This window comes from Crotalus tigris, unplaced genomic scaffold (assembly GCF_016545835.1).
Source record: "Crotalus tigris isolate CLP2741 ecotype Arizona unplaced genomic scaffold, ASM1654583v1 scf7180000019415.609845, whole genome shotgun sequence".
Taxonomy (NCBI): domain Eukaryota; kingdom Metazoa; phylum Chordata; class Lepidosauria; order Squamata; family Viperidae; genus Crotalus; species Crotalus tigris.
This window is the reverse complement of record NW_024097526.1, coordinates 284,547-428,725: the sequence shown is the minus strand read 5'-3', so window position 1 is coordinate 428,725 and position 144,179 is coordinate 284,547. Positions and strand designations below refer to the sequence as shown.

The 144,179-nt window shown below is 37.5% G+C and overlaps 1 protein-coding gene across 1 annotated transcript; it reads left to right on the top strand.

Moving 5' to 3' along the window:
• The first annotated feature begins 48,125 nt into the window (after positions 1 to 48,125).
• LOC120316556 (mucin-5AC-like) lies at positions 48,126 to 131,003 on the top strand. The gene is made up of 49 exons (XM_039362289.1): positions 48,126 to 48,258; positions 50,942 to 51,094; positions 55,561 to 55,632; positions 56,158 to 56,419; positions 56,606 to 56,720; positions 60,931 to 61,021; positions 62,106 to 62,215; positions 62,448 to 62,664; positions 63,251 to 63,376; positions 65,282 to 65,399; positions 67,484 to 67,622; positions 68,669 to 68,779; positions 75,801 to 75,870; positions 76,531 to 76,668; positions 76,761 to 76,925; positions 77,840 to 77,934; positions 79,006 to 79,132; positions 80,644 to 80,896; positions 81,534 to 81,586; positions 82,307 to 82,407; positions 83,056 to 83,207; positions 83,301 to 83,439; positions 83,542 to 83,655; positions 84,197 to 84,382; positions 86,337 to 86,576; positions 88,095 to 88,251; positions 89,283 to 89,408; positions 89,903 to 90,053; positions 91,372 to 91,418; positions 91,530 to 91,742; positions 93,011 to 101,440; positions 105,783 to 105,994; positions 110,653 to 110,824; positions 110,977 to 111,227; positions 113,143 to 113,326; positions 115,317 to 115,521; positions 118,376 to 118,554; positions 119,289 to 119,358; positions 120,764 to 120,858; positions 122,188 to 122,219; positions 122,433 to 122,613; positions 123,820 to 123,924; positions 125,259 to 125,299; positions 126,000 to 126,113; positions 126,247 to 126,345; positions 127,130 to 127,258; positions 127,779 to 127,830; positions 128,584 to 128,698; positions 129,659 to 131,003. The coding sequence occupies exons 1-49, from the start codon at positions 48,159 to 48,161 to the stop codon at positions 129,948 to 129,950; spliced, it is 15,099 nt and encodes a 5,032-aa protein (XP_039218223.1). The 5' UTR covers positions 48,126 to 48,158; the 3' UTR covers positions 129,951 to 131,003.
• The last annotated feature ends 13,176 nt before the right edge of the window (positions 131,004 to 144,179 follow it).

Genomic DNA, 144,179 nt, shown 5'->3' with positions numbered 1-144,179 from the left:
TTTCATGCCTTGTTTGATTAAACCATAATTTGAAAACATTCATATTGATTAAAGAGCCTGCCAGTCAAGATTGAAAGTATATTCAAATACCAATGAGTCATACTTTCCGTACAACAAGCAAAAATAATGCTTGCTTGTGAAATCGACTGACCCCATATTTGACTTGGTTATAGAATTTCAACCTTCTTGTAAATTTAAATGAACATTTCTTCCTGCTTGAAGACTATATGAATTGACTATTGAAGTTTATTATTGCACCAATCTTGTGAATGGACAATGTGTGTAGTTGTGATCTGTTCAATTAAAAGAAAAACAGAACACTTTGAAATCAAATTTCCTAACCCTCTGATATGGCACATTATATCAAGAACAAGGGTTTATTTTAAAAAATTGTGTGCTACATATACAAAAAATAATAATAATCCCCAAGCCAAATCTATCTACAACAGTGTTTCTCAACCTTGACAATTTTAAGGCATGTGGACTTCAACTCCTAGAATTCCACAGCCAGCAATGCTGCCTGTGGAATTCTGGGAGTTGAAGTCCACATGCCTTAAAATTGTCAAGGTTGAGAAACACTGATCTACAACTATATGAAATCTTATATTTATTGAGGGATGCAAAGAACACAGGATTTCTTACTGGATAAAATAAAGATTGTTCCCCAAGAAACACATTTGAATTAAATGAAAACTTTTACAAAGATTAAATTGAGTTGATGTTTATCTATGTAGTGACTGACAAAACAGTCCACATCTAGCTCAGACCCAGTACAAGAAGTGTCCTTGCATTGTTTAAGCAGCAAATCATAGCTCAGAAAGATATCAAACTGGTCCCACTTCCCCTAATTTAGCATTCTACTGGACATGAATGACTGGACAGGGATGAACAAGGTCGTTAAGGGGTTTATAATGATAATTGGTTGAGTTTGAACATCATTTCTTAAATATCTAGTACCTATAGTTTTCATCTTGAGGCTTTGCATACACAAACATAGCTCGATTAATTCATTATGGTGTATAAAACTAGGAATTTGATTAATGGAGTATCTAAGTTCAATATGTAGCACAAACATCAGCCCATAATGTGAATCTAGTATATATGTTTATTTGTTTATTGCTGGCAATCTGTAAACTTCAGTTGCCTTTTTTTTAAACAGGTCTAGGATAACTCTGTGCATGAAGATTCCTACCATCAGTCCTTTTGAAGTATGAGCCCACATCCGCTTTCACATGCCCCAATGGAGGGTGATAATATAGAAGATGCAAAATATATTAATTGGATGTTCTTGCTGCTACTTTATTTTCAATTAACTAGCCAGCTCCATTTCTAAGAAAGCCTAATCAATGTTTTAGTGCTTATCTTCTAAAAGAAGGAGTAAGCAAGGGATGAATGAAAATGAATGAACAAATAAATGAAAAAAGTTGTACTTTCCAGGTCAACCTATGCCATCTTGTGGGCTACATCATGCTGTTGTTATTCTAATTCATGGCGTCATACATCCATGGTTGAGTAAATCTACTTTATTGTTACTGCTGACATCAAGGAAAAAATTATTCTGTTAGTCAATGAAAATGGAAAGGATATGAACTTTTTAGAATGATTCTAGCGGTTGACCAATTTTAAAATACCAGGAAGCAATCTCGATGTCACATAAGTCATAAGTGACAAAAATGCTCCTGTTGGTCCAATGGTTTCAATCAGATTGAAATCCAATCTGATAATTTCTAAGATGATCTGCAAACATTTTAATAGTATCTAGATGAGTCACTTTGAGGTTAGAATTTCCCTTACCTTGCGTTGAGCATTAGGAACAATTTGCTTAAAGAACCTGTTTATGACTGCGTTGCTAAATTTTCGTAAGAATGTCGTAGTTGAAAATCAAACCTCATGGATATAATTTCACAACTCTGCATACTGTGCTAATGTGATAATTAAGCTCAAAATTATTTTGGGCATTTCTCCCTTGGTTTCTGGAAGAAGAATGAAAGCTGTATTGTACAAGGAAGAGAAAGGATTATAAAAAGCTTTAGGAAATTTTAAAAAGTAAAGTTTATTTTAGTGTTGAACTCAGTGCATACTGTTTACCTGGACATGTCCTTAAAATTATCCTTGCAATAGAATGGAAGTGATTTGCCATTGTCTTCTTCTGGTATCTTTTTGGACTTCCTAGTCTATAACCTTGATATTATAGACAAGTTTTGAATGGACAGTTTTCCATTCAACTGCTAACCATCTCTGATCCTGATTGGATCTTTCAGATCAAACAGAATTGGCCAGTTGCTGCAACCTAGTTGGGGAATGGCAAATAAAGGAAGTTATACTTCTGGAGATTTCCTATATGTTCCTGAACTAAGAAAAGCCCTAGTGATAAAACTCAAAATGGATTCTTATTTTTCTTTCATCATTGAAAGTTCGCTTCACCCAATATACATTATTCAGCCTGTTTGTATCCCCTAAATCAGAGGTGGGAATGTTGGCCCCTTTATGACTTGTGGACTTCAGCTCCCAGAATTTCTGAGCCAGCATGGTTGGCTCAGGAATTCTGGGAGTTGAAGTCCACTAGCCATAAAAGGGTCATCATTCCCCACCCCTGCCTGGATAAATAAGTTGCTGATGATCCAGCAGCAAATGATCAATAGACTGCATAGCTATCCCAGTTATATTGAGAGCAGCCATCTTAGATGCTATTGGGTCACTTGTATGTCTGTCATTTTCCTTTTGAACAATTGATAAAAAAAATTAAAATTTGTTAGACCCAGTCTGGAAGTCACCAAAATTGGCTTGGCCTGGCTTACCCTGACCACTTTCAATACCCATTTTACCCCACCCAGAATCCAGGGGTTGAAATAAATTTATTAAGAAATGGAACTACTTGAGACTTCTGCTTGTTTGGATAAGAGTGAGACAGATGGGTAACCTTATACTGAAGTTTTCTTGATAAGGATTTTCTTGTTTAAAGTACATTCTGCTCCAGCCTTTGATTCCTTCATACCATAATGTCAAAGTGACCAGGTTTAGAAAATAAGTGCTGGTTTAGCAATCAGATGGAACATTACAGAGATTTCACAAAGTTTCACCGTACAATAGATGCCCTTTAATTTCTTTTCAATGAACAGCCACAAACAGAAGCAAAACAATGCCGTGGGATTAACATGAAATATAAGATTAAACATAGGGCTTCATATCATCTTGGTTTCCATTTTTTCCCACAAACATAATGAAAATTTCAGCATCATTACAGAAAAAAAAGAAAAAAATATTACTTGGCTCCCCATAGCTTTGCAAAGCATATAAATGATTGCTAGTGTCATCATGTATTTGCCTATTAAAGGCTTTTGGGAATTACATCACAATTGTGATCTTTTAAAGCCTTCTTTCAAATTTTTACTCTGGTAAGGTAAGGATTCTGCACATCTGCAATTCCAAATATGTGAAGTTGTTCATTTCTAATACTGGATTTAGTTATGGAGGGTAAATTGTTATGGTCGTGGCATTATCTTAAGCTAATTTCAGTTTGTTTTTTGCAGTCTAACTTAAATTGCTTAAATTTAAATCCTAGCTATTGATTCCAGTAACAAGGGTTCCCTTTGCAAAAGTGGCTGATTGTCAATGTTTGCTCAGAAATTTCCTATATGCTCTGAGAACAAAGAGCTCTTATAAATATTTGAAAAGCAAGGATAAATATATTCTTCTTTTTTATATAAGAGAAAAAAAAACATTGTAAACATAAAGACAAGGTCAAGGTCAATATAATCTAGACTGTTGAATAAATGAAACTGAATTTTAAAATTAGAAACTTGTAGTGGACACATTTAAATCTTTAGAAGCTTGGGTAAAAAAAATTGTTAATTTGATATAGTAGATAGATTATTCTTGATGATCTATCTGAAGAAAAAAGTCTCTAAGGCAGTGGTTCTCAACCTTTTTAATGCTGCAACCCCCAACTGGTTGTAAGTCGAGGACTACTCAACCGGTCGTAAGTCGAGGACTACTCAACTGGTGCAGCACCTTTTGCAGAATGGGACTTTTGGCGGGCTCAGCAGGGCAGAGACAGCCTGGACAATTCCTATTGGCTTTTGAAAGCCAATAGAATTAGACTCTATTTCAGAGAGTCTATTCTATTGGCTTTCAAAAGCCAATAGAATAAAAGGGAGTAGCACAGCTAAGGAAAAGGGGGGAAACATGGCGGACTGCGTTGTTTGGCGACCCCCGTGAAATGGTCGTTCGACCCCAAATGGGGTCCCGACCCACAGGTTGAGAACCACTGCTCTAAGGAGACGTTCCAGAAAAACCACATCTGATGTGATTACTCTCTCATGTCCTATGACTACCTGAAAAAGTGAATGATAGTGCAGGTAATCCTCAAGTTACAACAGTAACTGAGCATAGGAATTAAGATAGTAAGTAATGACAGTCATAACATGAATCATCATGTGATCAGGCCCAATTCTATTACCCTTTTTGCAATCATCATTAAGCAAATGCTATAATTGTTAAGCAAACCCATTGTTCGCTATTAGGTGATTCTTTGCAGAAATCAGAAGTAAACAATAGTTTCCAGAAAAATCATTGTAAACCATGGTCACAGGTTTACATGGCCATAAATGTGGACTGGTTGCCAAGTGCCCAAAATGCAGTCATACGATTGGGGGGTGGCTGGATGTAGTAACTTCAGAACTGGATCATAAGTAGCTTTGGGAGTGGGATCCACTGAAATTTCAATCATGGTCAAGAGCCCTAGTGGTGCAGTGGTTAGAATGCAGTACTGCAGGCTAACTCTGCCCACGGCCTGGAGTTCAATCCTGATGGAGCTCAAAATTGATTCAGCCTTCCATCTTTCCAAGGTCAGTAAAATGAGGACCTAGATTATTGGGGACAATATAATGACATTTGCAAACCATTCAAAGAGTGCTGCAAAGCATTGTGGAACACATTTCACAAAGATATATAATATGTTTTAATTTGCATTGGGTGGTGGTTTTTTGTTTTTGAGAACATGGATTCCATTTTCTCCCATCCTAGGACTGTACATCTACTTAATTTCATAACTAAAATCAGCAGGATTCCAAACAAAACTTCAATTTTGACAACATCAGCTCTTGTAGATTTGTGTAGCTGTACCTCAAGTATAGAAATTGAGTGATATTAGAGAAGGTCTGATTGGGTTTGATTCTCTTGATTTTCTGAACTGTATTCTATTATTTAAAATTACTATGATTTTTATATATAAATAAATAAATCAGTGGATAAATGTCCTAAATTATGAATTTTCCCTTTTTTGCTTGATCACCAAATATGTTTCATTATCTTCTAGATATACCCACCTGAAGAAGATAGCTTCTGTTTAAGGAATATACTGTATAAATGGGAAAACAATGATACAACCCTTTAGCAATCCAAATCCTTTAAATAGGAGCCCCACCCAATGGTATGAACAAATAGGTATTATCTAATAAGAGATAAAATTAGGGCAAGAATGGAACAGAAATAGCTATCAGCTTGTACATACTGTATATCGAATCTTCCAATGTTGGCTTTGACTTGAAAAAAAATCTTTATAGAAATCTACATAGAATAGTTTTAATTAGGGGACTGGAGGGCAAAACATATGATGAACAGTTGCAGGAAATGGGTATGTCTGTACCAAAGAAAAGGATTAAGAGTAACATGATACCAGTCTTCTAATATTTGAGAAGCTGTAACAGAGGAGAGAGGGTCAACCTATTCTCCAAAGCACCTGAGGGCAGGACAAGAAGTAATGGATGGAGGCTTATCAAAGAGAAATGCAACCTAGAATTAAGGGAAAAAAATTCTGTCAGTGAGAACAATTAATCAGTGGGACGGCAGTTGTGACTGCTACATCACTGGAGGTTTTTAAGAAGAGATTGGACAGCCATTTGTCTGGAATCATATAGAGCCTCCTACTTAAGTAGCGGCTAAGACTAGAAGACCTCCAAGGTTCATTCCAACTCTGTAATTCTGTAATACTATTTCTGTAATTCTGAAATACTAGTTTCTAAAAAAAAAAATCTAGGTGTTTTTTTTAAATCAAAATTTAATATGCTCTCCATCCTGCAAGAATTCCTACAAAATAATTTCCTCAATAAAACCAAGTTTGCGATGGGAAGTTATTACAGTCCTCTTAGCATTCTATCCCTCCTTCTAAATCTCTTTTTCTAATTTGTATAAACTGTTGGGTCTCTGGAAGTAGTGGTGGTAGTAGTACATGTCAGTTCACTTCTTCCATATGGGCATCCATAGTTTGCTAAAATCAACAATAACAATCCTGGAATAGAAATACTATTTTCAGGAGAAGATAGCACCTAATTCCTACTCTCCATCCCTTTTTACTTAAAGTCCTAGAGATTGATTCACCAAAACTCAGTAGCAAAACACCACATAATTAGACTACAGCCTATCATTCAGGAAGTTACTACTATTACAATGTTGGAATTCTTTCTCACTGATTCAATAACATACAAAAAAATGGAACATAAACTCTAAACTTTTAACATTAAAAAAGGCTTAGGATAGGTTGTTAGTGTTGTTTTCATTTAAACTTTATCATAATTAATGGCTACTAATATTTTACAATCATGTAGTTAACTCACTCCTTTTGCAGTAAAAACTATTCGAAAAGAACAGCCCTTTCAAAGTCTTCATTGTATCTTACTTTCACTCAAGAAGAAAGAGAAAAATTACTCCCTAGACCTTCTGAAAGCAATTGGGGAAGGAATGAAATTGTTGGGTGCTCCAAATTCAGATTAAAGCTTTATTTTTATGATCAACAACCAATGAATGGAGAATAATGATCAAAAGAGATACTTTCCAATAAGAATGAAAATATATAAATCAGATAATATAAAAGTAACTAATCTTTAAAGTCAAGCTGATTTAATTCCAATTATTATACTGGAATGGAATCCCAATCACACTTTTTTAGAGCAGGGTTCTTTGTTGAAAGTGTAGGAAATTAATGTAGCAAATTAAGATCAAGGAAATAAATATTTTATTCAGAGGAAATACTAAGTTCTTAGAGTTTCTTTGATGTAACCTGTGGCTTACATGTCTTTGTTAATCCTTTCTCCTAGTCTGAGAACATTATGAATCCTTTCCACTAGGCTGAGAACATTATGAAAATTCCCATCAGTTTATGGAACTTCCTTTCCTTAACAGATACTGGACATTGCTAGATTAGAAGACCTGTATGGGTCATTCCAACCTTATTAATTGCCTTACTTGCTTCGTTGGGTACTTTAATTGCTTCCATCTTCTTCCTGGGTGGCTTTTTGGTTAATCTATTGTTTCTTTTATCAGCTGCTCCCAAAAGTTTAAACAGATTATTATACTTAAAAAAATATTTTAAGCAATAGTAGTACTTTTCCAACTCTTACTTTTCCTCACTTTATTTTCTGCTTGTACCTTCTTTTTTCTTTTCTTGGTTTTCATCTGGGGCTTTGCTTTGATTTTTCTCTTCTTGTTGATAAAATGAATATGGGGATGGAGATGGGGATAGTTGTGCATTAGTGAAATCACCAAATGCTGTGTTTTTCTGTGTTCCAGTTTCATTTAAGATTAATTTGATAAGGGTCATCAGAAGACTATTTTAAATAGATAGAAATTCTTTCAGTAGTCATAAAGCAAATGACAAATTTTGTTAAAAGCCTCATGTTGCTCTCCCAAGGCTTCTATAATCTTTTGCAAAGAGGATCTCTGTGAATTCCTCAGATAATATGCCTTATTTGTCAATAAATAATCCCAAGCCTTGTGGCTGGAAAGAGTTGAAGTTGCCTTGGACAAATTGACTTTGTTGTTGCAAACTTATTAAACATTGTTGTATCATAACCATGCTATTGTCCATTTGTTCTTCCATAGTCTCAGAGTTTAGCTGTTTCTTAACAATACTTATGTCCTCAACAATATTTGAAGTATAGGTGGTCTGTTTCCTACTTCATGGTTGATAACAAGTATTTTGTTGATAACAGGATAACAGGAATAAGAAATAATGTTTATACAAAGGAGAAATTACAGAACCATTAAAGAATCTTGAAAATTCTGTTTTATTTGCATCAAATATTTGCTTGCCATTTCACAGGATCAAAATGAGACTTTCCAGAATTAAGTCCTTCAATTAAAAAAAAAACCGTATCATTTTATTTTAGCATGCAAGAATTATCTTGATGTATTTATTACAGAAGTTCTTTGATGTTATTGTTTTTTTTACTTTTGTCTAAACAAATATCTTATTCTAACACAAAATAACAGTAATGGTGGACGCCAATCTTCTGCCAAATGAATCCAGAGATGGGCTTCTGGAGCAAATCTCAAAGTATGGCTGAGTTATATTATCTGGGAGAAGTTTAAGCTGGTTTAGCCTGAGGAAGTGGAAAAGGTTCACATGTCTGTGAGCTTGGCCACTGTGTTCTGGACCCATGCTCCTCCTGATTGGTTAAGGCCTCTTGAGAGGTGACATGGATGGATCCAGAAGGTGATTAATTCCTCTTTGAAGGAGGGGGTGGTGAATCCCCTGATCATGAGGCCTTCTTTGGATACAGCTTTGTTAGACAACTTTCATCTAATTTTCCACCTTTCCCTTTAGAGAAAAGGTTGTTGAGAAGGTGGTTGGGAAGTAGCTTCAGAGGACCCTGGATGAAACAGATTATCTGGACCCTTTTCAATCTGGGTTCATGCCAGATTGGACTGAGAGGGCATTAGCAACACTTGCTGATGACCTTTGAAGGGCTGAGGACAGGGTGGTGGAATTGTCCTGGCTGTGGTAGATCTCACAAATCTCAATTCTTGGTATTCTTCTGGTTTGGGAGTGGGAGGCACTGCTTTGTGGTGGTTCACCCTCCTTTCTTTGTGGCTGATTCCAGTCATTTTTAGTGGGCAAGGAGAAGTCCTGCTTGAGGCCCCTGAATTGATCAGGAATTTTAGATCACTCCCCTCTCCTCTTTACCATCTACATGAAACCACTGGTGAGGTCATCTAATGTCACATGGTATGGTGTCACCAGTATACAGATGATTCCCAGGTATATATCTGGCCAGGCAAGAAATGATGTTATAGTGCTGGCCAAGTGCCTGCACTTTGAGAAATACGAACTTCTCTCATCTTTCCTTAAGGTTTGGATTAAGAAGAACTGACTTCAGCTCAACATAACAAGATTGAGTAGCTCTGGGGTTTTGTCCCCCCAGGGTCTAGTGATGTCATCTTTTAGATGGGTGGCCATACATCTCTTTTAAATAAATAAAGCACGGGAAGGCATATTAGAAAATAATCAATTGATGCCCTGGCTCAGGTTGTCATAAATTTTAAGGTCAAGGCATACACTTCAAATTGAACAAGTAATAGGGTTTAAGTATATCCCACAGTAGATTTATGCATTCATAAAAATAAAATCAACAAGACACAGGGAGAGAAAGAGGAAGAATATGCTTACCCTATGCCAGGGGTGTCAAACTCGCAAAATCACGTGACATGTCACGATGTATCGCGGCTTTTTTCCCAATTGCCGGCAATGGGGTGGGTGCAGTTTTGGTATGATGCATCCAGCCCAGAGGCCAGCAGTTTGACACCCCTGCCCTATGCTATCAAGAGTAAATAAGATATATTGATGGAGATATGCAAGATCTTTTGTCTAGGTAAAAAGGGCAGAAATATGTTTAAACTCCAAAACAAGATAATATTCTGTTGAAAGTGTTAAAACTCACACATATAGATACCTTCCTAATTCACTGGAACATAAGAAGAAAGAGGAAATATAGCACAATCAGACATACACAATTATATTATTATAGCCAATGTCAACAAAATTAGTTTTGGCCTTTCTTATCTGCCTTTCTAGTGGGGCTAGGTAGCAAATATTTGCTTGCCTTGAGTCCAGTGTAGCTTCAAATTTGAGAAATAGTAACTTCTCTCATCTTTCCTTAACATAGAATATAGAATCATAGGGCTGGAAGGGCCTTCTAGTCCAACCCCCTGCTGTAAGTAGAAGATTTTATACTATCTCAGTCAAATGGTTGTCCTGTTTATTTTTGAAAACCACCAATGATGGAGCACCCACGACTCTGGAAGGCAAGCTATTCCATTGATTCATTGTTCTCACTGTCAGAAAATTTATCCTTACTTAGATTGGATCTCTCTTTAAGAAGTTTCCACCCATGATTTCTTGTCCTGCCCTCTGGTGTGTTGGAAAATAAATCCCTTTTTCTTTGTGACAGCCCTCAAGTACTGAAAGATAGTTATCATGTCTCCTCAACCCTAGTCTTCAGTAGGCTAGATTTCTAGCTGCCTCAACCATTCATCATATGATTTAGCCTCCATACCCTTTATCATCTTTGTTGCTCTTCTCTGAACATTTTCTACATCTTTTTTGTATCATGCTGACCACAACTGTACGTAGTATTCCAAGTGTGGCCTCCCTAGTGCAGCATAAACTGGTATTATCACTTCTTGTGATCTTTGTGCCTTCCCTCTGTTGATGCAGCCCAGGACTGTATTGACATTTTGGGTAGCTGCAACACATTGCTGGCTCATACTTAAGTGGTGGTTCAATAGGACACATAGCTCTCCTCTCATTTGGATCATTAATGAAGATGTTGAAGAGTACTGGGCCTATGATGCAACCTTGAGGTACTCCAGTGCATGCTTCCCTTCATTTAAAGGTAGATCCATTGAGGACTACATGCTAGGTACAGTTGGTCAGCCAGCTGCAAATCCTTCTGGTGGAGGTAGTGTCTATCCCACATTGTTTCATCTTACTAAGAAGTAGGCTGTGGTTTACTTTGTCAAATGCCCTACTTAAGTCTAAGTAATGTCCACAGCATTTTGCTGGTCCACTAATTTAGTTACTTTATCAAAGACGGCAATAAAGTTTGTCTGTGGAGAGCAGTTTTTAACAAACACATGCTATTTCTAGTAATTACCTTCTAGGTGCTCACAAATCCTCTGTTTGATTATCTTTTCCATAAATATATTAATTATACAGAAAGCAAAATGGTCATGCGTTTGAGTATGATACTTCATTTATCTGGAAAATATTTTTTTTAAAAAAGAGACCAATTCTATGAAATCTAGATCTCATTTTTATATTAGTAATGTGGACCCATGTGTATTTTTATATACTTTTGAGATATAAATATGCAAACAAAGGTTGAAAAATAGTAACAAGAATGGTACTAATACTATTCTTAGTAAGAATACTAGTGGTATTGAAATATATACGATGATTAATTATGAACATCACCTTCAAGCGCACTATTTTTCTTTGTTTATTTTAAAAATCTAATCAAAATGTACCAACTAGGATCTTATTAACAAATTGGCAAAATATATGGGAAAGTAATAATTACAGGGGAAGGAAGAAAGGCTGGGAGGGAGGGAGGATCAAAATCAAAATGAAATCAGTACAGATTTGATGTTGCAGGTATTAGAAATACATAATTTGTCTTCTGCTGATATGCCTGCTTTATTGCATGCATTACTTTTCAAGCCAGATATTACCATAAAACTAAACTGATTACTTATATGGATTCCAAATGTTCTGTTCCAGCCAATTTTCTTTCCCCTCCTCTTCCTCTTCCACCTTCATTCAGCCTATAACATATTTACAATTCACTAGGTATGCAGAAAATGTTCATAAACCTGACCATATCACCACTTCTACTAAAATAAAATTTGAAATATAAAAATACACATTTGGACAATCTTAGAAATATGATCATTCTTTTCAGTTTGGGGGTGTGGGGTGTGCAAATGTTCATCCTGAAGAATTGCCACAGATCGTTATTCCTTTATTCTTCTGATCTATCACCACAGTGTTAAAACAAAAAAAATATAGCTGAATTCTTTTATGTACCAGGATACTATGCAAAACTAGTATAAATCAAGTCCATAAAATTTGTAAAAAAGTTGTCATATATAACTTGCCCTAATCTATGCAGTTTGTCTATATCTTTCATAATATAAACATGTTTATACAAACTTTTCCTGCTATATCATTTTTATAATTAACACATTGATTCTTTGAATTACATATCCTTTCACATTGCAATAGATGCTGTTTGGGCAAAATGTATTCATTCATTTGTTTTTTTGTTTGTGTTATTTAAAGCATTTATATAGCCACCCATCTTTCAACCAACTCTGGGTGGCTCCCAGTCAAAAACTAAAAGATATACAAAATCATTTTTAAAACTATAAAATATAACCAGTTAAAACATAAAACATTAAAACTAAGAAAAACCTTGGGGCAATCCATGCTAACATCTTCTAACTATTGGGGGAAAATCCAGGTCTTCAAAGCCTTATGGAAGGCTAAAAGGGTGGAATCCTGCTGAATATCAGGAGACAAAATGTTGCATAGGATAAGGGCTGCCACAGAAAAGACACACTTACTAGCTTCTATCAAATGATAATATTTGGGGGAAGGACTAGGAGCATGGCTACCCTGTATAACCTGGTAGGGCAGGTAAATGTCCTTAGGGAAAGATGGTCTCACAGATAGCCTGGCCCTGAGCCATATAGAGCAGTGGTTCTCAACCTGTGGGTCAGGACCCCATTTGGGGTCGAATGACCATTTTATGGGGGTCACCAAACAACGCAGTCCGCCATTTTTTCCCCCTTTTCCTTAGCTGTGCTACTCCCTTTTATTCTATTGGCTTTTGAATAGAGTCTAATTCTATTGGCTTTCAAAAACCAATAGGAATTGTCCAGGCTGTCTCTGCCCTGCTGAGCCCGCCAAAAGTCCCATTCTGCAAACAGTGCTGCACCAGTTGAGTAGTCCTTGACTTATGACCGGTTGAGTAGTCCTCGACTTACGACCGGTTGGGAGTCGCGGCATTAAAAAGGTTGAGAACCACTGATATAGAGCTTTCAAGGATAAACAGCAGCTTGAATTGCACCCAGAAAGAAACTGGAAGCCAATGTAACTTATGCATCAGATGTGTTATGTAGGAAAATCAAGGAGCCCCTATTACTATGCACACTGCTGCATTTTGAACCAGTTGAAATCTCTGGCTGCAGCCCCATTGCAGTAATCAATATGCCATTTTACTGGTAAAACAAACAGCCATGTTGGACTTTTCTGTATAATCCAAACTGAGCCAAACTTATTCATCTCTGTTAACAAAGAGATTTACATACTTTTTCACTAAATATCATTACAAGTGTTAGAGATGATGAAGTTATTGACTCTGCAGCATGACAGTGCTTCCATATATCTTCCCAAAAACTTCCTTTCATGATACCTTTCTTATTATTTCAGTGTTTTAGCTAAGTAATTGTGAAAATATGGAATGCCAAATACAGTAAAGAAGAAAAAGAACACACCCTTTTAAAAGTAAATGTAAAAAAAGACATGTTGCCATTTTATTAGGGTTGATTTACTCAGGTAGCAACATCCAAACAAAACATTAAGATTAAATAAATAGAAGGATGGGAGGATCCTATTCTTTTATTGTTTGAAAGCCAGCCAAAGAAAGTTTAAGACTGTGAGAGAATGTTAACATGAGAGGCCCTTGGTGCTCTCTGAACTTGGTTATTTTCTTGCAGATGTTTCACTACTCAAACTAGATAACATCATTAGTACTTGAGTGTTAACATATTATCATAGAACAGTCTGTAATAAATTGCAGTACAATATCCAATCCTCAGCTCCTAAAGCTTTAGTTATCAGCAAATAACAGGCTACCTGATATCATCTTAATTTATATCTACCCAGATGAGAAATTATGAAATATGATCTTCTGAAGCAGAAATGTGAAAAATTGCATGCATTTAACAGAAAAGTATCCTGCAGAGACAGCTATTATAAAGATAAATATAAGAAAAAGTATGATCATTATATTGCTTTTTTACCTGTGTAATACAATTTGGTCTTTGCCATATTATTATTATTATTATTGGCTAGAAAGGACAAGGCCTACCAATATACTCATACTTCCAGTGCTATCTGGATGAGCTGATTTCCAGATTTGTGACATTTTTCTGGGTTTTATTAACTCAAATGAGATAAGAATGAAGATTGGTGTGGTGGGACTGCTGTGATGAAAAGCAGGTCTGATTTCTGAGGATCGTGTTATGGTGTCAGCAATGTTTATGAAACAGGTCAAGGAGAAAAAATGCACAGCACAGATGTTCTGATGTCTAGAACAATGATGGCGAACCTTTTAGAGACTGAGTACTCAAATTGCAACCCAAAACCCACTTATGCATCGTCGGGTGCCAGATGGATGTGGCCCATTGGGTAAGTGTGGCCAATTGGGTGGGCGTGGCCCATTGGGTGGGTGTGGCTGCGGTGGTAACAGCAGACTGGATAGGACTAAAAAGTTCAATCAATCAATTCCATCTGTTTTGTGCTCCTGGCTACTTTCCTTCATGACTAGAGGCAAGCTCGCTTGACTAATAACCAGCCAAGACACAGTGAAGGCCTTTTGTTTCGTTTATTGCAATAAGCGGGGAGAGAAGCTATCAAAGCTTGGTTCTCTCCAAAGATTTAACCCCAAATATTTCCTTCTTTATACATCCCTTGTCCTGGCCGCCACATCCCACCTCTTTCCCCATTGGCTGAGGTACTATGAGGTTACACTCTTTCCGACCGCCTTCTACATATTTCCTGCTACATACTAAATCATACATCACATGTACATTAAAATTAGGAGATAATTTATGCAAGGTGTGTCAGTTAATATTAATCAATTAATTGCGCATGCTCAATTGCCTGAGTTCTGCCCCCCCCCCTTTTTATGATTTCTTAGAAAAATAGGTTCTTTCCTGTTTTGTTAGTTATCTTCTTCCTTTTCCCACACTTAAGACCCAGTTATTTTTGCCTACATATTTCCTTTACATCCTTTCTTTATGTTAACCTTTCTTCTTTCCCACCATAGCTTCTCTATTCAAAAAATTTCCATTGCAGCAAATTCAATTTTAAATTTCTCTTTCAATATTAAATTTTGAAGACCTTTCTTTTACTTCTATCACTACTTTACAAGATCTTTTTGTTCCCATGAGAAGTTGAAATTGACTGATTGATTGAACCTTTTTTTTTTTGCACACGGCGGTGGATGCCTAAAGCGAAAAGGTTTTATAAAACCCAGCTGAAGGCCTAGGACTGGGGCGATGGTGCGCGTGCCCACAGAGAGGGCTCTGAGTGCCACCTCTGGCACCTGTGCCATAGGTTTGCCACCACTGGTCTAGAATATGCCAGTTGTAACCAATATAGATCCAAAATTGAGAACAAATACTTCATTTATGAATCATAGAGATACATTTGATTTATATACTTTGTTGAACATGCATTCAGCATTCCATGCTTGATTAATTCAGCAAATATTTCAAATATTTGAAGAATAATCAGACTTAGCTGAATTTAGCAGTTAGCTAAATTCACTCAAAGGCCAGGATCCAAAAGTTGGGATGCAGGAGACAAAGAAAGTTGGATTCAGATGATTTTTTTTTCCAGCTTACAGCAAGAAAAATAAGAAGCTGTCCGTGTGAGCATGGGGAAGCCTTCTCCAAGTTGATGCCTTTCAAATGTTTGTTGGAATTCTGTAGCTCCCAGAATTCCCAAACAGCGTGAATAATAGTGATTGAGAAACATGGAAGCTACAATCCCAGCATATTTTGAGGGCACTGAATAATTGAAAGAAGCATTAACCCCCACAACGAAGGGATGGATTGAAAAGGTGTTGGAAGTGGCGAAAAGATGGTGAAGCTGACTGCATTAGCTAAGAACAAGAATGTAAATAGTTTTGTGGTTATTTGGAAACTACTTCTAGACTTCCTGTGTGAAAGAGAAAAAAATGAAATTTTGACTTGGGGTCTTGACATGTGAATTATTGTTATAGAAATGGCAAGTTGTTATTATTTGGCGTAACTAAAAAGTTGATACTATAAACATATAATATATCTTACTGCACAAAAAAAGTTGAAAGTCACTGCTTTTTGTTTCTTTTTTGTTTCTTTTTCCCTCTTCCCTTTATCTCCTCCATTCCCTTTCCTTTCCCATTTTTCCATTGTCTTTATTTCTATTTGTATTTTATATTAAGAAAAGAAAGAGTACAGAGAAGAGCAGCAACGATGATTAGGGGACTGGAGGCTAAAACATATAAGGAAAGGCTGCTGGAATTGGGTATGTCTAGTTTAATGAAGAGAAGGACGAGGGGTGACATGATAGCAGTGTTCCAATATCTCAGGGGCTGCCACAAAGAAGAGGGAGTCAAGCTATTCTCCAAAGCGCCTGAAGGCAGGACAAGAAGCAACGGATGGAAACTAACTAAAGAGAGAAGCAACCTAGAACTAAGGAGAAACTTCCTGACAGTTAGAACAATTAACCAGTGGAACAACCTGCCTCCAGAAGCTGTGAATGCTTCAACACTGGAAATTTTTAAGAAGAGATCAGACAGCCATTTGTCTGAAATGGTATAGGGTTTCTTGCTTGAGCAGGTGGTTGGACTAGATGACCTTACAACTTTATTATTATTATTATTATTATTATTATTATTATTATTATTATTGAAACCTTTAATACCCACACACACACAGAGAGAGAGAGAGAGAGAGAGAGAGAAATCTATATCGCTATTTCTATCTATATATTACATGATTAATTCATAAGAAGCAATCATAGATGTTTTGATTTATGGACTCAAAATCCATGCTAAACCAGGGTCTTTATCAGAGTTTAGTCTGATATCAATTCTCCATCATTCTTTACCAGATAGCAAAATGTAGAAGTGAAGATTTTCTTGGATTTTTCTGACAAATTGATATTAGTGGATTCTACAAACACTGTACCAATATGGCTCCAAGTAAAAAGGAAGGTGGAGTAAATGGAGGCCATATTAATCTCTACAAGTCAATATTAACCCCCCCACACACACACACCTTCCTTCTTTGCCCATTGGGTGACACCATCCCTTCCACAATTTAATCACATTCATATTCTTTAATATTTATTTAGCTCCATTTCACTCTCAAAAGCAGATTAAACAAACTTGGGATAAAGTAGCAAATTCAGTTGCATTGATGTCCATCTCATAGCTCATATTTTAATTGGAGACAATTTCAATGCACAAATGAGTCCAGACAATCAAACTCTACATACCTATTTTCAAGACTACAATTTAGAGGAAGTTGAGGATTTCCCTCTCCCTACATGCTTGGCGCAACTTATAATTATAAGACACAACTTATAATTTTGCAAGTTATTTACCTGTCTAAATTAACCAAACCATTTGATATTCACATTCTAAATGGTATAAGCTCTAAAAATAAACCATCAAAATTTATTTGCTGTGAAGATCTTGAATATGGGTGACTGGCTTGAATATGGGTGAATATGGGTGATTGACATGTTGGCTGAGGAATTCTGGGAGTTGAAGTCCACAAGTCATAAAAGGGCCAAGTTTGAAGACCCCTGGGATACAGGAAACTGGCTGACATCTGCCTCAATTGCTCTGCATTAGATCCTGTATTGGTCCTGTATCATCTTGCTGAAAAATACAGCTGCAAGAAAGGTCCATGCTTTTTATAACTCTTAGAGACTTCAAATCATCCTTTGTCTCGATTACGAGACCAATTCTTTGGGACAAGCCAAAAAATACCAGTAGGGATAGAGCCTTTTCTTTTCCTAATTCAAGAACTTTATAAGAAAGTTACTGTTAGAATCAGATGTTATCCTCAAGGCGCTTCATCAGATCTGATTGCTGGTCACAGGAGACAGGGCTGTAATTTAGCTTCTGTTTAAACTCTTAGCAGGCAATCTATCCAATCTGAGTTTCCCTCTTCCTAACATTATGGGGGTGAAAATCTCAGGTTTTTTTTTAAATGTGGTTGATGTTTGAATCTATCTCAGTGAGACTCACATGAGCTTCTGAAGTCTTTGCCTATTGTTGCCAAGAACATCTTCCGGTAATTAAAAACTTCTTTTTCTTGTGCCATATCCATTACCGGACGTTGGCGATCATGTTGGCAATCCTGTTTTTTATCAGCAGCCGCATGAAAAAGTGCTGCTGAGTTTTGTCCAAACCAGTCCCTTAGATTTTGAAGTCATGATGTTCTTCTTCTGCCTGGACCTCATTTGCCTTCAATCTTTCCCTGGAGGATTAAATGGAGCGTGCCGTATTTTTCTGGGTGTCACATCACTTGTCCAAAATATTCTAATTTTCATTTTTTTTTAAATTGTTTTGATGATTTCCCTTGGCTTTCCCAGGCGGTTTATCACCTCCTCATTTCTGATCTTGTCAACCCAGCTTATACGTAACAGTCGCCTGTAAATCCACATTTCAAATACTTCTAGTCTCTTCAGGTGGCCTTTTGTCAGAGACCAACTCTCTACTCCATAGAGCAGGATAGAAAAAATATAGTATCTGACAAGCCTGATTTTCAGTCTTAGGCTTATGTCGTGACTGCAGAAGACCTTTTTCATTTTGAAGAATGCTGTTCGAGCTTTCTCTATCCTTGTCTTTAAAAACTAAAGCAAGCTAAAATGATGGCGTTAGCTAGAAAACACAAAATGTTTATTTGGGCCATTGAAGAACATGATGCAGAGCAGAGGAAAGCTTTCAAATATTTAGGCCAAAGGGAGCCAAGCCACAGGTGTTTATAATACACACCAATCATGTTGCCTGACAGGTACAAATACATAGTATAACAATTATTATGAGATTTATTAGAACAAAAGGCAGGAATGTATTCAAGCAGCAGCCAAACTTTTTGTAGCAAAACTGATGGCTGAAATGCTCTATAACCTTCAGTTGGGACCCTTCACTCATAAATCTCATCAACATTTTTTTGTAATTGTTTCAAGCATCTAAACCATTGTTTTTCAAACTTGGCAATTTTAAAAGGTGTGGACTTCAATGCATGAATGGCTGGGGAACTCCAGGAGTTGAAATCCACACCTCTTAAAATGGCTAAGTTTGAAAAAAACAAAATCCTGATTTTTATGCATATCTAATATGATTCTTAAAATGGAAACATGACAACAAAAGTGGAGGTGAGAGCCTGATTACTAATGCTAATTGTCAACAAACAATATTGATGAAACTTACTCAATATGTTACTTACTCAGCCATTCAAGCAATTGTTCCTTTTGGGATATTCTAAGCTAGGATAATTGTTAGAGAAAAGGTTTTAAATATTGAATATCAAAATTAGGTTAGCCATATTACAACTCAGATATCTTATCCCACATAACAATCAACATTCAATATGTTTGCTGATCCCCCAACTCCTTATTATTGACTACATTTGTGAATTACAAGGCCAATATCCATTACAGAAGTCTGACTAATGACTCGATTTATAACCAGGCAAATATTAATCAGTCTGATGTAATATGCAAGCTTTCCTGCATTCTAACAACAAAATGAGTCAGTCAGGTTATCCATACTTAAGGTTTGTTCAATCTACTCAATCATTTCCCCTGCAAAAATATCTTACTAAAACCGGATTAGGTTCCTAAATCTGATAGAATGAACCCCTATTTATGTGACTTCAGTAAGTAAAAAAATCTGTGCTAATTCATTCTGGGCATGTTATTTTACTTTATGGGGGGGGGCATTCACACAAGCAATAAATCACATTCATAATTTGTGGCAGAGAAAGAGCGAAAGCAAGGCAAATTCCTGCATGGCTTAAGTCACATTCTCAAAGTGGCTGTGTGACTTACCTATTTCTGAACATTAGTAGCATTTTCTGAATTACCTCATACAAGTTCAGTGAAGAGGGTTACAAATGATTATCTAATTATAAAAGTGTCACTTTATTCTCCCCCCCCCTTTTTTTTTGTTATGTTTAAGTACAACCAATATATGTACTTTTTTTCTCATGGTATAATTACTGTTGTATTTTTTTTAAACTTTCACTATTATTAGTAAACTATAATGTGTGCTAGAGCTCTGAATGTGGTGTGTTGTATCTTTCAGACCAAAACAAACAGTATTTCAGCCCAAGGAAAGCAGACAAAGTCTTACTGAGGGTCAGATCATAGACTGGGTCAAATCTTTCTTCTCTTCCTGTTTAGGGGAGTCACAAAATCCTCTGGTAGGAAGTTTAGTGGTAGCTAAACTTTAGATTGTCTGATCCATCCATCAGTTAAATTACATAATAGAGTAACTGCAAAAAAAAAAAACACATCCCAATTTCATGGATGTCTAGTGGCTGGCTCAGACTCTTTTGGCTTGCTATTTAGTAATGTTTCCTCTGCATTCCAGTGTAAACTTATTTTCAAATTGCCTTGCATGAAATGTAGGTTTTTCCACTTTACAGTTACAGGTATAAAAACACAGAGCAGCTGGGGAACATATCACATAAGGAGATCTTTATCTTGATCTATTCTGGCCCACAGAAGTTTCTTTCACAGGTTGCACAAGTACAAAGTACAAGTTGATGCCAACTTATAGGAACATTGTCTCAAATGCCCAATATTTCATTAAGAACTGCTTTCCTACCAGGGAACATAGTGAACAGCTTCATGCCCTGTTCTGAGGATAGACCAAGAACAAAAAGTTGCTAAAATAGGCCACTGTGAAAATAATCATCTTGGTGCAAGGTCCCAGCCTCTATTGAAGTTCACCCTACAGCCATTTTATTACTATGTCACAGACTGCTTAAATCCTGAGGACTGTTCTGAACTTTCCCTCAAGTTGATTGTGTATTCTACACTTCTGTTAAGGCTTGCTCTTCCTTAGTTCCTGCTTCACAATCTGCATGGATCATTTACGACCCATTTATTTGCTGAAAGCTTTGTAGTAGGTGGGCTTTCACTAGTTCTTTGGAGAATTAGTACCAGTTTACCTAAATTTGAATCATGGCCTCTATAAAACACAATATTTCCAAATTAATAAATAGTGCTGCCCATTGCAGGAGCCTAATACTGAAGGGGGAAAAAGTGCCTGAAAGACTTTTCCATGTTGGCATTAAACTGAAAAATGGTAAGGAGAGTGTCCACTACCTAACTTGTTTAATAGGACTTCAGTAATATTATCTTTCAGGGTAAATCAAGCTAAGGAAATAAGAAGAAGTATAAAAAGACATCCTCTATCAAAGAGGCACCAATGGGAATCCCATCAACCAATTTCAGAAGTAATAAATAATCCTCTGCTTCCATCTGATTTATTCCCATTTGTTTCTTGATATTTCAGTATCTCCAAAGTTTTAAAATCATATTTTATTATTGTTCATGGTGAAAAGGTTTCTGACTTTATACTTGGGACCTCTAACATTTCAAAAGAGCGCTAAACAATTCATACAGTAAATATAGATTAGGATATAAGAATACTTCATTCTTATATTAATGTAAGTGATGCTAAGTCTGTAAAAATGCAGAGGTACTTTTTTTAATAGAAGCGTATAATCACATTACACAGCATTACAAAAGAATAATGTAAGGAGTTTATGAAAGGAAAATCTTTGAGTATAATTTACCATTATCATGATAAATTCCTGCCACTGTTTTGCCAATACTGCCTCTCTGCTTCTGCTCAAGGCCAGTTATGTATAGACCATTATTCTTTTAACCTTTATTGGCTATATTATCTAGCATAACTTTTCTCCCAAAACATTTTTGTCAAGGCATTCTGCTAGGGGAGATAGAATACACCATAAAGAGAAATACCAAAATAAAAAGTAGACTATAAAATCTTAATGCATGGGATAGTGTGCGATAGTTACAAGAGGCAACACAAGCTAGAAATCTTTACTTTAGGTTTTGAAAAACCATGATATTTCTCTGTTGAATTAAATGTACAATCCATTTTTAGATAAACACCACTCTTGGCCTATCACTAAAGAGGTTTATCAAGGGGCGTAGTAAATCCATTCCTGCATTCTTGCTAGAAAATTGTTGTGGATATTAGAGTTTGTCCTGCTAAACTGTAAGATCTACTTATTTAGATTGTGCTTATCTACTTCTTACAATGAAGCTTATCAATGCATGATCCCACAAGATTTTTTATTTTGTTTTTCAGCCAGCTTGTTGTAGATCAGCGGTTCTCAACCTGTGGGTCACGATCCCATTTGGGGTCGATCGACCATTTCACGGGGGTCGCCAAACAACACGATCCGCCATTTTTTGTCAGCCGGCGCAGGGAGCGGCGCATGGGATGGCGCATGGGGGCAGCACCGTGCATGCACGCCACGCAGGGGGCGGTGCATGGGGGCGGCACCGCACATGCGTGTTGCACAGGGGGCGGTGCCACGCATGCGTGTCGTGTAGGGGGCGGCACCGTGCATGCGCGCCTCCTGCTTATGTCCGGGGTCGTTGTATAAAAAGGTTGAGAACCACTGTTGTAGATGATGTAGCCTGAGGACAATTTGGACTGAGAGGGAGTGACTAGTCTAAAATCCCCCAACTGGCTTCTGTGAAACGGGGAGGAATAGAACCAGGGGAATATAGAAGCTACTCTTACCACAGGGTAGGGTTTTTTAGTTGGGTAGATTTGCAACAAAGGTCTTTTTAAATAAGCATAGAAATATAACCCTTATGTCCCAGCCAACAAGCCCTTCAGACTACAGGAATCATTCAGCCTCTGGCCTATAATGTACTGATACCTGATCATTGCTTAGTGCACTGAAATGAACTCTGGGACAAAAACAGATCCCACGCCAGCCTGATATTATCTATGCAGACATGTTATGTATGCAGTCAATAACATTCTGTGTACACTTCAACCAAGACTGAGGCTGTGGCATGGAATGCTTTCATTCTTGTTGTTAACCATGGTTCTTATTTGGGTTAGCAATATTGTTTCCCTCCCAATGATACTGATAAAAGCCTTTCTCCCCATGCAAGTAGCAAAAGTTGAGGGAAGAAGGGGAAAGAAGGGAACTCAGATGAGGGCTCTACAGGAACAAAAAGTTGAATTCTCCACCCATCATTCTACTGTAATCTTAAAGCACATATACCAATGACCCATATCTATCTTTCAAAGAGAGTGCATAATTACTCAATAATTCTCTTGCCAACATATTCATTTTAAATAGCAAGGCTACAATTTTTAACCAATATATTGTCAAATTAACGAATTAAAAGTTTAAAATTAATTGTAAAGGAGGTCTATTTAATTACAACCACTCTCTTATTTCCTTCTTTCTTACTCAGAAAAAAGCCCTGTTCTAATCCTACTATTCTACCATCCTACTATCACACATGTATTTATCATTCAATAACAAAAAAAGGTATTTTGCTTAAGAATTACAGTAGTTACACATGTAATATATACAAAACCAGAAGACAGTCTGAATTTATCTGAATTCCTGACTACTTGATTTTTGCAATAGATTAGCTAGGTCCACCAAGTTAATCTGTGCACATATTCAAAAAATAAGCTTTAATTCAGATATTGGAGTTTACCCAGAAATTAAGAAGGAGAAACATTCATTATACTGTATACGACACTGAATACTTTGTTACAATTTCTTTATGTACTTCAAAGCAGATTATCTCAAATCTACTCCAAAATATATAAAGAAAGGATGTTTGGGACCCAGAAACAGGAAAAAAAAATGTAATGATAAGGGGCAACAAATGTTGCATATAGTGCCCTTGATGTCAGTAGAAATCAGTGGAAATCCTTAGATTTATATCATCTTACAACAGTCAATTTGTCAGATTAAGTTAAATGAAACCAGACATTTACCAGTGCTGAAAGACTTTCTCACCCATTTAGTTTAATGATTCAGAACAAATGCATGAGCATACAAAGGTGTTCCAAGCCACTTAGACCCACACCATAAAAGCAAATTTACTTTTTCATATTCACTCCCAGGTACTCCAGATGAGAAAAGAGAGCTAAGGTGGGTAACCCACATTTATCTTAACCTCACTATTAATCTAAAGTCCAACTTTTGCATAAAATGTTTGATTTTTTTTTCTTTCATTTCACAGCCTCTATAAAGTACTGTGCTCATGCCATTTCTACAGCAGAAAATGAAATGTTTGCAGTCATTTAGGGACTTTATCAATAAAGTTGTCAGGTAAATAAAGTTAACATCTTAAACCAACCCTTTGGGTCAATATTAATATGAGATCAACTGCTTTTGGCACATTGTACACTGTGTTGGTAGTCAAAAAATTACACTCTCTCACATATTAATTTGGCTTTGAGACAAGGTTTGATATTTTTGAATGTTTGTATTCTTTTGGACTACATAATTATTACATCAAAACTGATTGCTGGACAACATAAATAGATTCTCTTCACTCTTCTTGTCATCAGCAGATTCAACAACGGAAATATTAATTTTTGGGCCCAATTATTTAGTGAATGGAAAATCTGATATTTGCAATTTATGAATGCTTTGCTTACAGATGTATATTGTGTACAAATGATAACAAAAAATATGATCATCTTTTACCAAAAGTGTTATGTTATTGGTTTTCATTTTTCTTCCAATTATTAAAGAAAAGCAAGTCACAGAAGCAAATTCTAAAATTTTCTATTTTTGTTCCTAACTTACAGTTTTAATAATAATAGGAAAAAATGTTGATTCCCCCCTCCCCCATCAACAGATCAGTGAAAGTTGCTTAACTCTTCTTCACTACCTCATGAAGTACTTGGTAAGATTATGGTCAATGACTTTTGAGTAATGCAACAATTGGCCTATTCATTAGCTCATGAGCCCTGGTGGCGCAGTGATTAGAATGCAATACTGCAGGCTACTTCTGTTGACTGCCGGCTGACAGCAGTTTGGCAGTTCTAGTCTCATCAGGCTCAAGGTTGACTCAGCCTTCCATCCTTCCAAGGTCAGTAAAATGAGGACCCAGATTGTTGATATGCTGACTCTGTAAACCATTTAGAGAGGGCTGTAAAGCACTGTGAAGCGGTATATAAGTTTAAGTGCTATTGCTACTGCTATTGTTATTCTATAGAGACTCCATTAACATTTATGTATTTGTAGGATCTAATTTATGTATTTGCTAAATAATGTTTAACTTTGCAAAACAAAGCAAATAAACAAAACCAAATTTCTATTATTCCAGAATGTAACAGAAAAATCAACAGCCTCTATGTCAGACCTAGCCCAAGAATGACATGACACAATCCAGCCAAAGTTAAATTCTTTAATAGCTTACACCAGTTCTTCTCAATCTTTTGTTCACCATAGAACCCCTTTAAATACCTTTTGTGACCACAGATCATGGCCATGGATGCCCAAGACTTAACTCAAGTTTTAAGCAACCTGTCATATTACATTACAGTCTGGTTTGGAAGCATTACTGCTTCAGACAGGAAGGCAGTGCATAGAGTGGTGAGGATGGGAGAAAAGATTATTGATAGTTCACTTCTTTCTATCCAGGACATAGCATATGAGCGATGCTTGAGCAAGGTCTGCAGGATTGTCTGGGATACTACATATCCTCTTCACAACCTGTTCTCCTTGTTACCTTCTGAGAGAAGGCTTTGTGATACTGGAAGCAGAACATCCAGATTCAGTCACAGTTTTGTTCCATGTCTATGGAGATTCTCAGTCATCCAGGTCATGGTTGTCCCAAAGGTGCTTTTTTATGAGGAACTGGACTTTCTTTTTTCTCTTTGAAGACATTTCACTTCTCATCCAAGAAACTTCTTCAGCTCTGACTGGATGGTGAGAAATGGAAGGATTTATATTCCTTGCAGTGAACTCTCAAGCTTCCTCTTTCCACTATGTATTCAAAATGGATAGTGAGTAATATATATATATATATTCCCCCTTTCACCATCCGCAGCCCGGGAGTACTCAAATGGAATGTAGACAACGATCGGGACTTCCCCCTGCCCCCAGAATGGTTAGACGCCTCCGAGCACTCGAAGAAGTGCCGGGAGACACAGGAGCACCAACGTGTGGACTGGGAGACTGCACACACACCCCAGAATATCCAGAGGGGAGGGTGTCGCCCGATAAGAGATCCGCATCTGAAACACCCTTAGCGAGAGTGTTGAATTACCTGCCATATTTGGGAGAGGAAAGGGCAATTTCTCCAGCCCTACCATCTGTAACAACTCGATCGCTCCATTCAGCAACACCAACTCAAATATGCCAACGGAGGGTGTGGAGTGAACCCGATGAAGATACGCATGGGAGGAACCCCGGGAGTGGAGGGGAGAGAGTAATGAAGACTGATACTCCTGACTGCCGTATAGAGAACACTCAGGGTGAGCTGATTAAAACTAGGATGGAACACACTAAGATCGGAGATAAAGAAAGGAGACGCCTGGGGGCAACAACTACCAGATCGTACTCCAAAAGGGAAGGAACGACCTCATTAGCATGTTTGGAGGATAAGACCCGCCCACCCCACCTTGCAATGCCGATCTGCCCATATCAACAGACAGCACGGAAGAGCTCTCAAAACGATACCACGCAAGCAAGGAGCAAGGAGGAAACGAGGGGTGTGGCAGTAATTAACTCGAACAACATCTGCGGAGATCATGATTGGGGAAAACACAAAGAAAACAAGAGACAGTGCGATGCGACGGGGAAATTAGAATGGAGTGGGGAAAGGGGAGGGGAGAGGAGTACAGCCAAATGAAGTAGGGGTGGCAATAAAGCAAAAAAAAGGAGAGGGGGGATGTCCCATCAAACCCCGAATTTGGCAAAGAGAGAACACCCAATGACAGCTACACAAGTAAAAAATGCAAGAAAGCGAATCATTGCCAATAAGAAACCGGCAACTGAGAAACAGCCTATTGCATCAGGCCCAATGACAAGATCTAGGAGCCGAGTGCAGACTCTGGCCAATCTATAAAAGAGGACTCTCCCACTGACCGGTATTTTGAGCCCTGATGATGTCAGCAGTCGCTGACGAAAGCTAGGCGTTTTATTAATTATTAATTTTTATGGTGATTTTATTGACATTGTATTAAAGTTTACTAAATTTTACTAAAATTTTTAAATATGTGTGTGTGTGTATGTGTGTGTGTGTTAGTAATTACACTAAAAATATGATCCCTGGGTATATCCATACTTAAAACCAAACAAATAAATGTGAGCACCAGGGAGTACTATAAAATTTTAATAAAATTTAGTAAAACACCAATAAAATTTCAATAAGATTTCAATAAAACGCCTTTACTAAATTTTATTAAAATTTTATAGTACTCCCTGGTGCTCACGTTTATTTGTTTGGTTTTAAGTATATATATATATGTATGGGTGTAGGCTGTGGTGGGATTCAGATATGTGAACAACCAGTTCTCTGTGAGGATGCCACTTCCAGAAGTCCATTCTGTGCCTGGACAACAAAAAATTAGCTACCGGTTCTGCTGAAGTGGTGCGAACCAGCTGAATCCCACCACTGGGTGTAGGTATATATACGGATATGTGTATCTATATAGCATGTGTATATGTGTGTTATGTACCTGTATGGGTAGATATATACTTTCTTTTGAGAGCAGGCAATAGAATTTCATTTTTAATGTGAATCAGTGTACCCACAGTAAAAAATGACAATAAGGTTATCTTAGTTATCTTATTTAAATCATATAATTTCTTTAAGACTTTGCAACCCCCCTGTGATGACATCATGGTCCCCGGGATCCATGGACCACAAGTTGAGAACCACTGGCTTACGTTATATAGATAGAATCTTGCCAGACTAAACCTATAGTACTTTAACCCAATGGATATATCCTAGGAGATATCCTAAATCCCTTCCTCTTCCCATGATCCATCCCTAGACTGTGCTATCTCTTGTCTCTCCCCCACTCCTCTTTGACTTGGAATGTACTCTCTCTCCTTCCTGGGAACCTGCTGTGTTATTAGAGTCTATCACATCACCTCCCCCTTTGTAGACTCATTCCACCACATTCTAAAAGTGCCAAACTAGGACATAGTGGTTCAAGTAGTTAATTTTAGATTTTGGGTTAATAATCTCCTAGACTCCCCTATATATGGAAAGATACACTACTTTATGTATTTTCAGGCTTGTTATACCAGTTGCACTGGTTTGCTTATGAATTTAAGTGCTCTCCTGATAGCTGTAAGCTGAGAAATGCTTAAAGGACATTTCAACAGCTACGGCACAAGCTGGCAAAAAAGGGAATGTGGCCAGGGATGCATTTATAGTTGTGTAGAATAGGCAACTCATAAGAGCGAACTCACTGTGGACACACCATGTTCTACATGTTTCTTTCTTAGCCCAGCCACAATGTTAGATGGAATGCTATTTCTTTATTTTTCTCCAGTATTAGAGATGTAACACTGATGCTTTTGAACAATGTAATTATCTTGATTAATATAATTTTACAGCACATTTCTTATTAGGATTTCTTGTTGCAGTGGTCAGAGGCAGAGGAAAGCGGGTTGATGATGATTAACCTCATTTCCTATGGAAATCTGAAATTTCTGAAAGTTTTGTTCTTTGCAAAAGATGTGCCTTTTTCTTATTTTTCAGGCAGCTTTAAATTTTACTTGAGCAAATTTGAATTTCAAAGTAACTAAAATCCTCTAAACCAAAGTGCTGTAAAGTCCAGTCAAATGGGAAAATCAAAGTATAGCAAGTGAGTGTCACTATAGTTCAAAGCATCCTTTACACTTAAGGTAGGAACAGGAAGGGGGATTTGGCAGGCACAAATGTAGGGGACTTTGAGGATTACAACATGAACTAATTTTATTCTGTTATAGGACTACATTAACAGAATCTTGTATGTCTGATAGTACAAACCTCCCACTATCTGTTTTTACCTTCTGATTAGTAAGGGCAATCCTTTCTAAATTTCTTTCTTTACCCATTATACAGTTGAGGACTGCTTCTCTTTTATTTGATCATTTCTTAGGCAGCAACTCTTCCCCCCATCTTGTGAGGTCATTCTCACATTCTCAATCAGAACAGAGCTGGAAGGGACCTTGGAGATCTTCTAGTCCAACCCCCTGCACAAGCAGAAGACCCTATACTATTTCAGACAGGTAGTTGTCCAGTCTTTTCTTAAAAACCTCCAGTGATGAAGCACCTACAACTTCTGAAGGACAGCTGTTCCACTGGTTAATTATCCTCACTGTTAGGAAGTTTCTGCTTAATTCCAGGTTGCTTCTTTCCTTGATTAGTTTCCACCCATTTTTTCTTTTCTTGCCTTTTGGTGCTTTGGAAAATAAATTGATCCCCCTTCTTTGTGGCAGCCCCTCAAATACGTGAATACTGCTATCACCCCTATTTCTTCTTTTCTCTAGACCAGGGCTTTTCAACTGGTGGTACACGTACCAATGGTGGTATGTCAGCACCTGGTAGGTGGTATGCCTACGATGAGTTGAAGAGCAGTGTAAAAAAAATGTGTAAAAAAGTGTAAAAGTGTAGTATGGGGATGAACTGAAGCGGCAGCAATGCAGCACAGGCCTGTGGGAGAGCCAGCTGGAGCCATGGTGTTGCCAGGGCGCTGCTGAGTTCCCAGGATCCACACTGGGCTCCAGCTGACTGGCGCTTCTGGAAGCTGTGTGCAGCCTGGGGAAAGTAGTCAGTTGCAGCTACACCAAAGACAAAAGGAAGAGGAGGGGGAGCAAGGAGAGGATATAAAATAGACATGCCCACATACATTTGGCCCGGGGTCGCCATGGAGACAGCAAGGGGCCAGCCCATCCCAGCCTGCAATCAAAGGAAAAACCCAAATCCAGTGGGCCAGAAGGCAGCCCAGCCACCACGCCCCTCCGGTTCCTTCTCCTCAGCCTACAGGCAGAGACGCAGTTGCTGCTCCTCACCATAGCTGGGGCAGGACTTGCAAGTACATCCATCTGCTTTGTCCTGCAATGTGGCGCTCACCTGGTGCTCCTGCCCGCTACTATTCCGGCAGCCTTGACTAAAGGCTGAGCGCTCCAGCCTTGCCCTGCCAAGGAAGGGGGCAGCAGTTGAGGCTACATCTGATTTGCAACTTGTCAGGGGCACGTGAAGGAAATGATTGGTCCATTAATGGGGGAAAGTGACAAGAAGGTGATAAGCAACAGGGAAAAAGCAGAACTATTTAACTCATTTTTGCATCTGTCTTTACACAAAGGGAAAAAACAGACAACCTACCAAAAATAGTGCCATAAAAAACAGAATAGAAACACAAGTTAAGATAGGCAAGAAAACGGTAAGTGAGCGCCTGTCCAGCCTAGATGAGTTCAAATAACCAGGACCAGATGGATTACACCCCAGGGTTCTCAAGGAACTGGCAGATGTGATCTCAGAACCATTGAACTATATTTTTCAAAGATCCTGGAGCAGTGAGGAACTACCGGAGGATTGGAAAAGAGCTGATGTAGTTCCCATCTTCAAAAAGGAAAAAAATGGACCCAGGAAATTACAGACCTATCAGCCTGACCTCAATACCTGGGAAGATTCTGGAAAAGATAATCAAACAATGAATCAACGAACACCTAGAGGCAAACAAAGTCATTACTAAAAGCCAACATGGGTTTGTCAAAAACAGATCATGCCAGACAAACCTTATTGCATTCTTTAACCAAGTGAGAAAATTAGTGGATCAGAGGAATGCTCTGGATATAATTTACTTTGCAGTAAATATTTGATAAAATAGATCACAACCTACTACTTGATAAGATAGAAAAATGTGGGGGTAGACAGTATCACCACCAGATGGATCCATAGCTGGCTGACCGGCCGTACTCAGCATATGGTCCTCAATGAATCGCATCTACATGGAGGGAAGTGTGTAGTGGGGTGCCCCAGGGTTCTGTTCTGGTCCCAGTGCTCTTCAACATCTTCAATGATTTGGACGAGGGGATAGATGGGGAAATTATCAAATTTGCAGATGACACCAAGCTGGCAGGAATAGCCAACACTCCAGAAGACAGGTTTAGGATACAGGAGGATCTGGACAGACTTGAAAACTGGGCGCTATCTAACAAAATGAAATTCAGTGGTGAAAAAAGTAAGGTTCTACATTTAGGCAAGAAAAACCAAATGTACAGGTATAGTATAGGGGGTACCTTGCTCAATAGTAGTAACTGTGAGAGGGACCTTGGAGTCCTATTGGACAATCACTTAAATATGAGCCAGCAGTGTGCTGCAGCTGCCAAAAAGGCCAACACAGTGCTGGGCTACATTAAGAGGAATAGAATCAAGATCACGTGAAGTATTAATACACTTTACAATGCCTTGGTAAGGCCACACTTGGAATACTGCATCCAGTTTTGGTCACCACAATGTAAAAAAGATGTTGAGACTCTAGAAAGAGTACAGAGAAGAGCAACAAAGATGATTAGGGGACTGGAAGTCAAAGCATATAAGGAAAGGCTACTGGAATTGGGTATGTCTAATTTAATGAAGAGAAGGACGAAGGAGGACATGATAGCAGTGTTCCAATATCTCAGGGGCTGCCACAAAGAAGAGGGTGTCAAGCTATTTTCCAAGGCACCTGAAGGCAGGACAAGAAGCAACGGATGGAAACTAACCAAGGAGAGAAGCAACCTAGAACTAAGGAGAAACTTCCTGACAGTTAGAACAATTAACCAATGGAACAACCTGCTCCCAGAAGCGGTGAATGCTCCAACATTGGAAATTTTTAAGAAGAGACTGGACAGCCATTTGTCTGAAATGGTATAGGTTTTCCTGCCTGAGCAGGGGGTTGGACTAGATGACCTCCAAGGTCCCTTCCAACTTTTATTATTATTATTATTTATATTATTATTATTATTATTATTATTATTATTATATTATTATTATTATGATCATCGCACAGTCAGCCAGATGTTCAGACTGGATTTGGCATTTTGTCTACCTATCGAGTCCTTACCCAGGACCTGGGATAGGCAGATGTGGATGTTTGATGGTATTACAGATATCGTCGCAGGATGGAAGCAGTTCCTAATAAGGCCGCCTTTTGCAATTGACTAATAGCGAATTTGTCAATGCCAATGGTGTTCAAGTGGTGCTCCAGTTGTTTTGGGATTGCACCCAAGGAGCCTATGACTATTGGTACTACCCTTGCTTGCTTTTGCCACAGTCTTTCTATTTCTATTTGTAGGTCTTTGTATTTTGTTATCTTCTCCAGTTCTTTCTCTTCTATTCTGCTATCTCCAGGCACTGCCACGTCCACTATCCAGACTTTTTTGTCTTTCTTATCGACAATTGTTAAGTCTGGGGTGTTATGTTGCAGGTGCTTGTCTGTTTGAATTCTGAAGTCCCAGAGCAGTTTAATTTTATCATTTTCTATGACTTTCTCTATTTTATGATCCCACCAGTTTTTGCTTACAGGCAAATGATATTTTTTGCAGATCTTCCAATGCACCATTGTTGCTACTTTGTCATGCCGCTGCTTGTAATCAGTCTGTGCAATCTTCTTGCAACAGCTTACCAAGTGGTCCACTGTTTCTTCAGCTTCTTTGCATAGGCGGCACTTACTGTCTGTTGCTGTCTTCTCAATTTTGACTTTGTATGCATTTGTCCTTAAGGCTTGGTCTTGTGCAGCCAGAATTAGTCCCTCGGTCTCTTTCTTCAATTTTCCTGCTCTTAGCCATTGCCAGGTTTTATTATTATCTGCTTTCCCAGCTATTTTTTTCATGTATTGGCCATGTAGTTCTTTGTCTTCCCACGCCTCTATTCTGTTCTTCATTTGGTCTTTCTTGTAGGCCAGTTTGGTCTCTCCAGTAGTTAGTAAGCCTTCCTGATATACTATACGTGATATACGTGCATCTTCATCATTGTTCTTCAGATATTCTTCCAAAGCCACTTTTTCTTCTTCAACCATCTGATGTACTTGTAGCATTCCACGCCCACCTATTTGCCTTGGTAGATAAAGTCTATCAATGTCACTGCGTGGATGAAGGGCATGATTCATTGTCATTATTTTTCTGGTCTGCCTATCCATTGCTTTTAGTTCTGCTTGAGTCCAGTCCACTATTCCAGCTGTGTACCTAATGACTGGGATTGCCCAGGTGTTGATTGCCTTTATGGTATTTCCTCCATTGAGTTTGGACTTTAAGATCTTCTTCACTCTCTTGATGTATTCACCTCTAATCTTTTTCTTGACTTCAGTGTGCTTGATGTTGTCAGCTTGAAGGATACCCAAGTATTTGTAGTACTCTTCCTCATCCAGACTCTTAATGTTATTTTCGTGGGGCATCTTGATTCCTTCAGTTTTCACTATTTTTCCTTGTTTGATAGTAAGTGTGGCACATTTGTCCAAGCCAAACTCCATTACAATATCTTGGCTATATATACGGACAGTGTTGAGCAGCGATTCTATTTCAGATGATGTTTTTCCATACAGCTTCAGATCATCCATGTAAAGGAGGTGGGATAGTCTGGCAGATGTTTTTGATGTTTGATAGCCATGTCCTGAGTTATTCAGTATTGTTGACAGAGGAAACAGTGCAATAACAAATAGTAATGGTGATAATGAATCTCCTTGAAATATTCCTCTCTTGATATTAACCTCTCCCAGCTTCTCACCATTGATCTGCAACTGTGTCTTCCATTGTGCCATCGATCTTTGCACAAATTTTCTGATGTTTCTACTGACTCCTGTTATTTCTAGGCACTTGATTATCCAATCATGTGGCAGAGAGTCAAATGCCTTTTTGTAGTCAATCCATGCCACATTCAGGTTGGTCTTCCTTCTCTTGCAGTTTTCCAAGATCATTTTGTCTATTAGGAGTTGATCTTTTGTTCCTCTGCTATTGGGGCGGTTTCCTTTCTGCTCAGGTGGAAAGAGATTGTTTTCAACTAGATGCTGTTGTACTGCATCAGCTACCACACCAGTTAGTAATTTGAAAGTTGTTGGTAAGCAGGTAATTGGCCTGTAGTTACCTGGTGTTGCCCCTTTTGCTGGATTTTTCATTATTAGGTAGGTTTTCCCAGTTGTTAGCCACTTTTCAATTTCTCCTCCTTGTAGTATATTGTTGAACTGCTTGGCAATGAGTGGGTGTATAACAGTTAGATGTTTCAACCAAAACCCATGCAGTTCATCTTCACCTGGTGCTGACCAATTTTTGATTTTCTTTGCTCTTTTTTCTACCATTTTTGTTGTTATTACTAGTTCTTTCATTTCAACTTCTGTTTTATTTGCATCCACCTCTTTTAACCAAGCCGCATCCTTGTTGTATTTCTTTGGGTTATCCCATATCTGCTTCCAGAACTGCACTGTTTCTTCCTTGTCAGGTACTGACTGATTCCTTGCAGTTTCTCCATTGATGGATTGGTAGAAACGTTTCTGATTGGATTGAAATTGGAGGTTCTGCCTATAGTTTGCAATTCGAGCTTCATATCTACTGATTTTCCTGGCTATAGCTGTTATTTGTTGCTTTATTATTTCCAGTGCTTCCTTGATCTTCCTTGTTTCTAAGTGGTATTTCTTGATTAGGTATTCTTTGGTCTTCTTGTTCTTCAGCTTCTTTTCTTTCATCTGTTCTAGCTTGCTTGCATGTGATCTTAACTTGCTGATCTTATTTTCTAGTCTAACCTTCCATTTTTCTGGTGCACTGTTTGTTTGTTTTTCTTCTTTGTTGATTTTGCATCCCAGGTATTCAGTTATAACTGCAGCTGTGCTGTACATTAGTTGGTTTGTTTCTTGCAGTGAATTGGTGCTTATACTTGCTATTGCAGTATTTGCATCTTTTAATGCTTGTGCTAGCTGTTTCTTTGGAACAAGCTTCAATGCAGGCAGCCTTATTCTGTTGTTTTTGTGCTGTTCTAGATGCTCAGTTATTCTTTGTTTCAATTCTTTTATTTCTTTAGTTAGAGGGTTTTGTTCTTCCTGAGGAAGAGGTGCCTGGTTTCCAAATGAGAACAGTTGTATATCTCTACTGGATTCTTTCACTGCAAACTCCCCCTGGTTTGCCTCTATATTCTGAATTACTTCTGGTAAGGCTTTGATTTCTTTGCCCTGGGTAAACCTTTGCAGTTCGTCCAATTCTGTTTCTGTGAATACTTTATTTCGTGTTATAAATCGGCGTTGATCTGCTAGTCTCTGTTCTGTTATTTCTGATTCTGGATGTTGTTCTTTCCAGAACTGGTACATTCGTTTTAGATATCCTCTTCTTGTTGGACTTGATCTGTAGTAACAGATCATTATTTCTTTGTTTTCCATCACTGTGTATCTGCGATGGGTAAACACCTTTTCTTCCAGTAGTTCTGCAGCTGCTGGCCCTTGTTGCTCAGCCAACAGTCCTGAGTCCTGTAACCCATTTTTCACCAGATATCCAGGAACTCCAATATCTAGCACGGACCTTGTTAACCCGGGCGACATCCGAGCCGGTATGGCATTCTGAAATTTACGTCTCACCATATTTTGTATGGGAGAGACACTCTTTGTCTGACTCCTCTGATGAGACCTGTCCAGTATGGTTGAACCTCTGGCATAGCTCTCATCTTCCTCAGAGTACACAAGCCCCACAACCACGTCAAGGTAGTGCCTCACTGGGGGCGTCAAGGTAGTGCCTCACTGGGGGATTATTATTATTATTATTATTATTATTATTATTATTATTATTATTATTATTGATCATCGCACAGTCACCCAGATGTTCATACTGGATTTGGCATTTTGTCTACCTATCGAGTCCTTACCAAGGACCTGGGATAGGCAGATGTGGATGTTTGATGGTATTACAGATATCGTCGCAAGATGGAAGCAGTTCCTAGTAAGGCCACCTTTTGCAATTGACTAATGGCAAATTTGTCAATGCCAGTGGTGTTCAAGTGATGCTCCAGTTGTTTTGGGATTGCACCCAAGGAGCCTATTACTATTGGTACTACACTTGCTTGCTTTTGCCACAGTCTTTCTATTTCTATTTGTAGGTTTTTGTATTTTGTTATCTTCTCCAGTTCTTTCTCGTCTATTCTGCTATCCAGACTTTTTTGTCTTTCTTCTTTTTTTTATTAAAAGTTTTACAAATTACAATATAAACCCACCCAACCCCTCCCCCCTCCCCCAGTTCCCAGAGCTGATTACAGGGTAACAAATAAACAAACATAATCTAGCTAACATAAACCAACTAAACTATCAATCAAAACCGTAATACACTTTAACTCCTTCTCAAAACAAATATTAGCAAATTATGACAATAATAATACAATTAATACTATTAATAATTATCTAAAATCTATTCAAAAGCAAGGTAATACTTTTCAGTTTCATACTTCTTCTGAATATAATCAATCCATCTTCTCCAAACCATAATATATCTTTCTTGTGGATGATCCTTCAAATAGGCAGAGATTTTCGCCATTTCTGCTAAAACTTTTTTGTCTTTCTTATCGGCAATTGTTAAGTCTGGGGTGTTATATTGCAGGTGCTTGTCTGTTTGAATTCTGAAGTCCCAGAACAGTTTAATTTTATCATTTTCTATGACTTTCTCTATTTCATGATCCCACCAGTTTTTGCTTACAGGCAAATGATATTTCTTGCAGATCTTCCAATGCACCATTGTTGCTACTTTATCATGCTGCTGCTTGTAGTCAGTCTGTGCAATATTATTATTATTATTATTATTATTATTATTATTATTATTATTATTATTATTATTATTATTATTATTACTCAAAGGCTGTCCAACTTTACTCTGGAATTTCGGGGTTGGAAAGCAGAGGGGCAGCACCATGTTTGTAGGCCTGATGGCACCTGCTGGAAAGCTCCTGCTTCCTCCCCTGCAGCTACCTGCTTTGGAGCCTTCCTTATCCTGATGGGGCTGCTGGAATGGCGGTGTGTGAGAGCACTGGGTGAGACATGCTTTGCAGGATGAAATGGGCAGACCTATGCCAGCAGGCCCATCAGGATCAGAAAGGCTCCGAGGGAGGTAGCAGCAGGGGTGGGGGGAAGCAGGAGGCTTTGCAGAAGGTTTCATGCCTACAAACGCAGCACTGCCCCTGCGCTTTCCAAACACCGGAGTAAAGTTGGGCAGCCTTTGAGCATCCCTGGCAAGCTGCTGCCCCTTTCCTTGGCTGGTGAGGCTGGAGTGCTCAGCCTTTAGTTAGGGCCGCCAGCATGGTGGCAAGTGGGAGCACTGGGGGAGCACTACTTTGCAGGATGAAGCAGGCAGAGGTTCTTGCAAGTCCCCGCCCCAGCTATGGCGAGGAGCAGCAACTGTGTCTGTGCCCAGGGGCTGGGGAGAGGGAACTGAAGGGGCAGTGTGGATGTGCTGCCTACTGGCCTGCAGGATTTGGGTTTTTCTTTTGATTGCGAGTGTATGGCCTGACCCTCGCCAAAATACAAATCCCTCTATGCAGTTCTAAAATTGATGGGCTGCTGCTGGGGAGGAGAATCAAAATAGGGCAAAGCAAGCGTAGTCCACCATGGTTTATTGATTGCAAAATTTTTCTTCGGTTTTCCTAGCCCTTCCTGGGCTATTAAAATCACATTGGCAAAGTCTGTACTGAACAGCTGGCAGCAAACTACTCAACCGGATTTTAGCCTAGCCCCTTGTACAAACTCAGGCCACATTCTGGAGGTAAGAGGATGTACTAACAGGACAGAACTGTAAAATTGATTAGTTATTTATTCTTGTCTTTAGCAGCAATAACTACATTATTTGATGACTATGCTAGCAACCTGCAGGCTGTGAACTTTCTTTCTCCCCACCCCTTGGGGAAAGAATTCAGGAGAGCTAGATTTATTTTTCGTTGGTTTTTAAAGGATCTTATGAGAAAAAGATATATCTCAAAATTGAGTTGTGAGACAGGAAAGGGAAGTACATGGACTTATGCACTTCCAGTTGCTGACAGGTATGTCACTAATATTCTGACTTGACACCTGCATGCTCTCAGAGTCCAAAGGTTATCTTCATTCTTCATAGGGTGGTATTGTGGATTAACTAAATTTTTCTGGGTTCTGATTTTAAGGTGAATATCCTGAGCTACGGAGGCCTTTGATCTTCTTATTAAATACATAATAATAAAATAATGAGAAATAAAGGCTCAAAGGGAAGGCAGATTAGAAAGAATGAGACCTTTTGGGGTCTTCAGTTTTCTTCCTGTTAAGTGTTCCTTAAAAAGGTTTGCTCTTCCTTCCTAACATAATAAAGGTGGTTTTTCCAGAAAATATGTGAAGAGCTGTAATTAGTGATTTTTTTTGGCTGTGTTTTAATTTATATATAATGTATGTTTAATTGAGGAGGGCTTGGAGAGGCAGAAGTGGCCAGTATGAAGGCTGCACCTTGCCCTCGAGATCTCTGCCTCCCCTGCAGATTTCTGGAGAGGAGGAGGGGATGGCAGGGGAGCTGTGTGAGGGAAGGCTGCCTCAACAAGCCAGCATCCTTACCACGCACGATTGAAAATGGAAATTCCCTTTCAAGAAGGGCCAGCCTCCCTTGTGCAGGACCTGAGAGCGCTGCTCCCCTGCCGCCTCCTCTTGTTCTCCAGAGATCTATCAAGACAGAAGTTGGACTCAGAGGAAACGGCTTCCTGCAAATGTCCTCCACGTCCTGCTTTGCCAGGAAGGGGCACCAAACAGGGAAACACCAAAAATGTCTGGATTTGGGAAAAGAACATCTCTTTAGCGTGCTACACACATACACACACACACACACAAATACACACACACACACACACACACACACACACACACACACACTCCAAGCTTGGAGACTTGTATCCACATCTGAGCTAGCAAATTGCCAATCATGCCTGGGCTTGGGCAGAAGGCCCTTTCCTTCCTCTGTGGATAAGTCCCCAAACCTAGAAAGTGGTGTGCGTGCATGTGTGTGCATGCGCGCACATGTGCTTGACTGCTAGCAGTTTGGGCGGCGAGGAGTTTGTGAGGCACCGAGTTGTCTCCACATCAAGTTAGCCAGTGCGACTTGTTCTGTTCCAACCCAGCTGTCTTGAGTCAGCTGGGTCCAGTGAATGGCATCGAGCAGGCCACACCCACCTGCTCGGCAATTGGTGGTATTCAAATATGGCCATATCCTAAAAGTGGTACAATCTCTGAAAAGGTTGAAAAGCCCTGCTCTAGACTAGCCAGACCAAATTCTTGCAATCATTCCTCATATGTTTTTGTTTCCAGACCTTTAATCATTTTAGTTGCTTTTTTGAATTTTTTCCAAAGTCTCAACATCTTTTTTGTAATGTGGTGACCAAAACTGGATGCAGTATTCCTTGTGTGGTCTTACTAAGGATTTATATAATGGTACTAATATTTCATGTGATTTTGATTCTATGCCTCTGTTTACACAATTTCTATCACATCCTGTCTGAACAGAATAATTCAAAGTGTGGGAGAGATGAGACAGTATCCATCCATCCATCCATCCATCCACCTCTCCCTCCCTCCCTCTCTCCCTCTCTCCCTCCCTCCCTCCAACCATCATGTCTGGATACATCTGCTGTGGATAAACTTAACCTCTTAAGGTTGGGATGGTCGTAGATTCAGTTAAGAACAATTCTATAAATAGTTGTGAACCATTTGGGAGTTAATTTTTGGCTGGTAAGCAAGATGAATGCATATATGTTCCTTTCAGTAAATGCAGACCACCTTGTGTGCTGAAATCCTTCTTTCAATTACTCTTAGACAATGGAAGCTGAATGACTCATTCCGTGTATCTGGAACTCTTACACAATAAATATGCCAGAGTTTTCCAGTAATTTAATCTTAATTATATGTGCTATCAGAAGAAATTGATAAGACGGTCTGTGGGGATCTCCTTTAACATTGCAAAAACACCTGTCCAGCAATACAAACACTTATCAAATAATGTTATTTTTACAATGTTGCATCACTTCCATGTTTTATCAATTGCTTTATTTTAGATTACACTTCCTGCTGATTTAAATGAGCAGCCTGAGACCTCTTGGGGTGATAAAACAGGGAACAGCATTAAGCAAAAGAAAGATATCTCCAAAGTACTGTGCGTGGGAAAGGAAATCATCACACACCTTTTCCAAATAATGAAAGTGATCCTGCTAGAGTTAAATACATCATTAAGACAGTTGAGCACATATTCAAGTCTCCAATGAAATCAAAGTGTTAAAATTTGACTGTGTTTTGGAGTGTGCGGCAGGCATTTTGAAAAAAATGAACTGCATGTAATCTGTACTTCCATGCTGTGGTTACCCATGGAGAGACATCCTTATTTACCATAAATGGATGACAAAAGTAAAAGAGGCATTTTCATAGACTGAAGGAGGGAGTGGAAAACAAAAATGTGGCTGATGTCTGTACCTTGTTTGCCCCAGTTTACTTTCTTAGGTGGAGAGAGGGAGACAGGCATGAGACATGCCAATCATTCTGTCGCAAGTATTGCTATTAGCTATATTATTTCATTGCATCATAAAATAATTTTCAGGTCATTGGATAATCTGGGGTTTTCCTCTTCTTTTTCATTTCTCAGATTCTCTCTAGCATGAAGATGCCAATCTATTCATATAAGCAGTCACTCAGTCTACAGATTACTGATAATAGGTCGAGCACAACAAATCTATGAAAAAGCTCATGTTGAAAACAGGAAGACTGTGAGTTCTAGTCCTGCCTTAAGCACAAAGCCAGCTGGGTGTCTTTGGGCCAGTCATCTTCTCTCAGCCCTAAGAAGGAGGCAATGGCAAACCACTTCTGAAAAGTGGAAAAATGGAAAACCCTCTTCTATCTTATTAAGCCTTTTTACAGGTATCAACGAGTTTATGTTTCAGTTCCTGTAACAAATATGATAATGAGTCAGACCAATCAGCCACCCTGTACTAAAGACTCGCAAATGGCAATCGGCTTATAAACTGGGGGAGCCCAATTATCATTTTGACAAGAATGTCAGGTTGTAGGAAAGAGTATAAATCTTGAGATTTGTACATACACAGCTATATTACGACGAATAAAATAAGTTCTTTCAATAAACAGGAAAATCTTTGACATAATCTAGGCATATCCTACTCAAAATTTGGTAAAAAGTGCCAGGCCGGATAAAATTACCCTAGAATAACTAATAGAAAAGTGCTCTTTAGTATGAGACCAAAATTGCACGTGGTTTCTTTTTTCAAATTCAGTCAGTAGGGTTCCATTTGCCTTTCCTTTCCTAGACTGTTTAGAAAGACTTGAAGTTATTCATTCTTAATGAGAAGGGAAATGGAAAATCTTTTTGCAACATAAGATTACTGCAGGTTTCTACTCCGATTTTTTTTAACACAAGTGTGCCTGAGTGCACTCCATGCTGAAAGGAAATCTCACATTATGAGAACATCCCCATATTTAACCTGAACCTCCTCAGGTCTCAAATTTTAATTGCAAAACATATTGAGTAGCATTCAACTTGAGAGGTTGTTGCAAGTACTAGCTCCTATTATCATAAGCAGTACTGGTAGGATGTTTGAGATTCAGCTCTATGCTGAAATCATTAAAGTTATACACTAATGTTTATTTGCGATTCCCAAATCATTCTTCCATAAAAGGGCTGATAGAAATCTGAAAGCCCAATCCAACCTACCAGCTTTGAGTGTTTTTATGATGGGTCTTCTTTTCAGAATATCCAAAGGCCTATTATGGATCCAAAGCCTCCCTGATTTGCGCCACTGCTACACACCTTATTTTCTCTTTTTACCTCTTCCAGCAAGGGAAATCTAGCATTAAGGAGATAAGATTGGCCCCTCATTGGCCCATCTTGACACTCTTTTGGAAGGCCCTGAAGACCTGGTTTTGCCAATGAGTCTCAGGACCCCACAGTGTGATGGAGCCCATCAAATGGCCCGTTTGATTATTGTCACCAGAGGTATGGGTGGGGGTTATTGTCTTTTATTGTTTTTGTATTGGACTTTTATCTTTTTAGGCTTACCTGGAGTCACTGAGAATGAGTTGGACAGCCACATACATTTTCTTAAATAAATAAATGGGAGCAAAGAGTTGCACATATTTCTGCCATGTTCTTCAAGGAAATGATGGTGGAATTTGAGATCAGATTTCTTTCTGTCAAGCAAAAAGCTCTCTGTTTAATCTCAACATTCCTAGGGCCTCTGGGATATCAATCCATGGATCATAGGATCCAATCCTTTGTGATCTATAAGAATATCATTATTCTGGGATGGGTGTTTGCAACCCATTTAATTAAAAAATAATGATACATGAATATATCAGATGGATAAGTCAAACTGGATTCATTGATACAACAACAACAACAACAACAACAACAACAACAATAATAATAATAATAATAATAATAATAATAATAATAATAATAATAATAGTTGGAAGGGACCTTGGAGGTCATCTAATCCAACCCCCTGCTCAGGCAGGAAACCCTATACCATTTCAGACAAATGGCTGTCCAGTCTCTTCTTAAAAACTTCCAGTGTTGGAGCATTCATCGCTTCTGGAGGCAGGTTGTTCTACTGGTTAATTGTTCTAACAGTCAGGAAGTTTCTCCTTAGTTCTAGATTGCTTCTCTCCTTGATTAGTTTCCATCCGTTGTTTCTTGTCCTGCCTTCAAGCGCCTTGGAAAATAGCTTGACTCTCTCTTCTTTGTGGCAGCCCCTGAGATATTGGAACACAGCTATCATGTCTTCCCTTGTCCTTCTCTTCATTGAACTAGACATACCCAATTCCAGCAGCCTTTCCTTATATGCTTTAGCCTCCAATCCCCTAATCATCTTTGTTGCTCTTCTCTGTACTCTTTCTAGAGTCTCAACATCTTTTTTACATTGTGGTGACCAAAACTGGATGCAGTATTCCAAGTATGGCCTTACCAAGGCATTGTAAAGTGGTATTAATACTTCATGTGAACTTGATTCTATCCCTCTGTTAATGCAGCCCAGCACTGTGTTGGTCTTTTTGGCAGCTGCAGCACACTGCTGGCTCATATTAAGTGATTGTTCACTAGGACTCCGAGGTCCCTCTCACAGTTACTACTATTGAGCAAGGTACCCCCTATACTATACCTGTACATTTGGTTTTTCTTGCCTAAATGTAGAACCTTACTTTTTTCACCATTGAATTTTCACCATTCATTATTTTTAAATGAAAATTTTAATATAGCATTTCACAAATCATCATAGGTCTTACCGAAAAAGTTTGCCTTCAATAATTTTTATACCACTACTTCTTGCAATTTTCAGTGGAACATTATGTTTAGTTTATGAATTAAAAATTGGGCTTGCCAAAATGGTCCAGTTGATGAATTAAAATCTGGCTTACTAAAACAGATTTTAAAGTTTATTTTTTTCTTCTTCTTTTATTTCAAATAACATATCATCAATACTCCTAATACTACTATAATTAATAGTAATAATTATAGAACAGAACAGAATAGAACAGAATAGAGCTGGAAGGGATCTTGGAGGTCTTCTAGTCCAGTCCCCTGCTCAAGCAGGAGAACCTATACCATCTCACACAAGTGGTTGTCCAGTCTTTTCTTTAAAACCTCCAGTGATGAAGCATCTACAACTTCTGAAGGACAACTGTTCCACTGGTTAATTATCCTCACTGTTAGGAAGTTTCTCCTTAATTCCAGGTTGCTTCTCTCCTTGATTAGTTTCCACCCATTTTTTTTTTCTTTTCTTGCCTTTTGGTGCTTTGGAAAAGAAATTGACCCCCCTTCTTTGTGGCAGCCCCTCAAATACATGAATACTGCTATTATGTCACCCCTATTTCTTGATTATGTTTGCTAAGTGCCAAAATATTAAAATTATTATGAATTACATATTATTTATAGCATACAACCATTATTAGCTTTGACAAACAAGTATTATCTTCATTACAGATAAAAGAAACAGATGCCTTGAACAACAAATCTTACAGTTCATTGAATGAATTTTAACCTTGGTGAGTTATGCGATGGTAAATAGAAGGAAGGTAAAAGATTTACCTCTCAGTTCATCCAGGTCAGCTGCTAATACATCTGACTGAGAAAAATGGAAAGTTCTATTATTTCACAATAGCTCTAGTATTTAGGAACATAGAAAGGTGTGCAGATGCTAGGTGTAAACATCTATTAATCTCAGTCACAACCAACTAAGATATGCTTGGTTAGAGTTGTCCTAGGCCTAAAAATTAAGAAACAGAGAAAAAAATACTTTGAGTCGGGATGGAGGGGAGCACAGTTTTGTGCTGGTTCACCCCCTTTCCTCAGAGGCAGATCCCAATTATTGTTGATAGGAAGCAAGAGGTCTGGCCTGTAGCTCCTGCTTTGTGGGGTGCTGCTGGCCTCTGTATTCTCCCATCTACATCAAGCTGCTGGATGAGGTAATCCATCACCAAGGGATGATGTACCATCAGTAGGCAGATGATACTAGTTGTACATCTCTGTCCTGGGTGAACTATGTGATGCTATGGATGTATTTTGTGGTGCTTGGGGGCTATTTGGGATTGTATGGAGAATGACAGGCTTCAACAGAACCCTTGTAAGACAGAGTGGCTGTGGATGAGAGGGCTCCTCTTTATCTGGGGGTTTACCATCCTTGGTCTTCAATGCAGTTGCACTGCCCCAGATGAATGCGATGAGCAATCTGTGAATTCCCCTGGACTCACAATTGCTCAGGTGATAGTCATAGCTAGGAGGACCTTTATTCAGTTTTATGTTCTACATCAATTGTACCCCTTCCTGGTCCAGGAACACTTCTTTCAATCACTCATGCCCTGGTCATCTCCCATATAGATTATTGCAATGCAATAATATGGGTGTCAATGAACTTGATTAGCATTTATAGTATTTTCATTTTATTTACAAATAGACAGGATCAACAAACTAGAGGCATGAATATTCCAAAGGATAACCAAAGTCTATTGGGCCTAGCTTTCACAGCTGGGAATGGAAGTAGAAATGTATGCCTCTTCTTTGTTTGTTTGTTTTTTCTCTTTTTAATACATTCCATACATATGGTCTCAGAGAGAGCAGTTGGTTAACTACATAGTTCTCTTAACAATATATTACCTGAAGTTTATCTATCAAATGATGCACCTTGTTCTACCTGATCAGCAGGTTTGCACAACCCCCAAGTTCGTAGCAATAATCATAGTAAGATGGCTGACATGTCAGAGGGGAAAAAAAAACTTGGTTTTTACTTTAACTTTACTTTATCTAAATCACAAATAAGCAAACTTTTCTCCTGCAAGGGCTGTATTCCTTGAGGAAACTGCTATGGCCACAATGTGCTATAGTTGGATGAGGCCACAAGTAGGTGGAACTGCCCATCTTCTCTCTCAATCTTTGTTTTCAAATTAGGCCAAGGACTACATGAAGTTAAACTGTGAAATATACAGTAGCTGGATTTAAGGATGGAAATTTCTCTCCCTGTTCTTTGTAAAGTGAAGGCAATTTTCAAATTATTTTATGCTAATTAATAACCAGTCTCCACCACCAATAAAAGGTGTTTCGGTCCAGAAAATTTTGCCACTTGATTCTGAGCAAGCTGAGCAATCGTCAATGAATTTATGTGGTCTAATGTAACCCGGCCTATAACAGGCAGATAACTACTTAGTTTTGCTTGTTGTAAGATGAGTGACTGATTGAAAACCTGGCTCAGATGTAAATATTGAAATTGATTCTTTTGTTTTGTTTAGGATAATAAATCTTTCAACTCAACTATTCACCCCTTTCCATAACTGGAAGCATTCTTAACAATATAATTTACAAAGTCATTTGTTACTGAGTTTCCATTTGTTTGAACTGCATTCTTTGGCCTTGCTTAGTTCTAAGCCAACTAATAGGTTTCCTAACTTTGTGAGTAATTATGCCTACAGTACATACTTTTTTATATTATCGATTGTTGTGTGCGAGAAACATTACTTTGTCTGTCACTTTAGAAAGAGAAAGATGGGTGTGGTATAATTCTCATTACACCTTTCTAGTTTAAACAAATCCATGACATGGGATGAAAATTCCCTTTGATTTGAGCTCTTTTGGGGGGACTTCTGAGACATGTCTGCAGAATTTTCTTTGCACTAATACAGATTTTCCCTTCAGATTTTTTTTTTTAACTTCCGCATCTACATTAAAGCCCTGAGATTCCCTGCTGATTTCCTGTCACAATACTTACTAGATCTGAACCAGCTCAAATTTAAACTACTTCCTGGAATCATGAACAGGGCTGGATCTGGGAAATTTGAATCCTATTCTGCAGGAAGAGATATAATGTGACAAAGAATGACCACATGGAAATTAATATTCTTATGTACAAACCAAAATGCTCAGTATGGACCACTAGTATTGTTAATAAAATTCATCTTTTTAAAAGTGCAGAACTAATTTAACCAAGTGATGTGAGGAAAAGAGTAACAGCTCTTTACACAAAGCCTACAGTAAAAACCTTTACATTTCTGCATATACTGGAACCTGTTTAGGCACCATGAAACCTGAAGGGTCCCCAACCTTTTGGGCACCAGGGACAGGTTTCGTGGAGAGAGGTTTTTCCATGGACAAGAGGGTGCGTAGTTTTGTGTGCTGCCTGCATCTCATGGATGGGGCTTTGCTTGTTTGTGAGGCCCGGTTGCTGGCATGCTGTGGCCAGGTTCTGGTCCATGGACCGGGGGTTGGGGACCCCTGCTCTACACAAACCCCACCCAATGCAAGTGTTTATGACATCTGAATGGGATAAGTGCATATACAAGAATTTCCTCCTTCTTTTCTGTCTTTCTGTCTTTCCTTCCTATGGGCACCCATAGAGACAATCAACACAAAGTACCATCAACACCCAAAGATTCTTAAAATTAAATTTGTTTTTTCATGATTTTTTTTAAATGGGCAAAATCTCATGAGATCTCAAATCTTACAAGATTCACATGGTTTCACACACAATCTTGCAAGATATTGGGAAGTGGACATTTTTCAATATCTGTGCCATCATCTGAGATACTATAGTGTTCCCTATTAATTGAATAGACTACCAGTCCCTGATTTGACTACAGGTACTATATTGTAATATGTCTGGGGAAATACTTTTATTAAATTGTCATATTGATCTGTATAGAGAAGAGCAACAATTAGGGGACTGGAGGCTAAAACGTATGAAGAACTGTTGCAGGAACTGGCTAGTTCTACTTTAACGAAGAAAAGGACTGGGGGTGACATGATAGCAGTGTTCCAATATCTAAAGAGCTGCACAAAAAAGAGGGGGTCAACTTATTCTCCAAAGCACCTGAAGGCAGTACAAGAAGCCATGGATGGAAACTAATGAAGGAAAAAAGCAATCTACAACTAAGGAGAAATTTCCTGAGAGTTAGAACAATTAATCAGTAAAATGACTTGCCTCCAGAAGTTGTGGGTACTCCAACACTGGGAGATTTTTAAGAAGAGATTGGACAACCATCTGTCTGAAATGGTGTAGGGTTTCCTGCCTGAGCAAGGAATTGGACTAGAAGACCTCCAATGTTCCTTGTAACTGATTAGATTGATTAGACTAAAGTTAATTCAAGTTGCAGGATTGAGAAGCTGTTGCTTCCCTATGGGGAAAGCCTTCCCTAGCATACTGAAGTAAAGTTTTGATTTACTTATTTATTTGCTTTTTGACATTGTACAGGGTCTTTGTGGTGATGACATAGTTTTCCAGAGTCTTCCCCTCATTGAAAATTCAGTCAAACCTTTCATATATTTTTTTCACTCTTACTCCAAACCCTTTTTAAAGGATAGGTAGATAATTAAAACATCTCCATTAATTTAGCATTCAGCCAGGGTTATCTGGAAGCTTTTAATGAACAGCTTTAATTGTTAGCGTTCTTCAATTTTTGTTCAATATTGTTCAAGTGACTGCTACTTTCAGCATGAATATTTATTTAAAAGGTCATTTAGAACTTACGTATTCAGGATAGAACAACCCCATCCAATCTTTATTGATTATTTAAGAGTTCCAGGTAATACACATAGTGCTCCTTCCTCCCATTCTTCTTTATTAACAAAATTCCTGAGAAGGAAGTTGGGTTAAGCAAAAGTGCATGACTCAAGATCATCTAGTGAGCTCCTATGGCTGAGGGAGGACTTGAACTTGAGCCCCTCATATGTAGCCCAACCTCTTTACCATTACTCCACCATGACTCTCGGGAAGGGCAAGATCCTTGAAATGCATCTTCTCTTTAATCCTATTAAATGGTGAAAAAAAATGGCAAAAATGTGGTGAACTTTGTTCCTTGTTTCATCCAAGTTCCTTCAATGGTCACAGCAACTCCTAATAAAGTAAAATAGCATCATCCCACAACCTGTGCACCTGCTAAAGATTCTGAAACTCCACCTCTCTGGGAGCTTGTGAAACTATCTGGGAACTCAGCCAGAGTCCACACGCCTGCTATATAAGAGGCATCAAAAGACAAGTGGCTTCTCAGAAGCCCATCATATGGTACATGCTGCCAAGCTCCCCAGGCAGGATGGGGATAGGCAGGGGGACTCGAATACCACTATGGATTCCTATACTAATGATTATCTTAAGCCGTCATCAGAAAGGTAGGCAACTTTAAGAGAAGTTCATTTCCTTTCCTATGGAAGGCATTCAGCAAATGCCTGGCTTCTTGAGGGTCTGATAATTTTACACTGTTTTCTTTGCTTTGCCTCATTAAATGTTATCAGACTTGACAAACATTTGCTTGAGTTCTCCTATCAATCACCAATATTCCAGCTTTTAATGACCCCCTGAGCAGGGTTTTGATAGACGAAAATGATAAAAAAGAAAAACCAGCAGTTAATGGAGCCAATGCAATATGAACCGTAGAAAATTAATTCTCTCTTTTATGTACATTTTTCTGCAAGGATAAATACAGTTGATCAGATGTGAATGTGGAAAGTTACAAACTTGAGAAGGTTAATAAGGCAAATAAAAACACCGCATTGTTCAGGTGGCTTGTAATAGCAAGATTATTAAGCTCTTGAAGTCTATTGCAAAGTTCATGCTATTTTGCTGAATTAGAAAGCCAACATTGAATTGATTGCATTTAAAATCATCAGCCATTCAAGGAATGTGCACTTTATGCCCTCCTGGGGTCATGTACTGTCCTGTAATTTATCGGTACAAACAAGCATTTTTGAGATAAGGAACAGACCTTTATTTCATGTGATCTAAGGAGACAAGGTATTCTGAAAAGATGATGTTCTGGATATTTTCTTAAGCATTTAAATTCATTTCCCAGAGAAACTGGGGGTGGAAATTATGAGGGTCAAAACTGTTCAAAAGACAACATGTAAATAATTGACTGAAACCATAACCAAATATATTTATCTTTACAGTGGCTTCTTGGAAAAATACTATCCATTTTTCTTCCATCCCCTTCATAGTTGAAATAAGTGCAGCTCTTTTTTGAAGCTTCAAGGGCTTTGTTTATATCAATAAATATGATTAATAGTACCTCATGACAGACAGGACTGCTTATGTAGGTTTCATAGAATATGCTATACTGATACCTTAGCAGATCTGCCTGAATTAAATTAAATTAAATTCCATTTCCTTCTTTTGTCCATGTGTACTGGACAAGTAGCATTAAGATCAAGTGCAGTTGTTGTGAAACACATTTGCCCAGTTTCTACTCAATGTACTTGTAATAAGATATTGAGAAGTTTTCTAAGATACCCAAAAGAAGAAAATACAAGTTCATATTTTAATATGCTTCTGGTTTCAATATAAAATTCAAGACTCATTGTGATAATATTGAATTTGATTAATGTGAAAGAATTTTGATGTGTTGTACTAAGATGGAATGAAGTAGTTTAGAATCTACCAAAATCTAATATTATTCATTTTGGATGGTAACTGATATGTTAGAGTATAAATGTAAGGCTCAAAAGCAGTGAAAACATAAAATGTATTTTAGGTTCTTCTACTTTATTATTGTCATCATCATCATCATCATCATCATCGTTCTAGCATACATTTCAACCAGGAAAAATAGAAATATTATACCATTCTATATAAACAAATAACACACTGTAGACATACATGCATATCAATCATAGTCTTCTAATAAAATATATAAAATAATTTAAATTGTAAGTTATTTTGTATTAATAACAGACTTAAAATAAACTGCTAACTATATGTGTATATGAATCACTTCATGTGATTACATTTAGAATATTCTAGAGTTCTGGCTATTTCTTTATAAGAAAGGAAAGAGCAAAAATATTTAGCAACATAGTGCTCTTCTATAGGAGTAAAATCAGTTGAAAATGTTTAGGTTTGGAAGAATGGTTGACTAAAAGGTGAATCATACTTGTAAACTTCTAAATGCTCTTAAGAAAGAAGATCAAGAAAGTGTTTCTCCCTTCTCTTTTGGTAGAATAGGAATACTCAATGAACTACACAGATGGCAATTGAAGAAAGACTGGCATACAGTTATGGAACTAGATGTTACAGGCCAAAAGAATTGTCATTGCCTTAAAAATAGTTGTAGACTTCTGTATTCAGAGGCAGCACAAATTAAATTTCTATTTGCAGGATGAAAACAGAGGAAAGGGGTCCATTAACCCTGTGCTACTTAGAGACTTTCTAGAAGTATCTACAAGTATCTTGCTAGATGCTAGACTTTTATCTAGTGCGGCTCAAGTTTTGATACAATTGAGTTCTAGATGGATACAAGCAGACTCTCTGAAAACTTACTTTTATAACATTTTCAGATGTTCTACAATTTATTCCAATGACTATAATTACTGTGACCAGGTTCATAAGGCAGAAGGAGAAAGAAATAACTTACTTTGAAATATGTTGTATTTAGGACCAATAAATGCCAAGAGGGATTGCAAAAATATGTAACAAGACACTTGGTAGATTGTTTCCAGATTTATTTATACAGTATATAGACTAGAAAAACTGAAACCAATAGGATTTTAGTGAGTTTTGACTGATGGAAATTTCACTGATTTTAAAGAAGCTGCCACATGTATATTGAAATGCATGTACATCCACAACAGAGTTGCACAGAAAGATTTGTCATACATGAAGGAGAAAGAGAGAGGGAGGGAGGGGGAGAGAGAGCTACTTTTAGCTGCTTCAAATGCTGATGATGAATAGACAAAATAGAATATCCTAATGGATAAATAAAACACTAGAAGGACAACAATATTTTGCAGAATTGTTGCTGGTGAATTTTTCATGAAATCCATGACCATTAATTTTGTGCTTTTCTAATTTTTGCTGCAGTACATGCCCAGTTTCAATATCAACAATCCCAATATGAGGACCAGCAATCCCAATATATGGATCAGCAATCCCAGTATGAAGATCAGCAGTCCGAATATGTGGACCAACAGCTCTTCCCTCCTGACGAGCAGCAAGTGCAGCAGACACATGACTGTAGGTATCTGTAACATGATGTATATGGTAGAGCAAAAGGTGAAAAATAAGAATGCATAGCCCCACATTTCTACTGGTCTTTCAGGAAGACCAATAGGTTGCTTTCAGGTTGATTTCTCTGTCTGAGCAGCAAGCGGTAGGCAGAGAAAGCATTGGGCTTTCTCTTAGAACAGCAGCATGATTAAAAGAGCAGCATGATTAAAGCATGATTAAATGATTAAGGCCTGGAGACAAAAAAAACATATGGAGAATGGTTGCAGGAACTGGGTATCACTAGTCTAGAAAAAAAAATGGGTTAGGGGTGACATTGTAGCAGTATTCTACTATCTGAGGGGCTGCCATAAAGAAGAGGGCATCAGCCTATTCTTCAAAGCACTAGAAGGCAAGACAAGAAATATTGGATGGAAACTAATCAAGGAGAGAAGCAACCTGGAATTAAGGAGAAGCTTCCTAACAGTGAGAACATTAAACAGCTTGCCTTCAGAAGTTGTGGGAGCTCCATCACTGGAGCACTGGAGGTTTCTAAGAAAAGACTGGACAGCCATCTGTTTGAAATGGTATAGGGTCTCCTGCTTGAATAGGGGGTTGGGCTAGAAGATCTCCAAGGTCCCTTCCAGCTCTATTCTGATTAAGCACAGAGGAGAGAGAGGAAAAGAGCTTCTCAGACCCTCAGCGAGGCATACAGTTTCAAATCACTCTTCTCTTTACACATTGGATTTATTTTCACAAAGTGTTTCAGAGATAAGGAACTAGTAGAGCCAGTAAGAGCCACCACCCCTTTGTCAAAACAGGCCATTCATAATTACACAGATGGTCATCCAAACTACATCATTGGCACTTGTGCCACCAGGAAGTTATTTTTAAATTAAAGTTTCCTAATATATAACATTATCCATCCATCCCTCTCTCATTTTCTCATTCTCTAATGTGAACTCATTGTTTTGAGCCCAACAACAAATACATTTGCTTCATCACCTTTGCATAATAGCCCTTCAGATATGAAGATGGGGATCATATCACCTGTTAATCATCTTTCCTTCAGGCCAATGGGAAGTGGAGTGGAACAGGAATGTGGGCATTATCCCAAGGTATAAGTAGGCAAGAACCTGCAGACTCTATTAGAGGTGGGCATTGTTTGAGTTAGCTGGACAGAAGAGTCAGAAACACAGGGATTTGATAACCAGCTACTCTCTCCTTATAGTAAGGCTTCTATCTCTTCAAAGTGAGGTGACAGAAGGAATTGGCAAAAGGTTTAGCAAAGGCCAGTAGAAAGAAACAGGCAACAGCTTCTTCTATCATCCTTCTACATACAATACATATAGAACATGTTATATAGTTGAGACATTACTAGGCTCAAAGTATCATTGAGAAAAAGCTTACAGAAAGCCTTGGGGAGAGAATATTTGGGAATATGCTTGCAAAGCCAGTCAACCAATCCTGTATTCTTACTTCCCACAACCGGTCCTTCTAATTGCTTTTGTGGTTGGCAGCTGTCCAGCACACTAAAAGCAAAATTAACTGTTCATCTGCCTTCAATATTACCTACTTCATGCAAATAATTGCATGTCCTACAGCTGTTCTTTCCATTTAAAATAAAAGTGGAATCTTCCAAATCAGAGTTTGGCTAGCAAAAAAACATGAGGTATTGTTCATATTTATCAGTTAAGCAGCATACTTACAAACCACACCGGTATTTAATCTAAAACTGTATTTGAATAATGATGCTGAACAAATATGTTCTGTGTGTATGTGTGCATATACAAGCAATACACCCATGATAGTAAGTAATTTACACCCATGATAGTAATTAAAAATTAACTAGCCTTTTGATCTTAGGTTGTCATTACATCCCTTCCAATTTAGAAAAAGGCAATTTAGCTTCAAGTCTATATTTCTTTGGCTGTAGTAAGAATTGTTTGGATAGAACTGTTACAGAATCATTAAAGTTGAAGAAATTAAAATAAGAATGAGGTATATACCTACTAAAGTACAACATTTAAGATATGTATTTACCTGTGAAATGGATGGATTCTTTTTCTTGGTTCAGTTCTTAATATAAACTCTCTAGATTTTGATCATTATCTACAAGTCTAAATCTAATTTTCCAGTCAGATTTTTTGACATGTATTATGAAAATAAACATCAAGATGGGCTTTAAAGTAGTTTAAGGTATGCATTTCATTTCATTCAATTCACTTTCTATACAAGGTTGAAGTCAAGTCAACCTGAATCCTCCATTAAATCATTAAACCATTCAACTATAAAAAAAAGCTATACTGCCACAGTCACATGGTGCCAAATAGTAAGGATTGGTTCTTCACTTATATAGATAAATGGCAAATATGAGTTGCTCTGCAAATGGAAGGGTGGAGAAATCTTGCAGTGATTTTTGTCTTAAACAGATTAGGCTGTGGTGAAAGACAAACTTGGGATGGTAACTGCTTATTGGCAAGCAGCCACATTTAACAGCTTCTGAGTGGATTAAGATCACAGTGAATGAAAAAATAATAGAAAATGCTTGGAGCAGTGCTTATGCTTATGAGCCTGACCAGGATTTTCAGTTGTTGCTTTCTTCTGTATTTCTGAGAGAAAAAAAATATTTTGTGTGAAAACAATGCTGACAATGTTAGGCTTAACATTTTTTATTTTTTTTTTGGTCATTTTTCTCTCTCCCATTTGGGGCCATAAAGGTCTAGGAACTACAACAAAACTAATGTCAAGATTCTTTGGTTGACAGTCCCTGTATTTGAGGGATCAGGACTTTCCTCATACAAAATTTAATGAGTCACTATTTCAGTAGTGATTTAAATTCTTGGTTCAAGCTTGTCAACAAAAATATTCTTTAAAAAGACATTTTATTAGAATTTTAGAATACAATAAAAGTATAAAAAAAGAAAATTAGAAAATAAAGAAAGAAAAGTAAAAAAAAGAAAACAGAATTGGGACTTCTGCCCTTTTTTCTGTTGTGTAATTGCCATCTTCACAAAGAAATATTTTTTAAAGATAAACACACAATTGAAATACTAATGTAGTGTTCCACTACCCATTTATGAAGAAATTCAAGTGCAGAAAAGGATTCATTCTCTCACATTTTGATATGGATTGCACAATGGAAAAAAAATGTTTGCCAACATGGCTACTTTTATATAGGACACCAGTTTAAGAATTAAGCTTAACTATATGAAGAAAAGTTCCCATAATTTTAGCACTGATGATGATTTCATATAGTAACATTGCAGCTACAATATGAGATATAACAGAGTTTATACATCAGAATGATGTATTTGAATGATGTATTGCTATTTTCTCTATTTTTTTTTCTTTAAAACTTTGTTACAAGAGATATGTGCATATTTATTCAGGAAAAGATCTCACTAAATTCAGAGTAACTTAAATTATTATCAGGTAAATTCAAAAAGCTTTGAACTGCCAAATTTGTTTGTTTATTATTTATTTATTGTTTATTTATTTAAAATAAATACATGCCACCCATCTCATTTAGAGACAACTCTGGGTGACTTATAAGCATTAAAAACTGGTAAGCATTAAAATGATAAACAATAAACAAAAACAATAAGAACAATTAAAAAAATCAGGAGGAGGGCAGTATGAAGTACACAGGGAGAGTTAGAGTCTTCTCTTGATCTATAGTCTCCTCCAGGGTGGTACATTCCTGTTGGGGCCTCAGGCCAAGTGGCAGAACCAGGTCTTCAGGCCCTTGTGGAAGGTCAGGAGATTGGGTACAGATCTTACCTTGGGAGGTATGATGTTCTAAAGCAGTGGTTCTCAACCTGTAGGTCGGGACCCCATTTGGGGTCGAACGACCATTTCATGGTGGTCGCCAAACAACGCAGTCCGCCATTTTTTCCCCTTTTCCTTAGCTGTGCTACTCCCTTTTATTCTATTGGCTTTTGAAAACCAATAGAATAGACTCTCTTGAATAGAGTCTAATTCTATTAGCTTTCAAAAGCCAATAGGAATTATCCAGGCTGTCTCTGCCCTGCTGAGCCCACCAAAAGTCCCATTCTGCAAACGATGCTGCACCAGTTGAGTAGTCCTTGACTTACGACCAGTTGGGAATCGCGGCATTAAAAAGGTTGAGAACCACTGTTCTAAAGGACAGGAGCCACGGCAGAAAAGGCTCTTCTCCTAGACACCTGGACTTCAATTTGATGAAAAAACTATCATTATTCCTTCAACCTGAACTCTGAGAATTACACTGTATTCTTTGGAATTCCAGTTCAGAATTACTCAGCTAATCAGAGAACGAAAGATCTGCCAAAATAAATAGTAAATATTTATAAATATTAGAGTGACCTTGAACTGCAAGATAGGCAACAAATAAATTTGATCATAACAGAAAGAAATAAAATCAGAGATAACTATTACTAGAAAATAAACTCCATTAGTGAAGTTTAGAAATACTTTGTGGAAGTTTGTTTTATGAGAGAATTCTTTTCTTTCAGATTTTACCACATTAGCTCCCTCAAGTCCTGTGAGTGTAATCCCTGCATTGAGAACAACAATGGTGATCAAGAGTAAGTTGTTCAAAAATAATGATAAGTTTTAGATTACTTGCTCCATATGAATCATTGAGTTTAGTTCTATTCACATCAATAACGTGATCTCAGGGTGAAAATAGAGGACTATATTAATTAGGAACAAAGCAATCAAAAAGAAGGGTGAAAGGGAAGGAAATTCAATGGCAGATAGCAACAAATAATCACACTGGAATGTTGCTGAAATAATCACATGAATGATTGAGGCTATGTATTCTAGAGAAGAGAGCCATTTGGTTAAGGCATCAGGCTAGAAACCAGAAGACTACAAGTTCTAGTCCTGCATTAGGAACAAAGCCTTGAGCCAGTTGCTTTTTGTCAGCCCTAGGAAGAAGGCAATGGCAAACCACTTCCTAAAAACCTTTCCAAGAAAACTGCAGGGATTTGTCTAGGAAAAAACATCTTAGAGGAGTAGATGGGAAAATGAATGGGTGGGTTGGCTGAGTAAATGATAAAGAGGATGGTTTTGAACAAAAGGTTTTACATATTACTTTGAATCCACAGGTGGAAACTCAGCTCATAATCATAGAATCTGTAGCACTTGGGGCAATTTCCACTTCAAGACCTTTGATGGAGATATCTATCAGTTTCCTGGACTCTGCAATTATGTCTTTGCATCCCACTGCAAATCCTCTTATGAAGACTTCAATATACAAATAAGACGCTTGGTGTTTGAGAATGTTACTGTTATCAGCCGTGTGGTTTTGAAACTTGACGGAGTAGCTCTTGAACTTACTTCAAATTCCATTATTGTCAATGGAGAGCCGTAAGTTTCATTATTTAGACAAATGTATTTTTTGTTATTTCACCACCATAAATTCCAGTCACACCAGGACAAGGAGAAAGAATGTCATGTCATATATTGTTCTTATTTCAGTTTGACATTTGTAAATGAGATGTTTCTTGTAAGTGAATTTCAGTCACTTTCAGTTGCAACTTGCTTTACTTCCAGGGTTCAGCTGCCTTACAGCCACTTAGGAATTCTGATGGAGACAGTCTCAGGTTATCTCAAGGTCCAAGGGAAAATGGGAGTGACCCTGCTGTGGAATCAAGAGGATGCCCTTTTGGTAAGAACCCATTCCAAATATGGCAAGGAATTCCCATTATGATTTTGGAAATGACTTGTGGATCTTTGCTTACACATTATCTGTCTGTCTGTCTGTCTGTCTGTCTGTCTGTCTGTCATCTAGCTAGCTAGCTAGCTAGCTACAATCTATCATCATTTATATATCTATTATCTATCTATCTGTCTGTCTATCTATCTATTTATCTATCTATCTATCTATCTATCTATCTATCTATCTATCATCTAGCTAGCTACCTAGCTAGCTATAATCTATCATCATTTATATATCTATTACCTGTCTGTCTATCTATCATCGTCTGTCTGTCATCTATCTATTTCTATATATACTGTTTATACTGTGTATGAGAGAGAGAGAATGTATTGCTATGTTATGTATTAAAAAAATATAGACAACAACAGCACTTGTGGGTATTATTTTGTAATTAAACATTCTTGACATGATGGATAATAAGGGTACTTTATTAAATTTATATACTGCCCAATTCCCAGTGAGTTTAATGTTGTTTTGGCATGCAAAAACTAATATTTGAATATCATGCTGGTATAAATCCTAATAAAGAGAAGGTGAAATGGATTGGATCTCAGTTTAACCATACTTGCTCTTGATGGTGAAATGGGTGTTGTATAAGTTAAATCAATCAATCAATCCACCTTCAGCCTTCTGAAAGGCTGTAAAAAGCTGGCTCTTCCCTCAAACATGAGGAGGTGAGGTGGGAGCCCAGTGATTGTTGTTATTGGTATTTTTCCCACAAAACATTACTAAATTTCAAAAGAATATAAAAAAACAAAGAAAAAAAACAAAGAAAGTTAGAAGTTACTTTTTCCTATAGCTTTTTTCCCTTTTTGAATATTATTGTTGGTATTGGGGAGTGTGACACTAGGGTGTGGGCCTGTTTGTTTCAATATTATTGTTTTTTTTATATCCATGTTGTTTCTTATATCTTCTTATTGAGGTTATTGTGAGCCATCCAGAATTATAATGTACAACCATGTATATAATGATTTATATAAATAAATAGAATATTTAAAAGACAATCTCTGGTTAAAGTGATGTGAGTTAGCTATGAAGAATAGAACAATGACAGACCATCTCAAATAATTGTCTAATTTAGTAGTTGCTCCCACAAACAGTTGTATCTTCCCAAATGTTCCTCATCAAGTATTGATTTTTGCAACTGTTTTTGATACTCTTTGATTTGCATGAATCTAAATCTAGCCCAATATAATGTGTATGGATTACTTCTTTATTCAATCTTACTTACATGTCTGTTCTTGAAAATATCTTTATTTGCACAAATTAGAAAATGAAACTATAACTGCAAGACTAGGACTATCAGATCTAAGTTTCAAATATCTGGATGATCACTAGATGAAAACAAAAACCTAAGAGTTTACTACATCACACTGCTGTCATCTAGTGATTGGTCAGATTTTGCAGCTCAAAACTAGGACTTTTAACGATTAAGCATTTAAATTAAAGCTGTCTTTTGATGAAGTTTAAGAAAATACTAATTATTGTGGCAGTGTCGCCACAATAATTTGTTGTGGTAGTCTTTACTTTTTATTTCTTTCAGAATTAAAGAATAATCTATTAACTCAAGGGGCTCTGTAACCAATTTACTGGTTTTGCTGTCACACCCCAAACCTTCTCCTAATTTGGAAACAAGCTTATTTTTCTCCTCTATCTTTTTTTTTTTAAATGGACATTGTGGTTATATGACTAGAATGGAATCTGGGGCACATACAGATAAGTTCGGCAACGTCATTAATGTTTAAACAAAGAATCAAATGAATTTTTATTCCCAATGTTGAGCCTCAGAACCTTTTTCCTCTAGGGAGGAGGAAACACTAGCAAATGCCATTGTTCTTATGATAATTCGAAAGGTCCCTTCTTCAAATCACATAATTCAGAGAAGGAGCCTTCCAATACAAACCACCCCAGGAATGGGCTCTGCAGGAAAGATGGAATGAGATGGAAGAAAGACCTACATGCAGGATGGAGCATCAGAACAGTCATGGTGGGGCAGAGAGAGCTTTTCACGAATGAAGGCGAATATACATGTCCCAGGATAATGTTGCGGGATCCAATCTGGATCAATCACTGGGACTAGAGGTTTTATTCTCTGAGCTTTCAGACTTGTGCTAGAACCCATCTTCAGGGAACTCCTATCTAACAGAGTGGGTACTGTTCTGTGTGTGGTATTTATAGTGCCTGTTGTAAATGGCTTTTTAGACATTCATTGGGGTGTATTGATAGCTGGCTTTTAAGTCATTAGTTGTCGTTGGGCTGGCGGTAAATCAACACTTTTGTTGACCGATGAGGGACCTATTTCCCAGGCTTCAATCACTTCCTTGGGTTGGTTTTCAGAGGGTTTTCAGATGCAGTCACTTAATGACCACAACTGAGAGATCTTGAATTGCAGCAGTAGAGCAAGATGGTCAGGTGGGTGCCTTACGTAATGACTGCAATGATTTATGACCAAACGTTCGGACTCAGCTGCTGTTGTAAGTTGAGGACTACCTTTAGCCTCACTTCATTTATGTCTTATCTTCTTCTTGTTGGATCTTCACTTGTCTCACTTAATATGGTATCTGACAATATTCAAACATATTGCTAAATTTAGTTTAGGCCTCAGTGAATGAGGCACAGCAAAACTGGGGGCTGTCCTTTCTCTTCTCTTTTGGAATGACTTCAAGGAAAAGTTTGGAAATATTTATTTGATTTTAACTGGATCCAGTAACAATCGGGGAGGGGGGATCTTCCTGGACTCAAGATTCCTGCATGAGAGGAAGGTAGTAGTGATTGCAAAGAGACCTTTGCTCAATTATGTATTATATACCAGTTGCATCCCTTCCCCAATTGAGAAGCCCTTAATTCTGTCACTCATACCCTGGTCATCTCCCGTATGGACTACTGCAAAGTGTTGTACATGGGACTGCAGCTGCTGAAGAATATGGCAGCATGTGCAGTTCTGGGTGTCCTTAAGAGTTGCATATGTAAAACCTCTGTCATGTGAGCTGCATTGGGTGCCAGTTTGCTTGTGAGTCCAATTCAAGGTGTTGGTTATCATCTTTAAAGTCCTTCAGAGCATGGGACCAGGTTCCCTGAGGAACCATCTTGTCTCAATTATTTTGACCCAGTCCATGTGGTTAGTAGAGGAGATATATTGTGGTATCTGTTGATTAAAGAATTTTAACCAATGGGGACTATGAATATACTTTGGCATTGGCCCTGCCCTATGGAACATCTTGCCCCCAGAGGTGAAGTGGGACCTCACTCTTTCAACTTTCCAGAAGGGCATCAAAACCTGCTTTGTCAATTAGCATGTGGGTTCAAGAGTGACATGTAACCTTGGGATTGGTTGCGTCTGAGGGCTCTCCCTCCATCATTTTTTACCTTTTTACCCTTGTTTTAATTTTGTTTTTTAAACTTTGCTTTTAACTATGTCTCTTTTTATGTGGCTGTATAGATTTTTATTTGTAAACCACCCAGAGTTACTCAGGTGAGAGGGGCAGTGTATAAATTTGATAAAGAAATTGAGGAAGCTGAATGTTAACCAGATTGCAAATGGCTTATGAAGTAGACTTGCTAAAATAAGTCATAGTTAATATTAAATACCATCTATTACTCAAATACCATGATAATCTGTGATTAAGAGACATCAGTAACAAAACCTTTCTATCTTCAGTTTTAAGTGTACCATAGGAAAAGGGAGGAATGGTCTGTTTATTTTATGCTACACTGTGACTTAACATGACAGCCAAAAGCAACTATTGATTTAATGGGAATTCAAAAATAAGAAAGGAAACAGAATTCCACTATCAGACCTTAAACACTAATCCAAATGAACTTAATTTTAATCTCTACACATATTCATCTCTAGACCTGTTTACCAACGTTATACATACTGTATTTTCCGGCGTATAAGATGACTTTCTAAAGCGTGGAAATCGGCGCCAAAGTCAGGGGTCATCTTATATGCCGAGTTGTCTTATACGCCAGAAATTACGGTAGTTTCCGGTGTGTAAGACGATTTTCTAGGCATGGAAATCGGCACCGAAGTTGGGGGTCATCTTATACGCCGAGTCGCCTTATACGCCGGAAAATACGGTAATCTGTTGTCAGTTCTTAACTTTCATTCTTAAATCTCTAGATCTTCACTACAGTTACATTTTTTGTCTTGTTTTAGCTGGAACTACATGAAAAGTATGCTAATCAAACTTGTGGTCTTTGTGGGGATTTCAATCAAATCGCAACCTACAATGAATTCATTTCCAACAGTAAGTGGCAAAAAATAGAAGAGTTCTGTTTTTATTGCTTTTGAGGTCACATCTCATTTGTAGAACAGGATTTATTTTGACAAATGCCACTGAAAGATTATTGCTTCAGCAGCCTTAAAGTATGTTATTGTATAATGTTATACAAGGATCAAGATTGTTGGAATAGCCACTTCCAAATATGAAATGATCCTAGGTTTGTTTCTTTATTATTTGCTTTTTCGGAACTAATGCAGAAATAACATACATCATTTAAACCAGGATTTCTGTTTTTCATTTCAGCCTGGAAAGAGGGCTGCCAAGTTTAATGTGGTCAGAGATATGCCAGGAAGGGAAAATAATGGGTCTGTCTTGCAAGGAGCTACAGCTCAGATTAAGCTGTGTTTCTCAATCTCGATGTGTGAACTCCATGCTGGTGTAGAATTCTGGGAATTGGAGTCCACGTTTTAAAGTTACAGAGGTTGAGAAACATTGAGCTAAATGCAAGGACTGGTTGCAAAGTTACTTTTTCATCACAATCATAACAGTCACTAAATTTGTGAATTTTGCAGATTTGTAAAGCAAAAGAAAGCTGAAATAAGATCATAGTCACTGTCCAGGTTTCACTTAGCTTAATGATTGAGTCCTAATTGTAGCTACTAAACAAGGACAACCTGTAATGACAATTTGGAAGAGAGTGAATGCAGGGGCATAACTTTCTTTGAAGTAAATTCAAGAGGCCTCATTGGTAGGGGGGGCGGTCTGTGAAGAGGCAGGCTTAGAAAAACAAGTCAAGATAGCAATCAAAAGGGTAAGACTCTGGGCATGTGGTTACTGCTACCATCTTGACTTTTAATCCCCGAAACATCATAGCTCAGTGGCACATGATATCCAAAACTGAGAGGACTTTAATTCTTCATAATGGGAAGATGAGATTGGTGTAATTAACCTCATCATCTTGCCAGGAATCATCATCAGAGTGATGATCTTTCTTGGACCCTTTTGTCAGATTTATTCCATACAGAAGGAATATAGTAAAGTTGCAGCCTGTGTCCAGACAGGTCTTTTTTGTATTCCTGCTTTGAGAGCAATATTTTGTTTATTGCAGATGTCCAGCTGACTCCTTTGCAGTTTGGAAACATGCAGAAGATGGACGGACCTACAGAACAATGTGAAGACCCTATCTCTTTACCTAAAGGCCAATGCAGCCAGGAGTTTGTAAGGATTTGTATTTCATGTTATTCTTTATAAGGGAATTTGGGTGGGGTTTTTTTGTTTTTTTGCCCTCTTCTTCTTCTTTCCTCTTTCTTAAAACAGTAAAATCTTGGGGGGGGGAGCTTTTAAACATTAGCAATGCAGATCAATAATAGTGTAGTAGCTTCCTGTATTTATATACTGTTTTTCATAGTGTCATGTTTACATCTTAGCAGCGTTAATTTCTTCTTTCTAGACCACTCTTTGCCAAAAAATACTGACTGGTAATGCATTTGACGCTTGCAATGCATTAGTTGATGTGCGTGACTACATTGATGCTTGCGTACAAGACTTATGCCAATGTGATCAGTCTATGGCTGAAGCCTGCATCTGTAACACTTTTGCTGAGTACTCCAGGCAATGCTCCCATGCTGGTGGACACCCACTTGAATGGAGAACAGAAGATGTCTGTCGTAAGTATTAATTTTTAAAAAATTGTATTCCTATGGAGAACTCTTTGCAATCAGTGTATAGAATCCTAAATAAGGCAGTTAGAGACCTCACAATAGGCCATCAAGATCAATACTATACCTATGAAGAGAAATCCATATCCAATTCAAAGAGATGCAACCTACAACATTCAAATATTACTGAAGCAACTTCATCCGATTGGGCTAACCAATGGGATGCTGGGAATTTAGTGAAGGTTTTGAACTGTTCTTATCAGTAAGAAACTGGTGCTAATGTTTAATTTACTTTTTTATAACCCATTAGATTCAGTTTAGTCTTTAAGGTTTGTTTTAAAAAAAACAAGTCTTTGCTCAGTGTTATATATCTAAAAAGCATTATCACATGTTTCCCCTTGCTTGTCTCCATGCCATGTCTTCTTTTTTCCAGATTGATGAGAAATTCAGCTTCTTAATATTTGCCTCCCAGAAATTGTTCTCCTTAAGGACTCAAATATATTGCTAACATTCTGTTTAAGGTATTTTTACCTCTGGAGGGGGTAAAAAAGTATGAATAGGTTTTTAATGTCTCATTGTTCATTTCTATTTTCAGCCAAGTCTTGTCCTTTCAACATGCAGCATCAAGAATGTGGATCCCCCTGTTTCGACTCTTGTACCAATTCTGAACAGTCCCAATTGTGTGAAGATCATTGTATAGATGGCTGTTTCTGTCCCCCCGGTAAGTCAGTATCCAGTCAGCTGCCTGGCTGAAGCGTTTCTTGGTATTATTCTTTGTTAGAGACGTGACTACATGGAATTTCATTCCAGATAACATGGAAAGGAAAACAAGTTTGCAATAAAGTGTTTGCTCTTCTCTGACGTGTAAAAAACTTAATACTTCAGTGCTCTTGCAGTAAGGCCTGTTTAAAGGATAAAAATAAACACCTATTTTGTCTTCCCTAGGAGTAGTTTGCTATAAACTGATTGTATTCTATTGGAGGCATTATAAAAGGCATTTTTTGGAAAAAGAAAGGGAAAGACTTTAAATTTATTTATTTATGAGACTTATATACCGCTTTAAGTGCAAGCACTCTCTAAGCGGTGTACACCAGTAAGCAATGTATGTATCTTTTACATTGCCCCCAACAATCTGGGTCCTCATTTTACCTACCTCGGAAGGATGGAAGGCTGAGTCAACCTTGAGCCGGTGAGATTTGAACCGCTGACCTGTTGAACACAGTCAGCTAAAGTGGCCTGCAGTACTGCACTCTAACTGCTGCGCCACCTCGGCTCATATTGTTTGAATTTTAAGCAGTTATTGGTTTATTTATACATCTGAAAAGAAAACAACTTTTATGCTGGATGTTTTGTACTTTAATTTTAATTCTGTTTCTTGATCTACAATTGTATTGAGATGTACAAATAAAATAGAATAGATTTGTTTGATTTAACAAATCAAGGAGATTGGTTGAGCGCTAGAATGGAATTAAATTTGCTCAAGAACAACTTTAAGAAGATCAGTCGTAAGAATTACACAGAAATGTTGTTGATGTTATTCAAAATGTCTTTTCTTGCTGGAATTTACTACATGGCAGTGTGAAAATCTGGTTCATCCTCCTAAAAATATTTTTACCTTGTACTTTTGTCCTGATGGTGGCTTTCATGAACATGGTAGAGATCTGTTTCTTTAAGAGCTTTTTCATAAACCACATTCATAGCAATTAATATGCTGTTTTATTTATTAAATTTCTGTTCTGCATTTTCATTAAGAAAACAATCCCACGTAACTTGAAAAAGCTATTAAAATCAGACCCACTTGCAACTAGCCATACTTACACATCCCATATCAAGTGTCTGGCAGCTCTTCTGACACTCAACGCCATGAGCATTACCTGTGGCATTGTCACAATCAAAGTAGACCATAGGAGCGTCACAAACTGATAGGAAGAAAGAAAAATGATTCAGTTTGAGATTATATCTCGGTAATTACACAATTTATATTATGATAAATATTAGATTTTATGGATACAACTAACATGGAACCCCATGTTAGAAGAATCACAATCTTATTTTGTTTAGGTTTCTTAGTTTTGAATCATATTTCCCAAAGTTGGAAAATGCCTCTTAATAATCATAAAAGTAATGTAATTGATAAGGTTTTCATTTTGCTTGTGAAGTATACAAATTAAATCCACATGAATATTCATGCTTCAGTTTTAAAAACAGTGGTTGGATTATGGGCCAAAATTCCATGTGATACTAGTGATAGGAATGGAAGAAGGGAGCATTTTCCTCAGAACTACAGCACCTGTAATTCTGATGCTCTAGAGGAAAAGCTCCCATTGAAAGCTTTATAAAGAGTGGATTTTTATTGGGACCATGACTTCTTTTTCCACACACCATTGTTTCCAGTGAAAACTGGTTGATTCATGGTTGCTGTAAAATCACAACATGCTTCAGTGTGATCTGAAGTCCTACTCCAGATGTTGAAATGGTTCATGTGCTTTCGTGTATTTGAGGAAAATATAATATATTATATTAACGACAAGTATCATGGAGAATGATATAATGCGAATGATATCCATGCTTCTTAAAAATAGTGAAATGAATATGAATAACATACACTGGTTATTTCTTATTTTAGGCACTGTGTTTGATGACATTAACAATTCTGGCTGCATCCCCATTTCGGATTGTTATTGTTCTTACAATGGGGTTTCTTATGCTCCTGGTACTTCTTTTTCCTCCCAGTGCATTTCCTGGTGAGAATGATGATTCCCTGTAATTTAATAATGTTTTATTAGTGATGGGAGGGGGAATAAAGAAATAGGCATGTTATTTGATAGGTTAACTTGTTAAGAATATACTGGGCATAATTAATCATGCTAAGAATGTCATAAGACTGTGAAATAATGTTTAACTACACACTTAAGGGGATTTCTTTTTTGAGCATGATTTCCTTGTTGCTTTGCATGCTGTTGCTTCTGAACCCACCTACAAATTCTTGCCATGTGGATGCACAAAAATAGCTCTTATTTACAAAAGAACACAGAGTTGAAAGCTATACAAATATTTTTTTAAAAAAATGTGATTCATTTTTTTCTTCAAAAATTAACAGCTTTACAAATTATAGGTATCTATAAATCTATAGGTACATTTTGATTGTAAAAGGGTTCATTATGAAATTTAGTTATTTAATTAATTTAGGCATTACTCATCTCCAGCTGACTGCAGTTGGCTCACATATTGCCATATCAATTCAGTTTATACCAAATTGGATGAGATCCAATCACTATATAGAGGCAGAAACAAAATTAATAAGAATGCACCCAAGGGACTCTCTCTATCTTCGCCAAAGGTCTGGGAGAACAATCAAACTTCTTGTTAGAAATGTCATAATTCTATTTGACTTTTATGTCAGCAAGCAAATACTATCAAATTTTGAAACCGGAGTGTCTTAAAAAGCTCATCATGTATTGTGTAAAAAGGCAAATAACTGAAAATCAACTCTGCTTTTCTCTTTGACTGCTCTTCATTTGACATGCATTTAGTTAACTGAATTCACTGTTAGTGACAATAAAACCTAGTATTACCTTCTATGACCTGAGAAACATTTCTGAAGATGTTCATCAGCCAGAAGCACAGCAAACCTCAGTTGAATGCATTTTTCATTTTTTCTCCATTCTTACATTAGTTTCCCCCAAATCTGTTTTGCCAAATTAGAGATCCTCCAGAGAGGTTTTGAAAAGGAAAACCACAAGGAGGAGGAACATGAAAAAATCCTATTGCATGAAACTGTTTATATGACATTGACTATAGTTCTGAATGTTTAACCTAGAATATAGCCTATAACACCCTGCAAAATGCTGTCATGCTATGGCAGAAGTACACAATGTATGGGAGTAGATAGTCTCTGTTTTCAGGGAAGACTATTTATACCCACATATTTTAAAGTTTAAAAAACCCTGCCATCTGCCATTGCATTTCACCAATCTTGCTTTCAGATGCTAAGTGCCACCGTGTTCCATTTATCAAATGCTGTGTTCCATTTATTAAATTATTATTATCAACAATCAAATACTGAAGAAAAAGCTTCTATAAATTATAGCAAACATCCAGAGAATGTTCTAAAATTTAGAACTGGAGCATATTTGTCATCCAAATCCATGATGTAGAACTTGGATAAGGATTGAGGAAAACAGGTTATTCTAAGAATACAAGCCTAATTTGCATGACTAATATGCTTCTTAAAGGAGCTTTAATTAGAAAAACTCCAAATGCATTAATTTCTTTACTAAATGAAACAGGGCTTTTAAAGTACCCTCTGTTGTATACAAATACTTCCTTCAGGGTTATAGGAATTATACTGTTATGTTCATTAATACCATGAGTCTTTTAAAACATTAAATTGTTGTTGTTAATTGCGAAGTCGTGTCCGACCCATCGCGACCCCATGGACAATGTTCCTCCAGGTCTTCCTGTCCTCTACCATCTTCTGGAGTCCATTTAAGTTCACACCTACTGCTTCAGTGACTCCATCCACCCATCTCATTCTCTGTCATCCCCTTCTTCTATTCGCCTCAATCTTTCCCAGCATTAGGCCCTTCTCCAGTGAGTCCTTCCTTCTCATTAGGTGGCCAAAGTATTTGAGTTTTAAATAACACTGCAATAAAATCCTCAGCAAACATTCCATGTGGAACGCCACTAAAAATTTGTTAACAAAGGTCGTGCTTCACTGAAAACATGAGCATATGTATAGTACAACAACCAGTTCTTATTTATTATAAGGATTACTCTACTTTTTATATAGTAATTTGTTGGTAATTTCTTCCTCTTTTTACTTCAGTTCTTGCACTGGGGGACAATGGACTTGTGTCAGTCTTTCATGCCCTGGAGTATGTTCTATTGAAGGTGGCTCCCATGTCTCCACTTTTGATGAGAAATACTATTCATTTTTTGGGGACTGTAGCTATATGATCACTAAGGTAAGCTGCATGGACTAACCTACCCAAGGCTACCTGATTAGATTGATGGGCCTTGGAGAAACTTCCTATTCTTTAACATCAACACTGTAGTTTAAAGTTCCTGTTAAAGGCATGTATACCAATTCTAAAGAAGAGACCCAAACCATAGGTCCTGTCCACAGGATTGAGTTGTGATGATACAGTCTCCAACTATGTGGGATTGTCACATTGAAAACAAGGACCCTCCCATGCAGTGGTGTAACTGGGAGAGATTCAACCTTTCTATCAATCTATGTATTATCATCATGTCATATATTTTTATTCATATCAATTGAAATAAGGTTCCCTTCTTCTTGATTACACTTGAAATTGTTGCTCAAGATAATTGAACCTTCTTCACCAAAGGTTTACAAAAAGGATGATTATTTTTCCAATTTTCTGGTGTTTAGGGGGTAGGTAGATACATGTCTAATGACTGCACTCTTTTTTTGTTTGTTAAATTGTGGTGTCTTGTTCAAATAAGAGAAAAAAACATAAATCACAACTTTTAAAGTATTTTATTCTTTTAATTGTGGGAAGTAAATCCTGACCTACAAAAAAAAGAGTAAAGTTATTTTATTCTTATTATTTTAAAAGTCAGACAGCATGATGGCTCAGATGTTAAGACATTGGGCTTATTGGCTGGAAAGCTAACAGCCCATATACAAGACTCCGAGCTCCATGTGATAGGGTGAGCTCCCGTCCTCGCTTCAGCTCCTGTCAACCTAGCAGATTGAAAGCATGCAAATGCGAGTCAATAAATAGGTACAAATTCAGTGAGAAGGTAACAGTGCTCTGTGATATCATGCTGGCTACATGATTGCAGAACTGTCTTTGGACAGCACTGGCTTAATGGCTTTGACATGGAGATAAGCACCACCCCCTCTAGTCAGCAACGACTAGCAGAGTAAAATCCGCAGGGATTCCTTTACCATTTTTTTAAAAAAAAGATTAAAAGTCTCATTAGTTTAGAAGGGATGCCATAAGTTCAGGCAATTCAAACTATTAGTACTCTCTTTTTTTTCCAGCTCTGTGATAGCAATAAGTTCGCTGTTCTGGGAGAAATTCAAAAGTGTGGCCTGACAGATTCTGAGACATGCCTGAAAGGATTAGCTCTAAGTGTTGATGGAGGACAGACAGTAAGTATGAAGAACAAGAATGGATGAGAAGCATGCTCAATAATTTTAGGAATACTTTTTTTCACCAGATGCAGGGAGAAACAGGTTCAGTTTGCATGCAAAAACAGTTCTCAGTTGAGCTCCTGATACTAATGTTAAAGTTATACTAGAAATGTGCAGTAAAATGTTGACTTTCCAATTACAAACAGCGCATTTCATTTTCTTTACACAATGTTCTGTCCATTGTTTCTTTGTAGGGGGATCCAGGTTCTGGAATGTTTCTTTTTATATATATATACAAAGATTTTATTGCTTAATTTTTCCAATCAACAAGTTGTCTGGAGTTTGCTATGCTAATACATGTTCAATTCCTAATCCTTCATTCTTTCCTCTAACCAAGAATAAAATAGGTTCCAAATTTGATAGCAGTCTGTATCTTCTTTGTCTTTCAACCTCATAGTTAATCTGTCCATCTCTGCACATTCCAGTATTTTCCTGATTATTTCTTCTTCTGATGGCAATCCTTCATTCTTCCAGTATTGTGCAAAAATTATTCTCGCTGCTGTAGTGATGTATAAGATTAAATATAATTTCTGCTTATTAGTCTTTTCAGGTGTAATACCTAGTAAAAAAAGTTCAGGTTTAAAATCCACTTGTTCACACAATATTTTTTCTAACCACATATGTATCTTTCTCCAATAGGCCTTTGCCCTACCACATGTCCACCAAATGTGATAATACGTGCCTATGTTATGTTTACATTTCCAACATCTATCTGACATATTTTTAAACATTTTTGCTAATCTTGCTGCCGGCAGGTGCCATCTATAAAACATTTTATACAGATTTTCTTTGTATGAAGTTGACATTGTTAATTTGTAGTTTCTCTCCCATAACATTTGCCATTTTTCTAATTCTATATTATAGCCCAAAAAAATTGCCCATCTTGTCATTGTTTCTTTCACTTGTTCACTTTCCATATCTAAAATTAACAAAAAAATATACATTTTCTTAATTAAGTTCTCATCTGAGGTTAACAAAATCTTATCAAACACAGTTTGATCCTTATAAAATCCATACATTTTACATCTTTTTCATATCTACTTTGTATCTCTAAATGTGCCCACCAGGAAAATTCCCTGATTTTCCAGTTCTTGTTTAGATTTTAATTTCCCATCAATATTTAGAATATCCATATATATGTCCGTATTTTTTTCAAAGTCTACCAAGTTCAGATGTATAAATGCCTCCATCGTTGAGAACCACCCTGGAATTTTTAAATATATTTTAGCTTTAATTTTTTTCCTATTCTGTTGACAAGGCATTTCTTATAAAATGATTTTGAAAGTACTTATGTTTTTCCCGTACCATAAGAAAGCGTACCACCCCAATTGTAAATCATGTCCCTCTAGATACAATAACCTTTTATTTCTAAGTGTTATCCACTCTTTCACCCATGTTAACACAGATACTTGGTAATACAATGTCCATTCCAGCAACCCCAAACCTCCATTTTCCTTAGCATCTTGTAATGTTTTCATCTTAATTCTAGCTTTTTCCCCCTGCCAAATAAAGTTCAAAACCAATGAATTTAAATCTTGAAAGAATTTTCTCTCAAGTTTTATCGGAATCGTTTGAAATAGAAATAAAATCTTCAGCAACACATTCATTTTTACTGTAGCAATTCTTCCTAATATTGACAGCTGCAGATTTTTCCATCTTTCTAAGTCTAGCTTTATTTGCTTCAATAATTTTGTATAATTGTCTTCTTTTATTGACGAACACTTAGCCGAAAGATGAATACCTAAATGTTTAACTTTTTTCACTATTTGTACCTCTGTTTTCTCTAGTATTTGCCTTTTTTGTTTATCTGTGAGGTTCTTTATTATTACTTTAGTTTTTTCTTTATTTATTTTTAGTCCTGCCATTTCTCCATACTCTTCTATCTTTCCCCATAGTTTAGGAATCATCTCTAAAGCTTCTTCCAAGAGAAACACTAAATCATCAGCAAATGCTTGTAACTTATATGTTTCATCTTTTATTTTCAATCCTTTAATTTCTGTGTCCTGTCTTATCCTTCTATTTAGTACTTCCAAAGTAAAGATAAATAATAATGGAGATAGTGGACACCCTTGTCTCATACCTTTTTTTATCTCAAAGCTCTCAGTATAATCTCCATTCACTATCACTTTTGCTGTCTGGTTGCTATATATTGTTTTTATCATATTTATAAAATTCTTTCCAAAATCCATTATTTGTAATTGCTGAACCATAAATTGCCAGAAACATTATCAAATACCTTTTGGGCATCTAAAAACACTAATGCTAATTGTTTCCTTGGATGTAATTCATAATATTTTAATACGTCCATTATCACCCTTAAGTTGTTTTTAATTTGTCTCTTCGGTAAAAAGCCATTTTGATCTGGATGTATAAATTCAGCTAAATATTTTTTTCAATCTCTCTGCCATTATTGAAATAAAAAATTTATAATCCACACTGAGTAATAAAATCGGTCTATAGTTCTTAATATACGTCAAGTCTGAATCTTCTTTTGGTATCAAAGTAATATTTGCTTCTATCCATGTATTTGGAAGTTTGGCCTCTAACAATAGTCCATTACAAACATCTTTCAGTGGTTCGCTTAATGTATCTTGTAGATTTTTATAAAGTTCTGCCGGTAGCCCATCTGGGCCTGGTGTTTTATTTTCTTCTCTTTCTGTTTTTTGAGCTTATAAGCTAGCCAACTTCCTGGCTTATTGGCATTTTCGAAGAAATTTTGTTTTGCTCTCTTTATTTGTTCCGCCAATTTTTCTGAGTCCAACAAATTCAGCTTATGTTTTATTATTTCCATTTCTTTTTTCAAAGTCTTTTTCTGTGGATTTTGTTGCAATTCTGTCTCTAACTCTCTAATTTTTTCTTTTAATAATAAATATTGCTGTCTTCTCTGTTTATTTTTCTTTGCCATATACGTTATAGCTATACCTCTAAAATGCGCTTTAGCTGTATCCCATACGTTTTGTAGTGATGTGTCTTCTTTATTTTTTAAAGAAAAATTCCATTTCTCTTTTCACCAACTCTATGAATTCTTTGTCTTTTAGTATAGATTGATTTAAAATCCATCTTGTTTTTTTTTGTATTCCTTTCCATGTTGCTTTTAAAGGGTTATGATCTGCCCATGTGCCTATTTCTATCTCAATTTCCTGTATATCCATCTTTAATTCAGGAGTCATCCAAATCATATCAATTCTTGACCAAGATTTATGGCTATTTGAGTAAAAAGTATATTGTCGATTTTGAGGATTGGTTTCTTTCCAGACATTTTGTATTCCAATTTCTTTTGCCATATCAAAGAATGTCTTGGGTAGTCTTCTTCTCACAGGTTTTCCTGTTTTGCTACTTTTATAATCCATTGTCCCATCTACTATCGCATTAAAGTCTCCTATTAAACAAATATTTTGGTATTCCATTTCTATTAATTTCCTGTGTAATCTTTAATAAAATTGTTCTTGATTATCATTTGGGGCATAAATTGCCACTAACAGTATTTGTTTTTGATGTAAATATATTTCAACCTTTACAATTCTTCCTTCTTCATCTGAACATATTAATTTAGAATCTATTGTCTCTTTATACCTCTCATATACCACCACTCCTCGTTTCTTTTGTTGTGTTGATGTATGATGAAGCTTTCCCATTTTTGGGTATTCCAACAGTTTATAATGTTGTTTTTTTATGTGTGTCTCTTGTAAACAGATTATATCTATATTTAATTTCTGAAGTTTCCTAAAAATTTTATTTCTTTTTATTGGGGAGTTTAGTCCATTTACATTTACTGAAAAAAAATCCTTTTTTTTCTCCATTTCCTCTTTCATTGCTTATATTTTGGTCTAATCAATCTTGTAATCCTTTGTTCTCTGGCAATTCCTTCTCCTTCACCAGTTTGTTCACCTTTCTCCTTCTGTTGTTCTGCTTGTGCCATTGCTCCTTGGGCCATCTCTCCGATCTGTTTATTCTCTTGTTGTTGATGCAATCCTTCATCCAAAATTACTCTATTTCTTACTTCAAAGTCCTCTGCTTTCCATATTGAGTCCAGTCGGTATCTTGTATTATTCCAGTTTATTAAAATGCCTTCTGGCATTAGCCATCTGAAATTTATGCCTTTGGCAATCAATTTTGTAGTTAGAAAATGGTAGTGTCTCCGGGTATCCCTTACCCTCTTGGATATCTGTTTTAGGACCACAATTTCTTTATTTTTATATTGTAAGGATTTCTCTCTCACTTTTCTCAGTACTTCATCTCTTGTTGATTTCTTCATGAACTTCACATGCACATTCTCTTGGTAATCTGTTTTTTCTTGCATAGCTTGAATTCATACGGAATATTTGATCCATCTCATTCTGAATGTCTGCTCGCTCTGCGTTTAAAAATTCTGCCAGCAACTCAATAATCACCATTTCTATATTTTCTTCACTATCTTCAGGAATATTTTGAAACCTCAAATAATGTTCTGCTTCTCTCATTTCTACCATTGCTATAGCCCATTCTAGCTCTTGATTTGTTTGTTCCAGTCCTTCATTCTTTTGCAATAACATTTCCACATTTTTGTCAATATCTTCAGTTTTATTTTCCACTTCCTGGGTTTTCTGTTCATTTTTAATGATCTTTTGATTTTGAGCTTCAAATTGTGCCTTTATATCCAGAATTTCTTTGCTTACTTTCTCCAGTTTACTTTGTGTTTCCTCACTGTTCCTCTGCAAGATTTCTTGAATTAATTTTAAAGAGGCCTGTGTTTTTTTTTTTTATTAAAAAGTTTTATAAATTTTACAAAAAATAAAAGACAATACAAAAACAAAAAACAACATATACAAATAAAAACAAACATTACCCAACAAAAACCCCCTTCCCCCACCCCTACCCAACCTCCCCCTTCCCCCCCCCAGGGCCTCCCAGAGCAGAATATAGGCTTAATTTAAAAAAGTTAAAAAAATTTATATTTATATAAAAAAAAGAATATAAAATAGAATATATATATATATATAAAGTTAAAAATTATGAAAAAACTATATAGTATTTTTATATCAAATTTAAATTGTATGAATTTTATCCATTTATCCCAAACAGCAAGGAATTTCTCTTGCGTTTGACCCTTTAAGAAAGCCGAAATCTTTGCCATTTCCGCCAAATGAGACACTTTAAGAAACCATTCCTGCAATGTAGGCAAAGATTCCTTCTTCCAATATTGTCCTACTAACAGCCTCGCAGCTGTAATCAAATTTAACATCAATATAACCTCCTTTGTATCACAATCAATAACTATACCTAACAAAAATAATTGTGGAGTAAATTTTACCCTCCTTTTAAAAATTCTCTGGATATTCCACCATATCTTAATCCAGAATGCTTTTATCTCTCTGCACGACCACCAAATATGATAATAAGTAGCGTCCATACAACCACATCTCCAACATTTAGGTTGTAAGTCAGGGTACATAAAAGACATTTTTTGTGGATCAAGGTGCCATCTATAAAACATTTTATAAAAGTTCTCCCTTAAGTTCTGTGCTTGTGTAAATTTGACATTTCTCACCCAAATAGTTTCCCAGGTGTCCAATGGAACTGGCTCACCAAAATTCTGCGCCCATCTAATCATACAATCTTTAATTAGTTCCGTTTCTGAATCCAATTCAACTAAAACCCCATAAATCCTCTTAATGTGGGTTTGTCTTTGATCCTTCACTTGCTTAATAAGATTTTCATCTTCTCTGAGAAAACCCACCTTACAGTCCATCTTCCATCTGTCTAATAATTGCCTATATTGGAACCAAGAATAAATAATATTTTCTTGTGCTAACTCTTCCCGTAATTTTAACTGCCAGTTTTGTCCATCCCATTTAAGTAACTGTCTATAGGACACCATATCCATTTTAACCCCTCTTTTTATTCCTTCTATTGCATGCCAAGGTATAGCCCATAATGGTACTTTGAAATCACTTTTATAATATTTTCTCCAAACCCTAAGTAAAGAAATTCTTAAGATATGAGATTTAAAAGCCCAATCCATTTTTTTATTAAATATTAAATAGGCATGCCACCCAAAAAGTAAATTCCATCCCTCTAAGTGAAGTATATCAGAATTTGTCAAATTTACCCAGTCACTAACTAATGTTAAAACCACCGCATCATAATATAATTTCAAATTCGGCACCTTGAGTCCTCCCCTCTCACGGAAATCTTGCATAATTTTAAACTTAACCCTTGGCTTTTTCCCTGCCCAAATAAATTTATTAAGGAAAGAGGCCTGTGTTTCATCTTCAGCCGTGCTTGCTTTGTCACGCTGTAGCAATGTACTGACAGACAGGTTCTGGAATGTTTCTGTTCACTTTTCACCATCTATTTATTTCCTTCAAACTTTTTGCCATGCATATTAATTCCTTCACTTCACTTTCCTATTCCTTGTTTCCTTTCTTCTACTTTCCTTCCTGTTATTTTTCTTTTCCTCACATTTTAGTTCTTACTCCCTAGTAGTTTAAATTACCTTTCTGCTGGGGCCTGGCTCTTGGCCTTCACTTTCTTTATTTCTTTTTGTACCTGTCTTCAAATTTGCCTCACAAAATTCCTCCATAGCATAGAAATGCTCTGGATCCAAGTCTCTGAAAAATCTCAGAAAAATATTTATCTCATTCCACTTAAAACCTGTTTCAAATATTTCATTAGTTTTATTTGTGATCAATCAGTTATTGTCAGAACCTTCATTCTAATAAATGAAATACAATATAAATTCTATGTATAGATAGCTTGTGTTAAAAAATTTGGTTAAGCAAAATAACAAATGTGTATTTCCTAAAAAAAAGATAATGAAAAGCAGTATAACTGAAAGAAATGAGTTTGGGGGGGGGGGAATACTAAAATTTATTGCCACATGCCCCTTTGAGTCATTGTGTGTGATTTGGACATATCAATTTGCTTAATAAATAAATATTGCAGTAAAGACATTCTTTCTCGTTGTGTTTGCTCTAACCTCTCATTTCTCACTACCCAGGTCTTTGTGGTCAAGTCTAATGGAGCTGTATATGTGAATATGATTCTCACTCAACTGCCTATCTCAGCATGTAAGTTCTTTGCTATTTATATTCTAGCATTTTACACAACTTAAGGATTGATCTTTTGTTTCAGGAATTTATTTGAAATTCTTCAAAGTGTCTAGGTCGGGGTGTCAAATTCACAATGTCACATGACATGTCATGGCGTATTGCAATTTTTTTGCCATTGCCAGCAATGGGGTGGGTGCAGTTTCGCCATGACACATCCGGCCTGTGGGCCGGCAGTTTGACACCCCTGGTCTAGGTAGATGAGTAAAATAATATCTCATCACTTGACAATGATGGAGGAAAGAACTGAATATTGTTAAAAGTCCAATTTAGAAAGAGGAAAAGATGGATATTAATATATTATCAAAAAGGCTCTTCTTGGGATTTTAGATGTAATCTCAGACCTTTCCTTTGAAGTAGGTACTAGTTTATTGATCATGAGTAATTGCTAATCCTGTTAATAAGAAATATTAATCCTAAATTATTAGTTTATATTAGTATCAGTAAGTGATTGAGATGCAACATCTAAGCCTTTATCAGTATCACTTACTGAGATGCAAAGCCCAAGTGTATACTATGTGCTGCACTAACAACCACAGTTGCAAGACTCATCCCTTGGTGGCAATTGAAATGTATGCTTCCATCTGAAAACTACTTTGTTGTATGGTTTTGTTTCTACAGCCAATGTCACCATCTTCAGCCCTACCTCATTCTTCACTGTGATAGACACAAAATTTGGATTCCAGGTGGTGATACAATTTATCCCTATAATGCAGGTGTTTCTATACATGGATCCAAGCCACAAAGGGCAGACATGTGGTAAGTAAATCAATGAATCATTCTCACTACACAGAAGAAGGATGCTACAATGATAGTGTGCAAAGGATTAATGTATTTCCTTTTTGTTTCAGGCCTCTGTGGAAATTTCAATGGTATCCAATCAGATGACTTTAAAGCTATCAGTGGGGTGACAGAAGGAACCTCTGCTGCTTTTGTTAACACCTGGAAAACACAGGCAGATTGCCCCAATGTCAAAAACATATTTGAAAACCCCTGTACTCTCAGTATAGAAAATGGTACGTACATTTGTTTGCTGCTCTTTTCCTAGGCACTCTTCTCTGGCCTATTCCTCTCTTGGTGATGTTGATACTGCGGTTTTCCAGAATTGACAGTAACCATGGCTGTCCTAGAAACATCTTTAAAAAGAGGTTTTTTAAAAAAAAATAGAAACACATGTAGCATTGGGTTTTAAAAAAAATGTAGACATCCAGAAGGATTCTGAAATATTTAACTTTTCTGGGGTTAAAGTTGCTTGGGTCTAGAGTTATCAGGACATAAAGTTCCTCTTCACAATGGACAATAATAAGGATTATAATTATTATTCTACATTTATATCCTGCTTTTCCTCCAAGGAATTGGAACAACATTTATAATTATTTTCCCTCATTTTCTTCACAAAATAATCTTGTGAAGCATATTATACAGATTTGGAGCTACTGTGGACTTTCCTTCTACAATCTTTCCCCCAAAATAAATAAAAACAGTGACATATATAGTCAGAAGAAAACATGTCAGCAAACAATGAAAAATCTATATGTAATGTACTATACCCAAAGGCAACAGGACTAGTATTACACAGCTGAGAGAATGCATCTCTCTTGCCTGGTTTAAATTAGACTTTTGTGTAGCACAAGACTGTCTTTTGAGATAGCACAAAGCATTTAGGGATAAACTCATGTTCAGAAGCATGCCCAGTGCCAGAATGTGATGACAAAATGGCAAGTGTGTTTGCACAATCAAAGCCCCATCCCTGTTGGTGCTCATGCTGTGAGTGGAAAACTTAGTAAAAAGGAATAGGGCTTTGATTACTCTGTTGTGTTTGTCAGTTTGATATAGTTGATCTTTGTTGCAGACGTATATGTACCGTATACAGAGGATCTATAGGAAAAAAAGGTACCAAAATGATAGCCCATTTATCTCTGTTTTACAGAAAAATATGCTTCACACTGGTGCGGATTGCTGACTGACACCAAGGGGCCCTTTCAGAAATGCCACTCAATAGTAAACCCAGCTGTTTACCATAAAGTGAGTAGTTTTTTGTCTTCCACTGAAATGCTAAGATGAACCTAAAGATAATTCATGGGAAGAAATGCATTGCCAAATTCAGAGAAGCCAGATTTTAATTGGTCTTTTGCTGAGCTTTCTATGTTTGTTTGTTTTTTCACTAGCTACATTTTATAATCCAATCAATATACATATTTTTCACTTTATATAGCACACCAGGACCTACTCAATAGTTTACAGTCAAATGTTAGTATGAAATATATAATTTCCATTCTGGTGCTGGGTCTTAATTGAAGATGTCAAATAATTTTTAAGCTGTTCTAAATATTTTGCATTTCCTGGACTATTATGTGAATCAAAACATTATTATCCTTTAGATTATGTATTTCAGAACTTGCAATATAGTTTATGGTTTAAATTTGCATGTGCACATAGATATTGAGGAAAGTTGCATACGAGCTATATGCATTAGGAAAACTCAATTAAAATATATACTGTACATTAGAAAAACGCACATTCTAAGTTAAGATGTGAACAAAATGCATTTGTTAAGGCAAATTGTATAAAACAGTCTATGTAATATTTTTGTAATGTTTAAGAAAAAATGCAGAAAATGCAGAAGGAAAGAAATTGTAATGAGTTGGATTTAGATGGAGCCATTCATTTCCAGTGTAAATTCAAAGTTTATTTTACTGATTTATAGCACTTGAAGTATATAGCTATTCACTTTGCAGGATGCTATAATTCATGAAAATACCTTGTTTTCTGAAAGCTAATAAACTGTTACAGATGTGTACATTGAAAGAACCCAATTGACTAGCATATGACAGACAACTTAGATAAAAGCAGAAAGAAGGAAGGTTTCCAGTGCAATCTCTTCAAAGTTCCTCGTGATTTTTGCAAGGCCAGGCTAAAGCAAGATTACAGAAATGATGGCTCTTCAGATATTATTGCCTACCCCTTCTAGTAGCCCCATAACAAGAGAGGCTGGCTGATATCTGAAGGATCCAAGGATTGCACCATGAATATAAAGGGAAATATCTCTGAAGGAAGGTGACATTTGGTTAAACTAAAGTTCCTCTGTTTTTCTAGAACTGCATGTATGACACCTGTAACTGTGAAAAGAGTGAGAACTGTATGTGTGCTGCCCTCTCAGCCTATGTCAGAGCCTGTGCTGGTAAAGGAGTATTGATCACTGCATGGAGGACTAGTGTCTGTGGTAAGTTTAGAATAACAAAAAAGAGAACCAGCCTGGAATTAAGAAGAAATTTTCTGACAGAACAATTAACCATTAACCTGGCTTTCCTTCAAAAGTTTTGGGTGTTTCATCACTGGAGGCTTTTAAGGAGAGATTGGACAGCTATTTGTCTGGTATGGTACAGGATCTCCTACTTGAGCAGGGGGCTGGACTAGAAGACCTCCAAGATCCCTTCCAACTCTTATTCTGACTGTCCCTACTTGCTTTTAGCTCAATTAAAATGCTGCTGAAGGGTCCTGGACCATTGGAAGCTATCATATTTTTCAGAAAAGAGGAAAACTATATATGCTATCAAATTAGAAGCCTTAAAAAGTAACTCCAAAATTAGCTTGGAATCAGGCACATGCTTCAATAAAACTTTTTTTGTATTTATTTTAAAATACATACTGTCTGTGCAAAATTCTTATGCCTCATATCTTGCGAGTAGAGTCGATTTAATTCTAGCCACCTCTTCTGATTACTGAACTGTTGAGAGAAAAATCTTCATCAGAGTCCAGTCCAAGCTGTGAATAAACAAAATGGAGACTGCTCCAAAAAGAAAGTTGCAGTTTATTAAAGAGCAAAGCCAGACAGCAATGTGACTCTGGGAAAGCTGACCACATGTATCTGGGAGTGGGGGGGGGTTATACCTTCTTGGGCTTTTGAGGTTATTTCCTGTTCCTCTTTGAGGCTTTGTATTTCCTGTGTTATGTACTTTGACCTGAGTCTGAGTGTGCCCTTTTGGTATTGGTGGGTTAATCCTATTTTGTTTCTTGCCCTTAGAGTTTGGGTGGGGATATGCAGATTTTAGGGGTCTTTGTCTTCCTAATCTCATCAGCTTCTAGCTTCCTGGTTTCAACCTTTCTGAAAGGATTATCACATCTGCATTTCTAAAAGCTGGCCTCTGCCTAGTTTCTGCTTGGGGGAGAGGGTCTGGGGCTGGTTTCTATCTTTTTTTTTAAGATCTTCTCCATTATTCCTTTGGGGAAATATATTCTGCCTTTTTAAATATTTCCCCAAATATTTCTTTCTCTGGATTCTTTCCATGGAACTTCTATTGGACTCCTATTGCTTTTCAACAGATGAATTTTTCTGTCTCCTTCCAAGACTATTAGCTATTCACATGTCCTCCAGCCTTTTGCCTTCAGTATGCTGCCCTCAGGTTCTTTAGGTTTAATAGGTTGATACCCAGTATTTTAATTGTGCCAGTGGCAAATCAGAAGCCAGTAAATTCTTTCATCAATGGGATTATATGGCAATGGCTACCTTCACCAACCAGGAACTTCTCTTTTATGAGCTTTATTTTGGGGAGTTGCAGAAATTTGGAGATCTTCCCCCCTCTTTCTGAGAGAGAGAGAGAGAGAGAGAGAGAGAGAGAGAGAGAGAGAGAGAGAGAGAGCCATTGCAACCTATTGTATATATTAATTTCAAGTCATAATTGCTACATGAATCCTGCCGGTAAATCAATTCTTTTTCTCTTTTCTCTTCTCAAGCCAAATTCCAAATTTGTCCTGAAACCTGGACTTATCATTACAATATTGAAACATGTCAAGCCACCTGCCGAGCCCTCAGTGAGGTTGATGTCACTTGCAAAATCACGTTCCCTCCAGTGGATGGATGCACCTGTGAAGAAGGGACATACCTGGATGACAGTAACAAATGTGTGCCTGCCTCTAAGTGCCCTTGTTACCACAAAGGAACTGCCATTCCATCTGGAGAGGTGGTTCATGAAAATGGCATCATATGGTGAGAGACTTGAAATAAACGTAGTGGTGGGAAATAGCAGAAAGCCATGAATCAAAATGAAACAAAATTATAGGAGGGAGCAAGTTTATTCAACCTTACTTGTGAAGTGACAGTTCAGGGCCACAAATGCCATAGAACAAATAAAACTTCAAATCTGGTGTAGCGCTATTATTTTTACTTGTTACACTGAATGAAGTTAAAAATGGAATGGACATACCTATTGATCAATTTTGTAATATCTTGTAGTATTTCCATTTTTTTCACATTTCCATCTGTAAATATTTTGAGCATTAAAAGATACTTCTAAATGGCCAAATCTGTCTGATCTGAAAACCCAAGCCTTTTGAGAGACAGAAGAACAAAAATTTATTATTTTTGAAAATAGGACAGGAAAACTGAAATAGAACTGAATTTAATTGGTAAAGGAATCACTTTTTTATTGCTTGGTTTAGCTAGGTCAAAGGTAAAGTGGTAAAAGTGGGAGAAGCTGGCATTTGTGTGGATTTGTGGCCCACCCATTTCTGATAAAAATGCTTCACATATCCATAAGAAAGGACCCTATAATAAATGTAATAAATCAGAACTGTAAGCTTATTACACTTATGGCAATATAATAAGCTGTCTTACTCTCTTTCAGTACCTGTGTACAAGGCAAGCTTCAGTGCATTGGGGAAGTGAAACCACAAACAGGTACAACCACCATTTTATTCTGTTTTATTATGATGGTTTTCCAAACTTGTTCAGATCCAGCAAGGGAAATCTATGCCTAAGGCAAGTATAGTATTTAAGTGCAGTACTTTATGAACAATTTTGCTATTTAATTTGTCATAGTAGCACCCCCATCTGGCAATGAGACCATTAAATGGCAGGATTTGTAGAAACTGAACATCTGATTGGTTAATCTAGAAAGAAACATGGAATTAGATCTCCCACAAGAGGAGAATTCCTTGAGCAAAGTTGTTGGCTCAAGATACTCTGGCAACCAAGAGATATGCAACTGGTTTTTCCTCTGTAACATGCAGAGTTTTGATATAGAATGTCCTCGACTCTCCAAACCAGAATTGGGGACTGAGGAGGTTATAAGAGAAGGAGAGCAGCCACTGAAGGTTCACAATCCAACCACTGTTTTTAAAACTAAAGCATGAATATTCATGTGGATTTAATTTGTATACTTCACAAGCAAATTGAAAACTTTGTCAATTACATTAATTTTATGATTATTAAGAGGCATTTTCCAACTTCGGGAAATATGATTCAAAACTAAGAAACTAAACAAAACAAGATTGTGATTCTTCTAACATGAGGTCCAATATTAGTTGTATCCATAAAATCTAATGTTTGTCATAATATAAATTGTGTAATTACCGAGATATAATCTCAAACTGAATCTTTTTTTTTTCTTCCTACCAGTTTGTGACGCTCCTATGATCTACTTTGATTGTGACAATATCACAGCTAATGCTCATGGAGTTGAGTGCCAGAAGAGCTGCCAGACACTTGATATGGGATGTGTAAGTATGGCTAGTTGTAAGTGGATTTTAATAGCTTTTTCAAGTTACATGGGATTGTTTTCTTAATGAAAATGCAGAGCACAAATTTAATAAATAAAACAGCATATTAATAACTGAAATTATTATCAGTTGAGTTAAATATATGAAGCTGTCTGCCAGCAGGTAATTGACTGTAGTGAAAATGGTCTTTCTGTCTCCAAAACTTCCAGCACAACTTGGCACACTATTCTCCTATCACTTTAGGGAGATATTGTCAAATAGAAATCAGTCTGATAGGTCACAAGAGATGATGGTTAATGAAGTACCTAAAAATCTTCTCAGATTTTTCTGAGAGAGAGGAGAACTAACTCTTATGATACAGTAAATCTGCTTAACAAGCATGGCTTAGTCATTTGATTCTATTAAAGGTTATTAAACTTATGCCAAGTCACTGTCCAGAGGTGCATAAAAATAAAATTCAGGGAGCCCTCTTCATATCAAAATTCCTGGAGGAAAGGGAACTTGAAACACCAGTGTACACATTAAAAAAGTAGGAAAAACTGGTGCTAATTTGAAATCACTTTTTCTTTGTATGATATCTTAGAAATGTTACTTCTTGTCCTACAGTTTTGTCAGATAACAATTTTTGTTATTCCTCTATTACTGCAGTATAGCGCACAGTGTGTCTCTGGTTGTGTGTGTCCTGATCAGCTAGTGTCTAATGGTACAGGCAAATGTATACCTGCAGAAGACTGTCCATGCGTTCACAATGAAGCCACATACAAACCAGGAGAAACTATCAAAGATAAATGTAATACTTGGTATGTATGAATTGATGGCTGATATAAAGCTTATTGCATGTATATTGCATTAATGCGCACCTATTAACATCTAGTATGTGTTTGGCTACATAGCACATGCAAGAACCGAAAGTGGATATGCTCTAATAAACCTTGTCTGGAAACTTGCTCAGTTTATGGTGATGGTCATTATATCACCTTTGACGGCAAACGATACAGCTTCAATGGAGAATGTGAATACACACTGATCCAGGTATTAAACTTTTTCTCAAGTTTCTACTATTATAAAGTTCTATTTTCTTTAGCCTTGAGTGTTTGTGTTCATAAAAACTTAATGCCACATTTTTTTCTGCAGAATCAGTGTGGTAAAAATAAGACCAATGTAGAAGCTTTCCGAGTGATCACAGAGAATATCCCCTGTGGTTCTACAGGGACTACCTGCTCAAAAGCCATTAAGGTGTTCACTGGGGTAAGTAACTTAGCAAAAGGTAAAAACATTATGATACCTGTAGTATGAACAAAACATGCAACATGGACAAAGCAACAAAACACGTAATATGAAATCTTTATATAATAAGTGGAAATCTTGAAATAGTTTATGGTAACCAAAGAGCATTATATTTGCAAAAATATCAACCAGCCAATGCAGAACTTGCCAATAATGGAAATTTCCAGCTGAAATTATTAGAAGTAGTGGCATTGATAGGTGGTTTGTGTGGTGTGGGTGGTTTCTGTGTGGGGGTGTGTCTTTGATAAATGTTGATTCCTGGTGACTGCCTGAAAAAAAATCCTGCAGTTTTCTTGGCAAAGTTTTTAGGAAGTAGTTTGCCCTTCCCTATTTCCTAGGGATGAGAGAAAGTGATTGGCCCAAGGTCACCTCATACATAGGATGGGACTAGAACTCATGATCACCTGGTTTCTAGTCTGGTGCCTTAATAACTACATCAAACTGGCTGTCCATTGATAGATATAGGTACAAATATTTATATTGCTTGTATTTTATCTTTTAGAAGTATGAGTTAGTACTTACAGATGGAAAATTTGAGGTGATACAGAGACTTCCTGGTGGAGATGAACTGCCATTCAAGATCCGATACATGGGCAACTACATGGTGATTGAAATTTTTAACGGAGGAGTGATCGTGATATGGGATAGGAAAACCAGTGTGATCATTAAACTCAGCACAGACTTTAAGGTGAGAAAACTGAAGAGTTCTATTCATTTCTGAAGAATTGCACTGAAAAATTACTAGAGAATGAATGACACATTTATAACGTTCCCTTTCTACAGTCAATGAAGAACAATATTTAAGAGTTAAACATGCACATTTAAATATTTAGTTGGCTTATTAAATGGATCCTACTATGTTTCCACTTTACAGTCAACTTAGCTTTATTTTAGTTGATAGAACCATTGATAGTGAAAAAATTGCCATGTAAAAAGCAAAGGGCAAGACAATGTTCTGACATATTATGCAGAGCAGTAAACTTGATCATTATAAATGGCAATTCTCTGTTGACCTTGTTACAGCTAGCATTATTCTTACCTGACTTTTTGGCTTTCTAAGAGCACAGATGATTGGCTATAACATAAATATTTGCATTTCAGAAATATTGCAAATATTTTTATTCTGGTTGACTGACCCCATTTAACATTGGTATTTATATGGAAATTTTAATCATTCCTGATGAATTTTGTGAATAACGGAAGAGGTGTGTGTGTGTGTGTGTGTGTGTGTATACCTTGAATTGATTATCAACATATAACAAAAGCAATACTTGGAAATCACACTGAACTATGGTTCAGTGAAATATGAACAAGCATAGACCTGTGAACTCACATATTCCCTTCCCTAATTTTCTTGTTTCACAATTTTGGCAGCTTCCAGGTGAGTGAACTTCAACTCTCAGAATTCTCATTAATAGCCATACTGCTATGCAATTCTGGGATCTGAAATCTATAGACCTGAAAATTGCCAAGGTTTAGAAACTGAGTTCCCTATGGTTGAAAGAAATGCAAAAGCTTTCATTTCTGTTTCCAGAAGATCAAGGCAGAATACAGAGTACTCACTCCTTGCTTTTTTTTCCCCCAGTGACTATCCCCAGTGATTGGATGAGCAGAAAATAAAAGTACCACTCAGTGAGCATCCATGCCTGAATATAGGGATGAACTTGAGCTTTTCTAGATCTGGACCAGTACTTACACAGACATCACATTAGTAGACAAACTATGATTGACTTTATGATCTGGTTAATTTTGAATCAGTTTTACACCACCTCCCTTCTGAATAGGTTGGGATGAGAACTCCCAAAATCTTGCAGTTATCATGGCCAATAGCTGGAGACATCTATTTAAAGATAGTGTTTGAAAACAAATATTCTAAATCCTGATTGCTGAAGTTGGCTTAATTATTAATGTTAATCATAGTTCTGTGTCCAATCTCAGGACAAGCTCAATATAACCAAAGCTTTTGCATGAGAAAAGACCCATCCGCTCACTCTCTGAAATATAACCTTTCAGTTTTGTTAGGGATACTTGTGCTCCATTCAACTTTTCAAAGTTGGGCTATTCAGTGTATGGTACACAAGTATATGCACACATAACATTGTAGAAAATGTAATTTCATATTTTTGGATTTCTTTTCTTTTTATTTTGAGCAATGCCTGATTCCACTGAAAAGAACTGTATATTTCATGGGATAATTTATCATAGAGTAATTTATCATAGAGCAATAGATTATTTAATAATTTGAGGAACTCAAACAGCTTTTGAGGATATACATTCTCAGAGGGACAACCTTTGATGCTTTTGAAGAAAAAAAATCAATTCTTAAAACAATTTTTGGAATAAATTGGGGCATGCCTATTTCATTGCTATGAAACATAATGCTGTTCCAGGGTAAATAAAAATGTATTGGTTTCATAGATGCCTAATCATTTTTTGAATCCACATTAAGCATTCCTAGACTTGGGTTCATCTTTAACATATACAGTTTTGTGTTCAAACTATGTGTGAGAAATTCTTCGCAAAAATATACTTAAAAGTTCCCTGAGTAGCTGCATATTCCTCAGCATTAAAATGGTTAGGTCTCTAAAGGTAGAACCATCTCTCTCCAGTTTTCAATTTGTTTGTGCTTTTCTCTTGTGCAGGGTCAGGTCTGTGGCCTTTGCGGAAACTATGATGGCAATGACATCAATGATTTCACCACCAGGAGCCAGTCTGTAGTAGGAGATGTCCTGGAGTTTGGTAACAGTTGGAAAGTTTCTCCCACTTGTCCAGATGTCCCAAACAGCCGGGATCCTTGTTCTGCAAATCCCTATAGGAGTTCCTGGGCACAGAGGCAATGTAGCATCATTAACAGCAAGACATTTGCTCTCTGCCATCCTCAGGTAGGAACAGATCCATTTCAGAAGACTAAAGAAGACATTTGAATACACTTTATCCAACACAGGTAATCCTTGACTTATAAGGGTTTGTTTAGTGACAAAAGTTACAACATCACTGAAAATAAGTGACTTATGACCATTTTTCATTGGTCATTCATTGGCTTATAACCATTAGAGCACCCCATAGTCACATCATCAATAGTCGGACACTTGGCAACTGACATATATTTTGACAGTTGCTGTGTCCCAGGATCATGTGATCATTTGTAATCTTCCCAGCTTGCTTCTGACAAGCAAAGTCGATGGGAGAAGCCAGAATCACTTTAATGACTGCAGTGATTCAATTAACAACTATGGGAAGAAAGATCGTAAAAGGAGGCAAAAGTCACTTAACAACCACCTTGCTTAGCAACAGAAATGTTGGGTTCAGTTGGGTTCATAAGTCAAGGTCTACCTGTATATTAATAACATATATGCATGTAATTCCTTAGATGAAGATATAATAGCCGCAACCCAAGCAACTGTAAGGAGATGCTATCATTCTGGCTTTCCAAGGATTACAAAAATAAATAAAACCTTGTTCCAGCATTTTGTAATTCCCAGACAAGGATTCCTTTGTAACTGGAATCCTTTTTCTACCAACTCTGTACTCTCAGGCTCTGCTTATTCTTTGGCAAACCTGACATGGTAGCAGGAGGGGGCAATAAATATGGTTGCTAATAGATCTTGGTGGTATAATATGAAGTGGATATTGTACATATTGCTTTCAGAAACTTTTAGCAGTGCTTAAGCTATCCACAAGTATATCTACATTCCTTTTTAATTAATCCTAAGTGACATCTCCCCAAAGCATTTGGGAACATTAATAACTGAAACACATTTCTGAGTGCTCTCTAATATGAAGCATTAATGGTGGATCTAATCTTGCTCTAAACCTAGGCTAAATCCCCTGAATATTTTTTTCATAACCTAATCTTTAATCATTTTACATCTAAGTAGCATTACATTGCATTACTGGTGGGCTACTAAAAATATTATCTCCATTTTTGCAATGTGCAACCATTTAAATCAATAATTAAGTCAATAATTTCTACAGGAGGAAATTAGAAACAGATCCCACTATGGTTCAGCTTTGTATCCTTGATAGTAACAGGTCCAATAATTGTTGCTTGTGAACTGTTCCTTAATAGATTTATAGAATACCTTTTTGTTTCATTGCAAATTGCATCCTGATCTATTGCTAATGACAGATGATTCATAATTGTTTCATATCTACTAGTTGTATCCCAAAACTACTGCTTTCATAACTATAACAAATTGCTTTGTCCATGCAGTTGGGCATAATTCAACAAATAGTACTGTACAAATGAAAGAATACCGATCAATACTGTCAGTTCTCCAGAAGTATTTGGTTGGAAACATAAGAATGGCAACTGGGAGAAAATATCTCCCCACCCTTTACCAAACTCACCAACCCAAACTAAGGCACATACTGAATTAGGTTCATTATTTTTCTACCAGGTTGAACCAACTAAATATTACGAAGCGTGTGTATCTGATGCCTGTGCTTGTGACACTGGAGGAGACTGTGAATGCTTCTGTACAGCTGTGGCTGCATATGCACAGGCATGTCAGGAGGCTGGTGCATGCATCTCTTGGAGAACTCCATCCATCTGTCGTGAGTATATTTCCCAGGAAGGTTGAAGGTGGAAATAAGGAGTAGAACGTAGTTATAATTTGTTCATTTCTCAGGACCACACCAAACAGGATTTTTAATACTACAAAACCATCACCATTGGACTTACGTTGAGTCCTCTGAATGTATGCAAATGCTGTAATGTATTACCTTTCAGGGCTGATGGTTACATTTAGTATTTCACATCTTTACTGCAAACTTGTATCTCCATCTCAGCCCAATCCAGAAAGACAGAAATGCAGTATTTCTGTGAATATCACTGGCAATGTATTCATACTCAGGTTTTACTTGCACATGTGATTTTGTGGAAGGAGTATCTGAGTCCCTAAATATTTTGAATTACTTTAAGTTGAGATTTATTGAACCATGGTGCTACTACATGGCTAGAATGGCTATGCTCAGACATGTCCTCAAACTAAGAAAGCCTTGCTAGATTGGTAGGGAAGATATACCTATGTCATATGACTATGGTGAGATGAGAAGAGTAAATGCAAGAGAACATTTCGAAACAGAATAATAATTCTTGAACAAGTTGTAATTGTTCCAGTGTATAATGGAGTAGAATTTCCCCTGACCCCGCTATTAGATTCAAAGAATATTCAGTCCAAAGTCCTGTTTGCTATCCATGGGACAATGAGTTCGGTGAAAACTCTGACATCTCGTGAGGCTTAAGGATTACCAAAAGATTTAAGCCATTTTTAGCTTACAAATTGCATGAATGTATATCAGATTCTGTGGATGCCACTCAGCACTATATTGTTGATTACCTATCTCCCAGAAGTAACTGCCGCTGATTTTAGTTGGAGTTCCTCCAAAAACAAGCCCATATGGAACAATAGGAGATGTCCTCTCATAGTATTAGATTCAAGGGCACTTATTCTAAGATAGCAATCTTTATTTTATGATGTTATCAAGTAAGAAAATGCAATACCATTCATCATATTAAAGAATATCACAAGGAATATCTCTTGTAAAACAAACACATTTCTCTTGATCTCTTTGTTTCTTTCCAGCTTTATTCTGTGATTACTACAATAAACAAGGAGAGTGTGAATGGCATTATCAACCTTGTGGTTCTTCTTGCATGAAGACCTGTAGGAATCCACATAATTGTTCACTTGAAATATATGACTTGGAAGGTACAGTGTTTACGCATCTTATCTTTGATGTGCAACAATGAAAAAAAGCTGAAAACTGCATTAATTGTTCTAATTACTATAGTGGGAACTATTCAAGACTTGTTTAAGAAGTGAGGATATAATTTTTCCAGTAACTGTTTATACACACAGTGTTAAATTTATGAAAAATTGATTTGCTCAATTGTGAATTATTCAAGTTTAGTACTATGGATGCATGCAGTTTTGCACATGCTAACAAATAGAAAATAATACTTGGTTTGAACTTAAAAAGTTATTTCTACCCCCCCCAAAAAAAACCTCACTTTTACCTGATTTGTCTGCATAACGTTTATTTTTTTAAGCCTAATTTTGAAAAATGTTTGGAACTGTTTGCTCTTCTATCAAGCTTTGAAGATTAGATTTTGTTAAAATTCCTCACACATCTCTATTTTATTGCCTACTTTGCTTGTTTTATCTGGTGAAGAGCTTACATTAAGTTCTGTTTCTTATTGTAGGGTGCTATCCAAACTGTCCAGCCGATAAACCCTACTTTAATGAAGATGAGATGGATTGTGTCTCCCTTGATAAGTGTGGCTGCTTTGATGGCAAAGGAAACTATTATAAACCAGGAGAAAAATTGCCTTCAGAAAAGAGCTGTCAGTCATGGTAAGACTTATGCTTAAAGTGTTAGGATTATGAAGTTTGTTTGTTTGTTTGTTTATTCATCAAATTTATACAGCCGCTCATCTCACCAAAGGTGACTCTGGGTGATGCACAACAATGGATAAAGCAAGAAGTGTAAACTAGCAAATACAAATATAAAAAAAAACATTGTAATAAATATTCCAAACCCCCAAAATACAACCATAAGTAAAGGGAAGATTTTAAAAAGTGGCTTCCTTATCAGTAGAGCCATCTAGACAAATTTCCTGTTTTGTGGCAACCCCAGGTCTGGTCCCATGATCAAGTCCTAAGGGCCTCTGAGAATATCAAAAGGGTAAGGCCAGTCCAATTTGGGAAGGGAAAAATACTAATTAATCAATTGCCACAGTGGAGAAGGCACAGTAGAGAAGGCATCAAGTGTAGATCTCTAGCTGATGGTATCTGCAGTATCCCTTCTCTGCAAGATCTGATGGGGTGGGCTAATATAAGTGGAGAGAGACAGTCCTTCAGATAGCCCATCCCAAAGGGCTTTAAAGGTTAAAAGCAGCATCTTGAATTGGAACTGGGAGCAAACTGGCAACCAGCACAGCTCACAGAACAGAGCTGCAATGGGTGTTATTTTGTCAGTACACATAACTGTTCACACCACTGTATTCTGTACCAATTGAAGCATCCAGATAACTTAAAGATCTGACAGAGGCCTTACATAAAATAGCATTATGATTCATAAAACAGGAGCAAAAATTAACAGGCAACATTGTGAAATACTCTTCTGAGGATCAATTTCTTGAAAAAATGCCATATTGTTAATGCACTCTACTCTGTATTCATCTCATCCTAAGGTAGACCAAGAGCTTGCTCAAATCATTTCAAATTGACATTTATTCTTTTTCTGATACTAGCTATTTTGTTCCAGTTAGGCCACAGGATCCTCTTCCCCATTCTCTACCACCAGTCTTGTGAAGAGACACATTTTCTGAAATAATTAATAAAACTTACTTTATTAAAGGGAAATATTTTATTTAAGGGAAAAATATTTATAAATAATTTTATTATTCCCTTAATTTTATTTCAGGGGAAAATAAGAATTCCCCAAAGAAAATGGTCAATCTGTTTATAAATTCTGAATTTGCCAGGAAGCTTTTTTTTTTCAGAAATTTTGTCAGGATATTTCCATACAATGAATTGGATCTGCTTGTAATAATGTATTGGTTTCTGCATGATTCTATTCCAATTGTACATAAGTACATTTGCTTTAGCCTATTGTGCTTTTCAAAATGGTGAACAGCCTTTTAGCCTGTGCTCATTTGTTTCCTTGCAGTTATTGTTCAATGGACAGTGAAGAGGACTGCAGATATGATGAAAATGGTAAGCAGACTGTGTCGATTTGATGTGGGTTGTGATTATTTGCATCAGCCATTGTGAGAATTGAAACAACCTTAATAACCAATTGATTATTATTATTTTTTTGAATGACAGAATGCTACTGTATCTATGAAGGAAAGATAAGCAAACCTGGCGAGATCATCTATAATACAACCGATGGCATTGGAGGGTGCATCACTGCAATTTGCAGTCAAAATGGCACAATTGAGAGGAACATCTTTCCATGTCCCACAACCCCTACCAGTATACCCACTGCTACTGTCTTTGTATTTACTAACACCACTTCACCAGCAAGTACTACTTCAGGTACAAATTCTAACAGATTATCTTTTTCCTTAATAAATGAAATGAAACAAAATTAATGTTGGCCCTATTAGTATAGAAATTTTAATACATTTTAGCGTGTGTACAATATGTTACTGTCCATAACATGCAAACTCATGATGTCTGTGATAAAAAGATTCAGAAAAGTGATATATTTTCATTTTTAAAAACAAATTGATTCATTTAATCTACTTTAGTTGCAAAAACAGTTTGATGAGAATGCTGAGAATTCCTTAGAAAGTTCCTGTCATAGATTTAAGTGGAGACATAGGGGGAAAAAACCGTTATCATATATGAGCCCCTGAAGTTAGAAATAAAAATATTCAAAATATGCATAAACTTGTAAAATGGACTTTTCAGCATGCTATAGATATGAGGTGGAGGAGACTCTATAAACAGCTTACCAGTTTTGCTACTGAGAAAGGTTGTTTTATGGAGAAGAGAGTTTAGGTTGGAGATCTAATTAGGTACCCCACATTTCTACATTACAGCAACATAGTAGAATATCATGGAAAATAAACCATTTGTCCTATTGCCATGGTATCATATGAAACATTTTAACTACTAGGACTTCTGAATCATGTCCATTTTGTCTGAGACTAAGTTGAGATGATTTATTCTGCTGCTGCTGAAGCAATGCAATCCCACTCATGTTTTAAAATAAATGTTTTAATATTTACTTTTAGATATTAAAATAAAGCTTTAATTGCTTGCTGTGTATATTCTTCTATTCAATATATTAAATATGTAAAAGTGCTTCTGCTTAGCAAGTGCTGAGGGTAATGTGAAATCAAAAATACCAAGTAAGTTATCACAAAATCAAGGAATGACTCAGAAAAAAATGGCACTCTCACTTATTTGTTCTCAGACACCATGCTGAAAATTATTGCTCCTCATTGCCATTAGCAACAGGAAAGCAATGATCTTGAGTAGAATGTCCTGGAAGGGGAGCCGATTAGACTTCCTGTAACTGTTTGCCATCACAACAACCTTGCTGAAGATCACTGTTTCCTCATGGTTTTGTGAGAGCCTAAAAGAAGGATTCCCCCCCCCCCAAAGCCACTGAGAGGAAAAAGGAGGAAACTCTGTGTGTAACCACTGACCTTATTACCACACATGGTCTCTGGCCTCAAAAAACTGTTCTGAGACACATTTGTTTCAGGTTATCATTTAAATGCTCACAATTATTAAAAAAATATTCATTGGAACTGGATGAAGCATATTAATTTATCTTTCTAATATCTTTGCAGTGCCCATGACTACCTCTGTCTGTGTTCAGGAAGTGTGTCATTGGTCAGCGTGGTATGATGGGATGCAGCCTGGCTTAGGAAACAACGATGGAGATTTTGAAACTTTTGACAATCTAACAGCCAAAGGCTACCAAGTTTGCAAAAATCCAAAAGCCGTTGAATGTAGAGCAGAGAAATTCCCCAATACTCCATTAACTACACTGGACCAGAAGGTAGAATGCAGCAGAACAGTTGGATTAATTTGTCATAATATGGACCAGTATCCAGAAATCTGCCACAATTATCAAATCAAAATTCTATGCTGTAGCTTTGTACCATGTGGCAATTATACTACAGCTTCCACACCTGAAACCACCACGGTCTCTCCAGTTCAAACAACTACAGTACCAGCTACTATTTTGACAAGTACCACTGCTTTCACAAGTACAATGAAAGTAACCACTAGCATCTTAACAACAACCCCAGAAACCACTTTTTTACCTACTAGCATTACAGTCCCATCTACCACAGAGCCTGGATCTCCAACAACAGAAATAATGAGAAAAACAACGTGCATACCTATCTGCAAATGGACAGAATGGTATGATGTGCATTTTCCTACACTGGATAATGAAGGAGATTTTGAAACATATGAGATTATCAGAGCCACAGGAAAAGATATCTGTGAAAACCCAGAACATATAAAATGCAGAGCTGAGAAATTCCCTAATAAAACTATTGATGAAGTTGGCCAAAATGTCCAGTGCAACATATCATTTGGATTGGTTTGCAGAAATGAAGATCAGTCAGGAATGCTGCAAATATGTTTTAACTATCAAATTAAAGTGTATTGCTGCAACAATGAATGCTTGACCACTCCTACAGAAACTTCAACCAGGGTCACAACACCTCAAACAACTTCTACTATCATTACTACAACTTTAGGAACAACAAATCCAAATATCACAACACCACAAATTACATCTACCTCAGTTCCAGAGACAACTACAATTACGTTACATCCTGTCACTACTAAATATACAACCATACTTTCTACTACAAAACCTTCAATGACAACTACCTCTATGCAACCAAGTTCCACTGCAGCTCCTCTAACTACAACATTTCTTCCAACAAAAGGTACACTGTCAACCACATCTGAACCAACCACAGTAACAACGACAGTACCTCTTCCAACTACGACACAAACACAAATACCTACAACAATTTTAACAACAGGTATACCTTGCACTGAGGAAAAATGTGAATGGTCCCAGTGGTATGATGTAAGTTACCCAGGCAATGAACCTGATGATGGGGATTTTGAAACTTTTAAAAATATAACAGACAAAGGACATGAAATTTGTAAAGCACCCAAAAAAGTTGAATGTGAAGCATTAAAGTATCCGAATGCAACACTTGAAGAACTGAAACAAAAAGTTACATGTGATACAAAAATAGGACTCATATGTTATAATAAAGACCAAATATCACAAATTTGCTACAATTACAAGATCAGAATTCAATGCTGCAAAATTATATTTGTACCATGCCCAACAACACCAATCCCCAAAATAACTACTACATCACTGAAAACAACAAAAATTCCTACATCAGTAGTAACAACAACACAAATAGTAAATAAGACAACAGAAAAACAAATTGTTACACAATACCACACAACAAAGCTGCCATCTACAGCACCTCAGATAGTGGAAACAACAACTGTACCACCCACCACCACTTCTAGCTCCACTCTTCCAGTTTCAACCACAACTCCCTTTGGAACAACAACACGGGAAGTGATAACCACAACTGTACCTCAAACCACCTCAACAGTGATTACCAGCACCAGAATTACCCCCAAAGAAACAACTCCCGCCACCACAACTGTTATCACTCCCACTAAGCCCATAGTGACCACAACTGCTTTACCCACCACTACCCAGTTACCCACACCAACAACAACTCTCACTACGACCACACCACCAACGACCACATGTGCTCCCATCATCTGCCAGTGGTCAGAATGGTTTGATGTTGACTTTCCCACTTCTGGACCCGAAGGAGGAGACCTTGAAACCTACAGCAATATCCGAGCCGCGGGAGGCAGATTCTGTGAAAAGCCTATAAATATACGATGTCAAGCTGTAAACCACCCAGACCTAAGCATCGAACAGCTTGGTCAAGTAGTTCAGTGTGATGTCACAGTTGGACTGGAATGCCACAATGAAAAACAAACTGGAGAAGTTAAGCAATGCTTTAATTATAGGGTAAGTGTGCTTTGTTGTGAAGAAAACCCCGAATGCAAAACAACAACTGTACCACCCACCACCACTTCTAGCTCCACTCTTCCCGTTTCAACCACAACTCCCTTTGGAACAACAACACGGGAAGTGATAACCACAACTGTACCTCAAACCACCTCAACAGTGATTACCACCACCAGAACTACCCCCAAAGAAACAACTCCCGCCACCACAACTGTTATCACTCCCACTAAGCCCATAGTGACCACAACTGCTTTACCCACCACTACCCAGTTACCCACACCAACAACAACTCTCACTACGACCACACCACCAACGACCACATGTGCTCCCATCATCTGCCAGTGGTCAGAATGGTTTGATGTTGACTTTCCCACTTCTGGACCCGAAGGAGGAGACCTTGAAACCTACAGCAATATCCGAGCCGCGGGAGGCAGATTCTGTGAAAAGCCTATAAATATACGATGCCAAGCTGTAAACCACCCAGACCTAAGCATCGAACAGCTTGGTCAAGTCGTTCAGTGTGATGTCAAAGTTGGACTGATATGCTACAATAAAGAACAAACTGGGAAAGTTCAGCAATGCTTTAATTATAGGGTAAGTGTGCTTTGTTGTGAAGAAAACCCCGAATGCAAAACAACAACCGTACCACCCATCACCACTTCTAGCTCCACTCTTCCAATTTCAACCACAACTCCCTTTGGAACAACAACACGGGAAGTGATAACCACAACTGTACCTCAAACCACCTCAACAGTGATTACCACCACCAGAACTACCCCCAAAGAAACAACTCCCGCCACCACAACTGTTATCACTCCCACTAAGCCCATAGTGACCACAACTGCTTTACCCACCACTACCCAGTTACCCACACCAACAACAACTCTCACTACGACCACACCACCAACGACCACATGTGCTCCCATCATCTGCCAGTGGTCAGAATGGTTTGATGTTGACTTTCCCACTTCTGGACCCGAAGGAGGAGACCTTGAAACCTACAGCAATATCCGAGCCGCGGGAGGCAGATTCTGTGAAAAGCCTATAAATATACGATGCCAAGCTGTAAACCACCCAGACCTAAGCATCGAACAGCTTGGTCAAGTCGTTCAGTGTGATGTCACAGTTGGACTGATATGCTACAATAAAGAACAAACTGGGAAAGTTCAGCAATGCTTTAATTATAGGGTAAGTGTGCTTTGTTGTGAAGAAAACCCCGAATGCAAAACAACAACCGTACCACCCACCACCACCTCTAGCTCCACTCTTCCCGTTTCAACCACAACTCCCTTTGGAACAACAACACGGGAAGTGATAACCACAACTGTACCTCAAACCACCTCAACAGTGATTACCAGCACCAGAACTACCCCCAAAGAAACAACTCCCGCCACCACAATTGTTATCACTCCCACTAAGCCCATAGTGACCACAACTGCTTTACCCACCACTACCCAGTTACCCACACCAACAACAACTCTCACTACGACAACCCCACCAACGACCACATGTGCTCCCGTCACCTGCCAGTGGTCAGAATGGTTTGATGTTGACTTTCCCACTTCTGGACCCGAAGGAGGAGACCTTGAAACCTACAGCAATATCCGAGCCACGGGAGGCAGATTCTGTGAAAAGCCTATAAATATACGATGTCAAGCTGTAAACCACCCAGACCTAAGCATCGAACAGCTTGGTCAAGTCGTTCAGTGTGATGTCACAGTTGGACTGATATGCTACAATAAAGAACAAACTGGGAAAGTTCAGCAATGCTTTAATTATAGGGTAAGTGTGCTTTGTTGTGAAGAAAACCCCGAATGCAAAACAACAACCGTACCACCCACCACCACCTCTAGTTCCACTCTTCCCGTTTCAACCACAACTCCCTTTGGAACAACAACACGGGAAGTGATAACCACAAGTGTACCTCAAACCACCTCAACAGTGATTACCACCACCAGAACTACCCCCAAAGAAACAACTCCCGCCACCACAACTGTTATCACTCCCACTAAGCCCATAGTGACCACAACTGCTTTACCCACCACTACCCAGTTACCCACACCAACAACAACTCTCACTACGACAACCCCACCAACGACCACATGTGCTCCCGTCACCTGCCAGTGGTCAGAATGGTTTGATGTTGACTTTCCCACTTCTGGACCCGAAGGAGGAGACCTTGAAACCTACAGCAATATCCGAGCCGCGGGAGGCAGATTCTGTGAAAAGCCTATAAATATACGATGTCAAGCTGTAAACCACCCAGACCTAAGCATCGAACAGCTTGGTCAAGTCGTTCAGTGTGATGTCACAGTTGGACTGATATGCTACAATAAAGAACAAACTGGGAAAGTTCAGCAATGCTTTAATTATAGGGTAAGTGTGCTTTGTTGTGAAGAAAACCCCGAATGCAAAACAACAACCGTACCACCCACCACCACCTCTAGCTCCACTCTTCCCGTTTCAACCACAACTCCCTTTGGAACAACAACACGGGAAGTGATAACCACAACTGTACCTCAAACCACCTCAACAGTGATTACCAGCACCAGAACTACCCCCAAAGAAACAACTCCCGCCACCACAACTGTTATCACTCCCACTAAGCCCATAGTGACCACAACTGCTTTACCCACCACTACCCAGTTACCCACACCAACAACAACTCTCACTACGACAACCCCACCAACGACCACATGTGCTCCCGTCACCTGCCAGTGGTCAGAATGGTTTGATGTTGACTTTCCCACTTCTGGACCCGAAGGAGGAGACCTTGAAACCTACAGCAATATCCGAGCCACGGGAGGCAGATTCTGTGAAAAGCCTATAAATATACGATGTCAAGCTGTAAACCACCCAGACCTAAGCATCGAACAGCTTGGTCAAGTCGTTCAGTGTGATGTCACAGTTGGACTGATATGCTACAATAAAGAACAAACTGGGAAAGTTCAGCAATGCTTTAATTATAGGGTAAGTGTGCTTTGTTGTGAAGAAAACCCCGAATGCAAAACAACAACCGTACCACCCACCACCACCTCTAGCTCCACTCTTCCCGTTTCAACCACAACTCCCTTTGGAACAACAACACGGGAAGTGATAACCACAACTGTACCTCAAACCACCTCAACAGTGATTACCACCACCAGAACTACCCCCAAAGAAACAACTCCCGCCACCACAACTGTTATCACTCCCACTAAGCCCATAGTGACCACAACTGCTTTACCCACCACTACCCAGTTACCCACACCAACAACAACTCTCACTACGACAACCCCACCAACGACCACATGTGCTCCCGTCACCTGCCAGTGGTCAGAATGGTTTGATGTTGACTTTCCCACTTCTGGACCCGAAGGAGGAGACCTTGAAACCTACAGCAATATCCGAGCCGCGGGAGGCAGATTCTGTGAAAAGCCTATAAATATACGATGTCAAGCTGTAAACCACCCAGACCTAAGCATCGAACAGCTTGGTCAAGTCGTTCAGTGTGATGTCACAGTTGGACTGATATGCTACAATAAAGAACAAACTGGGAAAGTTCAGCAATGCTTTAATTATAGGGTAAGTGTGCTTTGTTGTGAAGAAAACCCCGAATGCAAAACAACAACCGTACCACCCACCACCACCTCTAGCTCCACTCTTCCCGTTTCAACCACAACTCCCTTTGGAACAACAACACGGGAAGTGATAACCACAACTGTACCTCAAACCACCTCAACAGTGATTACCACCACCAGAACTACCCCCAAAGAAACAACTCCCGCCACCACAACTGTTATCACTCCCACTAAGCCCATAGTGACCACAACTGCTTTACCCACCACTACCCAGTTACCCACACCAACAACAACTCTCACTACGACAACCCCACCAACGACCACATGTGCTCCCGTCACCTGCCAGTGGTCAGAATGGTTTGATGTTGACTTTCCCACTTCTGGACCCGAAGGAGGAGACCTTGAAACCTACAGCAATATCCGAGCCGCGGGAGGCAGATTCTGTGAAAAGCCTATAAATATACGATGTCAAGCTGTAAACCACCCAGACCTAAGCATCGAACAGCTTGGTCAAGTCGTTCAGTGTGATGTCACAGTTGGACTGATATGCTACAATAAAGAACAAACTGGGAAAGTTCAGCAATGCTTTAATTATAGGGTAAGTGTGCTTTGTTGTGAAGAAAACCCCGAATGCAAAACAACAACCGTACCACCCACCACCACCTCTAGCTCCACTCTTCCCGTTTCAACCACAACTCCCTTTGGAACAACAACACGGGAAGTGATAACCACAACTGTACCTCAAACCACCTCAACAGTGATTACCACCACCAGAACTACCCCCAAAGAAACAACTCCCGCCACCACAACTGTTATCACTCCCACTAAGCCCATAGTGACCACAACTGCTTTACCCACCACTACCCAGTTACCCACACCAACAACAACTCTCACTACGACAACCCCACCAACGACCACATGTGCTCCCGTCACCTGCCAGTGGTCAGAATGGTTTGATGTTGACTTTCCCACTTCTGGACCCGAAGGAGGAGACCTTGAAACCTACAGCAATATCCGAGCCGCGGGAGGCAGATTCTGTGAAAAGCCTATAAATATACGATGTCAAGCTGTAAACCACCCAGACCTAAGCATCGAACAGCTTGGTCAAGTCGTTCAGTGTGATGTCACAGTTGGACTGATATGCTACAATAAAGAACAAACTGGGAAAGTTCAGCAATGCTTTAATTATAGGGTAAGTGTGCTTTGTTGTGAAGAAAACCCCGAATGCAAAACAACAACCGTACCACCCACCACCACCTCTAGCTCCACTCTTCCCGTTTCAACCACAACTCCCTTTGGAACAACAACACGGGAAGTGATAACCACAACTGTACCTCAAACCACCTCAACAGTGATTACCACCACCAGAACTACCCCCAAAGAAACAACTCCCGCCACCACAACTGTTATCACTCCCACTAAGCCCATAGTGACCACAACTGCTTTACCCACCACTACCCAGTTACCCACACCAACAACAACTCTCACTACGACAACCCCACCAACGACCACATGTGCTCCCGTCACCTGCCAGTGGTCAGAATGGTTTGATGTTGACTTTCCCACTTCTGGACCCGAAGGAGGAGACCTTGAAACCTACAGCAATATCCGAGCCGCGGGAGGCAGATTCTGTGAAAAGCCTATAAATATACGATGTCAAGCTGTAAACCACCCAGACCTAAGCATCGAACAGCTTGGTCAAGTCGTTCAGTGTGATGTCACAGTTGGACTGATATGCTACAATAAAGAACAAACTGGGAAAGTTCAGCAATGCTTTAATTATAGGGTAAGTGTGCTTTGTTGTGAAGAAAACCCCGAATGCAAAACAACAACCGTACCACCCACCACCACCTCTAGCTCCACTCTTCCCGTTTCAACCACAACTCCCTTTGGAACAACAACACGGGAAGTGATAACCACAACTGTACCTCAAACCACCTCAACAGTGATTACCACCACCAGAACTACCCCCAAAGAAACAACTCCCGCCACTACAACTGTTATCACTCCCACTAAGCCCATAGTGACCACAACTGCTTTACCCACCACTACCCAGTTACCCACACCAACAACAACTCTCACTACGACCACACCACCAATGACCACATGTGCTCCCATCATCTGCCAGTGGTCAGAATGGTTTGATGTTGACTTTCCCACTTCTGGACCCGAAGGAGGAGACCTTGAAACCTACAGCAATATCCGAGCCGCGGGAGGCAGATTCTGTGAAAAGCCTATAAATATACGATGTCAAGCTGTAAACCACCCAGACCTAAGCATCGAACAGCTTGGTCAAGTCGTTCAGTGTGATGTCACAGTTGGACTGGAATGCCACAATAAAAAACAAACTGGGAAAGTTAAACAATGCTTTAATTATAGGGTAAGTGTGCTTTGTTGTGAAGAAAACCCTGAATGCAAAAGAACAACCGTACCACCCACCACCACTTCTAGCTCTACTCTTCCAGTTTCAACCACAACTCCCTTTGGAACCATGACACAGGAAGTGATAACCACAACTGTAGCTCAAACCACCTCGAGTAGTACATCTTCAACCACCACCGTTGGAAGCAGCACAAGTTATTGCTTTTGCCAAATTGGCGAAAAGGTTTATATGCCTGGTAAGTGTTTATTATAAACTGTTATGTTTTTGTCTGCTCCATTTTTGAATTTTGTGTATTTATTTGCTTATTTAAATTTATAGCCAGCCATCTTGGGTAATAGCTCTGGGTCGCTTACAATTCAAAAATGTTATTACAGTAAAAATACTAAGACCTATTTCATAAAATAATAAAGATATCTAAATTAAATACACATAATAGCTAGTTAAATGTCCTTTTATTATTATAGTGGGGAAATTAAGACTTTGAGACATTTAGCACCCCAGGTATTGAAACAATGACTGATTTCTAGGGTCTAGCAAAAGGCTAACAGAGTTGGGCCATTTCAATAGGTGGAGGGAATATGTTCCATAGAGCATGGATCACTGTGGAAAAAGCTAATTTTCCCTTTTTATGGCCTCTGTTATCTCCATCGTTGATATTTTTCCATTTAATATGTTTTGAATATTTTGTGGAATTTTTGGTAGATCTGCTTTTTTTAAGTACTGATGTATTTTTTTGTTTTGAAGTTTCCTCTATATATCATAAAGTGTCTCATAAAAATCTTTGATGGTTTTTTAAACTGTGCCATTTTCAAACTGTAATTCACCTTTTGAGTCTTGCAACTTGTTCATCAGTTTTTTCTTTTTCTTTTTTCAATTTATATGCTAACCATCTCTCCCTGGTTTATTGGCATTTTCAAAGAAGTTCTGTTTAGCCCTTTTAATTTGTTGAGCCATTGTTTCCGCCTCTACTAGGTTTAATTAATGTTTTATTATTTCCATTTGCTTTTTAAGTTTTTTCTTTTGTGGGTTTATTTGTAGTTCTAATTGTAATTTCCTAAATTCTTCCTTCAACTTTAACTGTTGTTATTTTCTTTCTTTGTTCTTTTTAGCAATATAGGTTATAGCCAGCCCTCTAAAATATGCTTTAGCTATATCCCACACATTTTGAAGATATATCTGTTCTTTGTTATTTATTTTTTGGGGGGGAAGTCCATTTCCTTTGTCACCAGTTGTATAAATTATTTTTCTTTCAATATAGATTTGTTCAGGGACCATCTTAGTTTTTTCTTGGCTCCTCTCCAAGTCACCTTTATTGGATTATGATTTGCCCAGATATTAGTTTCTATCTCTATTTCTTGTATCATCATGCTAAGTTTAGAGGATATCCATATTATATCAATTCTAGACCATTATTTGTGTCTATTTGAATAAAATCTATATTGCAATTTTTTTGGATTTTTCTCTTCATATGTCTTGAATACAAATTTCTTCTGCCATTTTAGAAAAGGCTTTAGGTAATATATTTCTTCCTTTCTTCCCTATTTTAGTGCTTTTATAGTCCGAAGTTCCATTTGCTATTGCATTAAAGTTTCCCATTATACAAAAATTTTGATATTCCAATTCTAATATTTTTAATGTAATTTTTGATAAAAATTCTTCTTATTTATCATTTGGTGCATATATTGCTACCATCAGTATCTGTTTTTGGTTCATCATTATTTCCATCATTACTATTCTTCTCTCTTAATCCGCATAAATTTGTTTATAGTTCATTGTTTCTTTAATATATAGAGCTATTCCTCTTTTCTTTTGTTGTGCTAATGCAAAATGGAGTTTGCCAATTTTCGATTGTTCTAACAGTTTATAGTGTTGTCTCTTAATATGTGTTTGGAGGAAAATTATATCTATTTTTAATTTTTGTAGTCGTGTAAAAAATTTTTTGGGGGAGGAGGAGTTCAGTCCATTTATATTCATTGAAAGGATCCCATTTCCCTTCTCCATCTCTTTCAATTATATTTAGGTCTTAATGTTCTAGTCGATCTTATCTGTCTCTGTTTTCTTGGTCTTGCCCCTTCTTCTGTATTTGTATTTTTAGTTTCGTCTTCTTCTCTTGGCTGCTCCTTCTGTTACCATCTCTTCCTGTCTCTTTGTTTCTCTTGCTGTACCAGATTCAAAGTCACCCCCTTCCATGAATGCTTTATAGTTGTCATAGAATCCATTGCTTTAAGTGGCCTGTCCAGTCTGTATCTTTTCGTATCCCAATAAATTAAAATCCCTTCTGGGATCAGCCATCTAAAGTTCACTCCTTTTTCAATTAATTTTCTGGTTAAAAATTGATATTCTCTTTGGGATCTCTTATTCTCCTAGGGATCTGTTTGAAAACTACAATTTCTTTTCTATATTTCAAAGGGTCATCTCTCACTCTTCTCAGTATCTCATCTCTTATGGATCTTTTAAGAAATCTAACATGTACTTCTCTAGGAACCTTATTTCTTCTCGCATAATTTGAGTTAACTCAGTATATCTGATCTAATTCTCCTTCCATTTCCTGTTTCCCGATTTCTAATGCATCAGCCAGTAATTCCGTTATCATGTCTACAAAGTCCTCTTCCTTGTCTTCCATTATGTTTTGAAATCTTAAGAAGTAAGAAGCCTTTTCCATTTCCATGACTGCTATTGAGTCCTCTAATTCTCCATTTATTTGCATCAGTTTCTGATTTTCATTTTTTAATTCTTCTAATTTTGGGTCAACCTCTATTGATTTAATCTTCTATTTTTTGAATCCTTTGTTCATTTTTTGTGACCATCTATTTAAAATTTTCAAATTGAGAGTCCATATTATTAATTTTTTGGCTCATTTTATCAAGGTCATTTTTCGTCTCTTCATGGTTTTTCGTTGTAGCTACCATATGGGTGGCAATTGCCTCTTGGATTGCTTGTAGTGTCACTTGTGACTCTTTCTGGAAGTTGTTAGTCTTTTCTTGTTGAAGCATTGTATCAATTGATCTCTGATAGACTGGACTTGCAGAAGCAGAGGAAGGGGCAGAGGGTACTTTTTTGCCAGCTTTAGTTAAATTCGGGACACTCATTTTGTTCCTCGTCCTCAAATATTTTAATCATACTTTATAATCCACCGAGTAGTTCAAAATTGATAGTCTTTTTTCAATTTGAAATTAAAAATTTGTAATCCAATAAGCTCCAAACAAATAGGAGAGGTAAAAAGAATCACTCTGTCTCAAAACAGCTTGTAAGATTCCAAGTCAAGCTGCATTTATAATCCAAGGAAGTCAGATGACTTCAAAGCAATTTGTACTTTTAATTATAATCCATCCTGTAGAAAAAAGCAACCCAAAAAGATTCTTCTCTTTTTTTATCCACAATCTCCAGAACTGTAGATTTCAGGGACATCAAAGGGTTTAGTCCAGTGATGGTGAACCTTTTAGAGACTGAGTGCCCAAAAACTGGCCCTGCCCCTGCTCCACCCCCTGCCCGCCCCCACCCCGCCTGCCCACAGGGCCACTCACCACCTCCAGGGCCTGCTGCAGATTGCCCAGGCAGCCTAGCAGCACCATTGCGGCCATGCTCTCTGCCCGCACCCCGCAGCATCAACTGTGCGTGATGAGATGTGAGGGCAGAGTCTTGTCTACACTGCCTGGTTGCCATGTCCTTGGCTGTGCTGCTCTGTGTGGGCCATGCTCGGGGGTGACTCTCCTCCAGGGGAGCTGCTGATGAGGAGGGGTCAAGGGAGGAGGCAAGTCTGGGGCAACGGCATGTGTACCCATAGAGAGGGCTCCAAGTGCCGCCTCTGGCACACGTGCCATAGTTTCACCACCACTGGTTTAGTGTGTAAACTGTGTCTTGGCGTCTATCCAAGTTCTGACACTCCAGCCACAATATCTAGATAAGGTTAGCAAGCTAGGCTAAGTGTAGTTCTTAGTTTTGCCACTAGATGTCATTAGATGTCCATTTTGTATTTTTCCAACAGAACTTTACAAAGTTTACAAAGTTATAGTTCGATACTTTCCAATAAAAAAGTGAAAAGTTTATGAATATTAAAGCTCCCCGAAGTATTCTTCTTTTGTCCCACTCAATTATCTCCACAATAGTGTTGTAAGTTACTTTATTTTGCCCCAGGGGCTTAAACCACCACTTCTATTCAGGAGGGAGAAGTAAAAAAAAAAAAATCCCCCCCTTCCTTTAGCTTTGGGGATTTCTTGCTTTCGGGGACTTTTTCCCAGAACAGGTTTTTCAGTTGTAGAAAGATAAGGAAGATAATCTCACCCAGATCCGCTGCTTTGCTATTGCTTGGTTGTAATCGTTTTTCCCAGCGGTCAGCAGCTTCTGGCTGGCAGCATGGGTACAGTCAGCCTTTCTTCCTGCCGGTCCAGAGGCTTCCTTGGATTTTTCTGGTCTTCACCATCCAACACTCTTTGACTGACAAGATGTGCAGCATTCATACCCGTTCTGCATTTCTCCTTTTTGATTTGTGTGGAAGACTTTTCTCTATCACTGTGTTTGTTATTTATGCACTTACTTGATAGTTTTCTCAAATCTTACTGAAATGTTTTTTTTTTCAGGTGAAATTATTTATAGGCAAACCGACAGCGATGGCTGCCTTTATTTTGCCATTTGTGGTAGAACATGTTCCGTTGAAAGATACAAAGGGCCATGTGTATCAACTACACCCAGACCCACATCAACTCCCACAATAGTCTCCACCACTCCTACTACGAAAACTGCTGGTACTACTCCACCATCAGGCTGTCCTGATGCTATTCCACCACGGAAGGTAGGGTGTTGGTTTATTTTTTTGGTAATTTTTGATCATCATGTTTTCAGTGTAATGTGTTTTCCAGGGATATTTGGGTGTTTTTAGCCAGGGAAGAAGAAATTAATCTTTTTCCATTCCAAATGTGATTATTGGAGATTTATGTTGCACATGGCACTAACCCGATCTGGAATCTCAGAATCCCTCTTTTCCTTCATAAATCTCTAATCATAAGTATGCTATAAAGGCAAAGCATTACGAGGAATTATGTGAAACAAACATGAACTGATTCAAATTAAAATTTCTGAACAGAAAGCAAGTGAAATCTCATTTTTTAAAAAAAGTTGCTATTACCTGGAAGGGTGTTTGTTTATCACATTTTAGAACCACCTATCTGCCTCACAGTACACCATTTTGCTGATACTAAGGAATTTTGTATAGCAAAATGTATTGTATTAAAATATAATTGCTTGCAAAATATATGTTTCATGAAGATTACATACAGAAAAGCTAATTTGGATAAAGTAAACATACCAATTGCTACCATACATACATACATATGTACCTACGTGTACACACACACACACACACACACACACACACACACACACACACACATATGGTCTTTGGTTATTCGGGTTTTCTCCCAAGTAAAATTGGAAGTGTCTTGGCGACGTTTCGACGAAGTCTCATTCGTCATCTTCAGGCTGGTGCTTTCGGCTTCGTGCTTCTAGGAGCAATGTGTGATTGTAGCTGTTTCCTCCTTTTAACTGCCAGTGGGGGTATGAACTGATTGGATGAGAGCTTGGCTCTGTTCTGATTGGATGGGGGAGTGTTCTGTTTGGGTGGGGGCTTTGTTGTGATCAGGTTAGTCTGAGTTGCAGGGGGATTTAAAATGGTGAGCTGCATTGCTATTTTTTGGCTTTGTGTTCATGGTCGTGCCTCATCTTCATGGTGGGTGTCAGTTTGCTTCATGTATGGATTGGAGGGGTTTAAAGTGGCTAATGATGCAGCTGTGGTCTGGCTTCTGGTTTGTGGTCGTGCCTTATCATCGGTGTGGCTTTGGGTTTGCTTTTTGCGTGGATGTGTGGTGGTGACATCCTGTGTGGTTTTTTTGAGTGTGGGTCTGGTGTCATTTTTTGTGTTAGGGAGTCGTTTGTCAATAAGGGCGGGTTTCCAAATGGCTGGTAGGCGGAAGGTATCATTTCGTTTGTTCATGCTGTGTGGGCATTTTTCTATCTCAATGGCTTCTCTGATTATTCTGTTATTAAAATGTTCAGTTTGGGCGATAGGTCTGGTCTTTTTAAAGTCAATTTCATGTCCTGTGATTTTAAGGTGTTGGACCAGGGAAGAAGTTGGTTCCTCTTTTTTGACTGAGTTCTTATGTTCTTCAATGCGTGCACTTATTCTTCTGTTGGTTTGTCCGATGTATGTGGTGGGACAAGTGGTGCATGGGATTTCGTATACTCCTTGATTTTCTAATTCAATTTTATCTTTGGGGTTTCTTAGGATGGTGGATATTTTTCTGTTTGGGCAGAATGCTGTCTTAATGTTGTGTTTGTGGAGGATCTTACTGATTCTGTCTGTGGTGCCTTTTATGTAAGGGAGGAGGGCTTTGCCGTTTTCTTGTTCTCTGTCTTGGGTTTTAGTGGGGGTTTCTTTTTGGATTAGTTTGGTAATCTTATTTCGTTGGAATCCATTGGATGTAAGTACATTAGTGAGAGTGTGTAGTTCAGTTTTTAGGTGTTGTTCATCAGCTAAGCGTTTTGTTCTAGAGATGAGTGTCTTGGCTACAGAGTTGATCTGTGCTGGGTGGTGGTGTGAGAGAGCATGCAGATAGCGGTTTGTGTGTGTTTTCTTCTGGTAGATGGTGTGTCCTAGGGAGCCATTGGATTTCTTGTAGACTAAGACATCCAGGAAGGGAAGTTGGTTGTTAGCTTCTGTTTCCATGGTGAACTGTATTTTGGGGTGTAGGCTGTTGAGGTGTGTGAGGAAGTTGTCCAGTTTTTCTTTCCCATGTGGCCAGATTATGAAGGTGTCGTCTACGTATCTGAGCCAGAGTTTGGGTTTGTGATCCGATTTTTCTAGAGCTTGGGTTTCAAAGTGTTCCATGTAGAGGTTGGCAATGACAGGTGAGAGGGGTGATCCCATGGGTGCTCCTTCTATTTGTTTGTATTTTTGTCCGTTATAGATGAAGTATGTATTGGATAGACAATGGTTGGTCAGATCTAGGATGTGTTTTGGGGGTTATATTTGTTTTGGATAGCTGTCAAGGCTTCTTTGATTGGCACTTGGGTGAACAGGGATATGACATCGAAGCTCATGAGTAGGTCGCTGGGCTGTAAGTTTTGTTTCTTTATGATCTCTAAGAAATGTAATGAATTTTTTACGTGTGAGGTGATGGATTCTGCATAGGGCTGTAGTTGTTTGGCGAGAAGTTGGTTCCTCTTTTTTGACTGAGTTCTTATGTTCTTCAATGCGTGCACTTATTCTTCTGTTGGTTTGTCCAATGTATGTGGTGGGACAAGCGGTGCATGGGATATCATATACTCCTCAATTTTCTAACTCAATTTTCTCTTTGGGGTTTCTTAGGATGGTGGATATTTTTCTGTTTGTGCAGAATGCTGTCTTGATGTTGTGTTTGTTGAGGATTTTGCTGATTCTGTCTGTGGTGCCTTTTATGTATGGGAGGAGGGCTTTGCTTCTTCCCTGGTCAAACACCTTAAAGCCACAGGACATGAAATTGACTTTAAAAAGACCAGAACTATCGCCAAAATGGAACACTTTAATAACAGAATAATCAGAGAAGCCATCAAGATAGAAAAATGCCCAGGACAGCATGAATAAATGAGATGATACCTCCTGCCTACCAGCCATTTGGAAACCCGCCCTCATTGACAAACGAGTCCCTCTATTCTCAAAAAAAGGACTAAGCAGCTTTGGATATACAATACCTTATTATTCTGAGGAAAGAGTCACTTTCAGGATGGGGGAATTGAGGAGTCACATCATCTGAACACTATTGCTAACTAATCATTTTATTTGATGTGATAAAAACTGATATAAATCAAGAAACAAAGGAAATTTATGCTTGATATAGGGATAATTTTGCAATTAAGTACAGGTAGTCCTTGCTTACTGGCCACTTGTTCAAAGGCCATTCAAAGTTACAACAGCACTGATAAGGAGACTTTTGACTGGGCCTCAAATTATTACAGTCATGTGATTGCAATTTGGGTACTTGGAAACTGTGGATGGGGTTCAATTAAGCTTGTATATTATATATCTTATTTTAAAAACTATTTCAATGTGATGCTTACAGGCACCAAACTAGAAACTGGGAGAGTATGAATTCTAATCCTGCCTTAAACACAAAGCCACCTGGGCTTTGTGACTGGACCAGCTCTCTCTCTTAGCTCTATAAAGGAGCCAGGAGTAAAACACTTCCCCCAAAAAATCTAGCCAAAAAAATTGCAGGCATTAGTCCAGGCAGTCACGAGGAGTCAGGACTGACTTGGCACAATACACAGTATTGTATTTTATAGGCAGTAACTTTTAATTAATATTTATTACTTAATTTAAAAGAAATCCTGGCACTAGGTCCCCTTTTTCTGGGGTGATGGTGGTGGGGTGCGAAGAATTTATGCTTACTTGGGGGGGGGAAGAGTTTTCCAGCTAGAATTGGCAACCCAACATTGACAAAGGAGGGTAGAAGGGCATCATATGGAATTTTTATCTATCTATCTATCTATCTATCTATCTATCTATCTATCTATCTATCTATCTATCTATCTATCTATCCCTCCTGTCTACTCTTCTTTTTGGAATGGGATCATCTTAAAACCAGGTTTGTCATTATTTGGGGTTTACTTTGCCTGGTGAGTTTGGTTCCTATTTCATATTTATTAACCTGATCAGGAGATAGAAATGTTTTAAAAGATCTGAACTTTGGATGCTGAGGTAAAACTTTACAAATGTCAAATTCCAGACATTCCACTTAAGAACAGAAAGGTTACACAACTCAGAGAGCTGCAAATAATGCTTTGAACTGATGCAGAATTAGCGTTTAATGGGAAGTAGGATATTATAAATAAACTTTGTACATAATGTCAAATTATCTATATCTGGCACTTACTTAAACAGAATGTCATCAGATGGGCAAATATTTTTCCAAGAAGTGTCTCCTCCCTAACAAGCTTGTTTAAAGAAAGGAAAGTAAGGATCCTGACATCAAGACTTTTTCTGAATTAAGTTACAAAATATAGGAACCGAAAGTCAAATCTGAGTTAAACAGGACAAAAATGATCTCTTCCCTCTTTATTATCCATGAAGCATAATTTAATGTATGAAATTCATTTATTTATTTATTTATGAGACTTATATACCACTTTAAGTGCAAGCACTCTCTAAGCGGTGTACACCAGTAAGCAATGTATATATATATTTACATTGCCTCCAACAATCTGGGTCCTCATTTTACCTACCCCAGAAGGATGGAAGGCTGAGTCAACCTTGAGCCAGTGAGATTTGAACCGCTGACCTGCTGAACACAGTCAGCTAATGTGGCCTGCAGTACTGCACTCTAACTGCTGCGCCACCTCGGCTCATTTATGAATATATGAATACATGCATAGAGGTTTGTTGGGTCAAACTGTAAACAATTTTTTTTCTATTCCCAGGTGGGTGAGACATGGATAGAAAATTGCACAAAAGCAACTTGTTTAGGAAACAACAACATTGTGATAAGTAAAGTGGAGTGTCCACCAGTACAGAATATTGTGTGTGAAAACGGCTACCCACCAGTAAAAGTTCTCTCAAAGGATGGATGCTGTTATCACTATGAATGTGAATGTAAGTTCAAATGTTATTTCTGAATGGTTTTGTGGTAATAATGTGGTTTGATCAGCTTTTGATAGTATATGAGTTATTTCGCTGATATTAATCTCTGGGTACAGCATTTTTTAAAGTCCTAATTGTTGCCTGTTTTTCCTCTAATTTATCAGGTATTTGCACTGGCTGGGGTGATCCTCACTTTATTACATTTGATGGAGTCTACTACACTTTCTTGGACAAATGCACTTATGTATTGGTGCAGCAAATTATACCAAACTATAATAATTTTAAAATCCTTCTTGATAATTATTATTGTGATACAGAAGATCAACTTTCCTGTTCCCAGTCTATTATTATACACTACAAATCTTCAGTCATTGTGTTAACTCGCCAACACTTGAATGGGATAGAAGCTAACAAGGTAAAATTTGAAACTGAGATCCAGTGCCATTCACATGTAGAACAATAATCTTCACTCTTCCCTCAAAATTCTCTAAACAAATCTGGAACATGTGTCAGGTATTTCAGGGAGGTAAGAACTTCTCCTGTGCAAATGGAAATATTCTCACATAAGGCCACAAGTATCACCATGTAAAATGTTTCAAGTATCTTTAGTATTATGCAACCCTAGGCTTGCTTATTCAGAAATAAGTCCTTTGAGTTCAAAATATTTTTTTCTGAATAAGGAAGTGCAATGTAGGTAGTCCTCAATTTACAGCATTTAGTGATCATTCATTTAGTGACCATTCAAAGTTACAACAGTTCTGAAAAACGTGACTTATTACTGTTTTTCACAGTTACGACCTTTGCAGCTTCCCAACGATCATGTGATCAAAATTCAGATGGTTGGCAGCTGGTTCACATTTATGACCATTGCTATGTACCAAGGTCATGTGATCACCTTTTGCAACCTTCTGACAAGCAAAGTCAATGAGGAAGCCAGATTCACTTAATAACTAGCTAGCTTATCAGCTGCAATGATTCACTTAACAATTGAGGCAAGAAAGGTTGTAAAATGGAGCAAAACTCACTTAACAAATGTTTTACTTAACAACATAAATTTGGGGCCCAAGTGTGATCGTAAGTACCTGTATTCTCATGTATTAATGTCTAGAAAATAGTGAGATTTGTTGAAACTATTAGCTATTAGCCATCAATTAATGAAGTTAAAGATACAGTATGTTTATCTAGAGATCTGAGTGGAGATGCACAGAACCTATATTTTTGGAAAATCGGTGGAGGTATTCTTGGGTGCTTATGGGGAGGGCAAGTCATGACATGTGTTATGTCATTATAGTGTAACCCAGATCACAGACCATATCATATTCTTCATTCTTTCATGGGAGCATCTGCCAGATAGCTGGTATCTGGCAGAGAGGAGAGGTAGAAAAGCTACCATTCATCTGTAGTAGAGATCAGATTGAAATCAATTTATCGAACAGTGAAGAACACTGAAGAATTTAGTATGGTTACTTTTATGAATCATGAAAGAGGATATAGTAGTAGTAGCAATAGTAGTAGTAGCAGTAGGAAGAGGAGGAGGAGGAGGAGGAGGAGGAGGAGGAGGAGGAGGAGGAGGAGGAGGAGGAGGAGGAGGAGGAGAAAGAGATGGCACACGAAATGTATGTAAAGGCTGAGACACACCAAATTGTAAACATGCGTAGATGGATTCATCTTAAGTCTATCCATAACATGTATGTATGTATAACAATCTCAAAACGATAGCATGCAGGTAGAAGAAATAATTGATATTTCTTAAATTGAATACCTAATTATTGGCTATAAGAAATATAGCCATGTAAAGTTAGTTTTGCATAAAAGTGCACAAAGCATTCCTATACATAATAATTATGGTATATTATAAAAATTTAAGAATTATGTACTATTTATTTGGTTTGCTTAGAGGTGCAAAGATACAAAAAAATTAAGGTCAATCAAACTCTTAAAGCAGGATCAGATTCACAGTGATCCCTGGAAAAAAAGAGGATCTGTTTTAGTGAAGCATCTCACCTCATCTGAAGCACCTCTTAGTATAAGTCACAAGCGTAACTAGATCCATATGGCCTTTCCTAGCAGATGTATGTCTTACATCCTTGGAAAGCCACCTCAGTAGAGGGAGCCAGCCTCCATAAGATTTTCTAAGGTTACATGCACATTAAGGTCAAGTAATTTTATTTTTAAATGCATATTTCTTAATTAATAAATGGAATAATCCCTCCCAAATGTGTAGATAATTATTTTTAACATGCGGGTGCATTACTTTTTTAAAAGTATGGGTAATCAATTTTTTTTCTATACAAAATTGCTCTTTGATGCAAAATTATTCTTCTGTGCAGATTTATTTCAATGGGAAAGTCATCAAGGCAAGTTTCCATAAAGATGATATTTATATCTACACAATTGGCATTAATATGGTGGTTGAAATGGCTGAAATTGAAACTATTGTCACCTATAGTGGTGTAGTCTTCTCAGTAAAGCTTCCATTCAGCAAGTTTAACAACAATACTGAAGGACAATGTGGTAAGAAAAATGTTTTAATCCTACCAAAGCTTTTCTTATTCCATGAAATATTTGCAAATTCTTATGCATTTAAAGTAGTTGAAACAATACTTTATATATTTGCTCTTAGAAAAATGCTTGTTTCTCTGGTAAACTCTTGACTCTCTTGTCAAAAGTCACTTATTGTTCATTCAACCTGGATATTAGAACTTCTAATTACTGATGTAAATAAAAATGGAAAAATACATTATTTATCTCAAAAGAAATGATATTTTTTTCCAGGAGTATTCAGTAACATAGTCTAGAACAGTGATGGCAAACCTTTTAGAGATTGAGTGCCCAAACTGCAACCCAAAACCCACTTATGTATCGTCTGGTGCCGGATGGGTGTGGCCCATTGGGTGGGTGTGGCTGCAGTGGTAATGCCAGACTGGGTGGGACTAAAAAGTTCAATCAATCAATTCCAACTTTGCGAGATCTTTTTTTTTCCTGCAAGAAGTTCAAATTGACTGATTGATTGAACCTTTTTTTTTTTTTGCACATGGAGGTGGAGGCCTAAGGTGAAAAGGTTTTATGAAACTCAGCTGAAGGCCTAGGACTGGGGTGACGGCGCGCGTGCCCATAGAGAGGGCTCTGCGTGCCGCCTGTGGCACGTGTGCCATAGGTTCGCCACCGTGGGTCTAGAAACTTTGGAAGCAGAACTACAGGGTGTCATAGTTGATTAGACAATAGCTGCCTCCTTCTCTAACACATGATACAGAGTGCAAGTTCTCTTCCTGTTTTCTTTCAAAAATCTGTTTTTCTCCTGCTTTTATATCAGCTCTTGCAAACAACTGCAGAACACCTTCCTTTGCTGCAAAGTAAAGTGTGTTTCAAAGTTACCATCACTTTTTAAGTTGTGGTCTGTTGGCAGAAGTAAGTCCAATGCTATTTATTGAAGAAGGAAAACTCAAGCTGGAGAGTGTTCCAATAGCATTGTGAAACTGAGTAAGGAGTTAAAGCAGACTGGATTCATGAGATCTGATTTTCCCAAGGGATAGATGAATTTTTAAAAAATCCCTCTCATCCCTGTGGGTCGTATGTGTCTTCCTCAATATTATGTCCTCTACTAGAGGCTGGGGAGTTTGAAGGTTCTGCACAGTATCTTAGCTGTTCTTAGTGCTGTGCTCTTCAGGACTGAGAGATCTAATGTTGTTCTTGGGATCTATTGGAGCCACTCTCCGAGTTTAAGAGTCACAGCCCCCAAGTACTTCTCCTACCACCAGTGGGAATCACTTTGGCCTTTACTTTCCTCATTCTCTTTAGTTTCTCTTTCAGGTGCTGTTACTTCTCCAGCTTCTCATATTCTTTCCTGACATTGCTGTCACTTGGCACCACTACATCTACTACCAATGCTGTCTTTTGATCTACTACCATGATGTCTGATTAATTGGCCAACACCTACTTGTCCATCTGGATCTGAAAATCCCATAGGAACTTAGACCTGTTATTCTCCTCAGCCCTCTATGGCATCTCCCATCTGGACTTGGAAAGGTCTAGCCTATACACTATGCAGACCCAGTGAATAATACCAGCTATTTGTTTGTGCCATTCAGCGTATGCTGTTCGTGCCTGCATCTTACACCCTGCCACTATATGTTGGACTGAGGCCTCTCTGCATAGTCTGTACTTCAGGTTCTGCCTAGTGAAGTAGACCCCTGCTTCTATATATCTGGTGCTTAGTACCTGTCCCTGTGCTGCTATGAGCACTACCTCAGTCTGTCTTTTAATCCAGCCATTGCCAGCCACTGGCTGGCTTTCCCAATGTCTGCCACTTCAGCTATCTGTTGATGGTACAGCCTATACCACTTGTTACCTCGCCAAGGTGTTTACTCCTGCCTGATCTTTCTTCCACATCTTCTGCTGTCTGTGGCCATTCTGGTACTTTTACTTCTTCCATACTTGCAAGATGTGTTGTCTGCTTAATTGGCCTGAGATCACAAATGTTTTATTTTCATGTTATTTTCCCCAGGTACTTGCACTAACAATATAAAAGATGAATGTCGCTTACCAAATGGTGAAGTAACAGATTGCCCCCACATGGCTACCCATTGGAAAGTGCCTGATCCTAAAAAAGATTACTGCTTTGGACCAACACCATCTGTACCAACTGACACTGTAACACCTTCACCTGGATCATGTGGCCTAGCTCCTCTATGTTCCCTTATTTTGAATGAGTAAGATAGAAATTATTTTATATTTATTTTTTCCATCCAGTGAATCTAGATACTCCTAAAACTTTTGTTTCATTATCTTTAACCTAGCAAAACAATACACCATAGAACAGTTTTTGAATTAAGGTATCTCAAATGTGGTAAATTACAGAATGCATCCAAATTTCCTTTCCTACCCAACAGTAGCCATTTACCTCCCTATTGGGAGGGGAGGGAAAGGGAAGGCATATTTCCAATGTTCCCTGCCAGATTCCCACAAGGAAACTCAATGCAAAACCAGTGGGAAGTTGGAAGTTGCCCTGGTTCCCACTCATTTTTTGCCCACTGTTGGTCATTTTGTTTCTTCGTTTAGGTAAGGAAATATTTCTGAAACTATGACCAGATAAGATATAGGTTGTCTAGTATAATCATACTGGTTGATTAAATGAGTTTTTTTTTGCCAAGCAACATGAATTCCATTATTCTTCTTACCTATGCAGTCCTTGGCACATCTTCAAATCTGCTGCAAAGTATTTAGGAATCTTCCAGTAGATTTTGAAGGCTTGTTGGAAGCTCCAGTAGCAGAGACAGATCCTGATCCTAAGCAGAAAATGTTTTCACTCAAAGAATCCTGTTTATGGATTCTAACCAATATCTTTTGATGAAGAGAAAATTCTCTCTCCCCATCCTTCTGTTTCTCTCTCAATTAAATCTTAGTCTACATATTTGATTATGATACAGTAGAAAATTCCACCAAAGTTTAGATCTTTGCCCTAATAAGTCTTGCTTGATGGGCCATACAATGCAGCAGCCTTTCTCAATTAGGGTTATACATCCTCTCCTGTGCAGTGACAATTGACATCAAGGTCAACTGTAGAATTGCCAAGGCAAGTTCTGCATTTGGCAGATTGTGGACTAACGTGTGGGACCGCCATGGAATAAGTCTTGCTACCAAGCTTAAAGTTTACCAGGCAGCAGTGCTAACTACCCTGTTGTATGCTAGTGAAACCTGGACAGTGTACAGGAGGCACGTTAGGCAACTGAACTACTTCCACATGACTTGCCTTCGTAGAATTCTGAGGATCCGGTGGCAGGATAAGATACCAGACATAGATGTCCTCTCCAGAGCAGGCCTATCATCAGTTTACACTCTGTTGATGAAAGCCCAGATGCACTGGGCAGGCCATATTGTAAGGATGCCAAATCATTGCATCCCTAAACAGCTCTTCTATGGTGAGCTATCTCAAGGAAAGCGATCGCACGGGGGACAAAAGAAGCGATACAAAGACACATTGAAAGCCTCTCTTAAGTCTCTGGATATTAACACCATCTCTTGGGAACTCCTGGCGCATGATCGACCGACATGGCGCACCTTGTTGTACCAGGGTTGCCAGACTATGAACACAGAAGGACAATCTTGGCACAAGAGAAGCAAGCACTCTGCAAAGCCAGAGCTGTAAATGCTGAAGTAACAGTATCTACATTTCTTTGTTCAGTATGTGGCAGAACATTCCATGCTAACATCTGTCTTATTAGCCACCTATGGGCACATTGTTGATGGCCCATAACCCACAAGATGTCAAGGTCTTCATCAAAATTGATGGACGAACAAAAAAAAAAAAATTGGGAGAAATTCTGCAAGACATTGTGTGTGGATCTACATACAAAGCTAGTTTTAGATATAATAATTTTTATTAGATATTTTATAATTTTATGGAGAGTGTCCCTGAGACCTGAACATTATTTCAAGGTCTCATCCAGGATAGAAGATTTGAGAAAGGCAACAATAGATTTAAAGCTGCTAGTCTATATGTTTGGTGAACAAGCGTGGATAAGATTACATCTCACAAGAGCAGAGTTCTATAATGGGCAGTTTGGGGCACATTCTAAACATTCTCACATTTAAACTTAGCAAGCTTGCCATGGAAATGCAGGCATCACGTATCCAGCTATGCCACTTTATATCCACATATCAAACCCACAAGCAGAAAACTAGAAGAGAGGATTACTCAGCCTGATATCTAAGCAGAAAAATCTATTTTCTAAACATATTGTAGATTTTTTTTTAGATAACTTTAGCTAGAATCCCTCAAATCATTCACCAGGATCCAATTTGGATGCAACTATTAGTGGAACCAAGTCCATTGCAAAGATCTAGAAACAGATGTTCAAAATCCAAAAGGATATGCAAACTGTTTATGACAATATGCTAAGAAGAAAAGATAGTGTGTTTTTGTTTCCTGTCAGGCTGAGGTAAAGATGGGAGCAAAGAAGCAGAAGGAGGAAGTTATAATAGGGATAAGCAGGAAGTGGGTTGAACAGCATTTCTAAGATTATACATCTTCCAGTTGGGAAACCCAAACCAGCAACGAAAAGAACAAGGGGGAGGTCCCTTGCTTCGTCTCTTTACATTGAATGCTTCCAGTGTTAAATAATGTACAAAAAGATAATCCTTTTCAAATGATGTATCTCCCACAATTATAACACTTCCATGGTTGCTGATTAAAAAGTGTTTCTCAAAAATGAGATATGCAACCAAATTATAGTAAAATTTTCTTTAAATGCTCTCCATTCTGTTAGTTTAATGTATGTTTGTAGAATCACTGAAAGTTCACAGAACTCCAGAAAACTGTCCTTTTATGATAGATAGATTTTGGAAAGATTTTATACCTGGAAAACGTCATAGTCAACGTTTTCCCTTATGGAAGATTCTTTGGCACCAGAAATTCCACATTCTGATTTTTTTTAAAATCATTTCCTTTCATTTTCATTTAGAATAATTCCATGATTTAAAGGAAGCTTTAACTAAATGAGTAAATTAATGTGTACTAATTCAGAAATATTTATTTTACACCAAGTACTTCTTGTATGGTTGCAGAATCTTCTCTGAGTGCCATGAGATCATACCCCCAGATCCCTATTTCCAAGGCTGCCTCTTTGATGCTTGCCATAAGAAAAATATCTCCATGCAATGTTCAGCAGTAGAGATGTATGCTTCTCTCTGTGCCTCTAAAGGTGTTTGTATTGATTGGAGAGGGAAGACCAACAATGAATGCCGTAAGTTCTGGGATATCAGGGCATTTTATTGTGTTTACTAATTATATGATAATTCTTACCTTACTTCCTTATTTTGAGTTCTTTAAATATATCTTCAATGAGAATTTGGTGTTGCATTCAAAAAAGTTATATCAAGAGAAAGAGGAGTGCTAGAAAGAACTTCTGATTCATTTATCAATTAAACATTTTCTTAATAAATACAAGAATATTGAACCACCATTCTTCCAGATAAACAATGTATTTCATTAAAAACTGTGATATGAAAAGAAGGGCACAGTTATACAAAATGTTTGTGTGTTTGTGTGTGTGTGTGTGTGTGTGTGTGTGTGTGTGAACAAAACCAAATACAGTTATGTGAAAAATAACAGATGCATGTGGTGGAATCATTGTTTATTTCTGTTTATTTCAACTATTAATAATTTTTATAATTTTATAATCATATATTTATATTAATTATAAATTATAATTAATTAATTAATTACACCACCACCTCACCTAAATGACTTTAGTCTACAGTTTACAGCAGTATAAATGTTCATGCTGTTTATAAATGATGTTATTGTTGTAGTTCCTGGGGTGTTTAATTTTTCTTGTTTTGTTCCACATGTGTAACTTACATAATAGATGGAAAGATAATGAGAAAAGAAGTTGTACTGAAGTTTTCTTCCAAATGCAAAATGTATGAAAAATACATTTCTATATTATGACAAATGTCTTTTGCTTATCATTTATAGCATTTAGCTGTCCTACAGATAAAGTATACAATCCATGTGGCCCCATCAATCCTTCCACTTGTGATAACAGGTAAGTAAAACTCAAAAGAGCTGTGAAAGTTTATAATTGTCATGATGAAATGAACAACATGCTGAATATCCATTTAAACTGCATTTTTTTACATTGAATAACTTTTTATTACATTGAAAAGGAAGAGTAAAGAATCAGCTCATCAGTGAAAATTGCAATATAACAACAATAGGCTAAGAAAGGGGCACTTGAAAGAAAAATACATAATAATGTGAAATAATTTTCTCCATTATTTGGACCTTCCCTTTGACTACTGTACTCAGTTCTGGCATGACATTAGATCAGTTAAATTGGAACTGGGCTGAGATGTAGGCTGAGAATATGAGCAGTGGAATTTAACAGAGGATTAGAAGCAAAAACTTAATGATGAATTACTGAAGGAATACAATATATTTAACCTTGAGGAAAAAGGATTGACTAGGACAGAGGTCCCCAACCCCCGGTCCATGGACTGGCACCAGTCCACCGCATGCCAGCAACCAGTCCACGCAAACAAATGAAGACCTATCCACAGGATGCAGGCAGCATCCAGAACCACAGCCCCTCAAGTCCACCCCCTCTAGTTCTCCATGGGACCAGTCCCTGGTGCCCAAAAAGTTGGGGACCCCTGGACTAGGAGTCATGATATCTCTGTTCAAATACCCAATTAAAGCTTTATACAGAAGCAAAAGTCAAGCTTATTATCTATCATTTCAAAGAATAAGATACAAAACAATGTATTTAAAATACAGAAAGACTCCGAGCTAGGAAAAGTGTCTTGACAGTACGATCACTTTGAACTAATTACCAAAGAAAATAGTAGGTTCAAGTACAGGTCAGAGAGCTTTTTGTTGGGGGTGCTTTAATTTAGAGTTCTGCACAGAGCAGGGAATTCGATTTAAGAGCCTAAGTAGCCTCTTCTCACTTTATGAGTTATGATGCTATTGTTATAATACCCTGTATACCTTTCTTTCCTATGAAAAATCATATGTTCCCCCCCAAAGTTTGTTCCAAAGAGATGGGAACCACTTTATAAGAACATAGACAGAGAATAAGAATTCTCCTTTCTACTTTATCAGGAAAAATGTATGTTTCTATAGATGCAAGACGAATTCTATGGATTTATTTCAGTCACAGTTTCATAAATCATAAATTTTGACCTGTGTTAAAAAAAATTAGTCTGGTGCCATGAATTTGAACCTCATGGACTTGAACCTCTTCTTTTATCATGACTAGTTCTCTCACAGGGAAGATAAAATTTGGATGACTAGTGGCACTTACATCAACTTAAGCCATTTCAGAAAAAGTTATATTGACCTTATGCATCTCATTCCTCCCTTCATTCTTATTAGTTGCACACACTGTGGATGCTCATAATGTTGGGGTGCAGCTACTACACTAATTTGTGCTTCTCTTTTCATGGAAGTGGTCCTCCGCAGACCGGAATAACAGAAGGTTGCTTCTGTAAAAATGGAACCAAACTCTTCAGTACCCATAAAGATACCTGTGTCTCTGATTGTGGTGAGTGTTCTTATTAAAGAAAAGGGGAGGATACCATAATGCAAAGGGACTGCTGGACAGACCAGCCAGCTAGATGTCATCTCAGTGGTTTCCAGGAAAGAAGATCAAAAATTATTTATTGAAAGGAGATTTTCACTTAAATAATGAGCCGAGGTGGCGCAGCAGTTAGAGTGCAGTACTGCAGGCCACTTTAGCTGACTGTGTTCAGCAGGTCAGCGGTTCAAATCTCATCAGCTCAAGGTTGACTCAGCCTTCCATCCTTCCGGGGTAGGTAAAATGAGGACCCAGATTGTTGGGGGCAATGTAAATATATATATACATTGCTTACTGGTGTACACCACTTAGAGAGTGCTTGCACTTAAAGTGGTATATAAGTTTCATAAATAAATAAATAAATAAATAAATAAATAAATAAATTATGGGTGGATCAAAACCACACACCCAATAGCATGGACATGTGAAACACTTTACTATAGATAGGGAGGCCTTGTCTGTATCTACCAACTGCAGTACACAAAACTGAGTAAAAGATCCTGGATAACAGAGACCATTTGTATTAATATTCAAGATGTATAAAAATATGGTCTTCTTTTGCACAGATATGGTTTCATTCAGCAGAGGATTCCCCCCCCTCCACAAATGCTTTCTAAAAAGTGTGTAACAATCCCTCCATAAGTATCATTTGGCAGTGGATCAGCATCCTTACAGAATGAAGAACCTCTATCATTATTTACCCATGAAATCTACAAAATGGGACCACAACTTTCCTTGTGCTATCCAAAGTTCAGGTCACCTGACATTCCTAACATCTTCCTGTTGATTTTTGATCCAGGAGACAAAAGAGATCGCATTAGATTCCAGACGCCTCAACTGTTGGTGGCCCTTTGCTTTCTAAATAGGTTACATTTCTATCCTTCCCATTAAATATAGCAGGAGGAGTATGCTGTAGATCCTATCAATTAAAGAATGTCAGCTTGTGAGACCCAGGAAGTGGGCCTTCTCATGTGCTGCTTATTCCATTTGGAACACTATTCCCCCTGAAATTAGAGTGGATCTGACCCTGCTAGCCTTCCAGAAAGCCCTTAAGCCATGGATATTTTTAGTGTGTTGGGAGAACCCATAATATGGTTATTGCTTTCTTTAGACTGGCTTGGTTTCTCAGCTGCTGCATGTAGTGCTGTTTTATATAATGTTCTATGTTGTTTTTAAATGTTATAAGCCACCCATAGTCATTAATAAAAATATAGTAAAATATTATAAATCAAATAATTTCACTTAGATGTTCTTGGTGCCAAATATTCATTCATATATATATACATTTTTTTCCAGGTTGTGTTGGTTCAGATGGGTTACCCAAAGCGGTAAGTATTAAAGCTTTTATTGTTTCATGGGTGAAAATCTACAGGTAATAGGAGCTTCGTGGATAATAATTTTTTTCAACACTTTTTCAATATTTGGAGAGTTTTAATGAAGCAATAGGAAAAAATTACATCCATTGTCTCAATTTCAGCGAGCAGCAGGAAAACTCACTGTACTAATTGTGCACTCCTTTGCTTGTATATCTCTTTTCACAGCCTGGAGAAACTTGGATTAGCAATTGCCAGAAATGTACTTGCGAGGAATATTCTCTTATGGTACAATGTATTGAAGAACCATGTCCTACCAAACTTACTCCTGTGGAATGTTCTTTTGAAGGGTTTGTACCCATCACAATATTAACCCCTGAAGAAAAGTGCTGTCCTCAAAAGCAGTGTGGTAGGTATAATTTTACAATCCAATCCAATTTGACAATCCAATATTGTATTGCAAATGCCCAAGCTAATTCCAGTTTTCATTTTGGAAACTCCCATTTATTAGATTACGCTGGGTGCTTCAGTTTGGCCAATGCTCTGTGTTATCTAGATTTATCTAGTAGCAATAGAACTGAGACTTCTATACCACTTCACGGTGCTTTACAGCCCTCTCTAAGCGGTTTACAGAGTCAGCATATTGCCCCCAACAATTTGTTTCCTCATTTTACTGACCTTGGAAGGATGGAGGGCTGAGTCAACCTTGAGCCAGTGAGAATTGAATTGCTAGCAGTCAGCCGAATTAGCCTGCAATATTGCATTCTAATCATTGTGCCACCGCAGCTCATAGAGAAGTTAATCTGCCCAAAAAACAAATTTGCTTCAAAATGAGAAAGGCAGCAAATAAAAATATAGGTGTACTTTAAAAGAGAATATATTTAGCTCCGGTTTGAACTGTGAGGTCCTTGGTGTTGTTTGAGCTTGGTGGTATTCTTGCAGATGTTTCATTACCAAGCTAGGTAACTTTCTCAGTGCACTGATGATGTTAACTAGTTCGATACTGAAACATCTGCAAGAAAACCACCAAGTTCAGAGTGCATCAAGACCCTATAGATGTATTTTCTAGTCTCTACAACAGGGGTAGGCAACCTTGGCTCTTTTATGACTCGCTAATGCTTATAAGATACTGTTGTGCTGCTGAGAAACTCTGCCAATTCTGTTTTTATGACAATGAAGTTAAGCCATTGCAGCAGGGATTATAATTACAGTTATAATATTATAGCTTAATATCTAAAAAGGTTAAATCATGGCAACTGGGCCAAAGTTTATCAAAACTGAGACATTTCATTACTCATCCAAATAACTTCGTCAGTCAAAATGAAAATTTGGGTAGGCAGAGAGTCATTGGAATAAACCAACTCTTGCCATACAGACTGCAGGGGGTTTCTCCCCAAATGAAAAGCAACATGTAAATGAAGACTCAATCATCCAAGACAAAAGTATCTAAACAGGCTAAATCATGTCAACTGGACCAAAATTTATTAAACTATAACTTAATGCACTCTTTGATTTGCTCAAGATAAAGTGTAGATTAAGTGATACTAATAAATATTAAAATGCATCATATTTAAGTCACTCATTGCTCTTCCTCCTTTTCTTTTTCATTCTGTAGTGTGCAACACTTCTCACTGTCCCAAATCTATAGAAACCTGTCCACCAGGGTATGAATTAAAAAAGGAAAACTTGCCAGGAAGCTGCTGCATTAATACCACTTGTGGTAAGAATTGAGCCATCTTTAAAAGCAGTGGTTATATTGTTGTAATATTCTCCCCTACCCCATATTCCAATGCTTGCAAAAACGCAGAAAGCGTATTCATCTTCTCTCCTGGAAAGTATTATAGAGGAAATCTCTTTTTGTGGGCTTTTTGTATTTCCTGGTGTAAACTGATATTTAATCTACACAGGTTGATCAAGGGCATCTAAGGTTGTGTAAGGACTCACTTCAACTAACCACCCAAGAAAGTAGAACTCTTGAAACAGAGTATTGTCTCAAAAGGATACCTTTATTAGGGGTCAGTGACAGTAAGGAAGTCAAGGCGAGATCTGGGGAAAATCCCACGCAAATGGTATAGTTAAGCAAACAATATTCCTCCTCCCACCAAAGTCATAATGTCCATTTGAAATTAAGTTAATCCACAGATAGTATGATGTGCTGGTAACTGGCACAGTTGGCATGCATCTCAAGGTCTTCTCCAGTTTTCATTTCTCCAGTAACCATCTCCCTGATAAGAGAGACACATTCCTTTCTCAAGGATAGAGGCAGGAAAGGGAAAATAGAAAGCAAAAATTATCCCAAGTTTTCCCTCTCCTCAGCAGAACAGCAGGCCCTGTTTGGGGTCCTGACAGGTTGAGCCAATCCTTAATTCCTTATATACATCATTTCTGCTACTAGCCTGTTGGCACCAAGGACTGGTCTTTTCTTCTACCTTAAATCATGTGTGGACTGTCCTAAATAAATCCACTGACCTTATTGAAGATGCTATTTTTACAAAATACAAATGGATGAAAGCAGTCTATTTCCAATCTGTAAAAAATATATGCTCCCCCATCTCTGTTTAATCTCCTTTTTTAAACACTTCATCAACATTAACATTTGCAATTCAATGTATTATAATTCATGTCATAGAAATAGCTGTTCTTCTAAATGAAGCATTCATTTTCATTGTCATTTGATCCTACTGCATATTGTTATGTAACAGTAAGAAAAAATGCAAATACGTAAATTCCAGCAGTGGTCTGAAACAGATCATGCAAAATTGCTTAAGCCATACTTGCTCGGAATATTCAGTATCATACTCTAATATATATGGACTCGTATTTGAGATATGCATTTGGGTAAGACCAAATGCTGTAGAATTCCCAAAGATTAAATTACTCAAGTATCCTACTCCGTATTGAGTGCTAAATAAAAAAAAAAAATACCGCACAACTCTTAAAAATAAACCTTTAAAGAGCAAATTGTATCATTTTATGCCATTTTCCTTCTCGGTTAATTTGATCTGTTGAGAACAAATGCTAAGATTAATTATAATATATTTTTGTGTCCCACAGTGAAAGTACCAGGCTGTGTTGTCAATGGAACATTCTACAGTGTAAGTAATTTCCATGAAAATAAAGAATAGCACTACTTAAACAACTGATTCAGGTCCAATGTTAACAATGCATTTCTTATAGCAGGCCATTTTTGCTTCTCTGGTTTACTAAAGATTTTCAGGAATGACAATGGTAAAATTCTTCCTTTTGAAAATATAGAATCCTGCTCTTATTTGTATTTGTTCTCAACCTTATCATTATTTATTTCATTTTTCTATCCTGTTCAACAAATGCAGTTCCCTTGTAGGAATACCATGGAATTAAAAACATTATGCAATCCATGGTTAACCATAAATCACAATATACACTAAGATGAAATATTCATCAGTATTAAGAGTGAGAACAAAAGCAGTCATAATACAGCACTCAAAATCACAAGACCACAATAAAAATAAAAGCCGAATAGTGTGAGAACTGATTTAAAAAAAAAAAAAAATCGTCACCTGGCATCTTAAAGATCAAAACACAGTATTGAGCATGGCTCTTTCTGAAGAACATATCACAAGTAGATTGACTAGTACAAATAAACTTTTTTCTTATGGTCAATACATCTTCCTTTATGAGGTGTTGTTTACTGTTATTTGGATATTAGCTCTATTGTAAACATCTCTTTCACTATCAGTATAGCACACACTGTATTTCCAGGTATGAACTTAAGTTAAAATTATTTATTACTGTTTCACTTTTCTTCTTCTTCAGCCTGGGGCAGTCGTACCAGGAGGATTATGTGAATCATGCAGATGCTCTGAAAAAGAAGATTTAGAAAACAATGTAGAGTGTGTGTCTCAAACATGTGACAAAAGATGCCCACTGGTAAGCCACATTGTTCTTTTTTTTAAAAAAAAAATCCCATGGCTTTGGAATTCTCTGAATCTATCCATTTACTCACTACTTATAAAAAAGGATCTGTGGTTTTATGAATTTTTCCCAATTTTTTGAACTACAGGGTCATGAATACCAGGAAGTATCTGGAAAATGTTGTGGTGAATGTAGGCAGTTTGCTTGTGTTGTGACACTAGATTCCCATCCTGTCAAAGTGCTCGAGGTAACTAACAATTTTGCTAACTACATTGTTCATCAAAATCAAGTTTAATCCACTCATATAGCTAATACCGACCCAATTTTACAATCTTTTTTGTGACGGTTGTTAAGCGAACCCCAAGGTCAATAGGTGGACCAATTGTTTGCTATGGGTCATTTTGGCCAAAAACTAGAAATAAATGCCAGCTTTTGGCAAAACCAAATACAGTCTCATGACTGCAGGATGCTGCCAACGGCCATGTATGGAGGCCAGTTGCCAAACACTTAAAGTGCAATCATATAATTGTGGAGGAAACCGAGCCGTCAAAATTTTGAATGCCAATCGTTAGTAACTTTTGAAGGTCTATTGTAACTTTGAATGGTCACTAAGTGCCCAGTCGTAAGTTGAGGACTCCCTGTACTGAATTCATGATAGGGTACATGCCTTTTTTAGGATTCCCCAGATGGGCAGCTATAACTCAACCCCTGGGCCCAGGCCAAACTTCCATTGTTGGTGGACATACCAAGCCAACTGTTAGCATCAAACTACATATGTGCCAATTTAACAAATCACATTGAACAGAGTTGCGGAATGCTAGGATCCATCCAGTTGTTGTATCCCCCAGCTGTTCAAAATTTTCACATCTATTATTTCACATTTTGAGGACTCCTCTTACTGAACTGCATGCCACCCTCCTCCATCCCAATCCCAATTCTGTTCTCTAAGAAATTAAGGAATTTGTGATCATGAACTATTCTTATGTTAACTTCTAAAACAAACAAATAACTACCATTGTGGCTATTTTCAGCCAGGAGAAACTTGGACCTCACCAGGAAACAATTGTACTTCATATGAATGTGATCTTATTGAGGACCAATATGTTCTCGTCACTATCAAGAAAGCCTGCCCTCTCTTTGATTCAAATGAATGCCGGCCTGTAAGTTTCATTGATCCAACAGTCTTTTATTTTATTATATCTGATTCTATGCAGTGAAAGTCAATTTTATCGAAAGATTAAGTTGGAATTGGGTTTATTATGGAAGGTTTACAACTGAGCTATGTCAGTTGAATTTAAGCAAAAGCTTCAGCAATAATCTGACATTCTGTTCCTAAAATACATTGAGATCTAAAAAGCTCTATAAAACCGTAAAATTGGTTGGCATTGTCAGTAATACCTGGCTTTACTGAACTAAAGGTGATAATATATTCAAAGCAAAGTGAATACTGAGATAGAGAATTAGTGGGAAAGCTTTTGTTGTTGTTTCATATATAATATTTATAGAAGAAGTAGATGCATCAAGATATATAATATCCTTTTAGGACTATCACCCAAATATTGTTGTTTTGTTTTTGTTTTGTATTCCTCTGGAAATTCTAATCCTACATGATACCTCTGTGGGGAGAAATGATGGTTTTAACATCATAAATTAAAGTCTGAATTATTTCATTTTTTATAGGAGGATGTGGTATTAACTGAGGATGGGTGTTGCAAGTTGTGCAGGTCTAAACGTAAGTTATGCAAGCTACATTAGCATAAGTCAAAAAAATTCAGATTCGTATCAACCATAAAGCCAATTTTTGTGTTGCTATAGATTCTACTCTAGCCTTTCAGATGGCATTGGACTCCAATTCTATTCAAGCCCAATTGTTATACTTGATTGGCAAAGTTGCTAGGATTTGTAGTCACAGAATTCCCTACAGAACCAAACTGATATGGTTATCATCCACTTGTCACATCCAAAGCACACATAGATACTACCTTACATGCACACATTATACAGGTAATCCTCAGTTTACAACAGTAATTTAGTGACCGTTCAAAATTAAAACAGCACTAAAAAAAGTGACTTATGACCATTTTTCACATTTACGACTGTTGCAGCATTCCCATAGTGAATTTATCAAAATTCAGACATTTGGCAACTGATTCACACTTATGACTGTTGCTGTGTCCTGGGGGTCATGTGATCACTTTTTGCGACTTTTTGACAAGCAAAGTCAATGGGGAAGCCAGATTCACTTAATAACCATGTTACTACTAACTTAACAACTGCAATGGTTCACTTAATAACTGTGGCAAGAAAGGTTGTGGGGCAAAATTCACTTAACAACTGTCTTGCTTAGCAACAGAAATTTTGGGCTGTTATGGTCGTAAGTTGAGGACCATCTGTACATGTACACTTTCTTTTATTTTTTTGTTTGCTTGTTTTATATTTTGATCAACAACTCAAGATTTGTTTTTACTTTTTCTTCCACTTTCAGAAGAAAAATTCTGTATACCAGCAAATATCACCAAAACAATAAAACACAATGGTTGTGAAGCTTCTTCACCTATTGAAGTAACATACTGTGAAGGCCAATGTAACAGTTTTTCAAAGTAAGTAACCTATAATTTTATTGCATGTTGGTAGCTCATTGTGAAATGACTGTTTAAAAAATCTTCACATGCCATGAGATATGAATGCAAAGAACCTATCTAAGATCTGGTTCTTAAGATATCTCTGCAAAGTAGTCCAGATGACATTTTACCTTCATCTTTCCAAAATCTGAAATGCAAATTCAGCTAAGACTCAATTCCATTGCTGGTGCATTGCCTATTATCTGAAATTATTCCAAATGAAGATAAAATTCTATTTAAGGCCTTTTTAGATAGATCAGGGTGCAGGCCTAGCTCCTGTTCCCTGAGGAAAAAAAATGGCAAATGATCAAGAAATGGAAGATGTGGTATCTGGCAGATGTCAAAGAAAAGGTAGAAGCAAGCAGGTGAGTGAGAAGAGAGAATGGCACCAATGAACAAGGAAGAGGGGGAAAAAACGCTATGATGGCCCATCAACAGTAATAATCTGAAGGACCCCAAAACTGATTCCAGCCCTGAAGGTATTCCATTGATGGAGATACTGTAGGTCAGGGGTCTCCAACAGTGGTGGGATTCAAATATGTGAACAACCAGTTCTCTGTGTGGATGCCACTTCTGGAAGTCCATTCTGGGCCTGGGCAACAAAAAATTAGCTACTGGTTCTCCTGAAGTGGTGCGAACCGGCTGAATCCCACCACTGGTCTCCAACCTTGGCAACTTTAAGACTTGTAGACTTCAACTCCCAAACTCCTCAGCCAGCCACACTGTGTGAGGAATTCTGGGAGTTGAAATCGACAAGTCATAGAGTTGCCAAAATTGGAGAGCCCTGCTGTAGGTTATAATGTTTTGACTGCCCAAAGCTATGCAGACATGCCAATTGAAAAGACAAAAATCTGATGAAACCAAATAATGGTTGGTGAGGGGTGGTGGACTTCATCCTGCAGTAGCTTATCTCAACCTCAATTTGCTTTCATCATTCAGGTATTCATATGAAGCAAGCATGATGGATCATACATGCAACTGTTGTCAAGAGCGAAAGACTACGAAGAAGTATGTGACCTTGATTTGCCCTGATGGTTCCACCATGGATTATTCTTACCTCCATGTTGATGAGTGTGAGTGTGTCGAGAGTAAATGCAACATTGTGCCCACTCCCATACCACATCAACAGGAACAGCAGCAACAGGTGACCATGTTCCCACCAGACCAGCAGCAGCAGCAGCAGCAGCAGCAGCAGCAGCAGCAGGAACAGCTGCAACAAAAGAAGCCATAAGAATAGAAATTGCGGCAGGAATGAAAGGGACAATTGGACCAGTCTAAACATTTTCAAAAAGTGACCCAGAATTGAATAAAAGTTAAATTGTAATAAAACGTAAAATGCTCAAGCAACATTCAACCAAATATTTCCTCTAGCTAGTCTTCAAGAAAAGATTTTCTCTTCTGCATGCCAAGCATTTTGAAATGTTCTGACCTTTTCTTGGGTGTAGGCTCAACTGAGACTATATGACTAAGTTGAAAAAAAACTGGGGGGAAGGAAGGGAAGAGGGCTTGGTGTCAATAATTGGAGTCAGGGGTGAAGAAATAAAAAGGATGTATTGGTTTGATTTGGGATCTTCTCTTGAGAAGCAACAATTCCTGCATTAAGTGACAGGTGGTACCATTTTAATTAAGACTGGTGGAGTTTTTAACCACTAGCCGACAGAAGCTAGACAAGATCTAAAAACTTTGAGTTGTGACACAAACATTGGCTGGTATTTGCTAAAATGACAAGTGAAGCTTTCAGTTCCCTGGCATAATTTTTCTTACTGTGCTTCCAAATTTCTTTTTCTATAAACTTCATTTTTGCCTACTCTTTCCAAATATGAGACAGGCTATAATGATGTGAGATTCTTTGTAGATTTGTTACTATTGCAACAAGTGGGGGGAAACCCGTGAATTGTGATTGCTGCTGAAGAAGACTGTTTACATGATATCATCAGCATAGAAGTTGTAGGAGGATCTGGATTATTTTTGTAACTGTTTACAGAATGGACTAATATATGTATATGCACACCAAAAGGTCACTGAAGAATTTTTGTAAACCGAAGTAATAAATAACAATAATATAACTTAGAATTTCTATTCTGAGTTAGTGAATTGTTTTTGAACATTTAATTACTATTTATTTGTTTCCAGAAAATAGATTTTCAGGGATATTTTCTTCTGAATAAGGGCTCTACTGTCTGCCACTAATGTCTGGTTGAGGGAAAATTTCATCTTTTATATTTGTTTTTTGTTTCTCAACAACAACTAAATGATTAATAAAATTTCAACATTTTGCAGGGGATATGCTTCTTGTATGTGTGTCATATGTGCCATACCAAATCAGTATCTCATTTAACTTTATTAGTAATATACTTTAAATAGCCAAAGAGCACATTTGTTTGTGTAACAATGTTATTCATATTGTGGCATTAATAATTCTATTTTACATTGCTTAATATAGAAATTACCATCATCCCCCAACTTCTGTGCTGCCTTCTTGGAGTGGTGAGAAGGGGGGGGGGTCTCTTCCTGAGAGAGGTAAGCAAAGAACACAGGGAGCACAGTCCAAGAGTACAAGTAATCCTCAACTTACAGTAATTGAGCCAGAATTACAGCTGTAAGTCATTACAGTTATTAAATGGGTAACCTTGTGACTATACAGGATTCATTAAGTGAACACCATAGTCACTCAGGAAATCTAATTTATTCAATTGGCGCTTTTTTTGCTGAAAACTGGGAATAAATGCCAAAAAGCAACAAAAAACATCAAAAATTGTGGTCATGCGACTGGAAGTTACTGCTAACGGCTGTAAACAGGAGCCAAATGTGAGCCAGTTACCAAACATCCAAAATCTGGATTATCAGGTTGAGGCATGTGGCTGATGGAACTTCAAAACTGTGTCATAAGTACCTTTGGGGGGATCTGTTATAATCTCAAACAGTCGCTAAGCGACCAGTCATTAAGCAAGGACTACCTGTATATACTCTCAATGAAGGTCATCCCAGATACCCAGCTAAAGCAAGCAGGTGCCACCATTGAGCAGTGGTGATATAGGAAGATGCCAGAGGTAGATGATCACTTTAGTGAGAATGGCAAAGGCTTTGATTCGTATTGCATGGGAAGGCAAAGAGAAACCCCTCCTGTATTTTTACCAAGAAAATCACATGGATAGAAATTTTATTTTATTAATCAAATGTATATGGCCACCCATCTCACTGAAGGTGATTGATGACATAGTGCCAGATGATGAGCCCCTCAGGTTGGATGGCACTAATATGCTACTGAGGAAGAGCAGAGGATCTTTCACAACTGGTGTTTATGACATGGCTATATTAAAGGCTTTGGGACATGTAGTGGCTGAAGTTGCCACACAGGAAAAGAAAATCTGAAACAGCAACAGACAGAATTACACTAGGGGCATGAAATGTAAAAAGCACAGGAAAGCTCAACACGGTGAAAAATGAAATGAAACAATTACAAATTTGGCACCAGCAAATTGAGATGGACTGAGATGGAGCATTTTCATTCAGAAGATCACACTCTTTATTACTCGACACATGAAAAACAAAGAAGAAACGGTCTTGCTTTTATGGTGAGAAAGGAGATAGTATGAACAGTACTTAGCTAGAATGCAATCAGTGATGAAATAAAATCGATTCAACTTTGTGGACAATCCTTTAATAGAGGATCAATCAATATAGAAGTGATCAACTTCTTTTTCTTCTGCATCAGTGAAATCAATAGAACATGCAAGCAAGATGTGCTGCTTGTGATTGGAAACTGGAGTGCCAAAATTGGAAACATGAAAGAAGAAAATATAGTTGGATTCTACGGCTTAGGAAACCAAAATGAAGCAGGAGACTGACTTATCCATTTCTGTCACTCCAAAGATTTCTTCATAGCTAACAATGTATACGAACAACCAAAATTATGTCTTTATGTATGTGTATATGTATATCACTAAATTGAATATATAAATATCAAACTGACTATATTGTTGCTAAAAGGAGGGGGAAGAGCTCAATTATAACATCAAGGACATGGACACAAATTGCTCACGTGCAAATTCCTAGGTAAGCTAAAGAACATAGATCCACCATTGCTCACAAATTGCTCACGTGCAAATTCCTAGATAAGCTAAAGAACATAGATCCACCATTTTCAAAGAGAACATTAAGAATTGCTCTGAAGTCTTGCACTTCATTGATAGAGAACCAGAGGAATTCTGAAATGAACTCAAAGAAGTTTTTAAGAATGAATGTGAAAAGAGACTGTCGAAAAAGAAAAGAAAAAAGTAAACCTGTCAGAACAAACCATGGAAAGTGCTAAGAAGAGAAGATAAATCAAAGCCAGGAAAGACAAAAACCTCAGAAAGAAACTTTCAGTGAGCTGTTAAAAGAAACAGGAAGCTGTATTATAGCAACATCTATAGAGACATTGAAGATGGAAACTGACATGGAAAACAAGGAAAGTCTTTCAAATGATCTCTGAACTCGGAAAAAGATTTCAGCCTTGAACTGGTATGCTAAAAGATGTCAATGGACAAATAGTAACAAATTCAAAGGAGACCAAAGGAAGATGGAAGGAATATAATAAAGCACTATACAGTAGAGATATTAACTTCCAAGTTACTTTAGAAGATATTTCTTACTCACAGAAACATCTAGTACTAAAAAGATCAAATTAAATCCACCTTCTGGCCATTGCCAAGTTAGAATGTTATAGGAACTGATGGAATACCCACTGAAATATGTCAAGCAATAGAAGAAGAACCAGGCAAGGTTCTAACCAAACTATGTTAGCAATTCTAAATAATGGCACAGTGGCCAGTTGATTGAACGAGGTCAACCTACATTCCAATATAAAAAAGGAGACTTAACAGAGTGTGTAAACTATTGTACAATATACTTCATTGTCATAGTATAGAGAGAATTTTGCAAAACAGACTGCTCCAGTTCAGCGAAGAAGTGCAAGAAGACTGCAAAATCTCTCCTTATTCAACCTATATGCTGAATATATATTAGGGGAAGATGGATGGAATCCAATACAATTTAGCCCTAACCTGTTCTTTCAAGTCTCCGAATGATGCACTCATTGTTGCTATAACTGAGCCCATGTGCCTTGCTATTGGTAACCATTGTGTTCTTTTTCCTTTTGCCTTTTCCAGCACCAGAGCCCTTTCCAGAAGGCCAGGTCTTTGCATTATGTTTCTGAAACAGAATAAATTGTGCTCAAGTGAAAACTTTAGGTTGATCTATTTGATGTCCACAGTGTTCTCAGGGATCTTTTCTGACTCCAAAGTTCAAAGACATTAAGACATACTTTTCCTATCCTGCTTTTTAAAAGTTCAACCTTCACTTCCATAGAATATCCCAAGGAATACCATGGCTTGCATAATACTGATCTCTGTAGGTATAAATGTTAATAATAATAACAAGTTGGAAGAGACCTTGGAGGTCATCTATTCCAACCCCCTGATCAGGCAGGAAACCCTACACCATTTCAGACAAATGGCCGTCCAGTCTCTTCTTAAAAACTTCCAGTGTTGGAGCATTCACTGCTTCTGGAGGCAGGTTGTTCCACTGGTTAATTGTTCTAACTGTCAGGAAATTTCTCCTTAGTTCTAGGTTGCTTCTCTCCTTGATTAGTTTCCATCTGTTGGTTCTTGTCCTGCCTTCAGGCGCTTTGGAGAATAGCTTGACTCCCTCTTCTTTGTGGCAGCCCCTGAGATATTGGAACATTGCTATAATGTCCCCCCTCGTCCTTCTCCTTGTTAAACTAGACATACCCAATTCCAGCAACCCAATGTTGCCAAGGTCTTCCTGGCTGCTATACCAAGTGCTAGTCTATGGTGTATTTCTCAACAGCTTGTTCCTTTTTTGTTGATGTTTGATCCCAAAAGGATCAAAGTTGTTCTACCTCTTGTCATTAGTCTGACCTTCTTTAAATTTAATGTTCTTCCATGGATAGGGTTGGAAAATATCCCATGTATGTCTTTTCTAACAGTAAACTGGATGGACTAATGGTTTGACTTAGCACAAGATAATTTTCTATGTTACACTAGTAAAAAGTTAAGCTGGGCAGGAAAAAGAAGATGAAGGATTATTTTTACTAGTTGAGTATTTCTATATGGAACTTGCACCCCTCTTTTACTGTTAAAAAGATTACAGTATACAGTTGTACAATGTATGAATTAAACATAGAGTATTCTAGCACAAATCCCTATCACAGGACTTGAACAAGAAGCCCAATCCAAAAAATACAACAAACAAACCCTGTGAAACCCACAGACAAGTTACGTGTCTATTTTTTTAAAAAAAACTAAAAGATATTTCATTTCTTGAAAGAAGTACGGTACATAGTCTCTGATCCTCACTTTTTAAACTTGCAAACAAACTGAAAGCAGAAATAAATTGAAATGCAGCTTTAAGACATAATTTAAGACAACTTAAACCTGAACATGGACAATTCATTCTCAAAATAATAGAACTTGATATAGTGCTTGGCCAATGTCAGTCCTGCATCATAAGGCATGCAGACAAAATACTAAACAGCCTTTTTCTAAAAGTTTTGATCACATGCTAAACTGACACTAGAGGGCAATGCAGCCATGGTTAAATTTCCTTTTTCCCTCTATATTCCATCATGCCTCGGAGATATCTCTTAAAATAACATCTATGATATCTGTGACCTCTGTCAGGACAATTGAGCTCAGCTATACTGTGCCGCCACACATGCACTCCAGTTTTCTCCTAGAATACACCCGTTAGGTAGGTAATTGCAGAAAAACTGATGGTTCCATCATGTAGCCCAATCAACTTCACATAAATAGAAGCATTCTTTGTCATATAATCTGGTTCACTGTTCCTTGGCCAATCTTTAATTAGAACAAAGATTAATTTGAGAATACTAGATCTTTCAGGAATAAACCATAGAAGAAAAGGGCTATTGTCTATGAACTTTTAATGGAACAGAACTATGAAACTGACAATTTACAATGCTGCAGTTCAAACAAAAATCCTATACAGCCTTAACTATTACTTAGGGGTGATGAAACATTCTATAGATACTGACTTTGTAATATACATGTTTATAACTGCAGCAAACTTGGTCCTAATAAATAGGTTAATTCTATTTTTAGTGAAGTCACAGCAGATAGCAAGACCTAACTGATCTTCGTTGATCTTGAAATGGTGGGTCAAGGTAGATCTGGTTAATACTTGGATGGGAAAGCACCAAGGAATATCCAAACTATAAGATATAACATGGAATTTTGAAAAACATTCTGGTTTCTAGAGTAGGCAACTAAATTTATTGAATCATAAGATTGGAGGAGACCCTAGCTATCTTCTAACTCAACTTTGCAGATTTGCCTGTCCTCAATAGTATCTGCCAGTCCCATGTGTTTTAGTAGTGTAGACATCCTTCAGATGCCTTCCTTGAAACAACATAAACTAGTGGGAACCAGAAGACAGTCTGTGTTCCATTCCAGTGTCTGCCCCCTGAAATGATCTTTCTTCCCTCATTCCCTCATATGTTTGGGCCCCACCCCGCTGGCCTTTTGAAAGACTTCATAAACCTGGTTCTGTCTTTGGACATTGCAGTCAAGTTAATTGAGGTTCCTGCCTGGATGAAGAATAATATAAATTTGGATTCCCAATCACCTATTTTTTAAAAAACTGAACTAGTTATTTACTTGTTTGTTGATTGTATGTTATCCAGAAACACATTTTTTTGAGCTGAATAGCCATATAAATTAAATAAGTAATAAATATATTTCGTGCCCGGAGCACAAATCCTTAGTCCATCCCATATAAATAGCTATCCATCCTTTGTCTGATTGCATCAGCAACTCCAGGAGATAGGTTGTTCCACTGTTTAAGAACTCTCATAATTAGAAAAATCCTCCTTAGTTTAAGTTTGGATTTCTCTTTGTATTGCTTTCACCCAGTGGTTTTTATCCTAACATCAGGTACCTCAGAAAATAAATCAGTTGTTGAAGTGGACCTGCATTTACTGGATAAAGGGAAGAGGATACCAACATTCATTTTGTTTAACAATCAATAACAAAGTATATAAAATGTATATATTATGACTAAATGTTTGTAATTAATAGAATTCCTATCCCACAGAAGATCCCACTCTCAGTAATGGAGCACCTTCCTTCAGAAAAGCCTTGGGGTCTAATAAAGCATTTTGTTTGCTTCAGAGAAGAAAAAGTCAATCCTAGCTGCTTCCATTCTTCTTTAGCAAATATAACTTTCTCATGAAAACCTGATCCAGAAGATGGAAAGGCCGTTTACAATAAATGCAAGTAAGAATTGAAAGTTATAAAGGGAAAAGGAATTAGGATCAGCTTTTCTACTAATGAGAGCCTTCCAAGCAAAAGTCAGCTCAAGAAACATCTTGACAAAAGAAAAGGTGCTGCCTTCAATCCCAATTATATGTATTTAAAATTGGATTTCATTTAATGGTTGAGATCCATAAAAAAATGGAAAGACATTGGGAACTTAGAAGTCATCTCAATGTTCCTAGGGTGTTTTGCAATAACAACATCAACAACAAAAGAATGAATGGAAGTTAGGGAAATTCCTTCTTAGAAGAACAACATCAACTCAACAAGCAAGAAAATTATTTTAATGTTTCAGATGAAAGCTACTTGCCTTCTAAAAGTGCATTAGTTTACCTGATATTCCATCTTTATATGCAATCTAGTCTATAATCGAATTAAATAATTATTGATTACTTAGCTATGTTTTAATAAATACAGTGCATAAATGAAGTTTAATTAAGCAAATGTAAAAATTGTTTAAATGCATTTAATACTCCATGAATCATTTGATGAAACACAATACAATAATAATTTTAAAAAGTGTTAAACTATTAATATTCTGTTCCACAAATTAACAGGTACTCTTTGTCAATGAATCACTAACAATTGATTAAGTTATTTGAGCCTAAACTGATTAATATAAGTTTAAATCTGAGAAATCTTTCCCATGCTTTTCCCAATCAAGATCTAACATGTTTATTCTCTGGACATGTTAGATTTCATTCTTTCATTCTCTACTAATTGCTAGATATTTCCTAAGCAAAATCAAAACAAAACAAACAGACAAAAAAAGCACATATAGTTCTAGATGCATAGTTCCATTTCTGCTGCTTCTATTTTCTGTTTTTATTTTCTCTTATAGTGCTATCAAAATTATCACCCTTGGCTATAAACAAATGCCAGAAGTTTTCTGTCCATCAGCAGCACAAACCTATTTAAGAAAGTTTTTATTTTAGATGGTATTGAAGTCCTATAGTCAGTGACATTTTCTGCTACAAACTACTAGCTTAAACTGAAGAACGTAATGCAGATCCTGGTGACTTATTGCTCAGTAGAAAGACATATAGACTAAAATTGCATAACTAATTTAATGTAACTAATTCAACCCCTCCCTGACCAGTTTCCTAAAATGCTTGGTCACTATGAAATAAGAAAAGAAATCATGGTCTAAGAGAAGAGAATGTTAATGTATTCCTCAGTACTGAAGAAACTTAAATTATGAGAAGCCGTAATCAAAAGCAGTTAGGATAGATTAAGATTCAACCTCATTCAGTTTTTTTACATGAAAATCCTCATATGTTATTTAAAACTAGAAAGGAAACTTCATCCTCCCTTGCGTGATCCAGAAGTCAACAAAAACTCTCAGCTTCTCTTCATTCTTGACATCAGATTTTGCACGCACACACACACACACACACACACACACACACACACAAGCCTTGTAAATTCTGGTCTGAACAGGATCTGCTTCCTCCTATCTACTCATATATTTGAGCTGTGATCCTAGCTTTCTGCAGCTTGACATTGACAAGGCAGAATGTGTCAGCAAAAAGCCACAACACATCCTTCTTAAAATACAAATGTCAACTGAAAAGATTGTAAAATGAGTTATGGGAATGTCCTAGAGTTTTGACTTCCTTAATAGAAGAGCAACATTTGAGATGTTGGATTACATGGTCAAATATGGGCACTTCCATCACCTGCCATATCATGAGAGGATATGTACATATGGTGTTCCAGCTATCAAAGATATTGCTCATGTTTTGCTTGACCATCAATTGTATGCCTCTCTTAGAATTAGATATTTAACATCCCTACTTGAAAGATCCCATTAGAATCTGAATCACAAATTATCCTATTTCTTCCTGGGCCTTAATATATGCATTATTAGCAGAGCTATTTAGTTTATAGTTAACACAATTGAGCTAAGTACCTGTTATATCGAAATGTTCGGGGTTTCCTGTAAAGGTGATGTATTTATCTGAATGCTGATTCTTTGTATTTACCATATTTATGTTTCGTTATTAAATTTTATCTATTTTACCCTGGGATTATATCCTGTGTTTTACTTTTATTTTGTATTTTGATATGGTCATAAGACTAATCAATTAATAAATTACTAACACTAGATTTCCTGAAGAGGAGTGGGAATAATGAATCAGGAACAGAATTCCATTCTTGATAAGTAAGTAAACACTTTGCATAGCATCCAAGTCAACCTCATTCATGACAAAATATGTTTTGATTTTTATTGCTCTAGATTTTACTCACTTTTATTTATTTGAGCAAAAGTGTTCCAATAGTCTGTTCACCATCTATTGGGTACAGGGAAGCAAAGATGCAGGTGATTCTTTTTCATCCTTCATTTGAAGTGGCTTTGCTATTTCACTGAGCAATGATTCAAAAGTTCAATTGAGGCTGCTCCCCAGCAGAGTTGTCCAATCTCTATACTTTTAAATTTCCAGGCATTTCTGAAAAAGGATCACATGCTGTGGCTGATAGTGTTTATTTTCCAGTGTAATAGTAGAAACTGTTTTTCTTATTGGCCTCAGTTTTAGAAATGCACAAGTAAAGAGCCGTGGTGGCGCAGTGGTTAGAAGGCAGTACTGCAGGCTACTTCTGCTGATTGCTGGCTGCCAGCAGTTCAGCAGTTCGATTCTCACTGGCTCAGGGTTGACTCAGCCGTCCATCCTTCCAAGGTCAGTAAACTGAGGACCCTGATTGTTGAGGGCCATATGCTGACTCTGTAAACCACTTAGAGAGGGTTGTAATCACTGTGAAGCAGCATATAAGTCTAAGTGCTAGTGCTATACACTCAAAAGGGCATATCAATCCTTTATTACTGTCACAGAGCAGTGTTAAAAATTAAAACATTTAAATAAAATGAAAGAGAACAAGACATAATAATATATTACAGTTAATGGTGAGATCATCGATAGGTGGGCGAAGTCTGCCTAATTTTACAGATAGTATATCAGAATTGAACGAAACTATACCAGACTGATTGTAACAGCTGTACCTAAAAGAGATCAGAATTTCCCAAATATTTTGGCAGGTAACAAGTTATAAAATTGGAAGTAAAATGGAGCACTCTCTTTAGATTTATGGCCATTAAACAAATTAAAGACAATGCAAAATACATCAGCAAACATATATTAGAATAAGACAGAGAAATCACAGGGTACAAGATCCATACATGTACTGACGCCTGTATGTAAACTCAAGAAGGAAAGGTCAACTCATTTTACTTTAGTACTTTTGTCAGGAAATGTACGTTGTCACTGAAGATGATTATTAGGATAGCGTTAGGTAGAGCTTCGCATGCAGTTTCTTGAGACTTATATTCTTCTATTTGCATTTTGAGAAATTTGAAGTCAGCTGGTAGACATTAGGGGGTGCCTTAAATTTAGCAGAGGCTTAAGACACTTATTTTCACTATTGAAACCCCAGGCCTATCATGCCCATTTTAGAAGTGTAGTTTTAAGCCTGCTAGACAAAGGTGGGAGTAGCCCTCAAGGCTAACAAAGTGTGTATACTCCTACTTTAGGCCTTTGCTGTATTTGCATACAAAATGATGTGTTCGGATTTTGACTCCACCTGCCCTACAAACAACGTCCGAGATTAAGAAAATGAAAGGGTGTAAACATTGGAATCTGTTGAAAAAAATGGGAACACAATAATAAAACAGTCAAAGAAACTGTTGTAAACTGGGACCTACTTATTCCTCATAGCCAGCTGATTCAATAGTCTTAGTGTGGTACTTCAGACAAACTTTTGTTTCCACACAGCCTTCGAAAGCAACCTCACACAGATAGCAATGGTAATAACACCGATATTACTTAGCACTTGTCACCATGACTAAATCTTGATTTTCAGGAGTGTCTCATTCTGTAAAATAGTATTAAAAAAATTCAAGGTTGAATCCTGTAGAGCCTTGGGGTACTTCCAAAATGAACAATTTCTGCAACCCTCAAAAGACTGAATGCAATATAGAATGCTAAAAGTTGTTCATCTTTCCTTCCTTAATTGTGAAAAAAAAGAAGAAAGATTCAGTACAAAGCACAAAATAGTTACAAAACAACAATGTTTGGATTTCCTGGGAAATTCCCAAATGCAGGCATGCCTTTGCTATTTTTTTTAAGTAAGTTTCTCTTCTACTTTAAATGCTTTTTGCTTCTTACCTTATTAATCTTTTTAATCTATCTGTCTGCCCTGATCCAATATAACATATTTTGAAGAGTGAACAACACTGATAAAAAATGAAAACAGGCAATTTCTAGATGCACACACATACCATGCAAGTTATGTTCAATAATGGCAGGTGTCAAGTATCTGTCTGAAGTCTTGCAGATGAAAGCATCATCTCCATAGTGAGATGAGATGAGTTCCTACTCATTACACATGCTTGGGAGCTTGCAATTGTAACCAATTTCAGTATAACCCGGTATCACTACCATTGTATCCATTATTATATGGTGGCAACCTATCACTCCCTTCTACTGGATGGGATACTGGAAGATATTCTACTCATAGCTCCTGAATTGCCATAGAATTCACTGGCATGATTAGATTTGGAATTCCCATGCAAAATGGTTGACCTGCCAGCATATGAATTTGGAATGCAAATGAGATGTTCCACAATGGTAAGCACAGAAATAGGGAGAAAAATTTGCAATTCATTTCTCTTTTTCCCTCTCTTTTGTGAAGAGGGTAGATGGATATTTGTTTAAGCATGGACTTGAGAAGGCAGGATGACTGAGGCATATAAACACTCACTGGTCAATAGTCTTCTGTGCTCAGCTGTTGGGTAGAAAAGGCAAAGAGTCATAGATGGTGCTTTACAAGTTTTAGACTTACAAAGATATAAATGTTCCTGGACATCAAATAGATGTCAAATAGTGAAAAATAGTCTTTAAAAGAGCCTGGCTGAATTTTTGGCATTATTTTAATCAGATTCAAAAAGATTCAGAGATAAAAAAAATGTGTTGCATGGAAGAACTCTATTTGTACATGCTTATATTCGCCTCCCTATTTGCAGTTGTTTATTCACTGCTGACTGATTGATTCTAAACATTCTCAAACTTTGATCCCTTTCTAGAAAATATAGCTTTGTCCTGAATTGGCAAGATCATGAAAGAATTACTATAATAAATAGAATCATTTTTAGCCACCAGCAACAATAAAAAAATGTCAGTTCAAAACGGTGTCAGTACACACCTCCAAGATAAATAAAATCTGCATACATTATATTTTCTACTGTCTTCCTAGAACTGTGTTACAACATAAATGCCTCAGAGAAATGGTTACAACTCCAAGAGAACTACATGCTATCTGAATTACTAGGCTAAATGTTCTATGGCCTTTGTTTTTTATTTCCTTCATGCTACATTTCACAGAAAACTATAAAAGCTAGCTAGATGTCAGGGAGCACATTGCCCAGGACTGAATTATTTGTTCTTTGGTAATATCAGCATCTTCAATTGCAATTCAGGTCAGGGTCCAATGACATGTTACCTTAAAGGCCTGGTTCTTTCACACATAACCAACCTGGAAGGCAAGGGAAACAATATGGATCAAAATCCAGAAGAGAGGATAAAAAGCATGAACCCTGTACATTGTACCACCCTATACAATTATTTGCAAAATAATAACAATAACTATTATTATTATTATTATTATTATTATTCACCATTAGTCAATTGCAAAAGGCGGCCTTACTAGGAACTGCTTCCATCCTGGAACGATATCTGTAATACCATCAAACATCCACATCTGCCTATCCCAGGTCCTTGGGAAGGACTCGATAGATAGACAAAAATGCTAAATCCCAGTCTGGATATCTGGCTGACTGTGCAATGATCAATAATAATAATAATAAACAAACCAACTAATGTACAACACAGCTGCAGTTATAACTGAATACCTGGGATGCAAAATCAACAAAACAAACAAACAAACAGTGCACCACAAAAATGGAAGGTTAGACTAGAAAATAAGATCAGCAAGTTAAGATCATATGCAAGCAAGCTAGAACAGATGAAAGAAAAGAAGCTGAAGAACAAGAAGACCAAAGAATACCTAATCAAGAAATACCACTTAGAAACAAGGAAGATCAAGGAAGCACTGGAAATAATAAAGCAACAAATAACAGCTATAGCCAGGAAAATCAGTAGATATGAAGCTCGAATTGCAAACTATAGGCAGAACCTCCAATTTCAATCCAATCAGAAACGTTTCTACCAATCCATCAATGGAGAAACTGCAAGGAATCAGTCAGTACCTGACAAGGAAGAAACAGTGCAATTCTGGAAGCAGATATGGGATAACCCAAAGAAATACAACAAGGATGCAGCTTGGTTAAAAGAGGTGGATGCAAATAAAACAGAAGTTGAAATGAAAGAACTAGTAATAACAACAAAAATGGTAGAAAAAAGAGCAAAGAAAATCAAAAATTGGTCAGAACCAGGTGAAGATGAACTGCATGGGTTTTGGTTGAAACATCTAACTGTTATACACCCACTCATTGCCAAGCAGTTCAACAATATACTACAAGGAGGAGAAATTGAAAAGTGGCTAACAACTGGGAAAACCTACCTAATAATGAAAAATCCAGCAAAAGGGGCAACACCAGGTAACTACAGGCCAATTACCTGCTTACCAACAACTTTCAAATTACTAACTGGTGTGGTAGCTGATGCAGTACAACAGCATCTAGTTGAAAACAATCTCTTTCCACCTGAGCAGAAAGGAAACTGCCCAAATAGCAGAGGAACAAAAGATCAACTCCTAATAGACAACATGATCTTGGAAAACTGCAAGAGAAGGAAGACCAACCTGAATGTGGCATGGATTGACTACAAAAAGGCATTTGACTCTCTGCCACATGACTGGATAATCAAGTGCCTAGAAATAACAGGAGTCAATAGAAACATCAGAAAATTTGTGCAAAGATCGATGGCACAAGGGAAGACACAGTTGCAGATCAACGGTGAGAAGCTGGGAGAGGTTAATATCAAGAGAGAAATATTTCAAGGAGATTCATTATCACCATTACTATTTGTTATTGCACTGTTTCCTCTGTCAACAATACTGAATAACTCAGGACATGGCTATCAAACATCAAAAACATCTGCCAGACTATCCCA

What these genes read in the sequence shown, in the direction of transcription:
- LOC120316556 (XM_039362289.1), top strand. Translation starts at nt 48,159, where the DNA reads ATGCTGCCAAGCTCCCCAGGCAGGATGGGGATAGGCAGGGGGACTCGA. An exon ending in ATTATTGTCAATGGAGAGCC is followed by an intron (nt 56,420 to 56,605) that starts GTAAGTTTCATT and finishes CTTTACTTCCAG; the next exon opens with GGTTCAGCTGCCTTACAGCC. An exon ending in ATGGAGGACTAGTGTCTGTG is followed by an intron (nt 79,133 to 80,643) that starts GTAAGTTTAGAA and finishes TCTCTTCTCAAG; the next exon opens with CCAAATTCCAAATTTGTCCT.